Source organism: Halichoerus grypus, chromosome 2 (assembly GCF_964656455.1).
Source record: "Halichoerus grypus chromosome 2, mHalGry1.hap1.1, whole genome shotgun sequence".
Classification (NCBI taxonomy): Eukaryota; Metazoa; Chordata; class Mammalia; order Carnivora; family Phocidae; genus Halichoerus; species Halichoerus grypus.
Window position 1 is genome coordinate 185,485,168 of NC_135713.1, and position 125,046 is coordinate 185,610,213.

General features: G+C 52.4%; 8 protein-coding genes and 2 long non-coding RNA genes across 14 annotated transcripts; 9 read left to right on the forward strand and 1 right to left on the reverse strand.

The window, feature by feature from the left end:
• The first annotated feature begins 5,539 nt into the window (after positions 1-5,539).
• HOXB8 (homeobox B8) lies at positions 5,540-8,128 on the forward strand. The gene is made up of 2 exons (XM_036092819.2): positions 5,540-6,028; positions 6,959-8,128. The coding sequence occupies exons 1-2, from the start codon at positions 5,605-5,607 to the stop codon at positions 7,261-7,263; spliced, it is 729 nt and encodes a 242-aa protein (XP_035948712.1). The 5' UTR covers positions 5,540-5,604; the 3' UTR covers positions 7,264-8,128.
• A 1,210-nt stretch (positions 8,129-9,338) lies between these two features.
• Positions 9,339-12,929, forward strand: HOXB7 (homeobox B7). Its single transcript, XM_036092821.2, has 2 exons — positions 9,339-9,923; positions 12,102-12,929. Exons 1-2 carry the CDS (start codon positions 9,524-9,526, stop codon positions 12,353-12,355), a joined length of 654 nt encoding a protein of 217 aa, XP_035948714.1. The 5' UTR covers positions 9,339-9,523; the 3' UTR covers positions 12,356-12,929.
• Positions 12,930-15,215: 2,286 nt separating this feature from the next.
• Positions 15,216-71,276, forward strand: HOXB3 (homeobox B3). 2 transcript variants are annotated; one of them, XM_078065618.1, is made up of 5 exons: positions 15,216-15,698; positions 46,327-46,504; positions 64,466-64,553; positions 67,493-68,090; positions 68,931-71,276. In XM_078065618.1, exons 4-5 carry the CDS (start codon positions 67,643-67,645, stop codon positions 69,764-69,766), a joined length of 1,284 nt encoding a protein of 427 aa, XP_077921744.1. In that variant the 5' UTR covers positions 15,216-15,698; positions 46,327-46,504; positions 64,466-64,553; positions 67,493-67,642; the 3' UTR covers positions 69,767-71,276. The 2 variants fall into 2 exon arrangements, with proteins under 2 accessions (XP_077921744.1, XP_035948700.2); XM_036092807.2 differs by lacking the exons at positions 15,216-15,698; positions 46,327-46,504 and having other exon boundaries at positions 64,316-64,553.
• HOXB6 (homeobox B6) lies at positions 15,697-24,426 on the forward strand. Its single transcript, XM_036092820.2, has 2 exons — positions 15,697-22,456; positions 23,521-24,426. Exons 1-2 carry the CDS (start codon positions 22,042-22,044, stop codon positions 23,778-23,780), a joined length of 675 nt encoding a protein of 224 aa, XP_035948713.1. The 5' UTR covers positions 15,697-22,041; the 3' UTR covers positions 23,781-24,426.
• HOXB5 (homeobox B5) lies at positions 24,489-28,940 on the forward strand. Its single transcript, XM_036092812.2, has 2 exons — positions 24,489-27,039; positions 27,724-28,940. Exons 1-2 carry the CDS (start codon positions 26,478-26,480, stop codon positions 27,969-27,971), a joined length of 810 nt encoding a protein of 269 aa, XP_035948705.1. The 5' UTR covers positions 24,489-26,477; the 3' UTR covers positions 27,972-28,940.
• Positions 41,885-44,835, forward strand: HOXB4 (homeobox B4). The gene is made up of 2 exons (XM_036092814.2): positions 41,885-42,450; positions 43,298-44,835. Exons 1-2 carry the CDS (start codon positions 41,994-41,996, stop codon positions 43,594-43,596), a joined length of 756 nt encoding a protein of 251 aa, XP_035948707.1. The 5' UTR covers positions 41,885-41,993; the 3' UTR covers positions 43,597-44,835.
• Positions 66,307-76,807, reverse strand: LOC118536135 (uncharacterized). 3 transcript variants are annotated; one of them, XR_013445038.1, is made up of 5 exons: positions 76,540-76,807; positions 71,551-71,748; positions 70,171-70,226; positions 66,787-67,012; positions 66,307-66,583 (listed from the first exon to the last, which is right to left on the reverse strand). It is a non-coding gene; the product is annotated as an uncharacterized LOC118536135 (long non-coding RNA). The 3 variants fall into 3 exon arrangements; XR_013445037.1 differs by lacking the exon at positions 76,540-76,807 and adding an exon at positions 73,412-74,028; XR_013445039.1 differs by lacking the exon at positions 76,540-76,807 and adding an exon at positions 73,386-73,424.
• Positions 74,919-77,515, forward strand: HOXB2 (homeobox B2). Its single transcript, XM_036092809.2, has 2 exons — positions 74,919-75,661; positions 76,430-77,515. The coding sequence occupies exons 1-2, from the start codon at positions 75,274-75,276 to the stop codon at positions 77,086-77,088; spliced, it is 1,047 nt and encodes a 348-aa protein (XP_035948702.1). The 5' UTR covers positions 74,919-75,273; the 3' UTR covers positions 77,089-77,515.
• A 78-nt stretch (positions 77,516-77,593) lies between these two features.
• On the forward strand, positions 77,594-79,183 carry LOC144380846 (uncharacterized). 2 transcript variants are annotated; one of them, XR_013445041.1, is made up of 2 exons: positions 77,594-77,798; positions 78,624-79,183. It is a non-coding gene; the product is annotated as an uncharacterized LOC144380846 (long non-coding RNA). The 2 variants fall into 2 exon arrangements; XR_013445040.1 differs by lacking the exon at positions 77,594-77,798 and adding an exon at positions 78,149-78,463.
• A 7,762-nt stretch (positions 79,184-86,945) lies between these two features.
• HOXB1 (homeobox B1) lies at positions 86,946-88,373 on the forward strand. Its single transcript, XM_036092810.2, has 2 exons — positions 86,946-87,531; positions 87,997-88,373. The coding sequence occupies exons 1-2, from the start codon at positions 86,946-86,948 to the stop codon at positions 88,323-88,325; spliced, it is 915 nt and encodes a 304-aa protein (XP_035948703.1). The 3' UTR covers positions 88,326-88,373.
• The last annotated feature ends 36,673 nt before the right edge of the window (positions 88,374-125,046 follow it).

Genomic DNA, 125,046 nt, shown 5'->3' on the forward strand with positions numbered 1-125,046 from the left:
CCAGGCCCATCCCAGCGGCGCTGCAGCCCGCCGAGCCCCCGAGGGTTGGGGGAGAGGTGGGGACAAAGCATGGTCCGAGTGAGAGGCGCCTGGAAGCGAAAAGGCCAGGCCTACCCCTCTCCAGCGAACGAAAGATATAATCGGACAGATAGCCAAAGGCAGGAGAAAGCGAAGCTCCTGGGCACGGCCCTGGGTACGGTCCTCCGAGGAGGGTTCCATTCGGGTTATAAAATGAATCTCGCTTTAGAGCTTGTGTAGACTAGGCTCCCTCCCCATCCTGGGCGCCCCGGAGCGAGCCGGCGCGGAGGGTGAGCCGAGCAGGCAAGCTTCCGCCGAGAAGAAACGCAGAGGCGCGGCTGGAACCGGACGGAGAGCGGCGGGGCAGGGGGCGAGGCCTCCCGGGGAAGCCTCCGCGGCGTCTGCGTCCCGAGCCCGGGGTGGCTTCTTTAAAGACAAACAAAGGCGAAGATGCGGAGGCTGGGAAGCCGGAGATGGGGAAATCTGTTGTCATAAAAGAGAGCGAGCGATTCAGAGAGGGAGACCGCGAGAGTGCGAGACGGAGAAGCCGGGAGAGGAATTCAATGCCGTGTGCGCAGCAATAAAAGAATATGACCGCTATAAAAGTTTATAGCGTATAAATTTCTGAAGGTTAAGAAACTAAACAGCAGCAAAGCAAACAGTGAGGGGAAACTTTCCGGAGCTGAGAGAGCCGCAGCTGGGCCTGGGCTCTGGGGCTGGCGGGCGAATGGGTGGGCCAGGCTCCGGAGCCCCCACCCTCACCCGTCCCGGGCCGCGGGGCTTGGGGTTTGGGGTGGGGGGGCGCCCAGGGGGCAAAGAGGGGAGAAGGGGGACTGGGGAGGGAAGAACACTTTGTTGTCACACAAGCTTCAGAGAACGCAATTCGGACTCTTCTCTTTGTTCTTCACACCCCCTCCAGAATCGGGCGTCATAAACGAGAAGCCCCCTGCGCACACGCGCGCGCGCACACACACATACACACACACACACACACACACACACACGGGTCCGGCGGGGCCAGACGTCTGGGCGCGGGCAGCCTCTTGATCCTTTTACAGCCCCCTCCCACCCTCCCAGGCCTCTTCTCTTCCCCCCCCCCCCCGCAAAAAAAGCCCAATTGTTTCTCCTCAGAATTTGAAACAATCGTGTTGGGTTTGAAAAGTGCTCGGCTCCCCCCTTTTACGGGCCATAAAGGGCGCACTGCCTGGCGGTCTCCGCCAGAAATTAGGGGCTTGCGGGGGGGCGGGGGTCAGTACGAGAGGAAAAAAGCTTATGGTTTCTTTTTTCCCTTCCTACCCCCCTCGCCTTTTTTTTTTTTTTTTAGCTTATCTGCACAATTTCATGAGCCATTTCCTGATTTCCGATGTCTTTTCTCTCGCCTGCTCTCGTTTCCCTCCCCCTTTTCTGCTAATAATGAAAGTTTCTCCCGCTTGTCGCCTCGGTGGCTGGCTCTCCGGAGAAACTGGCCGAACCGGTGGCGGCGGCGGCGCCTTTTCTCAGGACGGCCGCTAGATGGCACCCTTGCTCCACGCGAAAATCCCCGGAGCGACGGCTGCGGACTGTGGCGGCTGCACATCGCACCTTGGTCGGCCCGGAGTCTGTGAACTGAGCGCTACCGAAAGTCATGAATAATTTGCGCGTAATAAAAATATAGGGTTCATTATGGCCGTTCCCCCCGTTTTATAGATTTCAGATATAGCGTATTGCGTCCCCCCCAATGGTCAATTTTCTGAGTTTTCCCCAGGAGGAGGTCTCAGTGCTTCTCACCCAGTTTCTGTGGTCGGTGGGGCAACAAATGCATGAAAACGGGGAATAGTAATAATAATAATAATAAAAGAAAAATGGGCAAAATAAAAGAGGAGAATTAGTTCGGAAAAATGAGATTTTCCGGGAGGGGGGCTAGAGGAATATCTGCGGATGCGGGTGAGCAGGTCAGGTGAAAGGGTCGAGCGGGCAGAAGAAGGTCGGATGGAGAGGAAGCTGCCCCGAAACGGGATCAGCAGCAGAGGGAACCGGGTGAGCCAGCCCGCGGTGTGTGGGGTACACCTTGGGGGGTGGTGCAATGGATCCCCGGCTTTGGTGGGGATTCGGAGGTGCCCAAAGCGGGCGGAGCGGATCAGCACGGACAGAGGCTTCAGAGCTTTTGTACGCGTCCGGGGCTGGGCGCGCGCCGGGTGAGCCAGGCGCGGGGCACGGGCTCCCCAGGACCGCGAGGCGCGGGGAGGTCTCGTATGTTTTCTCGGTTGTTCTGCGCGCCCCAAGTTGGGCAGCCCAAAAAGTGTGCGTTTGCCGGATGGATGTGGGAGCAGGCACGGCGGCAGGAAGCAGGAGCCCGATTCTCGCCGCGTTCCGTGGTTTCCAGGTGGGAGCTCAGGCTCCGTGCGCCGCGGCCCCGGCAAACCTAGGGGACAAGGGTCCTTTCGCAATTTAACAGCTGGAGGCCTGGACTCGGGCAATTTTCCTTCTGAGACCCGCGCGCTGTCTGCCCATAACCCTTTTAATTCCAAATCTCCCATTTCCTCCCGGCCCAGCCTGATCCGTGTCCCCCATCCGGACAAACCTGCCTGAGAAACACACAGCCCCCTCCTTAAAATTAGCCCCGCCGCGGTCTCTCTTCTCTTCCCCCAGGACCTGGTGCAAAGAGGGAAGCAGAGTTTCTCAACTTGAGTTTCTCTAATAAATCTGCGCTCCGTTGGGTGTTTATAAATTATCTCCTCGCTCTTTCTTGTTTTTTCTTATAATAGAAACATTTTCCTTCCATCAGGAATTTCTGGCACCGTGTAGGGATGATTTAGAACAAGCCATTGAATTTCTCCCTCACCGGTGAGTCCTCAAATCATGACCATAAAATCCCCCGCACTTGATAAAAATGTTCTCTTCGGCAACAACTTAACTCTGCCTTCCAGCTGCCTCATCGCCCCCTCAGCCTCGCACTGAAAATCCAAGACCCTGGTTCTCTCCCCGCCTCTTCTCTGTTCCCTTTCAGCCCCTCTCCCATTCTCCCGATTCACTTTTGAAGGACCAAGTGGCTCTACTGGGAACTTCCCCTTGGAAAAAGCTGATGGTTTCATTTTTTACAAAGGTTGGGGTAAATGGGATCCCCCCCCCAAAGCACCCTTCCAAAAGCAAACCACTCTCTGGTGAATAAACAATGGCTTGAATGTATTTGTGAAGCCTCTACCTTTGTTCCTAGAAATTTTCCTTCTTTCTCCCTCTCTCTCCTTCCCTTCTTTCTTTCCTTTCCTTGGCCAGTGAGCCGATTCAGGAAGCCATTGGTTGGAACCTTGGGACTGGCGCCTTCAAGAACCTGGCCACCACCCTCCGTAGGCCAGACAGGCTGGGGAAGGCAAAGGCAGGAGGGGGTGGTGCCCACGCAGCTCGGCCCTCTAGGCTGTGCCTCAGGCCCCAGGTCCCCAGGTCTGGAGAGAGAGTTGGGTTTAACTACAGGCTCCCCAAGGGGAGAGGAGAGAAACTGGGGACTCTGTGGCCTTGCTGCATCCAAATCCCCTCTACCCCAAGGTCAGTTTAGGTAGTGATGATGGCTCAAAGGTCGCTGAAAGCTACAAGTTCCCCCGCCCCATACATACACTCTGCAGCCTCTACCTAGAGCAGAGGAGAGGACAGGACCGCAAGCCTCAAACCAAGCACCTGGGCCTCAGTGTCCCGCAGCGGCCTCCGTGGCCCTTCCCTCCCTTTGATGTGCTCATAGGCTCGGTGGTGCCCCCTCACCCTAGGGTGCCACAGAAGGTGCGGAGGGCTGGCCTGGAAGGTTGGGGAGCCAGTTGAACTTGGTTAGTAGGTCCCAAGGCCTGGGTGCAGGAGTGGGACAGCCCAGCTGGGTGTCATCCTGCCAGTGGCACCAGGCCCCTCTCCCATCTCACAAACTTGGTCCCCCAAAGCGCTGACTGGAGACCCTCCTCTCCATCCCAGCACTTCTCTCCAGGCCAAGGAGGTTGTGCACAGCTGCGGATTTGGCGGTTGCTGGGCGAACTTTGCTCCCTGCTTCACCACTGCCCATTAAGCAGAAAGTTTCTTTCCCCCCTCCTGGTCCCTCCTCATGCCCTGCGGGACCCCTTCTCCAGAGAAAATCCTTGCTTGTTTGTTGAATGAGGGAGAGTGGGTGCGTGGCCTGGGTGGAGCAGAGAGGAGGTGGTTTGGGGGCTGGGGGGGGTGGTAGGTAGGGGCAGGTGCTGGCCCCAACTGAAGGAGGTGAAAATCTCAGAAAAGTCACCGTTTGCGCCGAAAAAACCCATAATCGTTCTCATTTTGGCTTCGTCACCCCCACCGCGCTGCAGTCGGGCGGCGGGGCGTTCGAAGCTGCAGTTTTATAGCTGTAGAGGAAAGAACTCGTAAAATGCTAACAGCTTTTATGCGCTGCGGCATAAACAACAACAGACTCCGGCTTTATTGCGTTTTATAGTTTGTTAAAGAGTTTACAGCCGTTTTTTGGGGGCCGGTTACCCAGCCAATTCCCTCCACACGATAGTTAAACGTTTATCAATAATAAGGAAATTGATCATTAAAGCCTTAAATATGACTACCTCGTTTGTTTGAAAATATGTTTAGGAGAGGAAGCTGTATGATTTGATAACTTGTATTAAAATACCAATTACATTTATAGGACCTTTTAAAACTCGGCGCAATTAAACCGTGTTCTTTTACATTTTTCCGAAGCGACCCTGACATTTAAAAAGACTCCAACTGCCTCGTTAAAATCGCGAAATTAACAGCGTGCCTACGCCTGGCGCGTTGTGTATGTGTGTGTGCGTGTTTTTTTTTTCTGTGACTCCCCCACATCAGTCTTTGGGGGTGGTCTGCGAAGGTATTTGATTTGTTGTGAGGCAAGAGATATCTCATTAATGTAGGTAGTTAAACAGATTTAATCCGTATTCATTCTCTCTCTCACCCCCTCTCCCTCTCCCCCTCTCTCTCCCTCTCCCCCTCGCTCTCCCTGGGTGTTTTTTTTCTTCCCCTCCTTTTTTTTTTTTTTTCCGCTCTCTCCTCACTCCCTGGCGCTCTCTCGCTCTAGCTCTCTCTCTCGCTCGCTCTCTCTCGCTCGCACCCTCGCTCTGCGTTCTGTCCGGGAGGAGTACGGAGAAGCCAATAGGATGCGGGGTCTCTAATGGATGCAAATGATCATGAAAAGACAGTGCAAAATATGAAACAACTCATTTGCAGGGAAGTAAATCACCGAAAACTGTTTATGAACTGGCATCCCTTCTTCGAAATGTAAAGCGAGGACCTCTTTAAGTGGCGGTATATTTTTGTTTGGGGGGTGGGGGGTGGGGGGAGGGCGAGCGAGCCGCGGCTGCCATGCAAGCTTAGACTTTTGGAGGCTTCGCTGTCCTTTTCTATTCCTGGAAATCACAAAAAGTGTGGCGGCTTCGAGATCTTCTTCGCCTTTTCTTTCTTTTCTTTTTTCCCCCCCTCCTCCCTTTCCCTCTCCTTTCCTGGCGAGGGTGACTAGGAGCCGGCGAATCCGCGTTTTTTTTCTCTCTCTCTCCCTCCCTTTCCCCCTCCCCACCCCCTCCCCAACAGCCCCCAACTACAGCCGCCGCCGCCGCCGCCGCCTCAAAATTCAATAAAATGAGCTCTTATTTCGTCAACTCACTGTTCTCCAAATACAAAACCGGGGAGTCCCTGCGCCCCAATTATTATGACTGCGGCTTCGCCCAGGACCTGGGCGGCCGACCCACCGTGGTGTACGGTCCCAGCGGCGGCGGCAGCTTCCAGCACCCGTCGCAAATCCAGGAGTTCTACCACGGGCCGTCGTCGCTGTCCACCGCTCCCTACCAGCAGAACCCGTGCGCCGTGGCGTGCCACGGGGACCCGGGCAACTTCTACGGCTACGACCCGCTGCAGCGGCAGAGCCTGTTTGGTGCGCAGGATCCAGACCTGGTGCAGTACGCCGACTGCAAGCTCGCGGCCGCCAGCGGCCTGGGCGAGGAGGCCGAGGGTTCAGAGCAGAGCCCGTCGCCCACACAGCTCTTCCCCTGGATGCGCCCGCAAGGTGAGCTCGCGTCGGGGCCGGCCGGGGGCGGAAGGGAGACCAGAGGGCCCGAGGCCCGGCAGGGGGCCGGGCAGGCCCGGAGCATTTCCTCCAGCTCCTGGGAGAAGTGCCTGCTCAGGTCCGATGGCCTCCCACTTCTTTCCTCCTTCCTTCCTCCCTTCCTCCCTTCCTTCCTCCTTTCCTTCCTCCCTTCCTTCCTCCTTTCCTTCCTTCCTTCTTTCCTTCCTTCCCTCCCTCCTTCCTTCTTCCCTCCCTCCCCCCCCTTCCTTCCTCCCTCCCTCCCTCCCTTCCTTCCTTTCTTTTTTGTTTCCCTTGAAGGGGGGTCGCTAAGCGACATTTCCTGAATCCATAAACCCCTCACCCTGCCTTACTTTTCTTCTTCTCATCCTTTTTTCCCCCTTTTACTGTTTTATGGGGGTAGTGGAGAGAGGGTGGTGGGAGTGGGGGCGCTCAACTTTTGCACTTCTCAATTGCTTTATAGTTTAATTACCCTGAAGAAACTTTTCTTCTGGGGCAGAGGCTCTGGGGGCTTTTCAAGGTGGGTCCATTCGTCCTCATCCCGGCTTTTTTTATTCTTATTGCCCCCCCCTCCTTCACATCCTTCCTTCTAAAGTTTATGGCACTTTTAATAGATTTGAACCACCCCCACCCAACTCTCTGGTGCTGGTTACCAGAGGAGGGGGCTTCCCCCTTCTGGCTCCCTTAGATTCAGTGGTGTCTGATCCCTCTCACCACCACCACCACCACCACCCCCCGCGACCGCTGACCGCGGCCTCCCAGCGCCCCCGCCCCTGCACGGGGTAGAAGGTCCCCTGCCCTTATTATACTGGTCTCTTAGGCTGGTTCACGAATCTTCCAACCTTCTCCGTCTCTGCCCCCTCCCCTCTCCCCCCCGCCCCCCCGTCTCGCCTTTTCCCCCCTTCCCAGCAGCCGCCGGACGCAGGCGAGGCCGACAGACCTACAGCCGCTACCAGACCCTGGAGCTGGAGAAGGAGTTCCTATTTAATCCCTATCTGACTCGCAAGCGGCGGATCGAGGTATCGCATGCGCTGGGACTGACAGAGAGACAGGTCAAAATCTGGTTCCAGAACCGGAGGATGAAGTGGAAAAAAGAGAACAACAAAGACAAGTTCCCCAGCAGCAAATGCGAGCAGGAGGAGCTGGAGAAACAGAAGCTGGAGCGGGCCCCGGAGGCGGCGGACGAGGGCGACGCGCAGAAGGGCGACAAGAAGTAGGCTCCAGCTGGGACTGCCAGGGCCGCGGCGCCCTCCGTCCGTGGGTCCCCCGACCACGCCACGGCCGTCGCCCGCCCCCGCCCGAGAGAGCTCTGGCCCCGCGAGCGGGGCCCGGAGCCCGGCCTCCCGCCGCAGCGTCCCCCGCCGCGCCAGTCCCCGCTAGTGGTAGTATCTCGTAATAGCTTCTGTGTGTGAGCTACCGTGGATCTCCTTCCCTTCTCTTGGGGGCCGGGGAGGGGGGGAAAGAAAAGGATTTTAAGCAAGGACTCCCTCGCCCTGCGAGGGTGAGCGGCTGCGGCCTGGCTGAGCCCCCCACGCCCCCGCCCCGTGTAAAAAGCCTCCTTGTGCAATGGTCTTTTTTCCTTTGAACGTGCTTCTTTGTAATGACCGAGGTACCGATTTCTGCTAAGTTCTCCCAACAACATGAAACTGCCTATTCACGCCGTAATTCTTTCTGTCTCCCTCTCCTTCTCTCTCTTCTCTCTCTCTCTTCTCTCTCTCTTTCTCTCTCTCTCTCCGTCCTCATTTCCCCCTCCCAACCCCTCTCTCCCCGCTGCCCTCCCTAGCTCGCTGGCTTTCTCTCTTGCTTCTCTCTTTTCCTCCCAACCCCCCCCCCCTTTGGTTTGGCAATTTCGTCTTAAGTGTTTCTCAAAAGAGGTTACTTTAGTTAGCATGCGCGCTGTGGGCAATTGTTAAAAGTGTTCTTAGGTTTACTGTGAAGAGAATGTATCCTGTATCCGTGAATTGCTTTATTGGGGGGTGGGAGGGCTAATTATATATTTTGTTGTTCCTCTATACTTTGTTCTGTTGTCTGCGCCTGAAAAGGGCGGAAGAGTTACAATAAAGTTTACAAGCGAGAACCCGAGACTGGCCCGGCCCGCGCTCCTCATTTGCCCCCGGCGCCTTGCAGAGCTGGGGGGAGCCGGTCACCGGGCTCCTGCGCCCGCCAGGCCAGGCAGCCCAGAGGAGGGGGCGGGGGCTGGAGGCAGGTGGTGCGAGTCCCTTGGCCCAGAGGCGCAGGGGGTGAGGGAGGCGGCTGCGCCTGATTGGAGGAGAGAGGAACGGGGGAGGGGAGCCCAGAGAAACCCCCTCCCTTCGCGTTCCGAGGCTGCTGGCGCGAGACCCAGGCGCCCAGGCCACGCTGGAGAGATGCGCCCGGGCTGGTGGCTGTATCCCCCTCCAACTCCCCCTTTGTTTCTGTGGGCCCTCTCCTGTTTGTACGTGCATGTGTGTGGAGGGGTGGATAAAACTGGAGTGCAGGGCCGTTGAACAAGCTTATATATTTATTTTTCCCGGATTGGGTGGGTGGGTGGGTGGGGGAGCAGGAGGAGAGGAGAGATGCTCTTCCCCGCCTCTCCCTCTCCACGACTTGGCCACCTTCGCCCAGCTCCGAGGTCGTGGCTCGCCGCCTTCCTTCCTTCGCTGCCCCTGCTTCTCCGGCAGCCACGCTCGACTGAGGCATCCGCCTCCCGGAACCAGGAGAGCAGTATACCCAGGCCGCCCTCCTCCCTTCCTTTCTCTTCCCACCCACCCCACCCCCTTCCTTTTTTATTTTCAAACTTTTTTTTTTTTTTAAGCCACCAGAAACCGCAGCATCCAACGCCCGTGGGCTGGATCCCGCGCCTGTAGGAGCACCCACGAAGCCTCACTGCATCCCTGCCTGTATGTCTGGGGGCGCCGAGAGAGAGCCAGGAGGCCAGGCTCACCTCCGCTCCTCACCTCGGGAGGACCGGACCAAGTTCCCCCAAAGGCCCAGCCAGGCGAAATTGGCCCAGATTAATAAAGACCTGACCTGCCCCCACCCACCCAGTTGCGGGCAATCCCTGCATTTGTTTCTCGTTGGGTAACCGGCTGGGGAGGTGGGGGGGGGTGACAACACGGATCGCTCGGAGGTTATTTATTTTCCCTTCTACTCAATCCCTTCCTCCCCAAATCTCGCCTGCAAGCTGCCTCCAGCCCAAGGGGGTCGACAGCGGCCCTTGAGCCCCCAGCCCCAATCCACAGGGCTTGGCTTTCCCATTCATTATTGATCATATTTTATAAATCCAACGCCACACAATTTTTTCCACATTACCGGGAGCCGTGGGGAGGCCGCCCGGCCATTGGCGGAGGGGACGTCACGTGGGCGGGGTCACGTGGTCCGGAGAGGAAAAAGGGGGTCCTTTTTGGTGTAAATCTGGACTCTAATTCTGTAATATATCAAGGAATCTCGTAAAACCGACACTAAAACGTCCCTGCCTACAAATCATCCGGCCAAATTATGAGTTCATTGTATTATGCGAATGCTTTATTTTCTAAATATCCAGCCGCAAGTTCGGTTTTCGCTACCGGAGCCTTCCCTGAACAAACTTCTTGTGCGTTTGCTTCCAACCCCCAGCGCCCGGGCTATGGAGCGGGTTCGGGCGCTTCCTTCGCCGCCTCGATGCAGGGCTTGTACCCCGGCGGGGGGGGCATGGCGGGCCAGAGTGCAGCCGGCGTCTACGCGGCCGGCTACGGGCTCGAGCCGAGTTCCTTCAACATGCACTGCGCGCCCTTTGAGCAGAACCTCTCCGGGGTGTGTCCCGGCGACTCCGCCAAGGCGGCGGGCGCCAAGGAGCAGAGGGACTCGGACTTGGCGGCCGAGAGTAACTTCCGGATCTACCCCTGGATGCGAAGCTCAGGTAACGCCGCGCACCGAGCCATCCCGAGCCGCAGTGGCCCGGCCACATTCCCCGGAAGGCGCCCCCTTCCCGGCCAAGTGCTCCTTTCCGCGTCCAGAGTGCCCCCGGTAGGAGGTCGGCCCTGGGGACGCGGCAGCCCCTCGGCCGCAACCCGGCGCGCCGCCCCCACCCCAACCCCCACCCCACCCCCATTTTTGCTCGGTGCTCTCAGGCTCCTTCTGCTCCCTCGGCGGATCTTTCTCCGCCGACGCCGTGGCGCTCCGAGCCCCCCGCCCGACCCCCACCTTTCCTCCCGGCCTTTTAGCTTTAAATATTTATCAGCCGCGCCGGCACGGGCTGGAGACGAGGCCGTTTGTCTTGTGGAGGAAGGCTGGGGTTTGCAGAGAATAGCCATTAGGGTCTCCCCCCTCCCTTCTCCCTTCCCCCGCCGGGGATCTCAGCTCTGGGTGTGTCCCCCAGCCCCAGCTTGGAGGTCTGGGGGAGGGGGCCCGCAGTGCAGAGCAATTCTCCCCTCCCCCTTCCTTCCCAGCCAACCCCGCTCCCCCATTATTCCCTTCTGGACAATTAGAGGTGGGCTCTAGAGGCTTGGCGGGAGGAGGGGGTATGAGAAGAGATGAAGATCCAGCCAGGGACACAGAGCCAGAGAGGCAGGTGGAGAGAGGGGGGTTGAGGCCAAGAGAGATGAGGCTCCTGACCCCCCAGTGAACTTGGGAAGGGGGAAGCAGAACTAGAGAAAGGGTCAGAAGCCTCATAGGAGTACAGCAGGCTTCCTCAGGTGCCCTTCCTAGGGAGCCTAAGTACCCCCTGGAGAACTGGCCAGCAAGTTTGCAGGTATCGTTCCAGAAGGGTGAATGTCCTCTTTGGGGAGGGACTAGGACTGCATGGAGCCAGATCACGAGTTAGAGAGTGCAGGCCACTGAGCCAGCTGCTGCAGGAGCCCCAAGGGACCCGGGCTCTGTGGGGTCTCCTGACTAGCCAGAACCAGACATCTTTCTTCGTGCTGCCCTGAATTCAGGGGCCAACTCCAAGGTTCAGAAGGCCCAAGACTTGTGGTCAGAGGCTCCCCAGTCCAGTCAGAAGAGGCCCAGCTCTTACACCATCAGTATTGGTGGTCACGGTCCCCATTACCTGCTCCATAATTCAACTGCCTTTCCAGTTGGTTTATCAAAGCCCCAATTTTTCTGCTCGTAAACATTTCAGCTTGGCTTTTATCTGACTTGAAATTAGGGCCCCTAGGCTCTCCTCCCATGTCTACTTCCCAGGAGGGCTGGCACCAGCAGCTCCCCCAGTACAACCTCCCCCAAGGCTCCTTAGGGTTTCGGCCTAACCTGGAAAGCTCTCCTCTGCCCTTCAGTCGCCACTTCCCAGATACTTCATGTTCCACCCCAAGCCAGGCTGCTGTTTCCCCTGTGCCTTCCTGGAGGCCCAAAGATTGATTTGGAAAACTGGGTTGTCTGGGCAGGTGGGCAGGCAGGACAGCCTGGCCCTGTCTGAACCTGAGCCACTCACTGGAAAAAGTCATCAGAGGGCCCCTGCTGTCAGGCCAACTCCAGGCTCCCAGGAAATCTGCAAATTCTCACCTCCTCCTCATTCCACAACAGGCTCTGCGTGTGTGTGTGTGTGTGTGTGTGTGTGTGTGTGTGTGTGTGAGAGAGAGAGAGAGAGAGAGAGAGAGAGAGAGAGAGAGAGACTGGGTCTCTGAGCTTCCTTTGTTTCCTTTTCTTTTTGGGAAAAGCACTCAAGCCAGGCCTAGAGCCCCACTCCACTTGCATGGTTTCCATTGCCTCTTACCCTAAAGACCATCAGAGTCGTATCCAAAAGGGGAGTCTTAGGGTGCCTGGTCTCAGGGGTGATGGGAGGATTAACCTTCCTTCTATACCACATACACCCCTCGGGTGCAGGGCCTTCAAAAGCCAGCCGGTTAAATCTTGGGTTCAGAAGCCCTAGGCTGGAAGACTTTCTGGGTGGCAAATGGGGACGTTTGCCTCAGGAGGCCTCTAGGAACGTTGAGGGAAGAGGGAAGGCACACGCTGGGGTATGGAAAGTAAGAATTTGGTTTAGAGGGGAAATGGGCTCTTCCACCCACTGACCCCAAACCTAAGGGTCTGAGAGGGAGATGGGCACTCTCGTGGCTTTTCCCACACGCACTCATTATTCTCCTTTAAATACTGTGCGCAGGGACTGACCGAAAGCGAGGCCGCCAGACCTACACCCGCTACCAGACGCTGGAGCTGGAGAAGGAGTTTCACTACAACCGCTACCTGACGCGGCGGCGGCGCATCGAGATCGCGCACGCGCTCTGCCTCACGGAAAGACAGATCAAGATCTGGTTCCAGAACCGGCGCATGAAATGGAAAAAGGAGAACAAGACCGCGGGCCCTGGGGCCACAGGCCAGGACAAGGCCGAGGTGGAGGAGGACGAGGAAGAGTGAGAGCCGGAGAAAGGGCAGAGGAAGAGAGCCAGAAAGGGAGAGAGGGGGAAGCCCAGCTCTGAGAACTGAACCAGGAAACTCAAATTAAATAGGGAGGGGGAAAACTATTTAAGTAGTGGAAAGCAGTTTAAAAATTTTTTTAAGGAGAGACGTGAAATTTTGGTTTCTTAACACTGAAAAAGAATACTACCTACAGAAAAGTCCGGCGGGTTTGTTTTGTACGATATGGGAAGAAAATCACCTACCTGTTCTGTAGCTTTTCTGCCTCCCCTTTTCTATGTCGCTACTGTAAGGTCTTTGTAAAATCTTGCTGTTTTGTAAGCCCCTTTCTTTGATGCTGTCTTTGTGGTCTGTGGGTCTGGACTAACGTGTGTGGTTCCCTGTCCTCCTGAGCCCCCCCTCCTTCCCAGTAGCGGACTGAAGGGGCCTTAGGGAGCCCCATGGACCCACCGACTAGCTCAAGTGTCGCCTCTGTGCACCTGGCCTGCTCCTTGCTCCCGCTAGCCCCTGTGAGCCTCTTTACATTGTATGTGTACCTGAAGGATGGAGAAATAAAACACAATTTAAAAACGAACAGATGACCTATTTTCTGTGTTTCCCTAAAGCTGAGGGTGGGGGGTCAGGGTGAGCCATGCATCCCTGAGCCCCTTGGCTCCAACTTCTGCTGCTAGTCATTTCTTTCTGTGCTGGGGTCTGCTCTTTTTCCTGGTGCTCCTGGCTCTGGGGGCTGTCAACAAGTGAACCCCGATAGGACACACGCACCTCCCTTTACATTCTTTTACACACACTGACATACCCAAATGCACAAATCACACATATTTACAGGCTGACGTCACACATAAGTAAATCTATACATTGTCACCTACAGTCACAACTAAACACCCCATATTCATATGTCCATAAATAAACATACGGGCATTCACACATCCCAACTCTACCCTGGAACACTGCGTTCACACACACTCACAAGTAAACACACATTCACACTTACAGCGACATTGATACATACCAATGCGCATTCACACATTGGCTTATAAACACAGATTCACATTTGCCCCCAAGTAAACACATCCATGAGCCCACACGCTCAGTCACACCCGTTCACAAAACAAAACCCGCACCCTTCCGCAAACTGCCTCATCCAGGCCTTCAAACCAGGCTGCGGCTTGGTGGCCGAGCTGGGGCACAAATACAGAGCTGAAATCCGAAGTGTTGGGCCCCACGCGACGGAAGAGGGGAAGGAAAGGGAAGGTGACCACCCAAATCCACTCCCGCTTCTTGGGCGGCGTTGGGCAGAAGCCAGGCCGCCGAGCAGACGCCCCCGCCAGCCCAAAGAGGCCTCCAACACCAGGGCGCGCCCGGGCTTCCGCCCCCTCGGCAAGCATTTTCCGCAAGACCTATTCGGTTATTTTATTTCAACTTATTTTACTTTCATTTATCTCATTCTAAATTAACAAAGCGATCCAAATAGAATTTTTAAATGGGTGGAGGGAGGAGTGGATGACCCATGAGAACGGGAGCCTGAGCGGTGCAAGTTTACCCGGCTAGTGTGGCCGCATCCCGGCCGCTCTGAGCCCAGCCGCGGGCCGCCGGAGCTCCGCGGGCTTCCTCCGCGCGTTGCTGCCCGCGGTCCGCGCTGCCGGCGACCTGGAATCTTCTCCGGAATACAGAGACAGAGAGAAAAGAGAGAAAACAATTTTGGGGGGATGGTATTTCGTTTCCTGCATTTAGGCGCTGGTAGCTCAATTCAAAATACAGGAGTATTTCAGGGAAACTGGGAAACACGGGGTGAATTTTGTTTGATGGTGGTGGTGGTGGTCGGGTTTTTTTTTTTTCCCCCTCCGAAACACCCCTTGATTGAGGAACATAAACCTGGAGGATGGCCCCTACGCACCTAGACCTGTGGAGCTGATTTTTAGAATTTATTCGATTATAAACCTTGGATTATTTAAATGCAAAGAACAGGTTTGGGGACAGAAAGGGGGAAGCAGGTTGGAATGGAAGCGCGTTTTAGGAGAATCTCTTTAATTTGAATTTGTAAGTAAAAGTCCCCTGAACCTGCAGTTTCTCCCATTAATGACCGCAGAACCCCCAGGAGAGCACATGGAGCTGTCACTGGGAACCTGGGCATGTGGGCATTTGGGTGGGAGAGGCAGGGATCTGGCCTCACCCTCTTCCAATTTCTGGGGTGCAGAGGCGAGAATCTGGTAGCTAGATTGTCCACCTTGGCCTCTCTCAGGGCCGCCTTTCTTCCCCAGGCAAAAACTAGGCCCTAGGGGATGTAGGGCCCCCACACCCGCAATGCTACAAGCCTCACAGGTGGGGGTCCCGCCATCTAGAGGGCTGGAAACAAGGGGGGCATTCAGGGGGCACTGAAGCCTTCATTTTGCCCTGATGCAAGTGGCAATTTTGGATACCCGCTGTTACTCCCGACTCACCCCAAAACTACCTTAGAATGGCCCCTGTGTGGAGGATTTGGGGTGAATTCTTACTAGAAGAGGGGGCCAGAGTTCCTGCGAGAATAGGGAGGTTCTGGAAAGAATCCCCTTCCCAGATGGACCATTGTGGCTCCTCCGCCTGATTCCCTGCACCCCAAATCTCACCCCTTCTCAGATTGGGGTTTCCCCAAATAGCGAGAAGGAGAAGAAAAGAAGATGGCGACCGAGAAAAGGGTTGCTGGTGGAGCAGCCATGAAGAAATGCAATAAATTCCTTGTTGTTTTATGAAAATTTACAACTTTGTGATAGAAGTTTATGAGTGGTTGAATCCAGCGATTGGCCGGCGCCGGTCATGTGGCCGGGCGATCGTGAACATGAACTTTTTATCATTTCCCTGGTGGTTATAATGCAGCATTCTTTTGGACACCACACCTAGGTCGGAGCACTGTCGTCCTTCAGGGCTCCAGCCTCTTGATATTTTTATACTTCAGTATCAGCTCGATAAAGCAAAAGAGAGAGAGGAAGAGAGAGGGAGAGGGAGAGGAAAGGAGAGAGAGAGAGAGAGAGAAGGAGGGGTGGGAATTACACAAAAGAGAGAACCAAAAATAATTTTAATTTCTAAGTTGATTTGCTTGCTGATCTGGGATTTTAGTCATCATGGAGGGTAAATGGACAATCTGCCCAGGACTGCAGCCTGATACCATTTTTCAAAGCCAGAACTTACTCCATTTTCTATGCAAATATCAGAAAAGCGAAACACCCTCTCTCCCAAGTCAGAGAAGGGGAAGCGACGGCTCTCAGGTTGGGACAATATTATCTGGAAGATGAAGGCGAAACAGAACGCTTTTCCCCCCTTCCTCCTCACCTCTTTCAATCGGAGGAAAGAGATCCCAGGGTCTACAAAGGTAAGGGAGATTCTACAATTCTCTTCTTATTCTTTTGCACCGATTTTGTAGGGGGTGGGGCTTAGGTTTGTCTCCCTCTCCCCCCACCCCAAGACGGGGCTGAACCCCACCTCTGGGCACTGCAGGGAGAGGCTTCTCAGGAAATTCGGTGGCCGAGAGAAAGAGAGAGAGAGAGAGAGGTGGCTGCTTCCTGGAGGGGGAGCCAGGGCAAGGAAGACAGGAGGAGGAACCGAAAGGGGCCACGGAGGCGAGCTCTAAGTCGCCTTTTTAAGCTGGGAGAAGAGGCTCAAGCGAGGGGGCTGCGAAAGAGAGGACAGGGGTGTCTGCGCTGCGGGGCGCCCCAGAAGCCGGTTGCTACGGCCCCGGTGGGTGTGCGCCCCCTCCCCCTCCCCCCATCCCTCCCTTGTTCCGGCCTCCCCCAGTTGCCCCGGCGCACTTCTCTTGCCCGGTGTGGGTGTCGGCGCTTTCCCGGAAGCACTGGCACAAGGGGCGGTGGCGCTGAGGGACGTCCTGGTCTCTGGAGGGCCTGGAATCTCCGCAGAGGCCCGCGAGGGCGCGGAGGCAGCGGCTAGAGGGACAGAGAAAGAACAATTCACAGAGAAATGCTCATTATCTCCCTTCGGGAGACGTTTCTGAAATTAAAGGGCACCCAAATCGAGGGAGACCCCCCTCCCCCCAGGAAGCCAGCCCGAGCATGCCCAGGTCTCTCGCCACTCCCGCAGGAGGGAGCCTCGCTCTGAAGGGAGACAGTTTTGTGGTTTTTTAATGCGGTAGGTTACAGCGTGTTGGTTTCCGTGCAATATTGATTCTATTACTTGTGTTTTATTGGTATGGGCGTGTGGATTTCGGTGGAGAAAATTGCCATGTGTGTGTGTCTGAAGTGGGAACATTTCAAACTTTCCTGGATCCAAACGTGTTGATTGTGGAGAAGCTGTTGAGCATGTTGTTGTGTTTTAAGCTTGTAAACAAAAACAAAAACAAAAAAGAGAGAGAGAGAGAGGGGGGGGGACAAAGGGAGAGAAGAAGAAAATAAAAAGAAAACCCAATTAGGGAAACTGATGGTGTCTGGACTGGAGAGCTGCCTGGCACTGAGCTCAGACAGCTAGTCCTGTCCCTCCGGCGCCTGATTTCATTCTCCAGCCAGGCCTCCTGGGGGTGAGGAGGGGGGAGAAGAAGCATTGGGCGGGAGACTGAAATTCCTAAAGTAGCTGGTGGGGTGGAAGAAGGGGGAAGCTGGTCAGAACCTAAAAACCAAGTGAGAGGGCTTCTGGGGGAAGCTGCCAGCAGAGAGATAAGCAGCTTTGGGCATGGAGGGCAGGAGAGACTGCGATTTAGTTTGGTTTGCACAAATAGGTGATTGCTTTTCTCTTTTTGAAGACCAGATGCAGAGCGTTCAGCCTCGGGCCTGTGGTGGCCCAGGAATTGCTGGCGATGGGGGTGGGTAAGGGGATATTGGCCCTCTCGAGCCTGGGCTGGGAAGAGAGGGATGCAGGCCACTTGTGGCGCTGGAAGGGGGCCCCTGGAGGCACAGGTAGATGCCCAGGAAGCAGGCCCGGACTGGGTGCCTGCAGGGACCCCTGGGCTGCGCCGGGAGAGAAGTCCTCGGTCAGCACCCACGGCACTCGGGGCCTATTCTCAAAGGAAGATTTCCCCAAACCCATCCAGACTAAAGGTCTTTTTCTCCTGTAGTCTTGGCGAGGTATAAATCACCCCTTAGACAGTTTGCTCTGACCCAAATTATGCGGTTTGCTGCCATCTACCGTCCGTTCGGAGACATGCGGCTTCGGCGCCGCAAGCCCGGCGACACCGCCTGAACCGTGCCCGACGCCTGGAGCCCCCGCTGCTCAGGTTCGGCGGGTTTTGGGGGACGTCGGCCCAGATTGTCGCTTTCCGCTGGACCATGGTACCCGCCCGTCCGCGTGTGGATTAGAGAACAAGTGTGCCCTCCCCTCGCCCGCCCCATCCCAGCTCCAAACCCAGCGGCTGGCTGAGAACACGGCTTTTTCTAGGTCATATTTAAAAAGGACTAATACTGCATCCCGCGGGCAGGGGGCCCTGAACCAAAGGGTTGGGGGATCAGAGTCGCGAGCCCTCACCCTCCTACCCCTCCAAGGCTCGAGAGGGGATCATCCGGGCGGCTTGGGAGATTCGAGGCCAAGGCTGTTCAAGGTTTATTTGGTTTTCTTTTCGGCCAAGGGAGGGGGCCAGCAGGGGAGGCGCCGGCCCCCGCAGTTCCACTCGGCTGTCAAAAGACAAACCCGGGTCTGTGTTCTCCGGGTTGGCTGGTGGGTCTTGCCAGTTGCTTGGCCGGTGAGTCCGTGGTGAAGGAATTGAGCCGAAATTTTCTGGAAACTGTTGGTGTCTGCAAGTGAATGTGGGTCCCCTCCCCCATTCTCGATCGTTTCAAGCGAAATCGACACAAATATGCTTTAGGAAAAAATTGGGAGTGGGAGTGGGGATCAACCATTAAGGAACCAAACCACTGTGATTTCCGTTCCTGCCGGACCCCTCACACCCGCTTAACCCGATCGCTTTCCCAGAAGGGGGTGGCGAGGGCAGGGGTACGCTCCTCTGCTGCCGCGTTTGAATATTGGCCCCTGTCTCACGGGTTACTGATTAGCTCGGGCTTTCAAGCCGCAGGAGGAAACCCTGGCTGCTCCTTTCAAGGTGCTGTGGCCCCAGTTCCTGGGCGGAGGCTCCAGGAAATTGCCTGCGGTGCCAGGCAGGCCGAGGTGTTACTAGGGTCTGGCCCAGAGCTGGAGGAGCGGCGAGGTCGAGGGGGCCCGGCGGTGCTGGGGGGCAAACCCCGCGGCTGCGCTCCCCGGGTCGATGGCGCCTCAAGTGTCTGCACCACAGGAGCCTCCTTTCAGCTTTCCGGCAGCAAGAGTGACTTTCGGTGGCCAGAAGGCCCGGCCCAGTGCGGAGGCCCCCGGGCAGCCGCTGGAAAGTCTTGGGCCCCTCTTTCTTGGGGGCAGTCCGGAGGACAGGTAGGGAGGGAAGGCGGCCTGTACAGGGGGTTGAAACACTTTGGCTCTTAGGGTGCCGATGGACCTGGTTAGGGAGAAAGGGGAGGGAGCCCAGCGTCACCGCCAATCCCACCCCACCCCCCCATATCAGAGAAGAGGATGTTCATTTGCATAATGGAAATGAGGTCTTTGTACCGCGTGCCGGACGGGCCAATTTTAAGGCAATATCCCTTGTAAACAGCTCCCAAAGGTTGAGAACTCCCTCTGGGAACATTTATGTTCCCCAAATTCAGAGCATCACACAGTCTAGGGGAAGAATTGGGTTGAGATGTCTTAATTTGCTCCACCCCAGCCGGAGTTGGGAGTGGGTTGGGGCAAGATGCTCACAACCCAATGAGCTGGAGGTGGGGGGAGCTTTGTAGCTGAGAGGAAATGGGAAGCCTGGACAGTGTCTCAATCCCCCCTTACCTCCATACACATCCCGGCAAAAACCCCTCCCTGAGGTTACCAGTACAGGAGAATTTTGCTCACGAGCTGAACACAACTTGGACATTTCCCTGGGAGATGAAAATGCGTGCGCGTCCACGGGAGCTCAGATTCACAGCACAGAAAATTACAATTATAAATTCTGCCTGTGGGGTTTCTCTGCAATCCTTCTGTTGTGTCCTCAATACTTGGTACACATTTCTATCCACCTCTCTCTATACACACTTCCTCAGTGAGGCTGGGAGAGACACCCCAGACTGGCAGACAGCTGTGCCTGCTGGGTATTTACATATTCTCCCTTGGAGACAGACAGACGATGGTGGACCGAACCACAGACAAATTCGTAGAGATCTGGCTCCAGAAACCAGGCGGCCTCTGGCCAGGCCCTACCCGTCTGCTCTTTCTCCCAAACAAACGGATCAGACGAATAAACGCTCATAAATACCTCTGGGCTTAGATAAGAGCGATGAGGCGCTATTTCCTTTCATGCCGGACTCCAGGCGCCCAGGCCCTGCCTTTGCGGCTCCATCTCATGACAGGCAACCTGCAGAGGTGAGGTTAATTTGGGGCCGTGACTTTAAGGATAAGGCAGTTATTTTCGTACTTCTATCACAGGGAAGTCTCCCTGCCTTATGGCATCCTACTTAGTCCAGACTCTACAGCAAAGCCCACACCGTCCAGTTCTAGGAAGGGGACACTGTGGCCAGGGAGGAGGCAGAACGGATGTGGCCCAAGGCCCAGCCTCAGTGGCAGGGAGGAGGGATGGTGCATACAGACACTCTCCTGACCTTGCTCCCCCAGACCAAATGTTCCCTATTCCTCTCTAGGAGTGGGCCCAATCACTGCTAGACTGGGGCACGTAGGATTCTTCATCATTAGCAGGCTTGAGTTTTCTTAAATCTTGATAAACCTCCCCCTAGAGTTTGGCTAGGAAGTGGTTGGTGGGACGTGCAGGGATCACCACTCGGCTGTGAGGGTATAGCCTAGAAGTTGTCCTGAATTCAGGGAGCCTTGTAGGCCACTTTGCAGCCAACCACGTTCCTGCCCTTGGTCGCCAACCTCAGCCCTCTACCACTTTCCCTAGTGTCTTGTGCCATCTGCAGTGGACAAATCTGGCCCACAAAAAGGAGCCCAAAGAACAAGGCAGAGGAGAGTCAGCCTGGCCCCTTTATCATCAGATTTTGTCACGCATCCTGGCTCATTCCAGAACCCAGGTCTGAAGGTTATCACCCTTTACTGCCTGGCCTCCACGTGCCTAGTTAGAATGTTGAAAACACATTGTGGTTCAGTCTTCCAGCCTGGCTTCAGTGCTCATTTTCCTTAGATGAGAGAGAGAGAGAGAGAAAAATGAATGGAAATGAGCACTCTTTCTCACACCCAAGCTTGTGCAGCAGCAAAGCTGGTGATACAAATATGAGGTGTGGGAGGGACTGGAGAGATGCTGAGAGACAGACAGGAGGGTGGTGAGCATCTGGAGAGGGGATTCGGGCTGATAGTTGTAAGCTGCCTGCTGGGTCCCCAGGAGGATGCAGACACCTCTCCCTCCTTAGAAAACTAAATCCAAACCAAGTCTTGGGAAAGAATTAATTTTAAAAAGAACTGCCAGCTTCTGGAGAGACCTGGAAAAGGAGCAAGGGCCCCTCTCTTTCCGGTTGTCTTTGATTGCCTCAAATATCAGGAGGTTTTGAGGACCCGGAATTGGAGGAAGAACAATTTCTTCCCTGGGCCCAGACGTCCTGAGACATCTTTGATTCCTGAGACTCTGTAGCCCAGGATATTCTAATAATTTGGGGGGTAGAGGGTGGGGATGGAGTGAGGGTTACAGGCAGGATAGGGATCAGACAACCTAGGCTGGGCAACGCCCCTCACTCCTCCTCTCCCTACTGCGCAAGCGAAGAGAAGGTGAGTCCCTTTCCCGGGTGCCCCTTCCTGTGCCAAAGAGCAAGCAGCACTTGCTCAAATCAGGCAGGATGTCTTGGGCAGCAAGAGCCTTCCAGGAAGCTCCTAGCCTAGCCTAACCTGGCCACAGAGCCAGAGGGGGAAGCTTGGGCTCAAACCCTCCTCCCATTTCCCAGCCTGCTGGGTCCTCTGGGCAGCAGGCTCTGGCCTGCCCTTCAGACCATAAGAGCTGAGAAGCAGCAGGAATAATAAACCCAGGCTTGGAGGAGGCAGGGTAGACCTGAGAAATAGGAAAAACCAGTTTTCAAAACCTGGGGAGGGGAGAGTTTCTTCTTCTTCGCCTCTCCTTCTGAAAATGATGCTAAATAGTGAACCCTGCTCCTGGTCTACCCACACAAAACCCTAGACACAACCCTTTTTCCTTTAGTTCTCACCTCACCACACGGACAGGGACATTTACGCACCCTTCCCTTGAGGGAATGGGGCTCAAGCAACGCAGGGGTTAACTTTTCTGAAAACACAATTAACTTTTTCCTATCCTGCGTGGGGAGGGGAGGGATATATTTATTTAATCACTGGGGGATGGGGTGGTCTCAATCCAAACGCTCCCTCCTCCCTCAAAGGCACAGACGCCTCTTTCGCAGATCCTGCGTAGGTGGAACAGGACGCGTTGTGTTGTCGGGGAGAGAGAGAGAGAGAGAAAGGAGAAGGAGAAGAAGGAGGGAAAAAAAAAGGTTGATAGGTTTGTGCGCGGGTCCCTCGCGCGGGCTGCGCTCCTCCTGGGTGCTATTTGACAATTCCTGCCTCTGCCATTGGTCAGTGTTGGATCAGATGGTTGTATTTCCTTCTGGCCCTCACTGGCACCTCGCCATCCCCCCTCAGCTAAAACCCAATCTCAGATATACTACTAATAGGCGCGGCGCTCGGACTATAAAACACAACAAATCATAAACCCGGCGGAGCAGCAGCGGCCGAGCGCGCCTCCCCTCCCAATGAGTTCCTATTTCGTGAACTCCACCTTCCCCGTCACTCTGGCCAGCGGGCAGGAGTCCTTCCTGGGCCAGCTGCCGCTCTACTCGTCGGGCTATGCGGACCCGCTGAGGCACTACCCCGCGCCCTACGGGCCCGGGCCCGGCCAGGACAAGGGCTTTGCGGCTTCCTCCTATTACCCGCCTGCTGGCGGCGGCTACGGCCGAGCGGCGCCCTGCGACTACGGGCCGGCGCCGGCCTTCTACCGCGAGAAGGAGTCGGCCTGCGCGCTCTCGGGCGCCGAAGAGCCGCCCCGGTTCCACCCTGAGCCGCGGAAGTCCGACTGTGCGCAGGACAAGAGCGTGTTCGGCGAGGCCGAAGAGCAGAAGTGCTCCACTCCCGTCTACCCGTGGATGCAGCGGATGAATTCGTGCAACAGTGAGTGAGCCCTCCCGCGGCCGCCCCGACCCCCGCGGGCCCCCACCCCCGGGGACAGACGTAGCGCCCCCTCCCTCCCCCGGGGTGCCGGGTGGGCATCTCCGTTAGGAGCTCAGGGAAGACTGGGCGCCCGCCCGAGGTCTCCCGCTCTGTCCTCTCGCCCTCAGGAGTTACAAAGTTTGCAAAGTCCCAGCTGCACTGGGAGCCAGGGGGAGCGAGTGGGCTCTCCGGGAGCGGCGCGCCAAAGCCCGATGCCGGGGCAGGGGAGGGGGCAGGGGCCGCAGCCACTGGCGTGGCTTCTCCACCCGCCCCCCCCCTGCGGCCCCCCCCCCAGCCCGGGTCGGATCCCCCACCCGAAGACGGTTCCATTAAAAACGGAGTGCGTCACGGGAAGGGGGGCGGCGTGACGCTGGCGAGAGGGAGAGTTGAGTCCGTCCGGGACTGTGTTTCCCTGGGGGTTCGGGGCTGGGGAAAGAGGAGGCACCAGGAAAGGGGTGGTAGTCAGAGGAAGGAGGGAGGGAGAATAAGGGGAAGAAAGGGAGAGGCAGCTGGCCCAGGGGGAGAGAGGGAGAAGCAGGCGCCTGGGTCTCAGGTTGGATTATTTGTCGGCCTTAAGTCCCAAATTGATGTCCATTAGCGGGACACGAAAGTGAGGAGCCGTTAATGCCGACTATGGATCGATCCACGTCATTACGGATTAAGGGCTGGAATCTATCACAGGGTGGTGGGGGAGTCAGATAGATGGAAAGAAAAGATAAGGCTAGGAAGAGACACACACCTGCCCAGTACTTACCCAGCCCCTCCCCCTTGGCTCAGGTGGGATTTTAAACTCGCCTCCCATCCCCCACCAAGAGCCTAGACCAGAGGCACAGGCCTGGGAGACCCGGAGGGAATCTGGAGGGGGCGCTGGAGGAGTGAGGAAGTTGGGGGAGGGGGGGAAGCAGGGAACTCGAAGAGTGCAGGGCATCCCGGGACAGGCTAGAGTCCATGTTTGAGGGTCGAGTGGGGGAGGGGGTTCTGGCCCTGGTGACCCCAGGCCTCAGCATCTTCTCTCTGCGTAACAGGTTCCTCCTTTGGGCCCAGTGGCCGGCGCGGCCGCCAGACCTACACCCGCTACCAGACCCTAGAGCTGGAGAAGGAGTTTCACTACAATCGCTACCTGACGCGGCGGCGGCGCATCGAGATCGCGCACGCCCTGTGCCTGACCGAGAGGCAGATCAAGATCTGGTTCCAGAACCGGCGCATGAAGTGGAAAAAGGAGAGCAAACTGCTCAGCGCGTCTCAGCTCAGTGCCGAGGAGGAGGAAGAAAAGCCAGCCGAGTGAAGGCGCCGGAAAGGGAGGGGGGACGCGAAGGGAGCGGCCTGTGGGGGAGCCGAGGGCGTCGGAGAGCCCGGAGAAGGCTCTGCGGGCGGGGGGCCCGGGGGACCTGCTCTCTAGCACGCGACAGGCGGGGCCCAGCGCTCTCCTGGACGCCCCCACCCGCAGAGCTCTCCCTGGGTGCTGGGAGGCCTTGCCGCCTGAGCCCACCCAGCACCCCGAGCGCCCCCTCCATCCCTGCGGGATCGCTTCAGCCCCATCAGGCTCCCCTATGAGAACTGAGGACCGGATTCACTTGATGTTTCCTGGAAGCAGAGCAAAATGCTCTTGTCCGTGTCGCGTCTCATTTCGTCCATGTCCCCCGTGCACGGTTCAATGGTAGATTCGCAGTCCCCTCAGCAGGGGCCTCGAAGACTCCCTGACCCCAGACCTCTCTCCCACCCCCTCCCTAAAGCCACTGGAAGGAGCACATACTACCTAGAAGTAAGAAGAGGAGCCTCAGAAGAAAACAAAGTTCTATTTTATTAATTTTCTATGTGTTGTGTTTGTAGTCTTGTCTTAGCTCTGGACGTGAAATACTTCGGTAATAATATTAATATTATTAATAATGATGATGATGAAAATAATAATAATAATAAAGATGTAAAAACTCGCCGCTCAGTCACCTCTGCTCCTCCCCTGCCACTCCCCCACCCCCAAGGCCACCCCAGCGTCCCAGTGCCGGAAACTCCGCAGCAAAGGCGGGAGCCCTGGTCGCCCTGGCGGGCCCGACGCGACTCGGAAGTTACAGTTGAGATAGAGGCTGGGGCGGTCCCACCCAGGCTCCGGCGCTGCGCCTCGCCACTGCTGAGGCTCCCAACAGCCTCTCCTGGTGCAGACCTGGGGGACAGAGAAGGGCCGTTTCCCTCTTATTCTCTAAGCTTTTCCTCGTTTGTCCGTGGCACGAGGGACACCGCCGAGGCCCCGAGCCCGGAGCCCCTGCAGAGACAGCCAGGCGGGTGTCGCGCCTCAGCAGCGCCTTTCTGTCCTCACGCTCGCGAGGCCCGCAGCCTTTGGCCTGCCCACATGGCCTGATCTCCGCCGGCCTTGGCCCTTGGCTCGGGGCCTGTGGCTCCGGAGACTAAATCGGGGCCACCGGGTGTCTCTCCGCCCGGAGCTGAAGGCTCCAGACACCCTTTCCTGCCTCGAGCAGGAGCTCAGCGACAAGTAGGGGAATTCGAAGCGGCCGGCAGGCACGGGGCGAAGGGCACGACTTTCCGCTGCTCCTTGGAGACCTGAGGGCAGGAGTCCAGGTGATGAGGCGTCTTGGTCCCATCCCCTCAACCAAAAAACGACCCATTCTCTCCCCACCCCCCACCTTCCCCCCCAGGCGGCAAGCTGCGGACACTGTTTTCCTTTCTTCCTCCTCCGTCTCTCTCCCTTTTTTATTTTTAAAGAAAATAGCCGCCCGGCAGAAGGAGCCCAGCTGCAGCGGTCTCTGGCCGCCCAGCGTGCTCAGCAAGGCGCCGCTGGTCCTCGGAACCCCTTTCCAGGGAAGATGTGGGCCGCCGGGCAAATTCTGAAACTACCCAGACGTCAGCGAGGGGCCTCGAGGGGGGCCTCCCAATGCAATAGCGGGCATCTGGTGATGAGGGGAAACGGTCTTGCCTTGATCCCCAACTCTCAGAACCCCAAACCCCAGCCACCGGTTCTGTCGTTGCCACCGTTTCCCCCCTGCAACTAGGCCGCTTCGCCCCAGCCCTGCACGTCCTCTGGGGTCCCTGTCCTGCTTTGCCATTCTCCGGGCCTGGGCTAAGGAGGAGGAGAAAGTCAGGAAGAGGATCCCAAACTTCTAAGAGGCACAGAAGTGAAAGCTTCTCCGTGGAACCCTCGGCCCAGCCATACCAGCTCCGCCTGGACGCTATGCGTGGGCCACTGCAGCCCCGGCAGGAAGCAGGCCAGGCCGAGCTCACGGGGAAACGCGTTGCAGTTATTGTTTTTCACACACATCTTCCAGCCCTCCCCCCCCCATTTCCGCCCCCAACACGGAGACTTGCAAAGCCCAAGTGAGGGAAAAGCAACTCAATTTTTGATCATCTCATCCAGAGTGAAAATAATAATAATGATGATAATAACACTAATAATAATAATAATAATGACAGGGAGAAGGGCACAGATAGTCTAACCCCACTCCCAAGAAAGTGGGTGAAGGCTCAAGTGGGTCCCTCCTCTAAAAGACTCAACTCTGCGGGTGAGCCCAGGCCGGGTTTCCTTCTCGCCCGGCGGTTGCAGGGAGCCAGCAGGGAGGCAGCCGTCTCCGCCATGGCAGTCTGCGGCCCGCGCTCCCGCCGATCGCCGGGAGGTGGCGCGCTCTGCTCAGAGGCCGCCGCCAACCTTCTCCCTGTTTCTCCCCCTTCTCCGTTTTTCCCCCTCTCTCGGAGGCTCGCATTGAATCGGCCCTAACGATTCTCGGATCGTCATTATTTGTAACCATAGAGCATGAATTACCTCTTGAGGTCATCAGCGAGAATTTACGACTGGTCAACAAAAGCACGTGATTCCCTAACGCCCCCCCATCCCCCTTCCAACCCCCCCCATATTTGGCCGCATACATAGCAAAACGAAGTACAGTGCATCGCTATAATTCATTAATACATCATAAATCGTGAAGCACAGGGTTATAACGACCACGATCCACAAATCAAGCCCTCCAAAATCACCCAAATGAGCTCGTACTTTGTAAACTCCTTCTCGGGGCGTTATCCAAATGGCCCGGACTATCAGTTGCTAAATTATGGCAGTGGCAGCTCTCTAAGCGGCTCTTACAGGGATCCCGCTGCCATGCACACCGGCTCTTACGGCTACAATTACAATGGGATGGACCTCAGCGTCAACCGCTCCTCGGCCTCCTCCAGCCACTTTGGGGCGGTGGGCGAGAGCTCGCGCGCCTTCCCCGCGCCCGCCCAGGAGCCCCGCTTCAGGCAAGCGGCGTCGAGCTGCTCCCTGTCCTCGCCCGAGTCCCTGCCCTGCACCAACGGCGACAGCCACAGCGCCAAGCCCTCTGCTTCGTCCCCCTCCGACCAGGCGACCCCGGCCAGCTCCAGCGCCAATTTCACCGAAATAGACGAGGCCAGCGCGTCCTCGGAGCCTGAGGAAGCGGCGAGGCAGCTAAGCAGCCCGAGCCTAGCTCGGGCACAGCCAGAGCCCATGGCCACCTCCACAGCCGCGCCCGAGGGGCAGACTCCGCAGATATTCCCCTGGATGAGGAAGCTTCACATCAGCCATGGTAATTCTCGCTTTCGCTCCCTTTTTTTGTCTCCTCGGCTTTCCTTCTCTGCGTTTGGGCAGGGGGGGGGGGGAGGGAGGCGAGGAGAGCTTGGCTTCTCCTCAAATATAGATTTATTTTTTTTCCAGAGGTGGAGAAGTCTCTAAGAGGGTCCTCCCAGCTCGGGGGGATAGAGCCAAAGAAGGTCTAGGTCTTTAGCTGGGGAGGAGTATTTTTAATCATTTGTCTCCAGCTTCGGCTAAGGTTTTATTCGCCCAGCTGTACTAGCTATGGGATAAAGGATGGGGTTTATGTAACGTGGGGAAGGGTCCTGCTTACCCCCGAAATTTTGACGCTGCTGCTAGCAAAGAAGGGGCGAGCAGTAATAGGAGCTTTCCAGGGCAAAAGTGCAGCCGCTCTCCTCCCTCCCGGGGCGAGCGGCCGCCTGAGCCCAGCGAAGGGTGAGGCACAGGGAGGGAGCAAGAGACAAAGCCGGGCGCATTCGCAGCCGGCAGAAGTGGGGGCTGCAGGAGAAGGGGGTGTAGGAGCGAGCTCGGATGCGGGCGTCTGGAGTGGGGAGGCTTGGAGCTGCGGTGAGCTGGGTGCCGGGGACGCCTGGGTCCTGCTCCACGCCCCTCTCCCATCCAGGGCCCCCTCCCTTAACCGGACTAACGTTGCCTCGCGGCTCTACTCTGTCTGCTCCAGATATGACCGGGCCGGACGGGAAACGGGCCCGGACCGCGTACACCCGCTACCAGACCCTAGAGCTGGAGAAGGAGTTCCACTTCAACCGCTACCTGACGCGACGGCGGCGCATCGAGATCGCCCACGCGCTCTGCCTGTCCGAGCGCCAGATCAAGATCTGGTTCCAGAACCGGCGCATGAAGTGGAAGAAAGACAACAAACTGAAAAGTATGAGCCTGGCTACAGCCGGCAGCGCCTTCCAGCCCTGAGCCCGCCTGGAGGAGCCCTGGGTGGCCCAAGAGCCCTTGCCGCCCCCCAGCCCTGGCCCCTCCAAGCCTCCCTGCGCTGCCACTGCCCGCTGGGGACCGGTTCCCATGAGCCTGCCTCGCCCCGGCCTTGTGTTACGATTTTTCGTTTGGTCTTAGGTCTTCCTGTGGCTCCCTCTCTCCTGGACTGGTTAATCTTGTTATTATTGTTAATAATAATAATAATTATTTTCCCTCCCTGCTCCCCACGCCCCTCCACTCACCCCAAATCCGCCAGTGTTTCTGAATGTTCGTGTCTGTGGTTGCACTCCTTCCCCCAGGAAAGAAAGAAACTCGCATGTTTAACGTGAACTTTCCCCTCCCCATCTGTGTTCTTCTAACTTATTTATAAAGGATGGTCGCTGTATTTTGAGTTTCAGCTTGAAACTTCTCTAAGGGGCAGCTGTTGAGGTGGGGTAGTGCCGCAGTGTGGGGCCCAGCTGAGCTGGCCTCGGAGATGGAGTCCATGACTGTCTCTTTCCACCCTCCTCCTCCTCCCTTCCCACTCCCCAGGCCCAAGTCTCCCAGTGGCTTGGTCGGAGGGTGGGAAGGGGGCGTGGAGGACCAAAGGGGTGATCTTGAGAAGAGGGAAGGTAAACCGTGAGAGTTCAGTTCCTGCCGCCTGGGTAGGCCCCACAAGGCCTGGCCTGGGAGTGTAGGGAAACAAAAATAATCCTCAGTGTAAAATGTCTTGTGTATTTCTCTGTGAATCCATGGGTCTGGAGTAGAGGGCCCAAAGCTTGTAAATATGGGGACAGTCTGGGTCAGACCCATCTCCCCCCATTTCGCTTCCAAGACCATTTGTAGTGAGCGAGTGGATGCTGTGCTACGTGTGGAATCTGTCTTTGCCTTTGCCGGGCCTGTCTCAGTGATTCGCTTTTGGTATTTGTTTGTAGCTTTCCTTGAAGTCAAATAAATGTTTCCCCCACTCCACTGCCCTTCCACTTGTCTTTTCTCTGGGGGCCTGTCTCTCCCATCACTGGGCACACCCTAGACCACTCTTGACAGATCTGGGGTGTAGGGAAGGGAAAGCAGGATGCTCACCAACAGCCCCTCTCAGCCACCTACACCCCTCGCTTGGTCAACCGGTACTTGGGCCAGGGGATTGGCCTTCAAGTCTGGGGGACTGAGAGGCCCAGAAATGCCATGTGGGGCGTGGGGCAAGGGAAAGGGTGAGCTAGATTTCACCCTGGCCTTCCACCAGCCAGCAAGAAAAGCCTCTGGAAACCTCTTCAGGGAAAGTAATGTGGGCCTAAGTCCTGAGCAGGAAGCTCCTGGCCTTTTGGGAGTGGTACAGGCCTGCCCAGCCCCCCTGTCCCCTGGCCCAAATCCCAATTCAGCTCCGCCACCCACTAAGACCAAAAAAAAAAAAAAAAAAAAATCAGCTCAATTTCAAAGGTTTCCTCTCAACCTCAGTCTTCTCTGTACTTAGCGAGGGTTCCCTCTCTCCAGGGGCCCAACTGACCTTCCCTCTTGGTTAGGAGTTGGGGTCCCTCCTGGAACACCCCTGTTTCCCCTGCCAGCCCGAGTGGCCCAGGGTTAGGGCCCAGTCCTCCTCCATCCAAGTCCGCCTTCACCCTGAGTGCAAGAGTCAAGTCTGGACACTTACCCGGTCAATCCCTTCCAGCTTGGCCCAACTTCTTACAGGACTTGGGGGGAGGGGGAGCTGGTGAGGAGGCAGCCAAGGGTCGTAGAGGCTCTACTGGGCCCTCCTTCCCCCTCACCCCTTGACTTTGTCCCCCTTTGTCCATAGCAAACTATCCCAAAAGTCGCTATGACATTTAGATGTCAAATGGATAGGGGTTTTATCTCGAAGTTAGATCGTAAAAATCGCCGAGAAGTCAGACAGATACCCCTCACTGGCTCGAGAAAGTCACGTGAGGTCCATAAAGTTAGTTTTATGGTTTTGGGGAGTTGACACCGCGCGGTATATTTCACATTCTCCAGAATGTTAAGTGACACTTTAACTGCTCGCCGTGGTGGGGAAGGGGGCAGAGGTAGGTGAGCGCTCTCCCAGCCCAGAAGACAGTGGCGGCACTCCCGCGGTAAGTGGCTTCCAGCTTTCGCTTTCTCCCCCTGCAATTTCGGGGCTTGGAACCCCGGGCAGGAAATCTTGCCTCCGGCAGGGCTGTAGCTTAGCAAGTGGGGGATATTTCGTCTGCTTTTTGCACCAAGTTCTGAGAGGCTGGGCAACTGACGTGGGGGCTCTCATTTCTGGAAGGCCTCAGGGGTAGGGGGGGCCTGGTTTTTATGCACAGGACTGTCTGACTCTTTGTGGGGGGAAAGGGGCTTGTGTGGGTTCCTTCAGTGTCCTTGGAAATTTCGGGGGCGAGAGGGAAGGGTGTGTACTCCTGAAAGAAGGGCCCCTTGTGGGGGGCCACTTCACTGCTGGATATCTTCAGACAGACCTCTCCCCACCCCCAGGAAAGAAACTTTATGACATTCATTTGTCAGGGGTGTGTGGGGGCGCGCCGCTGGGCACTTTTATCTGGATACATCTGAGCTGAGAAAAAGCACCGGGAAGGCTAATGCGGCTGCTGTGGGCCGCCTTGCACTGGGGCTCTCTCTGGCTTTCAGATTTTTGAACCCTGTGAAAGGGGGTGCCTCCCATTTCTCCACGGCCTCATCGGGGGGTTACCCAGGATGGGGCGTGCGGCGCTTTTGCACGCAGCTTCCGCCTGTTAATTCCAAGCCAGCCCCTTCCGCTTGGCTCTGAGGAGGGTCAGAGGGGCACAATCCCCTCAAATTCCAAACCTAATTCCTGGCCAGGAGTGAGGGGAAGGGGGGGCCTTCTTCCCTTGCCTGGAGGAGTTAGGTGTTTCAGCAGATCCCTGGCAGGCCCTCCATAAATAAAACTTGCTCAAGAACACAGACCCCAACTGTCCGGAGGGAAAAAAGGGACTCAGGAGCAGGAGAGAAAAATCAGAAATGTTCTCTCTTTCCTCTCCTCTCCCTCCCTCTTCTCCTCTCCCTACCAGACCCTTAAAAGCCCCTTTGTTTTGTGGCACCGCAAACCCAGAGGGATTTCATCATCTGACCCCCAGGGGGCCTGTTATTTTCTAAGGGTAAATCACCCTCTTCTAAACTAGAGGCCTCTTCTCCACCAAACTGACCCCCGATTTTAAGACCCATGGGGTCTACCACCCTGTCAGTCCTGTTTTTGCTAGCCCTCCGTCTCTTGATTTGGCTTACCAACTCCTGTGAATAGTCCCTAGAATTGGACATATGGCACCTTAAGGAGCTTCTGATCTTTGGGACAAGGGGAGGGCCATGAGATTCCCCCCATTTCCCTTTGAAGGACATCTGCACTCTCTGCCTCTCTCCCCTCTTCCCTGTAGCCATTCTCTGTTCCCTGAGCTCTCCAGTCCCTGCCCAGGCCTGACTTACAGGAGAACCTTCACGGGTTTGAGAGCAAAGAGGACAGAGAGCTTGGGGTCCTCACCCTGATTTGAAGACAAATCCCCCCAAGAATGATGAGGCATTTGTATTCCTTGGAAAGGAGACTCTGGTCAGCTCCCAGAGGGTCCCCAGCATCATTTAAGATACCAATACATTCTGGAGGCACAGCCTCCACAGGCTTCCACTCTGGACAAGGCAAATGAGTTGAGTAAGGTGCAGAGGAAGGGTGCAGCAGGGGCAGAATCTGACCTGGGGCCTCCTGGGAACCCCCATTCCCATGCGCCTGGCCTCCCTCCAATGCCGAGCTCTCTCGCAGAAACCCCAGACCACCAGGCCTGCCCCTGAAGACTTTTTTTTGTCCCCTTCTATGTCCGCTCTGCAAACTCTGATAAAGAACGTGTGGGGCTGGCGGCCCAGGGACATCTGCTGGGCATATCTAGACAGATTTTCCGGAATGGTGAAGAGCAGCCCCGGGCAGGGGAGGGTGCCCACTTCCGCCCCGGAGGTCAAAACCCTTGAAGGGTCTCCTGCTCTAAGCGGTTCCGGGAAAAGACTCCCTAGCTGGTTTTCCTCTTCCCTGCTTCAGGTTCTCTGGGCAATGGTCTCCCTTGAAACCTAATAAGGATGTGTGTGTTGCGGGGGGGGGGGGGGGGGGGGAGAGGTAAGAAGGGGTTTCTGGTGCAAAGGAACTCTTACTCCGCCACAGACCTATGCCCTCCCCTCCTGCCTTCCCCAAGACATTCTCTCGGGAAGCCGCTCCTCAATCTGGAGGGCTCTTTTCTCCCTCCTCGCCCACCCGCTTCCGCCTCCCCTGCTGGGTCCAGGCCTCAACCTTCTGAGCTCCAGGCTAGCACCCTGCAGCCAAATGCTGCCGCCCAGCCACCCAGCCACCCAGCACCCTCCACCTGGGCAGGCCTGAGGAGGCAGCCGGGCATTAAGGCCCCAGTTGCCTTTTTCCCTCCAAGGCCTGCCTGACCACCTCTCAGCGGACAATTTGATTTTGGATTTTTTTGTTTGATTTGGTTATTTTGTTTTGTTTTGTTTTGTTTCTCTGCGTGCGGGGTGGGAGGAAGTATAAAGAAGTGTAAACAGGAAAGCCAGCCGGCCCTGGAGTTCCGAGCGCCCATATTTCATCGGCTTCCTCTCCATAACTGCAGCGGGGACACTTAACCCTTCCCTGGCTGTGAGAACGTGTTCACTGGGGGGAGGGGGGGAGGCAGGGGGTGGGGGCAAGATCCAAGTGGGAGCTCCTCTCCTGGCCTGGTTCCTTCATCCCTGGAGTCTGGATGCTGGGGCAGAAGCCAAGGATTTGGAACAAGAGAGAAGACAGACCACTTAGAACAATCTCCCAAACTCAGTCCCTTCCAGGGTAGAGAGGAAGAAGCTCCCCTGCATGGGCTTCTCAGCTTGGGGACCAATTGGATCAACCAAGGAGGACAGAGCTGGGAAGAAACCCTCCCATCTTTTAGGGTCACTCTCTCCATTTTTGGAGTTTCTAGAAGTAATCAGATTTTGAGGCTGGGATCTGCCCACAGCAGGATTTATCGATTGCTGCAGTGCTGTTACACATCCATATTAATTAACCCAGACACCGGCCTGGAAACTGAGCCGCTTGGGGAGGAGGAGAGAAGAAATGGGGGCCCCTTAAGGAAAATGGACATTTCTCCCTAAGTGGCCCTGGGGCCCAGATTGGAGAGTCCTTCCCCACCAGAATCATGTGGCCTTCCCCAGGCTTGAGGTCCCTGCACTTCTCAGCAGGGGCAAGTGTGTCTTACTCCCCACAGTCAGAGTCCACACACAAATCTTCTCAGGGGTGGAATTAAACACCTCTCAGGCCTGACTCTTCCTTGTCAGACGTAGGTTGCCCTCAGATGGATGGATCTTTTGGTGGATGTTCCCAGGACGTCCTTTCTAGAGGGCTTCAGGACTCCTCCCCACCTTCTTCCCAACTTCCCCAAGGTAGAAGCTTTTTATGGCCTGGGGGCTTGTTTTGTTTTTAGTGCTTGGTGGTGGTGGTGGTAGCGATGGCCTCCCCCTTCCTCTCACCCCTCCCTCCAAAAAGTGATTAAAATCTGTTAAAGGATTTAATTAAGACAGTTAAATGAAAAGGAAGGAGGCGCAAATGAGTTGGGGGAAAAAACCCACACCAAAGCTATTCTCAACGATTAAATCGCCATTTTAACCATATAATGGAGTTTGCATCCTGAAAGGGGAAATCAACGCTCATATCTCATCAATAATTCATAGAGTCCGGGATCACGCAGAGGTCAGCAGACGGGGCCGGAGCGCTCGGGGCTCCGCGCCGCTGCCGCATACATTACGCGCCTCGGGCCGCGATGCCGTCCCCTCCTCCGCTCGGGCCCGGACCGGGGCCCGGCATGCCGACAGGTTTAGGCCGATTTTTCGATTTTTCGTTCTTCCTTTTGGCGAATTTACTGAGACCCAGATTGGCGGGCTCCCGGAGGAAGTTTAGGAGATTTAGGAGACTGGAGAGATTGGACTTCGGGCAATTCGGGACCTCTCGGACCGGAATATCACCCCCTTTCCAAGTTTTAATCTCTCCCCCACTTTTTTTCTTCTTCTCCTTTTCTCTGTTTAAGGCGTCTTCTGTCCTGTCTCTTCTCTTCCCAAATTTCCTCTCCGAGAGGAAAATGCACTCTCTGCAGCATCCTCTAGCCTCTCTTCCCTGGAAACGGCTCCCAGGCTGCCGGGCCGCTCTCTGGCCTTGCTCTCCGTGTGGATTCGGGCTGAGCCCACATAGCTTCGCCCCGGTTGCAGCCTCTGAGCACCGAGGCTGCCTTTGATTGTTGCGATCCCTGACCTCGGAGCCCCGTCGGGTAGGGATGAATGCATCTAGGGAGGAAAGGGACCTGGCAGGCCCCAGTGCAGCTTGCTTGGTCAAGAGATGACCCAGGCCAGGTGGGAAGGGGAGGATTCAGCTTGGAAGGCAGCATCTGGGGGAAAAGTGGAGGGAAAGTGCCAGCATGTGGGAACGTCTCCCCTTGGGGCTGGAAGGTGAGATGCAGGATAAGCCCTATATTTTGGAGCTTCTGCAGGCTTGTTCCATTCTCTCTGTGTGTCTCTCTCTAATTCGCTCTCTTCTGCTTTCCGACCCCTAAAAGGCCCCTAGGGAAGGGGGAACGAACCCTTCCCTGTGAGAAGTGGGGTCCTGGGAGGGGATATTTGGGCGCAAGGGAAACCGAAAGAGCGCGGGTCGCTCATGCGGCCGCCGCGCCGGCCGAGAGGCAGAGGCTGTAACGTCCCCGAGCTGCCAGTAGAGTCCGCCTTAGACCAAGTTCACAGCCAGGCTGGGGCCTCGGAGGCGCCAGCGAGTGGCCGTGCAAGGTGGCCCCGGGCCCGCTGGGTCTCGCATGGCCTGGACACTGAGCTCTCTCTTTCCAGCCCTTTGGGGACTGTAGCCCCCTCCGCTCTCAAGGAACCCTTGCTCCAAGCTCTCTCCACTCTTCACCCCAGAAACTCCCTTCTCCAGGTCAGCTGACGCGTCGTATTGCACCCCGTATGTCCCCACGCCCAGCAACCGCGGCCCCGCTCGGGGACAAGAATGGAGCGGGTGGGTCATCAAAAGCTTTTCCAGGCACTCCACAGGAGAGACCCGTGGAAATGCGGGAAGTGGGGTCGATGCGGGAAGTGGGGTGGCATCTTTTCCCAAGGAGTTATTTAATAATCAAAAGACTCCTCTTCCCCAGATCTAAGGCCCTTAGTGGGGGTTTGGGGAGGGTAGCGAGGGGGGAGGGGCACGGAAGGCGTTTTGCGCTTGGGTTTTGGCAGCCGGCGCAGCAGAATGAGACCCTGGGCCGTGAGGCCAGTGTTATTGCCAGAGGGGTCGCAAAGTTGGAGGGTCAAAAGTTTACAGCGTGCGGGAGCGGGCGGCGGCGTCTAGCGGTGGGGGCGGTCTGGGCAAGGGGAGGAGGCTGTGTGAGCAGAGAGAGAAGAGAGGGAGCAGAGGGTGCGGGAGGTAAGGAAGACCTGTGTGTTTGGGGAGTGGGGGAGCAGAACTGGGGAGGAGGAGAGGCAGCTATCTGGGGCAGGAGAAACTGGGGTGGGGGAGAAGCCCTTCTCCAAAAGCCGCGGGGCTGGTGGGGTGGGGAGCTGCACAAGAGCGCTGGGGGCATGGCGAATCCTCTGCGCAATTTTCTCTCCCAAAGATAACCTTTGAGTCACCATATAAAATTTAATTAAAACCTACCCAGCCGCACACATTAAAAAAATCCAATTACCCACGCGTCCTTGCAGGACGTTTGATGGGGCCAAAGAAGGCTTCCAAGGTGAAGGCCTGATTCTCACCAACATCAGACCCACCCTCCTTCCCCCAAAGGGTCCAAAGAGCTGACTCCCCCAACTCCCCCTATCCCTCAGGCAGGCCTATTCTTCAGGGATTCCTAACCCCCAGGCTGGGTCCAGGCAGCTGGAGTCCAGGACAGTGGGCCAGGGCTGGAGGGTTTCTAAACTCCCATTCCTCTTTCCAAATTGCTTGGGTTTAAGAAGTTGGATACTGAAAGAAGGTTGGCTAGCTAATTCTCGCACTCTCTCCCAAACCTCCACTTGTATGTTCATCCAGAATCCCTCTCTTTCTATTTGGAGGAGGGAGGAGAAATGAGAAGGAAAAATACTGAATGGCCTCACAGAGATCTTTTTAACTGGAGTTAAAACAAGCGACCTGAAATGAACCTTGAATCTATGCATTAGGCTTAGCTCATAAGTAAAATGTTTACAGAGACTCTGTAATTATAACACCAGGGTATATGCCTATTTTTGGTCTTTAAATGACTGTTTGTCGTGTTATGAAATGTGATCACATTCTCTTCCAAGCATTGGATATAGGAGGTGCGCTGTGGGTGTTTGTCCTGCCAGAATAGAGATAACCTGAGAGTTTTCATAAAGACGCCTTTTGAATTATGGCCAGAAGAGACAACAACTTAATGTCAAATTGCAAATCAATTTGCCCCAGTTTTTGACTAAACCAGCTGGGTGTGGGTCCCCATTTCTATTCAGCCTTGAGACAAGTTGCTCTGGGGAGTCAAGCCAGGAAGGAATTCCCGAGGTCCAGAAGAGGTAGAGGTCAAAGGCTGAACTGGAGACTCTGTTTCCTTCTGTTCCTCCTCTGTCTCTTTTTCCTCCTTTTCCAGGACAGAATGCTAGCGAATTTATGGTTCTGTGGAATAGCCTGGAGCAGCCAAAGGGCCTGGGCTGGAGGGGCCTCAGGATGGGGAAAGAGGGTCCTCTGCCATCCTCGGCCAAACTGGGTGCCTTGGGATAGTCTCTCTCACCTCCTTGTACTAGAGGGATCTCTCCCTGCAGACATTCCCCCTAGACTTAAACTGGGTGGTAGGGGAGTCACCTGACTAACCTCTGCTGGTCCCTTGGAGGCTAGAGAAAGGGGAAAATGTCTTGTTGACAGTCCAAGAATTCTAATCCTTGAGAGACAAACCAGAGAAAATCTCTGAGTATTTTTAATGTCTCCTTGCTTTGCTCCTGTACGTCCTTGTGGTGGTGATAGGGGTAGGCAAAAGTGTTACTGTATAGATGGGAAGGGGTTTTAAACAAAAATTGGGGGGAGGGTGTATTGTTTTGTGTTTAAAGGGAAATTAAAGCCTCTGAAAACCAAGTCCTCCTGCTTTGACCAGTGCGGTCCAGCTCCTCTCTCAGGATTCTCTCTGTCTTCCCCAGATATGCTGGCCTAGGGACCAAATCTCAGCCCCAGGAGGTGGAGGAGTCATTCCTGGGGCCCTGGAACCTCCAAAGTTTGAGCAGAAATGGGATATCTCTGGCACTGGGGGAGGGAATAAGGCAGAGGGAGTGTGCAAGGGGGCAGGGATACAGGCCCTGCCAATGCAGCCATTTAATAGGGCAGGCAGGAGGGAAGGGGGCTCTGGCTCAGGCCTGCTCTCTGGGACCCCAAGTCCCAAGGCCACATTTCCACTTCTCCACCTACCATCCTCCCTCCCAGGCCCCAAAGGGAACCCCTATGGAATCCTACCCTCTCCTACCTTGCCCAAGGAACCAAAACAGATGAGAAAATAGGAATGATGGAATATCAAGGCAGAGGTGGGGTAGGCTGAGTACTACCAGCCTGGGACTTTTTTGGGGGTGGGGTTGGGTGAAGGGAAGAGAAGGTTCTGGCAAAAAGTCGAGCTGAAGAGGATGAGCTGAATCAAATTCCTGCTCCGTCATTTTTCTCCCAAGTAATGACCTGCGCAAAATTCAATATGACCGAGCGAACTGTGCGAGTGTATTATAGTAACTGCCTGCTCGTGGGGGAGGCCCGGAGAGGGGTGAACCGTAGGTCACGGCGTCTAAAAATTATTAAAATGTTCGAGAGCCTCGTGACGCGCCTAGCTGTTTAACAAAGACTGCCAAAGTATGAGATTAATACGAAAACTTGCGCTTCAAAAACAAAAACACATCAAAAAAAAGTCTTGTTCCGGCCTGCAAGGGGGCCCGTAGCGGCGGGGTCCGCAGCCGCGGTTCGGTTTTCCGGACACACAATAGTGGACGAGAGCGAGCTCATCTGGGGCCGAGCGGGCCCGCGGGCGGGTCTGCGGCCGGAGGGCGCGGGGAGCCGCCCGGTGAGTACTCTTGCCCGCTCCCCCCTCTGGGCCTTCCACTCCTCCGTGCGGCCTCCGGTGCGCCGGCCGGCTGGGGGCTCGCCTCCTCGGCCCTGCGCTTTCCCTCCCTTGCTCTGTGCTCTCTCCCTGGCGACAAAAGGTAGATGATTCCGTGCGGGCTGGGCGCGCCCGGGACAGCGGAGGGGGCTGAGCAGCGAGAGGTCACTTTAGCAACCTGTGGCTGCCAGGGGAAGGCGGCCGGCGAGCCGGCGAGCGAACGACCCGGGAGCGCAGGGGAGGTGGCTCGGGACGCGCGCGCAGAGCCCTTGCCTTTTCTTATTTTTATTACGAGTACTCGTGTTCGTATTCTTTTGGGGTCGGAGGGGAGAGGCAGCCTCCGGTGTTGGTGAAATCCGTCTGGGGAGTCGCTGATAAACCTTGTCCCCCACCCATCGCGGCTGCACTCGGCTGGGGTGGGGGGCTGCGGCGCCTCGGTGGGATGGGCAGGTGGCGGCTCCCAGCGCGCCGCAGAGAAAATCTCCGCGCTCTGTCCCCAGGAGCAGCCATACCCAGCCCCGCAGTGGCTCTGCCTCCCATACCTCTCTCTTGGGGTGCTCCGAGCACCTGGGCTGCATCCTTTGTGAAGTGTAGAGCAGCAGAGAGGCCCGGTGGCCAGCCTAGCGGCCCTCCCAAAATTCCGAAAAGCCGGCTGAGTTGGACGGGTTTCAGAGAGCGAGTTGAGAAGGACAGGAGGTATGGGGTGGGGGAGGGGCCTGGCCAGTTGGAATGGGTCGTGGAACCCCTGACGAAGTGGCCTTTGACAAGACTTGGAAAGATCCCTGCTTGACGCTGGGGGGCTGGGGGGGGGGGCGGTTCTACCCAGGCATTTTGTCTGTGGGCCCAGGGCCAGACTCTAGTCTCCTTAGGTGCCCAGATGGGGGTCTACTGGACCCTCTCTTGGCAAAGGTAATTAAAATATAAGTGTGTGTGTGTGTGTGTGTGTGTGTGTGTGTGTGATTTTTCAAATATATGCAAGTCAGCCTGGCTGGGAGAATGTTGGTGTTAGAAATCAGGCCCGAGGCCAAAATTGGCAATCTAGATTTGGGATAGAAAAATCAAAAGGTCTCTGGACCTAGTTTCTGGCAAGTGGGAGGGAGCACTCCTCCTACCCACCTGCAAGAGTCCCAGGACTGGGGAGGGGGAGAGACTTCTGCAATGTGGTGGTTAGAAGGTTGTTTTTTGTGTTGTTGCTGTATTTGTTAATGAAATTGATATCGTTCTGACTCCATCACTAAGGATGCAAGTATTTCTCAGGGAGATGGGTAGGGAGTCTGGGCGGTAGAGGCTTTCTCTGTGCCCATTCCCCTCACCCTGTGATGGTCTCAGCATTCAGTCTAGGACTCAGTTCCCTCCAGCCCAATCCCAGGCTCCCAGTTTAGTAAATTCAGCGGTTACTGGGACCCTTGGGAAGTTCATTTGTAAACCCCAGATTCCCCCAGGTTTACCAGATCCCCATTTTGGTCCCACTGCCAGAGACCCTAGCAGGTGGCGGAATGAGCAAATTTAGACAGAGAGAGCCTGCCTGGGGCTGGGGAGGTGGGGGAAACGGGGTTCCTCCACACACTTCAGGGATTATCCCCCTTTTCTGGCCCTAGGAGGTGCGGGAGGCTGGGAGGGGCTGGAATATCATCTGGCTGCATCTTTTATGGCTCCTCATTGCCCTTCATTCGGAAATGAAACGCCTTTGATCTTTTTCTCAGGTTGTAAACGGAATTGCCCGTCATTAAATATCCGGGGCCCCATCTGTTTGGTCTCCCAGCATTTTTCTTTACAGCTGTTTCTCTCTCTTTTTACCATTGAATTTTTCCAAAAGGACTTTTATGACACCTCCTTCACACCCAGCCACCTCTCCCTCCTCCCTTCACCAAGAGGCGCCTTGGAAAATATCTAGATATTCGTTTGATGGCAAACTAAAGGCTACGAGGGGCACGGAGGAGCCGATTGGGGTTTTGTTTTTCTTTAAAAAAAATAAAAGTCCTGGGGGGAGGGGAGGGGCACGAGGGCACCCAGAAGGGCCTGATTCTGACTTCGCTGCAGCCTCGGGATGACCCTTCCTCCTTTTGTGCTTAGCTAATGTTTACATCTCATAATTCATGCGCCGCCCAGGGTTGTGCGGCGGCCCCGAGGTTCGCGTCCCTTTGCGGGACCGGCTGCTTCTATTTCTCTGATAGAAGAGAAAGAGAGTTGAAAACCTTGTAATCCCCAAAATGGACCCGCAGTGTCTTCCTGCTCCCAGAGCTCAAACGTAGAACAAAACGAAATAAAATCAAAGCACTGAAACCACACCCCAAACGAAGAAGGCACGGAAAGTAGGAGAACTGGAAAATTTCTGGGCCAAGAAGATCTGTCTGTCTTCTGTATATACCCTGTAGATCCGAATTTGTGTAAGGAATTTTGTGGTCACAAATTCGTATCTAGGGGAATATGTAGTTGACATAAACACTCCGCTCATTTTTTTTCCCGAAGAAATTTTTTTTCCCAAAAAGAGGACCATCCGGTGACTGACCACACGAAGACTCCTTCCTTTTTTTTTTTTTTTCCTTCCTCTTTCCTTTCCTCCCTCATTGGTTAGAGATGGAGGAATCATCTACCTGAAATCTCCCATGCCTCCCCTGGAAGGCTTGGTCCGTTTTCACTTCTCTTAATAGGTTAATATTGGTGGTGGTGTTTTATCCTCTCCCCCAAGCCCACTTATTCTCTATTCTGGGATCAGGGAGGCTTTACTGAAAATCCGGAAAAAATGACTATTGTTGTCAGTGTGCGAAGGCAAAGAAAATCGTTTTTCAAACGGATGTTGAGGTTGCCTTTTCATTTGGGATCAGAACAAGATGCCCTGGAAATATGCAATTACTAAGGGGTGTTATTGTGTGTGTGGGTCACCCCTAGGGCTCCTACCCCCAGCATCATAAGGATGTGAGATTTCTGTTCACTGCAGACGCAGCTGCATTAGCGGCAATTAGAACGGCTGGACACCGTGGTTAGCATTGCTCGGGTGGTTCTGGAATTAGCAAATTGCTATTCAGTGTGCTCTCAAAAGTTGCAAGATTTTTACTCCAGCACTCATGTTCAGTGTGGGGAACCAAGTCGTTTCTCGGCGTGGGCCGTGTGGGGTAAGAGGAGGACTGGATAAGAGAGGGGAACGGAAGGACTGACTGACACAGCCAAACTAATAGCGCAGCTAAATGCGATTTGGAAGGCGAGGTCTCCCCGAATTAGTGCATGAATTTCCTATCGATCCGCCCGCGGTTCCATTCATCTCTGACAAGTCCCTCCTGCACCCGCCTGCTTGCTCCCGACGCCTCCTCTCTTCACTCCCTACCCCTCCCCAGGCGACTGCAGAGAAAAGCCCGGTGCTCAGTGCCCTCTCGCCCCCATGTGGGTTCCTCTCTCTAGGCGGAGCCCCCAGTCTGCCCCTCAACTTAACTCCCCACACAGCCTCCTGGGCTCCTTCCCGTCGTGAGGAGGGGGTGGGGGGCCTATGGAAGGCAGAGAATGCGGGGCGGTGAGGCCGGACAGGAGGGGGCTGCCCCGAGAGCCCCAACTTCGAGGGGATCCCGGGATTGTTCTCTGCCCAGCGCCCCAACAGGCCCTCCGGCGGCAACCTGCCCTCTTCCTCTCTTTCTCTCCCCCTCTTTCTCTCTCACTCTCTTTCTCTGATCCCGGAGAGAGCTAGGCGAGGAGGCGGTCGCCCTGCAGGAGCCCTATGTAAATCCTGGTGTTGGGTGGGTGGGGAGGGGGAAAAGAGAAGAAGGGGAAATAAACCTCTTTGGCTGGAGTAGGGTCCGGGTGAGCAGATTTCCTTATCCGGGAATCGCAGGCGGGGCGGCCATTGGCTCCGAGGATCACGTGGGCCCCTAACTTTGTTCACTTGACAGTAAGTAGGAGGGCTTTCGGAAACAGGAAAACGAGTCAGGGGTCGGAATAAATTTTAGTATATTTTGTGGGCAATTCCCAGAAATTAATGGCTATGAGTTCTTTTTTGATCAACTCAAACTATGTCGACCCCAAGTTCCCTCCGTGCGAGGAATATTCACAGAGCGATTACCTACCCAGCGACCACTCGCCGGGGTACTACGCCGGCGGCCAGAGGCGAGAGAGCAGCTTCCAGCCGGAGGCGGGCTTCGGGCGGCGCGCGGCGTGCACCGTGCAGCGCTACGCGGCCTGCCGGGACCCCGGGCCCCCGCCGCCTCCGCCACCACCCCCGCCGCCCCCGCCACCGCCCGGGCTGTCCCCTCGGGCTCCTGCGCCGCCGCCCTCCGGGGCCCTCCTCCCGGAGCCCGGCCAGCGCTGCGAGGCGGTCAGCAGCAGCCCCCCGCCGCCTCCCTGCGCCCAGAACCCCCTGCACCCCAGCCCGTCCCACTCCGCGTGCAAAGAGCCCGTCGTCTACCCCTGGATGCGCAAAGTTCACGTGAGCACGGGTGAGTGCGTGGGCACCCCTTCCCCCTCCCACCCCCGGTGCTTTACACCGAAGGGACCTCGGAGGCATGGGGGGGGGGGGGAGCTGAGGGAAGCCAATTGTCCCCGCTATAAACTCGCCATTGCCGGAGATTTACGGTCGCCTGTTTTCAGAGCCACATAATTACATCCCCCATAAATTTTTATGGCCTGGTGGGCCCCGCGCCTTTGAAGTCGGTTCCCCCATCCTCTTTGCCATTCTCACCAGCGACTTTTTCGCCTGGGAGATGCAGTCTCAGTGAAGTTGCAAGTTGGGGAGGGGTGTGTGGGGTGGGGGAGGAGAAGGAGGAGGAGGTAATCTGTATTTGAAGGGAGAGTTGAGTCAACTCCCAGTATTTATTTTTTCCTTTCTTTCCTCTAGTCTGGCTCCTTGGCTTCAGAAGTGGGCAAAAGTTTTTACTGGGGGCAGGCGCTACATGGAATCTGAGCACAGAGGGTGGGAACTAGCAGAAGAAAGGTTTAGGGAAGCCCCCCTCCCTCTTTCACCCCTCATTCTCCCATCCCGGGCCCCAGGCCAAGGGGGCAGAGAGGAGCGGTTAAAACCTTGTGAAGATTCCTTACTCCCCCCACCCCCTCTCCAGACACCCAAACAACAACGTGGAGACAACACAACCCTCCAAAACTTTGAGGTCTCTATCTCTTCCTGGGGGCCGCTTTCTTCCCTTGGCGTCCCCACCCCCCTCTGGAGGAAGAAGAGGTGGCGGGAGAGGGAGGGAGGGAGACACTGTGCTAGCTGGAAGAAAGAGCTCTCCCTCCTCCCTTTCGGGGCAATAAAACTTTCTCTTTCTCCCTCTCTCTGTGTGTGTCCAGTAAACCCCAATTACGCCGGCGGGGAGCCCAAGCGCTCTCGGACAGCCTACACTCGCCAGCAGGTCTTGGAGCTGGAGAAGGAATTTCACTACAACCGCTACCTGACGCGGCGCCGGAGGGTGGAGATCGCCCACGCGCTCTGCCTGTCGGAGCGCCAGATCAAGATCTGGTTCCAGAACCGGCGCATGAAGTGGAAAAAAGACCACAAGTTGCCCAACACCAAGATCCGCTCGGGTGGCACCGCAGGCGCAGCTGGAGGGCCCCCTGGCCGGCCCAACGGAGGCCCCCCCGCGCTCTAGTGCACCCCCCCCGCACGGGAGCCGCGAACCTCGGGGCGGGGGTGGGTTGTGAGCGCGGGGGTGGGGGCGGGCGGGGGGAGATGCGGGAGGGGACCCTGGGGCCTGGGTCCGCAAAAGCCTACCTGCCCTCCCCCCACTTTATCTATTTACACGAATAAACGCAGAGGAGGGGGAGGGGAAGCTTTATTTATAGAAATGACAATAGGGAGCCGGGTGAGGCCCCCCCAGAAGCAAGGTTCAAGTCTCTTGCTTTCTTCCTTAAAAAGAAGAAGAAGAAGGAGAAGAAGAAGAAGAAGAAGAAGAAAAAGGAGAAGAGAAAGAAGAAGACAGAAAGAGAAATAGGAGGAGGCTGCACTCCTCGCTTTCAGCTTTGGCGAAGATGGATCCACGTTTCATCTTTAATCACGCCAGGCCCAGGCCCATCTGTCTTGTTTACTCTGCCGAGGAGAGGATGGGCCTCGGTGGCGACCATTACCTCGACACCCGGCTAACAAATGAGGCCCGGCTCGGCCGCCTTTACTGCTGCCGCCGCTGGAACACAGCCTGGATTTTCTTTCTTTGTCCCCCATTCCTGACACCCAGCGAAAGCACCCTGTGACTGCCAGATAGCGCAGTGTTTTGGCCACGGTAACACACACACACACACACCCTCCCCTTCAGTGCCCCTGCACAGGCACACTGACTTCTCACCCCCCCTTCGACCAAGAGGCTGGGCTGGGGGGCAGCAGGAAGGGGACAAGTGGAGGCGGGGGTGCAGGAGCAGGCAGGGAAGTTGAGTCCGAGAAAAAAAAAAGAGAGACCTGGAGACACGGGAGGGACTTCTTCTGGAAGGTCAGGCCGTTCCTGGCAGAGCCAGAGGCCAGTTGAGTTCTGGGAGCTGGGCGCAACCCTGTCGCCAATCTAGAGTTGTTCTGCCGAGGCCTTCTCTCCTAGACTGCAAACGAATGTGAAACTAGCAAATAAAACAGGGTGCCCCTCCCGGTCTGGGAGATGATGTTGCAGAGACCTCTCCCATAGTTTATCATTGTTTTGCATTGATTATTATTATTATTATTATTATTATTATTATTATTATTTTATGTCATGTGCGTCCTCTCTCCTGTTCGCTCTCTGACATTCCAAACCAGGCCCCTTCCTAGTTCTGGGGCTACCTGAGTCTAGAACCCTTCGTTGGCGTGAAAATTTGTGTCCTGTACAGAGTGACAATAGAAATAAATGTTTGGTTTCTTGTGACCAGCACGGCGTGTTTTTGTTGAAACCTTGATATAAAGATACAGACAAATGCCACCCAGCGTATATGTTAAGCATCCCAGTCCATTCGGCCTCATATTGGATGTGGTTGAGGATTTTTTTCATAGGGTCCAAAGGGACTTTCTGTCTCAGAGGACTCCAAATTGTGGTAACTTGTTTGTTTTCCTTTTGGGGTGGGTGTGTTTTGTTTGGGGCTTTTAATTTTTTCCCTCCAGTCCAAAAATGGATTGAAAGTACTGGGAGGGCTGACTCCAATCCCCAATGGGGGGGGGAATGTTTCATTGTAGGACACAAGAGGCTTAAGTATGGCAAAGCCTTTCATATCGTGATTTATTTGTCATAAGCAAATAAAATGCGGTTAAGCTGTCTCTTTCTAGACAGACGACTCTTTGCTTATTAAGGTTCGGAGGGAGGATTCTGCGAGGCCGGCGTCTTTCCTCCCGCCTAAGAAGGTATCGTTTTCCTCTGAGGTGTTTAAAGCTTTAATGAGTCTAATTTTTTGCACAGATGTTTCTGGGTGTTTGCAGGTTTTCAGAGTATTTTTATATTACAAAGGAGCTAGCCGGTGCTATAGCTCAAACTCTGACAAGCAAATAGATAATCAAGAAGACAAATGGCCTCTTTTGTGAAGCCCTGCTCCTGTATTAATTTTCATTTTCTTTCTCATAGAAAGTATCGAAAGTACGACCGGGGACCAAATAGCTTTCTGTCTCTGAGGTCCCAGTCACCCCTAGAATGGAGTGGGGGAATGGGAAGGGGGTGCCGGTGACCCTCACAAGCTCTGTCAGGCTCGGGCCACTTTGGGGCAGCACCCAAGAGAAGTGCTAAGGTCTGAGGGCTCCAACCTCAGGGTCTCTGGTCTTGTGGTGGGCCAGGATACCACCACCCACCCGCCTCCAAAAAGCTTGGGGCTCAAGAGAGCATACGCAATTAAAAGTCGTTTTTCGGTCCCGTCTCCCTCCAGAAAATAAACATAGCTGATTCCACCAGCACGTTTTATTGTTATTTCTTTTGTATTCCTCCGGCTTGCAGCGCCCCCGGGGAGTGTGAGGCTGGGTAGGGCCCAGGACACACGGGCCGGTGTCCACAGCGCGGGAAAGGGCCATAGAACGGCCCTGTTGAAATGCTGCTGGAAGCCTCATAAAAAATCGCCCGGACCTGGAGACTCAGAGCGGCGAGCTTTGTTTCGGTCGAATCTCGGTGTGATGTTTAGCTGCCAGGGGATGCGGCTTGCCCTTAGTGGAGGGGGAAATAGTTCTTAAAAAGCATATGCCCCCCCCCGGAATGTCTCTATAGAACCAAATCAAAGCTGCTCCTTGGAAGGTATGAATAGAATAAAAAAAGATTTCTATGGAGCTTAAAGTTCACAGCCATTCTGTGTAGACAAGAGCTAAGAAAAATGTGAGAATTATACAGAAAACCATTAATCACTTCTTTTCTTTAAATACGTATCCTCTCTCCTTTGTTATTATTCAACAGCAAATCTCCGCAGACCGGCTGTTGGGGGAAAAAAGTGTTAGCTGGCTCTCCCGGATCTGCGAGGGGGAAAAAATTTGGAACCATAAAGTTGAAAACTTTTTTCTCTCAGTTTGGAAGAAGCCCTTCATCATGAATGGGATCCGCGGAATTCAGGCCAGAGGAGGCGAGAGGCGCAAAGGTAACAAAGCCCCTGCCTGGGCTGTCTTTTTTTTTTTTTTTTTTTTTTTTATCGTTTTATGAGCTTTTTTACAAAGGGAAGAAGAAACTCTCTCGCCTCCTTCTTTTCCTTTTTCAACTTTCTTCGCGGGGTTTTTTATGGTGGATGCTTGGTCAGATTTGCTGCCTTTTATGATGACTGATGCTTGGGTCAGAAGGAGAGAGAGAGAGGCCTTGCACCTGGAGAGTGTTTGAACTGCTTGGGACTGAGGTGTCAGGGCCCCTGAAAAACCCCAGAGAAGGTTGTTTGTGAGGCTGCTCAGAAGTGCTTTTCAGGTTTTGGAAAATGCAGGCGGGCCTGGGGAGGTCCAGCATGTGTGCGTGTTTAGCGACACGCACATGTGGCCCGTGTGTTCTGTGACTTCGCTTGTCTACACTGGGGGCTTGTGTCCCATATGTCTGTTTACCGGGGAGATGGCACTGCTGCCTCCTGGAAAAATGGAATGCAGTTCTTGGATGGAATGCCCCAGGCTTGGAGCAGGGTATAGGTAGACGTCTTCATTTTTTTCTTTCTTTCTTTCTTTTTGTGTCTAGCTTGGGATTCTGGACTAAATATTTGCAACTCTGAAGCAGGAAACTGTTCCGTTTACAGGCAAGGTTCGTTGATGCCGGAATCTTCCTCTTCAACTCTGCCCCCCCCCCCACTTCTTCCTGGAGGCTCAGTGTTCAGTTTGGTTTCCTTTTGCTCTCTTGTTTTAGGGGCTCTGTTCCCCCTTGTGGGGCCCTGCTTCTGGGGGCAAGGGAGCCAGGGGGCTCTGCCTCAGACCTGAATGTGCTGGCCCTTTTACCCTGGGGCTCACTGTGGGTTTGGAGGCAGGAGGCTGGCAGGAGAGAGAGTTCATGGAGAGGCCACGTTTTCTAGGCGATTAGCTCAGTATTAGAACCACAAAATGACCTCGGAAGCCCCTTGACCTCTCTGAGACTGGACAGTGTGCTGGCTCCTGGCTCCTGACTCCTGCCCAGGAGGGAAATTCACACCTCTGCCGGGAGGGGTCCTTGGGCTGTTGTGTGGCCCACCTTCTGCATCTCCCTCCAGCCCCCAACCCCTTCTTTGCTATCTGGGAATTTCTGGATTGTTTTTCTATGACTGTCCATTGGGGAGAAAAGGAGTAAGCATTTTAGCTTAGGGGTACAGCTGGGGGAGAGAAGTAGGGTGCTGATCCGGCCCTCTGTGTAGAACTCCTTTCCTAGGCCAGGTTCTAAACGCCCCCCCCCCCATATCCAGCTCATCCCTCCTTCTTTCCTCTTTCTCTTGGAGGGAGCTGAGGGAAGAAAGACAAAGGGAGGTGAAAAGATAGGTCCATAGGGCTTCAGAGGGCTAAGGGAACAAGCCCCTGGGTTCTAAAGAGGAGGAGGCACCCCCCCCGCAACAGTCCCTTGGAGGCTACTTTCTCTCAAGGTCTCATATCCAAATCCACAGCTTCTCAACCCATTTTCTGAAGTTCCTTTGTTTAGGAAGCTATTCCTATAATCACTTATGCCCTCTTCCCCTAATCCCCAGTCCCACCCCAGCTACTCACAGGACCCATGGATACCTCCCTACCAGAGGAGCAAGAGAGATGCGAGAAGGGTCAGGATAGGCTGTTCTGCCCATTTCCAGGGACAGCTCTGCCACAGTAACCAAAGTTTTAGCAACTTTTAATTTTAAGAGATGGGTGGAGAATTTGCTAACATGGAGCCTTTCCAAATCTCTGTTCTACTTGATGCATCTTAAAATCCACACCAGCAGCCATTCTCTTAGGAGGAGAAAGAGACAAAGAGAGACAGACAGACAGGCAGGCAGACAGACAGACTGAGACTCCAGCTGAGAAGAGAGGAAATGTTCCTTCAGTTAAAACTAGGAGAGACAGAACCTTGCTGGGATGTGTGTGGGGTGTTGATTTGCATTTTGTAAATTGTCTCCTGTAACTTGGGGACTCTAACTCAGGCAAGAAATAACAGGCATCGGTGGGTACCATGTCCTTTGTCCCTGAATGGCAGAATACACCCAGGGGCTGGAGGCCTCGGGCAGGAGAGGGAGTGAGTTGAAAGGGAGCTGGGCCGCTCCTGGACTGCAAATGTTTGGGGCTCATGTAAGATATGCACCCATCACTCATAAGGGCAGAGAACCAATTGTGGGCCCTCTAGAGGCCCAGGTGAGGAAGCTGTAGTCACCTGGGACTTTAGGAGCAGCTCTCTGCAGTGTGAGGGGTCCATCAAAGGGAAGGAGGAGGGAAACAATGGAAGGGAAGGTTGGGGTTCATTCCAGGGTTTCAGCCCCATAGGCGAGAGCCTCGAGATTTCCCTTTTCCCTCACTCCCAGACCCCCAGTCTTTTCAGGGCTGAGCACCTCCAGCAGGCTCCCCCAGCTGGATGGGCTCATCTTCTATAATTCCAGCGGCACTCCTCATCTTTGCCCTCTCTTCCCTCCAGGTCCTAGGCCCTTCCCGTTGGCCCTCCTATTTGCACCTCCGGGGGCAGAGGGGCTGCCCCAGTCCTGCCAGAGCCCTCGAGGCCGCTCCAGCGCCCGTGGTGGGTCTCCCTGGGAAGAGTGGCCAGCCGGGGAGGGGAGTCTGGTTGGAAAACAGAGTTGGGAAGTTTCCCAGCGTGAGTTGAGCGCTGACGGATTTGTGATCAGCCATAAAACCGGCGCGTTCAGATTCGTAAATCAATCTCGCCTTTCTCACAGAATGAACGTTCGCTTTATCGGCAGCAAGAAAGCGCTCCGCTCGCGCTCAGGCTCTTGTTTATTTGAACATGGACATTCCCAGGATCCGAAAAGAGTGTGGGCATTTTAACAGAACCTGCCTGGCGTGCCTTCCTGTCATTCTGCTGTTCTTTTTCTTGTCCTTAAAGACAATTTCTCGGTTTCAGAGATTGCTGTCTTCCCATGCTCCTGCCTATTACTTCCTTTCTGTCTGTCTATCTCGCTCTGTCTTTCCTTCTCTTTTTTTTTCTTTCAGACTATAGGGGACTGTTTTCCCAAAGGGGACCATTTTTAATGGATTTGTGGCCAGGACCTTGCAAGGAGTTGCCCTGACTGGAGCCAGGCGCAGGGCCCACGTTGGGAGCAGACTGAATTCAATACCAGTCTGTGTTTTGTATCTGGACAATCAAAGCCGACCACCCCCCTACAGAGTGCGGGCCCCGCCGGCGCCCCACCCGTGCGTCGGGAGCGGGGACTCCGGAGGAGGAGGCAGGGGCCGCCTGGCCGCCCCAGCTGGAACTTACCAGGGCCGGCGGGCAGGGTGACTGTTTCTTTGGGGGCTGCTAAGGCATCTGGGTCCTCAGCCTTCTCCCCATTGAGTTGTTTTTGGTTCAGGCCTCTCCAAACAACCCGGTGGCGACCCCTCGGCCCCTGCTCCCCTACCCTAAGCCGAATTTATTCTCCTATCCTGCCCCTCTGGCGGCGCGGGCCAGGCTGCGCGCAGAGCTGCTGAAGATAAGGCTGGGAATGTGCCAAGCGGGGCTTCTTCAGGAATGTCTTTTCTGCTCCCCTTTGCACTCCCACCCCTCACGGTGGCCCAGGACTCGGCTTCTGGTTGTAACTGGTCTGCTTGTTCTGGGGCCAAACTGTAAGTGAAGGTTTGGGGGATTTTTTTGTTTTGTTTTGTTTACATCTGGGATGAAGGAGTGTGTGTCCCTTTCTCTAGGCCTAGGGAATGGATTGCTCCTATAGTCCCTGTGTTTAACCCTTTATTATGAGATTCCACACACACACACACCCCAATCTTTCCCCATCGATCAGACTCCATTGTCTGCTGATTGGGAGCTCAGAATATTAACACCTGGGAAATAGGGACCCCGGGCTGCCAGGCCGACCTCAAAGCCTCTTTCTTCCCTCTCCTTCCTCTCTAGTTCAAATCTTCGGCTGTCTTCACTGGTGTGTTAGGGGTGGAGGGGGTCACTGATATGGGGTGTGACATAGGTAGAGAGCTACTGAGTGTCCACTTCTTTTGTGTAGATACTTTAGTCTGGCGTCTTTGTCTCTAGAGTGTATTCTCAGTTGGTCACTAGAATTTGTTTCCCTGTGATGGTAATAACACAACGGAAAAAAAAAGTCCCCCTTGCGGTTATTCTCAGCTGTGGGAGCCCCAGAGTAATCTCTTCACCCTGTCCCTTTTCTGCCCCTTCCAAAGGTACCACAAAAGAGCAGAAGGAGAATTAAAGCCAGAAGCCCCATTCTTTATACATATGTAACTTGGACTTATGAAGTGTTTGTTTTGAAGCTAGTCCCTTTAGAAATGTTGTTGCTTTTTTAGGAAGAGGGGAGTGGGTCGCACTAAAATCAATATCCTAGGAGTGAGAGAGAGAACTGAGTTGGGGGGAATCTTGATCTTAAAGGATGCAGAGAGAAGAACTGGAAGCTGAGAAATCCAGGGGCTTGGAGCAGGGCTCCGCGCCCACCCCACCCCCACCCCCCAGACGCCCCTGCAGACTATTTCTGCACCTCCACGAACTAAGCAGAAGCAGGAGGAGAAGGGAGAGAGGAGAGGTGGGCTGTGGGTAAGTGTGTGTCTGGGGAGGGGAGGTTAGGGAGCTGTAGGTAGAGTAGGTATAGATGCGAATGTGGGAGAGAGAAGAACTCACTACTCTTCCATTGGTGGGTTGGGGGGAACCTATTTTGCAGGAAAATTTCTCCTCCTGAAGGGGAAGGTCATAGTGGTCCTTTGAGCCTGAAATCGAAAGACCCCCTTCCCCCTCCTGGTCACGTGATTCATTAAATAATTAATGCCGAGGTTGCAGAATAGATATGTATTCGTCAGGAAAATCGCAGGCTCGGTCTCCCTGTTTCTGACGTGCAATTCAACTGTCCTTTGAAAAACAAGCCTGTACCCCGAGAAAAAAAAGAGAGAGAGGGAGAGAGAGAGGGAGAGAGAGAGAAAAAGAGAGGGAGGCAGCAATAAAACAGCCCCGCAGCCGGAGCCACACCGCGGGCTGGGGTATTGTAAGTAGAAGGGATTTCTCACTACCTACCGCGTCTTCTATGTCCATGTAAATTTATTGTTTGTTATTAATGTTATTGTCGTAAAATGTGACAAATAGCCATCTTCATTTCCTGCCATTTCTCTTCACACGGTGTTCTGTATGTTTATACCCATTGAGGCATTGCATAGAGATTTTAGGAATATTCCTCTTCTCTCTCTCTCTCTCCCCCTCTCTCTTTCTCTGTCTCTCTCTCCCTCTCCTCCAACCTTTTTCTTGATTTATAGCAATATGGGTGTCAGCTTCTCGACCGGCATGCCAGCCATTGTGTGTGTGTGTGTGTGTGTGCGTGCGTGTACGCGCGCGTCTGTGTGTTTGTGAGCAAGTTGTGTTGTTTATGGCCACGTCTTCGATAAATCATTTCTCACGGAAAATGATGTGGAAGCTAGGCTATTTCTGCGGCCGGGAGAGACTCGCTCTCGGAGCCACTTCCTCCCCTCTCTGCTCTGCTCCCAGGAGTTGGTTATTTCAGACGATTTGCAGTAATATATCAGCAGTTAATATGAAAGCTCTATGGCTGGAGGTCTTAAATTACAGCATCTGTGATTATCAATTAAGGCGAGATTTGTATAAATTTGGTAAACCAGAAATGCCTCATTGGCATATAAACCCAGTCAAAGACCACGACCTAATATAAAAATTATATTTGCAAGCCTGAGAGAGCCAACATTCCTAAAGCAGCAGACAGAGCTTCATTTTTCAGCGGTTCCCCTCCAGGAGTTTGGCTGCTCTGACTCCAGCCCAGGGTAAAGAACCCAAATCTGAAGGCAGAAGGAGCCTGGGGGCAGGAGAGGTGGAGGCGGAGGGAGAAATGGCTGGAGTTGAAGGCAAAGATTTTTGTAATCAATGGAGACCAAATTGAAGCCCTCTGCAATGGGAAGGGGGCTGGAAGGATTCAGTCATCGTACTAAAGTATCATCTGTAGGATCGATGTGTATGGCACGGTACCGAGGGTGGAGAAGGAGCTCTCCAAATTGGGGGAGACAATGGGGGCAGAGGGTGAAGGGCAGGGAGAGAAGCTGAAAGCTCCCCACCCTACTGGCTAACAAAACAAGGAAATGAATTCACACCCCAGTAGCCTTCCTTCGACCTCCTGAAACAAAGAAAGTTTCCTCAGCAGTGAGGGACTTTGTGTTTGGGGCTAAAGCAGGGAGAATTTCTCTAAGTTTTTCTGGAAAAGAAATGTTCCAGGAATCAGGTGGTCCCAGAAAGTTGGTGAGGGTTCCAGGACATAGGGTGTGTTCCCCTCCGTAAGCCCCCCTCCAAAGAGGGAGCAAATGGGGTGCAGATTGGGAGGGGGAGAGCTGGTAACTTTCCCCTTGGGTTTCACGTGGGGGTCAGTTCCTCCCCATTAGGGAAGAGCCTAATGGTCAAGAGCAAAGCCAGAGGTAGCTTCTGGGGACATTCAACACTGTACCCCAAAGTTGTGATGGATGAGGAGCAGAGGGCCAGAGCCTTTGCCAAGTAAGGTCCAGGCCGCTGGCTTTTCCTTTTCTGGCTGGAGCCCGGCCAAGTGACTTTATAGCTACTATTATCCGTGATATTTAACTCTGCCTGCTAGTGTAAACCTTCGAGGAGAAAAATTAGAGTGACGCCGCAGCACTCAGGTGTTAATTATTCATGGCAACAGCCTCATGGAGTGGCGGCTTAGGCCTCAGTCCTGGAGCATCCAGGAGCTCGCTCCCATGCTTGGCTCCAAGGGGCGCTGAGCCCCATCCTTGTTACCTGGCAGATTTGTGGGTGGGTGGTGGAGGAAGCCTCCCAGATTGGGAGTATGGATTGAAAAGGGTTTAGGGGAAAAGAGAAGGAGAGGTCAAGACCCTAGGCTGGGATGGGTGTGGTGTTACCTAGTCTGGATAAAAGGAACTGGGGAGAGTGTGGATTCAGGGGCAGCTCTGATGGGACTGGAGATTGTGGGGAAGGGGGAAGGTGCTGGGGAAGGCAGACTTGAGGGATGGGGGCTCCAACCCTTCAGGCCTCCCTCTTTCGGTGTTGGAGAATCCCACACACACTCAGTGTGACAGGCGAGTATGTATTTCTCCCTTACCTGGGAAGTTGTGGGGGGGGATGTAAATGAGGGAAGGGTGAGTTCACCCCCAAAGCAGCATTCCAGAACTTAGGCCAAAGTCTTGGAATCCCTGAGAGAAGGAGGAAGGATTACCTCTTCCTTGGAGAGGAGGAGGGACACAAGAGAAGGAAGAGGGAAACCTGTGTTTTATTAGCTTCTGAATTCAGCCTGTTTTGGGGGATGGGAAACAAAAGAGGAAGGCTGAAGGATTTGCTCTTTGGGAAGGTCAGAGCTAGGGGGGTGAGCTGGGAGCCAGTCCTACAGGCCGCTACCCCTGTGTTACCAACTATCCTCCTTCTATGTCTCCCCTCCCCCTGCTGCCTTTGCCTGTGACATGGCGATCTGATCCCCCCTTTTCCTCTCCATTCTGTCAGCCCGCTTCAGGTCTTTGTCTCTTCTGGCCGTGGGGATACCCCCTCCCCTTTCCTTTCCCCAACTCACACTCAGAGTCTTCCCCCAGGAGAGACAAAAGCGGGGAGACCATCCCTCTCCACCATTATCTTTTAGTTGCTGGCTCCTTGCAGAATCTCTCCACGTAAGGCTTGATGCCCTCCATCCAGGCATATATCAGCAAGTTTGGAAAGACTTTGTTGTTGTTGTTGTTGTTTTATATATATAAACATTTGGTTTACTTAGCCACGAAGCACCCAGCCTCTTATCCGTTCTGCACATATGCACCCCATTTGCTTTTGTGCTGTTCAGGGGATGAGGTAGAACGTATTTGGTGGAAGGGGCTTTCGGAAAGCTGCTGAATCCATCTTCTCTCCAGACTCTGCTGGTGTCCTTCTTTAGGAATGAGAGTGTTTATCCCCATGCCTTTAAGAAGCTGGGCTGCCAATGCTTTAGCGATCAGAGGAATTGAATAAAAAGATGAGGAGAGAGAGGATGAAGGAAAAAGGGAGGGCCCCAGAGAGAGAACAAGCAGCAGGATCCTTTTCTGAGGGGAGAAGTTAAGGCAGAGCCCAAGGAGAGGATGACAGGGAAAATAAAGACAAAGGCCGGTCAGAGCGGCAGGGAGGCTGTCCTGGGACAAGGAACCCCACAACTTGGATGGGCACACACACACACACAGAGTTAAGTGAGAAGGAGGGAACTAGAAAAGAAACCACTCACTTTGCCCCCTTCTCTGTAGAAGAGAATGTCTTTGTGATGGAAGGATGTGTTTTCCCTGCAGATGAAAGGGCCCTGAGGCCAAGAGCTCCACATTGCCCCCGGGAGAGAAGCAGCCTAATAAGTGAGCCCAGAAGTGATTTCTGGAGATACTGCTAAGTCTTTCGTAGGTTCAGTTCAAACTTACAGAAGACAGAGAGGCAGAGTATGAGAAGACAAAGAGGCCGTGAGAAAGGGACAGAGACAACAGAGATGGTTAGAAAAGGCAGAGGGGGGGAGAGAGAGAGAAAGAGAAAGAGAGGGAGAGACAGAAGAGAGAGACATGTTGAAAGAGCCCAACCCCTTGGGGAGGCCAGGCAAGGGGAGAGGGGAGGGCTGCAGGGGGTCTGGAAGCTCCTCCAGACTTGGTGCTTTCTTTCCAGGCAGCTGCCCAAAGCCAGGGCTGTCCCAGAAGCAACTGCCTCTAGAGTAGGCCCTCCGGGGTGCTAAATCAGGTGTGAGGCAGCTAGGGTAGGAACCGAAGTGTCAGGGAATGGCCAAGACTGTCTTAGCCCGTCAGTCTCCTCTTCCACCACCACCATCAGTAACTTAATGGCTGGAATCTCCCAAAACAGAATTCCACTGGGGTGGTGGTGGTATTTGGGGTCAGGCGCTCACACCTGGACCCCGGAATCCTTCCTTGGCCTCTCTTCCCCCTGGCGGGTTTGGTCTCTTCTTTCCCTCTTTAGGGACGGGGAGAAGAAGTTGATCTACCAGCTGCCTAAGAACTTTCCCTTTCACCTCCAATCCACATCTCCTCCCTTGAACCCCCAGCATGAACAAACGGATGCTAACCTTACTAATCTCCTCCCTCCCCCATCTTTCAGGAAAGAAAAGGAAAAAGGAAAAAGGGAAAGAAAGTTCCTACCAGCCTAAGCAGCTTTAGAAAACTCCAGGGAACCTGGAAAATGCAAACCTTCTCGCTTCTCCCATCCGTCCCTTTACGCCCTCGCCCCTGCTCTCTGCCTCCACTGCGCACCCCCACCCCCATCCTCTCGTCCCGTCCTGCCCAGAACTCTCTCCCTTCCCCTCCCTTCTCCGCTGGGCCGGACATATGGAACCCATTTCGCTGGTGACATTGAAGAGCCGCCCGTGCGCCCGCCTTCCGCCATGGCGCCCCCGGCGCTCCCCGCGCCTCGCCGTGCCCCCCGTCATTCGCCGGCTCCTCCCGCACGGCAGCTTGGCCCGCTCTCGCGGCCCCGACCCGGCTGGGTGCCAGGCGCGCCCGGCCGCCCGCAGCCCCACGCGGGCCCTCGCCGAGGGGGCGCTCCGGCTGCTCCGGCCCGGACCCCGGCCGCGCCCCGAGCGCAGCCTCCGCGCGCGCCTCGCCGCCCCGCGGCCTCGAGGGCCGAACAAAGCCGGGGGCGGGGGCGGGGGCGGGGAGGGGGCGAGCGCTTCCGGGCCTCTCCCCGCGCCGCCCGCCGCTCCGGGGCCGCTGGGGTCTGCGCGAGCGCGATGCGGCGGGCTGCGGCCGGGGCGCCCCCGCTGGGGCCGAGGGACCCGGGCCTGGCAGTCGGCTCCCGCGCGCCCGCTGCTCCTGGCTGCCCGCGGCCTGCGCCCTAGCGGGAGTCCGCCCAGGTAAGTGGGGGTGCGGAGCCAAGCGGCCCGGGTCCGGCGAGGGGTGTGTGTGTGTGTGGGGGGGTGGCCGAGACCCCAGCCCCCAGGTCTCTCTCCTGGGTCAGGAAGGAGGCTGGCTCCGAATCGTGGAAGACAAAGATGGGCGCACCTTAAAGAGGCGGGTGGGTGCTGCGGGGGTAGAGGGATCCAGGTGTGCGGGGCAACGTGGAGGAATGTGGGGCTGTAGGCCCCCGGTGTGTGGACGGGAACCGCTTAGGGGATGGGGGAGCTCTCTGGCCCAGGAAGGGTGTTGGAGGCTCTGGAGGGTTTTCCAGGGGAGTTGGAAGCTGTGCGTCATGAAGGAAATGTGGGGGCATCTCCTGGGGTTGGGGGGACAGCGGGGCCCTGCTCCCACAGTCCAGCTGCCACCATGGTGAGCCTTTTAGCACCTGGCGGGTTATTTGAAGCTGAAACTACAAGGGCTGCGGTGAGGCCGGGTGTTAAACTGAGAAGGTAGGAGAGGGGGGTGATTTATGGCTTCAGAGAAGCTATGTTTACTCCCAGACTGCTCTGGAAACCAAAAACCAAACAGAGCAGAGGCGGGAGGAGCCCCTCTCCGAGGAGTGGGAGGCGATGCCAGGTTCATTCGCTGGGATTTATTTTCCCAGATGTGGGGAGATGGTGGGAACTGTCCCTTTGCGGGCGCAGGATGTGGTGGGTCTGTATGATGTATAAGGAGAGTGTGCAAGCATGCACACGTGGAGATGTGTTTGTGTATTGTGTGAGGCCGTTTGCACACCGGGGCACACGTGCGCTTGGGCTGGGGTCTGTGGGGGTGCAGCATCGCTTTGTGAGTGGGCACACAGGGAGCTGGGAGGGAGGCTCAAGAGTTCTCTGGTCCTGGTACTCTGATATGGTAGCTCTAGACACACTTTGCTGCCCCGTGCCCTCACCATGGGGTGGTGCTGGTCCCGAGTGTGCTTTCTTTCCTCCCACAGCCACATGCAGACAGTCCACTTGGCCTGGTCCCTGGCCCCTCTGTGCCATCTGCCCACGCTGCCTGATCTTCACTTTGAACCTTTAACTTTGCCATGGGAGGATAAGGAATTAGTGAGCATGGCTGCATGGGGAGGGGAGGAGGAGAGCAGAAAAAGGCCTGGGGTGGTAGCAGAGATCGGTGGTTTGACACTGGGCCTTGGCAGGCTTGGGTTCCATCATTACTGCTCGAATTTTCCTCCAAAGTCTCTGCTTGGGAAGGGGCAAGTGAGCACAAAGGGGAACAGAGCAAAGGAGCCATGCAGGATGCTGGGGGTTGGGGAGAGAAATATTTTGACCCCAGATAGTTATTTCCTCAGGCCAACTGGTGGCTCTTGCATTTCTGTCTAGAAGCCTGGCTTTGCCTGGAAATTGTTTTGCATTAAATTTTCTCAGCCGCAGAATTGTCTTTCCTCGCCTCCAGCTAAACTTGCATTTTTCCACCAGACACTTGGGCCCCGCACCAATGAAATCTGAGAGGAAGCGGCTGGGCCCTAAGTGGCTGTAATTTAATTGATTTTATCATAAATCATCAACTTGATGAAGAACCCAAGGTTTCAGTGAAGTAAATTGATATTAATGGGAGTTTCTTGAAATGCAAACTCGCTGCATTGTTGGGGCATCTTGAACTGGGGAGGTGGATTTCATGTGTCCCAAGAGCAGAGAGCCTGGGCCTGGAGCCCGCACAGCGTTAGGGGGTAGGGAAAGCAAGCTGTGAGGGGCAGCTGCAAGCCAACCGATTTCTGTGGGGGAGCAAGGCAAAGAATGGAACTTTGTTGGGGAGGGAGCAGAGTCTGACTCTGAACCCTTCTGGCCATCTTGGGAGTGCTGGTCTCCAACTGGGGGGAGACAGTTGGAGAGGCTGGTAGGTGTATGGGCAGAGTTGGGGGTCGGGTGAGAAAGCCAGGCCGGTACAATGGGTGCATTGACTCCTAGTTAAAAATTGCCAGGTCAGAGCCTTCCTCCTCTAATTATACAAATTAATTATTTACTGCTCAGGTTGCTGTGTCCAAAAATAGCACTTTTGATTTGGTGATGGAGGTAGAGAACACCCCCCCTCCACACACACACACACACAGAGAGAGAGAGAGAGAGAGAGAGAAGGGTGGTAGAAACCAGTGTATGAGCCTCTGTGGGAGCAAGGAGAACCAGGAGTGGGGTTGGTTTTCAGCAGTAGGGGTGTACACATTTAAATCCCAAGAAGAAATATTCTGCTTTTGGCAGAGGTGGTGCGCTTTATTGTCTGAACTCAGTTTATTACTGCATACTGTCACTCACTTTTACATGAGCACACAGAGAACCACAAGCTGTCAGTCCAAAAAGGGACCTGAGAGATCATTTAGGCCAACCCCTCCCCTCCACGTACATGCTCTGGCTTTACAGAGGGACACTGAGGCCCAAGGAGTTCACTGCTTCAGATCACACAGCCAATCTGGAATGCTTAGAATCCAGGCCTCCTGACTGCTGAGCCTGTGCCAAGTATGACTTTAGAACAGTCACTTCCTGGCTCTGAGCCTCAGTTTCCCTGTCTGTAACAGTGGCAGGGGTTGAAGAGGACGGTGTCTGAGTTTCTCCATAGGTCTGACCTTGGGAAACTCTCTGGTGCATGTCCTGGAGTTCTGAGGGCATCTGGGTGTAGAAGTTACTGTGTGCTTATTTGCAATATCCAGGGAGTATGTACGCACCCAGAGCAGTGGATAGTTACTGTGACTGGCTAGGAAATCTATTAGAATCTGGACCATTCCTCTTCTTGAAGGTGTCTTTATTCTCAGCAGAGAAGCCCAGGCTGAGAGCAATTGAAGTGAGAAGTCAGTGGAGAGGGGCCAGCTAGCTGGGTTGGACTGGGATTGGCATTTGGAGGGGGGGCACTAAGGAAAAGGGGGGTTCCCCCTCACAGAGCAAGGCATTTTCCCTGCCAGGCACTGGACTGAGGCTGGAATTGTCCAAATTTCAGTTTTTGAAATTCTTTCTACTCCAGCCCAGGGACTATTGTGGTTTCAGAATTTGGATTCTGTAATGGTGGTCCACTGCCTGTCCCCCAGCCTCACCCTGACCCCAGGCCCTTTGGGCCCTCTCTTTTTTGGGGGAGGACACACACAGGGTAGCAGAGCACTGTAGGTGTCCTCCCAGGGCAGCCAAGACAGAAGGCCTATGAGGTAGATGACCCCAAACAAGATGCTCTTGTTTTCATCTCTTTTCCCAACTGGAAGTAGATAAAATTCAAAAGAGGTGGGGGCTTCTTAGAAGTTGCATGGTTGTGAGAGGGAGATTTCTTGTAGGGTCAGGGATATGGGAGGCCACTAGGGGACCAGAGTTTTCCAGACTGCCTTGGGGAGTGTGGTCAGGTACATGAGTTCTGGTGGAGGAGAGGAAGAGATGGGCACAACTTCATCCTTGGGGTTCTGGAAATCAGAGTCTCTGTTTTGAGAGAGAGGGAGAAAAAAAAAAAGAAAAACACCCAAAGGGCTGGCAAGTCCAAACTCTGGCCCTATCCCATTCTGACTCTGGGGTTTTATATTTGGAGGCAATTCGGAAGGCCTTCCGCTGATTGGTCATTAATCCGGTGAGTTATTGTCTGCTAAACAGAGGTCACTGGGAGAGAGACATCCAATCTGTCAGGAGAGACCTGCCCAGTCACTCGCAGCAGGCTGGGCCCCTGTTCCTCTCTTGCCTGCTTCTCCCTCCCTTCCCCAGCCACCCACCTCCTCCCCAAGCTGGCCAGGATTCGGTCTTCCCCCTCTTGCCCTCGCCAGTCTGCCCACCTTTGTCTCGACTGGCCGCCCGGGCTGGGTCTGCCAGGCCGGGACTGAGCGTCTAGATGCGGCGGGCCCCGGATTCAGATGCGCCCGCCTGTCCCTGACTCGTGACTTGGCCCGCGGCACCGCCATCCGCTCGGTCAGCGCATCCAGGCCGCCTCTGGTCCCCGAGAGAGACACTTTGCGAACCCTCGTGGCTGCTCTGTGTTTCCCTGCTTCCCTCCCGCGCCCCTCCACTTCGGGTGGGGGGAGAGTAGAGCTTGCATTTTTCTCCTCCAACCGTGGCGGCCTCTGTCTTCTTTCGATCCCCGCTTCCGCTGAGCCGGGTCTACACCGGCCTCCGCGGCCTCACGGAATCTTCTTCCCGCTTCCTCTTTGTTTCCTCCCACACAGGCGTCTTAGAGAGGTGGGGGTTGGGAATCCAGATACCAGGAGCCATCTTCATTAGCAATTTAATTTTACAACCGCCAGCTTTGAAATCTTTATTAATATGCAGGAAGAGATGGACATTCCGGTGCGTGTGTGAACTCCACACGACTCCGCAGCGGCCACAAAGTTGGGCAGTGAAGCTGGAAAAGAGTGTGGGGCCCCGGAGCCCAGACAGGACCAGGAAGAAACAGCTCTCTAATCGCCTCGCCCCCGCTCCCAGGTCCCAGCTTCTCAGTGAGCCGGTGGGTTGGTTGAGCTGGGGGCCAGATCTTTGGTCACCCCAAGGCTGATATCAGAAATCGATTTTAAAGCAGCCAGCCATTTTGTCCTTATTGAGAGGAGAATTTTCGTTTGCTCTTCGGTAGATTTTTTTTTTTGGTGGGGAGAGGGAAACAGACATGATCCTTCCAAGGCCTGGAAGGTGGGCAGCCAGGAATGGCTCTAAGAGGTTTAACGGGCTCCTTGTCCCCTGGTACTGGGTGCGGATTAGGAGTGGGGGAGGGGAGTGCTGTAGCGAGTGGGAGGGGAAAATATGCCCAGAAGGGGGCCATTTTTTCTAATTTTTACCTTTATTATTAATTTCTGCCTTTGTTAGATTACCCTAAAGTCTCTGTCTTAATCTCTTCTCAATTTTTCTTTTTCAATCTCTCTCTCTCTCTCTCTCTCTCTCACACACACACACACCCAGAGTAAGGTTGCCCAAATTTCCCTACTTGGGTCCAGGAAGAAATTGTTCACTCCTCTCTCTGGTCTGCCCCTAAATCACCACTTCATTGTCAGGAGTGATAAACTCCTCTTCCCCCTCTTTTTCCAGACCCCAGTCTTCCCGCACACCCCTGTGATGTCTCCTACTCCAGGTAGGAGCCCGGCCTTTGTCCCCTGAAGTTTGAAAGGTCCCAGCCTGCAGCAACAGCTCATAGGAACCGGGTACCCTCCAAGCTGCCTGTTCCCCCATCCACCTACCCCAGCCCCGACCAGGGCCAACCGGCCTGCCAGAAATCTCCAAGAAAGGAAGAAGAAAGAAACCAAACTGGGATCTAATTGCCTCCCAAGCAGTTCAAATGGGCTCTGTTCTCCAGAATTAATAAGAAGCCCCCACTCCTTCTCCTACTGCATTTGGGGGTGTGTGTCCTCTGAAATTTTTCTCCAGGTTAGTTTTCTGGATCCCCAGTCCTCCTTTTCACCCCCACCCCACCATGCCCCAGCTCCTTGTGTCCCCAGAAGAGACCACAATGAGTTGAGAAGGCTCTGGGAGGGGAGGGGTTCACCTCTGTCTTTGGAAAGCTCCTCCACCCTCCTTCAGCTCAGGTCCAGGCTAGATCCTCCTGCAGCCCAGTCCCACAGGCCCGCAGCTGGCTGGGTGCCCTCTGGGCTTTCTTAATTCCTTGAGGTAATGCTGTGCAGCCCCATAGTGACCAGGTTCTCCTCTTGCCTCAGTTTTGCAATGACTTTCTGTAGCTAGTGGTAGCAACAGCTAGGAGAGCTGGAGGGTCTGAGGTACATTATTGACTTTTAATTTTGGGGAGTAAGAGAAAAGACCCAAAGGTGCTCATTCCTTTAAGCCTCCGGAAGCCTCCCTGGGCTGAGTCCCCAACCCACCAGGCCCAAAGCTACATAGGAACCAACATAGTAGGTCCCTAACCAGGGTCTAGAAATCTCAGGACAGGCTCCGTGCAACCACGTACGCAGGCAGCTGTAATGGTGTTCTTTGAGGGTCCTGGCTTGAGTAGCATCATAGGCTTGGGCTTGCGCATTTTCTTTTCTTGATACTACTTAATAAACAGAAAAATGGCTCCCACCCTCTGTCCTCACCACTCTCCCCTTCCTTCAGCCACCAGCTCTCTAGCCAGGTGGTAGGGTCCTTGGGACATCACAGTGGGAGGTTCTGCGTGTAGTTCCTGTTGCTGGAGAGCAGGGAGGCCATGGGTCCCACCCACCGCCTGCTCAGCAAGGCCCCAAGAAACTGGCTGCTCCAGCCCATGAAAACTGACTTAGCGGGACTGAAAGCAGTAGGGGCTGGAGGAGGCCCGGGGAACACTCGCTAAGAGAGCAGGACCCTTTCTTAGCCCAAAGCAGAGCTTGTGAGTGGGGTGTGAGGGAAGCTTTGCCAGACACAGCCACCCTCTCCTGGAGGGAAGACAATAGCTGAAACCATCTCTCACCTTTGTTCTCCCGTCCCATCTCTTCTGGTGCATCCAGATGGGAGAAGGCAAAAGCCAAGCATTCTAACCGGGAGGTCACAGGGTAGTGGCTGGCTCTGTCTACTCGAAGTTAAGAGAACAAGTTTTCCAAGCTGGCTTTGTAGAAAAGAGAGACTCCCTGCCTTCTATTTTATCCCCTAAGCCCTGAGTCAGCAGTTAGGCAGAGTTGCAAGCACTCCTGCTTTGGGAGATGTCCTGGTCCTCTTTTTGTCTCTCCTCCACCGGGAGTGGCTCTTCCCCACCCCCGCCCCAAATCTGCAGACACCTACATTCTTGGCTCTTGGCTCCCTCCTACAGGCCTCCTCGCCTTTTCCTGCCCTTCTCAAACACACCCTAAGAAAAGTTTAGCTTTTGTAGTCCTCCTCACTTGTGCCAAGAGTCATAAATCTTGCAGAACTAAGAGAAACAAACAGGTTTGTTCTGAATAATAATAATAACTACCCTCCTTCTCTTCTGCCAGCGCACTTAAGATGAAGCCATTTTGGTAGTTCTTCTCACCTTCTTAGAAGTACAAATGTCCTTGTCACCTCTTAGCCCCTTCTCCCTATCCAGAGGTGAGAATCTTAACAGAAACTTCTCCGTGAAGTTCTTACAGCCTCTCTATTGCCAGCCGTGTCTGGAGCTCGAGCTAAACAGACTGCTCCTTTTGTCACCCTCTCCTCAACCCCCCTCCTCCTGCAAGATGGTCTGGATTTTTAAAATAATCACTCACCGCTTGTTGTCTGTTCTCAAAAGGGGGGGTGTTTAAAAAAAAAAGGTCTGGCTGTCTCCCCTACCGGTTGGAAACTGAGCCTGGAGATTTGCGGGGAGAGAGAAGAAATAGGGAGGGTGTGGGGGAAGAGAAGAAACAGCCTGGGAGACTTGGAGAGGGGGAGCCAGGGCGAGAGGGCGGGAGACCCAGCCACCAGTCCCGGAGGAGTGAAACTACTTAAAAAAAAAAAAAAAAAGCCCTAGTGTTGCCACTTCGAATGAACACAGAGGGGCACCCAGCACCCCCACCCCCAGGCGCGTTGGGTGCCTTTGACTAGGCCTCCCCACCTACTTCGCAGTTAGCATAATGGTTTACCAGCAGGGTGCCGGGGAGCTGTGAACTCCACTGGCTTTGCCTTGCCTTCCTCTTCCTCCCCCCCCCCGCCCCCCCAACGCCGCCGCGCCAAAATCTCAATTTAAAAATTTACCTGTTTAAAAAAAAAAAAAACCCAAAACAAAAATCCCTACTTTCTTTCCTTTCTCACTTTTTTTTTTTTGAGGGGGGGTTTTAAAAAATGTCCCCCTCCCCCATCACCACCAACACCTTCCCTCCTTATCAGTCATCTAAGCTTGCTAAAGGGGGAGTGGTGGGGGTGTGTGTGAGCTTGTGTGTGTGTGAGTGAGTGAGTGTGTGTGTGTGTGTGTGTGTGTGTGTGTGTGTGTGTCTGTGTGGTTTTTTTCCCTGTGCAAAAGCAGAGGCCATTGTTACGGAGAGTAGGGCGTACCAGTCTTGTAGGGCAACCACACTGTGGCGGCTTGGCCGAGCCGGAGCCTGGAGCTGGATTCGCAGCGAGCTGAGCCGCCCGAGCACCTTTCGGTCTTCTTCTATTTTTTTCCCCGCTCCCCCACCCCCTCCCTCCTGAGCACCCCCGCTCCCAAGCCGAGTGAATTGAAGCAGACGCCGCGCGGCTCCTTCGGCCGCTCTGCCCCTCGGGCTCCCCAGCCGGGGTGGCTATTTGGGGGGGGGGGCGACGCAGCTTTAAACAGTGGTCTTTTTTTCCTTTGCCTTCAAGGAGGGGAGATTTCTCGCCTGCCGCTCGCGCTGGGGCTCGATGTGAATATATATTATGTCTGCCTGTTCTCCCCTCGTCGGTGGCTAAGGTAAGCTGGACTGAAATAGGCTATCAGTTTGTGAATGGCGGAGAGTATGTCTCAATGATTTATGGCCCATATGACTCCAATCTCGGTTCAAGAAGAGTTCACAAGCTTTAAGCTTCCTTCCACGCAGCGACTCTCCTCTCTCTCTCTCTCTCTCTCTCCCTCCCTCCCCCTCCCTCCCTCTCTCTCTCTCTCTCTCTCTCTCTCTCTCTCCCTCTCTCCCTCTCCTTTCTTGCTTCTCTCCTTTTTTTCCTCTCTTTTCTTTCAGCAGCCAGATCCAGGGCTGAATTTTCCCCCCGCTGCTAAGAAGAGCCTAACCTTTCTCCCTTTTCCTTTCTTGTTCTTTTATTTTTCTTCCTTCCACTATCTTTTTTTTTTTTAAGTCCTGGAAGGTGGCCCATCCCCTGTCTCCGGGCTTCCCCAGCTATTGTTACTCGCCCCGGCTCTTTTCAGGGGTGTGCCTGGACAGGTGGGGTTCTTGGGGTGGCTCACCGCCCTTCTCCAATGAGACCCTGGGGGGAAGCCGGGAGCCACTGTCTCCCTCCCTCCCTCTCTCCCGAGAAGCCATATGGAGCCTGGATTTTTCCAACATGGAGGCAAGGGAAATAGACATGTTTGGCTTGGTAGAGCTGCACCCACCCCCTCTTCTCCTGGATCCCTAGATCTCGGATCCCCTCAACACCTTAACCTCTTCTCACTGTCCCTCTGGCAGATCCAGGGCCTGCCAAAGTCCCGGAGCAGAGTTGCTAAGGCGCCTTTTAATTCGGTTACCTCCAGCTCCCAAACTTGCTGCCCTCAGCCCGGTGTGCTTGGAACCTGCCGCCGCGAGCCCTTTAGGCGTTCTGGACGCTTTCTCTTCGCCTCCTTGGGCAGCCTAGCTAGTCACCAGCCCCCGCGGCAGCAGCGGCCGAGACAGCCCAGAGGCGGCAGCCAGGGGCTAGCTCCGTCCACAAACCTCCCAGCCCTCTCTCGCCGCCGGCGGTGTCTCCATTCTTTCCTGTTCCGTCTCTGGCTTCTCCACTTCCCACACTCGCCTGGCCTCTGTCCTGCGATGGTTTGCAGGTTTATTGCAGGGGGAACGACAGGAATTTCAGCCCCAGGCGTCTAGTCAGATTATTGCTTTATCATCATCATCATCATCATCATCATCATCATCATCATTACGGCTGTAACAATCATTTAGACTAAATAAAGCCAGGGTCCAGCCAGCCAACCTCTTCCAACGTTTTTATTTCATTCTCTTCTCTATCTATTAATAACAAACTCAACTGATGCCTGTTAATTAATTCCCCCTTCATCCAGGGCTGCTCCGAAGCTAATTTTGGTTAAATCATCAGAGGCTAATGGTAATAATAATAAAGGGATTGGGTCAGGCTGGTCAATTGAACTCCAGTTCTCCCTGGAAGGACCTGCTGCTCTACAGACCCATGTGTATTTCCCAGAAACAAATTCTTCCCAGAAACCAATCAGAACTCAGGGCTACCCTGGCTCCCTTTTGAGTGCAAATCTCTGCCATTAAGAAGGGGATTTATGTGTGGAAGGGACTTCCTTCACCTGCCCTCCTTTTATTTTATTTTCCTATTTTTAGTTTGCTTTGGAGTTGACCAGCTGGGCTGAATGAGATTTAAGTAGTCCAAACTCACATGTCAGAAGACAGGGTCACTCTGGAGGTTTTATGAAATACGATGGTGAGAGATGCGGGAAGACAGGGAGGAAAAAAATGCAATCAGAAGTTTTAGAAGAAATACACAAAATCTTATGACAGCTTGAAGCTTTATTTTTTCTGCACAGTTTTAGAAGTCTGCGTTAAAATAATGATTTTTTTTTTTTTACTTGGAAAACTTCAGTAAACAAGATACCCTGTTTCCAACCCAGAGAATAATATTGTTCTGATTGCTCTGTTGACTTTCTTTTTTGCCTTGGGAAAAGGTGTTCTCATTGAGGAAGCACTTTAGCATCTCTTGGTAGAAAAGTCCAGCAGTTATCCAGTTTCTCTCTTCTTTTCTTCTTTTGGAGAAATCAAAGGAAACAGACTGTCAAGGAAAGGGGTGGGGAAAAAATTAGGTCTGATGAAAAAAAATGGAGCCGGGAGAGACTTGGGCCAAATGGTCACTGCACCAATCAGTCGGGCCAGGGAAATGGAAACAATCCTGCTCCATTTGGGGGCCCCATGGGGCTGCTAGCTGCTGGGTCCCAGACTTAGCTGAGCAGAGACTCAGACTGAAGGTGGTGGTACCTGCCTGCCGCAGGGCCATGGAGGAGGCTCGGTTCTGCTGGCTCTGGATGTTAAAAATCTTCAGGAAGTTTCTAGGTCAGGCTGTGGTTGTCTTCGTGAGGTGGGAGGGGAAAGAGAGGGCTCCTCACAGGAGAAGGTTCCCTGCTCAACTTGCTTCTCCTTCCTGTCTCTTTCGGAGATCCTCTGTTTTTTTTCCTTCAGGCTAGACTCTGCTTGGGTGAGAGACCTAGAGGGACATGGAGGGAGGCAAAGACAGGAGGCGTCTCAGCTCAGAGGAGGGTGTTGGTGATGCTTTTATTTTGGAGTCTCCTAGTTCCCCCCCACCCCAGCCACCCTATCCCAGAGTTGGTGTGTGTGTGTGTGGGGGGGGGGAGATTGGGAGAGGGAGGAGGAAGAGGTCAGGGGCTAGCATGCAGGCGGGAGAGAGAAACCATGGCCTTTGCGGTAGTAAGATTCTATACCTAGGCAGTCCCCAAAGGAGTAGAAGTGGAAATAAAAACTGGTGGGCTTTTTCCTTAAAATTAAAATAAGAAATAAAAAAAATCAATTTCAGGTCAGGAAAGTGGCCTCAGCATCTGCTTTGAAGATGTTGGGGTGGGGGAGAAAAAAAAAAAACCCTATTGATGTCAGTTCCCTTTTCAGCTCCTAAGATGGATTCGAGCCCCAGTCCTCTTCTCCCCCTTGTGTCTCTTCTCTCACCCCGCAGGTCAGCCGCTCCCAACGGACTCGGGAGGAGGGGGGCAGAAAGGGGAGGGGGGGTCCGGCGCCTCACGTGACCCCCGCGGGTGCCAATGTCCGGTCGTGAGGGTATCAGGCTCTTGCAAGTTGCCACCCACTGCCCGGGCCTCGCCCAGCGATGCAGAAAGCCACCTACTACGACAATGCCGCGGCAGCACTCTTCGGAGGCTACTCCTCGTACCCTGGCAGCAATGGCTTCGGCTACGACGGCCCCCCCCAACCCCCCTTTCAGGCCGCCACGCACCTGGAGGGCGACTACCAGCGCTCGGCGTGCTCGCTGCAGTCCCTGGGCAACGCCGCCCCGCATGCCAAGAGCAAGGAGCTCAACGGCAGCTGCATGAGGCCCGGCCTGGCTCCCGAGCCCCTGCCCGCCCCGCCCGGCTCACCCCCGCCCAGCGCCGCACCTACCAGTACCACCAGCAACAGCAGTAATGGGGGCGGGCCCAGCAAAAGCGGCACCCCCAAGTGCGTTCCCGGCTCCAACTCCACCCTCACCAAACAGATATTCCCCTGGATGAAAGAGTCAAGGCAAACGTCCAAGCTGAAAAACAGCTCCCCCGGCACAGGTACCAGCTCTCTGCCTTCCCCGTCGTCAGCTTTTGTCAGGGCCAGGAATGTCACTGTTATTCTAGCACCCAGCCCCTAGGCGCCCGGGCGGCGGCGCTTTGCCCGTACCCCCCACCACCTGACGACCCCTGACCCCGCCAACACCCTGTCCCGCCAGCCAACCTCCACCTGAGCTGCCGAGCGCTCCAGAAGGCCAGGCGCTTGCTCGGCCTCAGCCCTTGGCAAGGCCGCAGAGCCACGAGACGCTGCCAGCAGATGCAGAGTCGTCAACGATTGATTATTATTAAGTATGATTACTGTGGGTATTAATCACAATCGCTCGGGCGGCCCGGGGTCCCGGCCTCCAGGCAAAGCAGCCTCTTCGAGCCACACTTCCGCGCCCTGTCCCCGAATGTCCAGATTCCCCCAGGGTTTCTCCTTGGCCGCCCACCTGGTCCAGAGGACTCGGCAGGAAGTGTGTGTGGGAGGGAGTGGGGGTGGGGTGGGGTCTTCCCAGAACCCGGAATTGGGAAATGGGGGGAGAAAGCGTGCGCGAGAAAATCCAGCTCTAAATAAATGGCCATGCGGCTCTGTCTGCGTGACATGATCAAATTTTCATAAGCTGGGGCAGCAAGAGGAGAACAGGTCTCTTAATAAATGCCACTATTATAGAGTGTCCGCTAATGCGACGGGCGTTGGGGGGGGCGGTTAGGAGGAGGCGGGGACGAGAAAGGGAGGGCGGCGGTGGCTCCGAGTCCAGGCCTGGATTTATTAAGAAACCATGCATTCAATTTCGGCGTGTTCAGTAATTATCTTTTATTTCATTTTGTCCCCTTCCCACCCCTCCCCCTCGGATCCAGCGGAGGGCTGCGGCGGCGGCGGCGGCGGCGGCAGTGGTGGCGGCGGGGGCGGCGGCGGCGGCGGCGGGGGAGGGGACAAGAGCCCCCCGGGGTCCGCGGCGTCCAAGCGCGCGCGGACGGCGTACACGAGCGCGCAGCTGGTGGAGCTGGAGAAGGAGTTCCACTTCAACCGCTACCTGTGCCGGCCGCGCCGCGTGGAGATGGCCAACCTGCTGAACCTCAGCGAGCGGCAGATCAAGATCTGGTTCCAGAACCGGCGCATGAAGTACAAGAAGGACCAGAAGGCCAAGGGCCTGGCCTCGTCGTCCGGGGGCCCCTCCCCCGCCGGCAGCCCCCCGCAGCCCATGCAGTCCACGGCCGGCTTCATGAACGCCTTACACTCCATGACCCCCAGCTACGAGAGCCCGTCCCCGCCCGCCTTCGGCAAAGCCCACCAGAATGCCTACGCGCTGCCCTCCAGCTACCAGCCCCCTCTCAAAGGCTGCGGCGCCCCGCAGAAGTACCCCCCGACCCCGGCGCCCGATTATGAGCCTCACGTCCTTCAAGCCAATGGGGGCGCCTACGGGACGCCCACCATGCAGGGCAGCCCCGTGTACGTGGGCGGGGGCGGCTACGCGGATCCGCTGCCGCCCCCTGCCGGCCCCTCCCTCTACGGCCTCAACCACCTTTCCCACCACCCTTCGGGGAACCTGGACTACAACGGGGCGCCCCCTATGGCCCCCAACCAGCACCACGGACCCTGCGATCCCCACCCTACCTACACAGACCTCTCCTCTCACCATGCGCCTCCTCCTCAGGGTAGAATCCAAGAAGCGCCCAAATTAACACACCTGTGATGGGAGAGGGAGGGCGGAGGGGCGAGGCCATGGGGTGGGTGAGAGCCAGAGGGGTGCCGGGCCGTGGAGCTCTGGGAGGGCAGCTTGGAGGTCTGACAGAGGAGGCCAGGAGGTGATAGGCACGCTTCCTGGGAAGACCAGGCCTGGAGCTCCTTTCCCTCCCCCAGGCCTGAGAAGTTGCTTTTTAAGGTCCTCCAGTCCTTGTTCCATCTGCCTGCCGACCCGTTGGAGAGGAATCCACAGCAGATTGTGGAGATGACCCCCTCAACCCTAGGCCTCCAGCAATACCCAGTTGGAATTCCACGCTCCCGAGTGGGGTGGAGGAAGAGGAGATAGGGAAACAAGGCAGAGAAGCACATTTAAAAAAACAGACAAGATGGGTAGGCCATCACCAACCAACTTACCTTCTATCTCTGTGGGTAATTTCTCCAAATCTTGACTTTTTTTTCTTGCAATTCTCCTTTAAAAAACAAAACAAAACAAAAAAAAGAGCGCATTTCAAAACCAAGGGCACAAAGCACGCTCCCCTCCCACTTCCATGAAGCCTCAAGTTTCTTCCCATCTATTTGAGGTTTCTTGGGCATTCCCTTCATTTCTAGCCCCATATTTTCTGCTTTAGGACATTAATATCTCTACCCCGCCCCCATCTATTACAGTTTTCAGAGGGCTCAGGGATGGTGAGAGATCCTGAAAGTCAGAGCTGTCTATATTATAAATATATATTTTTTCTTTTATGGAAAACTGGGTGGTCAGAGCAGGCAAGGTGTCAGGACTGAAGGTTTGCCCATTCTGCTGCCTCCCATCTCAGCTCCAGGACCATCCCCCTCTCTCCACAGAAAGCAATCGGCGACACGAGGTTCTACACTTTTCTTTTCTTCTGTTGCTCTCTTGACTTAACGTGAAAACAGGGTATATTTTAACAAACTGTCTGTCCCAGGCAGGGGCTGCAGCTGGGCCTGTGCGCCTTGCTCAACCCCCTGACAGGACACTTTTGTTGCACTTAGAGTTTACATTTTAATGGATATAAAAACAACTGTGAGAGATGCCTGGGCCTGCAGGAATCCAGCATCGCTCAAAAAGTGTGTGTTCTAGTGAACATTTTCATATATATTTATTGGTTATAGCCTGTTAAAATATTTTCTTTTTTGTATTATTTATCCCCCTACATTATGTATTTATATGAGGGAAAAAATGAAAAACTGTACTTTTTTAGTATTTACTTGTTATAAAGGACATTGTGTTTCCTGTCATGTAAAACCAGCTATTTTAGTTATTATTGTACTCTAGAAAAGAGCTGTAGATTTATGTTAAACTCGTACTTATGAGCAATTGTAATTAGTTCTAAAAGGCATGAACTCAGCTCCTATTGTCACTGTATAGTCCTGAATTTGTAGAATTAGAGTTAATTCCCTCTTGGAACTTTCTTTGTTCTTCCGTAGTTACTTTTTTCCTTACTTGAAAGGGTTGTCTGTCAAACAATTCTTGAATAAACTTTCTGTTATCAATTTTATCTTGTCCTGGTGGTCCAATTTAGATAGCAGAGCAAGGCCGCTGACTGCCAAATTTCCCCCAAGGAAAGAAGGACATTGAAGACCCTATCCTGGATTTTGTACCCAAGGCTCAGGCCCCTACCCCCCCCACCCCCCACCCCCCCCCCGCCTTGCCGTGCCTCAGGCCTGGAACGTTCTGCCAATTTCTTTAGCTAAGATTTAAGTAACAAGTTGCGGGGCTGGGGGGGGGACCCTTGGGTGCTCTCTTTAGGCCTTTCTGTTTGGCTTACTTGCCTCTCAGTTTTTCTCATTGACCTTTTGTCTTCTTGCTGCTTTGGCCACAACTTCCTGGCCACCCCTTACCCAACAGCAACAACAACAACAACAAAATCTGGCCATTTACTGCTTCTTCCAAGCAACCTAAACTTCACAGTTCTCTTCCGGAGCTACAAAGAAGTCGTCACGTGACCCGAAGCCCAACCACCATTGGGTCTAAAATGAAAACAAAGGAAAATGATTAAAAAAAAAAAATCTGAGGCCTAGACTTCTCAGGTCAAACCTTAAAACTAAAGTGAAATTAAATCATTAAATAAAACTCGGGGCGGAGGGAGAGGAGGCGCCTTTGATTTCCCCTGCCAAGGAAAGGGGAGAGAAGGAGGGTGGGAGAAGCGGTTGGATCCCAGCGTAAATAAAATGGTCCCCAGGCTAATGTGCAGCTCCATTTCCACGATCCCTGGGAAAACTTCATTTCTTAGTCGTGGTTCCATAAAAGTTTTATCACATTGGAGCGAGGATAGAGAGGGTCTGTCAAAGATGAAATGTCACCGCCGCGTCGCTGGAGCCGATAAGAGCGAAGAGACAGGGCGGCTGAAATATGGAGCTAATTCGTTGAAAGAGGAGCGATGGCTGCGCTGAAGAGTTGCATAATTCTAATTGTAAGCGATGCGCCCGCATTGCTTAATTAGGAGCATATATTTGGTGGTAGTGATGGGGGGGCAGTGTCAGAGAGAATCGTTCCAGGCCCTCAGCCTTAAAGCGAGGGCTGATTTTCATTTTTATGTTGCATCCTGGCAGTCCAAGGTTAGTAATTACAGTCTTTATGCAACAATAAATAACAATAAAAAAGCAACCTGAATTCTACACCCTCCCCCCTCCCACCCCACCAAGTAGGATTTTAACTGGACTCTGGCTCATCCAAGCAGCAAGCAATTTAGCATCGGGTCAGGCTATAATTTAAAGGCATAAGAGCGTGCAAAGTTTGATTGGGATCAAATAACGCTCAAGGGTTTTTCTTTCTTTCTGTCTTTCCCTCTTCCTCTTCCCTGAATACCATTTTCTGAATGATGTGACTAGATGAAGCGCCATGTTTGGCTCTGGGGGTGGAGTGGATTGATTATTTATCTAGCAGGAGAGAGGCAGGCCAAGAGAAGGAATTTAGCTTGAGTTTGAAAAGCAGAGCTTTGGCTTGAAGCTGGAATTGCAAAAGAAAAATAAGGGCCCGCTTGGCTTGGTGTCCTCTACCCTTCTTTCTGCGAGATTCCAGGCGCTGGCTAAGCAGCCAAAGTCGTGGGGGAAATATCTGTGCTGTAAGATTCACAGCACAACGGGAGGCGGGACGCGGTGTCTCTGGGAAGGAGGGCTCTCTTGGCCGCTTTTAACACCCAACTTTTCTGCTCTTCTCTAATCTGGCCGTAAAATCTGTCAGCAGGGTTAAAGAGAGCCGTATTTCCTGCAGGGACAGCCTCGGCCGGAGTTGGTGCCGAGAGAAGCGCTAGACCCTGCAGCCAGCTGGAGAGGCCGTGGAAAAAACTTCCCCGGCTTCTCAAGGGGGTGGCCGGACGGAGAACCCTCTTTCAGGCCTCACTGCACAACTTCCAGACAACTTCTACTCGGGATTCTTCTGTGCCCCTCCCCCCTCCCCCACCCCCACCCCCAAAGGGCAAAAACTGGCTTCTTTGGAGTGGGGTGGGACACAACGGTCTCTGGCCAGTTTGCGCAGTTCAGAGCCGCTCTCCCTGTTCTGAACCCTCCGTAGCCGGCCACCCCCTGTCCCTGCAGCCCCCACCTACAGATCCCCTTTCTCCCTACTGGCTCTCCTCTGTCCTTCTCTGTCCTTTTTAAATACTCACCGCCACCCACGCGGATGAATACTCACCGCCACCCACGCGGCTGTTACATTGACAGAAAGTTTCTAGTTCCAGCTGCCGGCTGAGTTGCCATTTCTCTGCTAACCAGCCTTCTCCTCCTTGCCGGGCCCGCGGAGAGGAGGAGGGGGAGGGGAGGCCAGAGCCGTGGGAGTTCTCCAGACAAACTTTCCACCCAACTCAGCGTCCTTCCCTCTGTCCCCATTTCCCATCTGTTTCCCCGCTCTCCCAGAATCACCTTTCTCTTTTGCTATCACCCCCACCCCCAGGCCTTTTAAAGGGATGTGGAATTTCGGCTGTTCCCTCTGCTTTCCCAAAGAGCCAAATTCTTTGATGCCATCGGAGGGAGCTGTCAGGGGGCTAAGATTGATCGCCTCATCTCCTCTCCGTCCCTCTGACCCACTTATTTAAAAATCTTCCCCCAGATCGACTTTTCATTTTCTGCTTTGAGATCTAGTTTCCCACCAATTGCTTGGGGCCCCGAGTTTTGTGTCCCCTCTCTCCAGTAAATTACAGCACTCCCTAAAGTTCAGCACTCTCTTGATCCCCTCAAAAAAAAAAACAAAAACAAACTCCCCCCCCGGGGGCCAGAAATGGAATATCATCTCCTTATTCATTGTTTTTACCCCCTCCATGCTCAGAGAATTCTTTCTTGCCAAGGATTATTATTATTATTTTTAAACTAGCACACTGGCAAAAATGGGAGGGGGGATACTCTTTGTCCTGGGAGGGAAATCCTCCCCCCACACATTGACCTGAGTTTGAGAGTGCTCTAAGTTAAATCGCACTACCTCGGTTCTTGTTCGTGTCCCTGGAGATAGATGTAGATACAGACTTGAGGCTCCAATGGGAGCACATGCACCTTAGACCCTGTCCATTGTGGGGTATCAAAAAGTAGTGAGATGAAGACTCCAGGTAAGGAAGGCAGGTGGACATAGGAGCAGGGGCACTGCTGCAAACACCAGGCAGAGGAGGAAACTGAGACCACACAGCTATGGCTGCCAGAGGCCCAAAAGGGCCCCTCACCATCTATCTCACTCCTCCGTGTCAGCCTGGGAGTGCCTGTCGATTTTCCAAGATTTATCTGTTGCTTTTGGGGGGTGGGATGAGGATGGTGGTGCTGGTGATTGTAAATCTCTTCTCTTCCTTATTGCACCTTAACACTGACCTTTCCCAAAGGATGGAAGCCTCTTTCTACTACCTTTTTCTCCCACATTGAGATCCTTACTCAGTTTTCTTTCTTTCTTTCTTTTCTTCTTTTTTCTTTTTTTAATGGGGAAAGGGTGGGGAAGAAAATGCTGCTGGCATTGTAAAGAATTTATTAATATATTCTATTACAAATATTTGGAAAAGAGGAAGACTTCTCCCTTAGATTCTCTTGTTTCCCAGCTTTCGGAACCTCCCATCCTCTGAAGGGGATGAGAGAAAGTTTCCTCCAGCTTTTCTGGAGAAAGGGAGGCTTTGGGGAGAGGGAGTGTAGGACTTGGGGCTCACAGTGTCCAGGTCGTGGTCCTCTAGAGTTTTTGAATCAATTAAAGCAAATAATGCTCTCTGTTTTCCACCAGGCCCAGACGAGCGATTGGCCGAGGCCAGTCCCGTGACCATGAATTCCCTGCAATTTCGCCGGAGTCCTGGGTTTAATAGAGAGAGTCCCCATACGCTTGTATTTATCAGCAATATACAATTATAAAGGCCCAAAATTAAAAAAAAAAAAAAAAGAGAGCGAGAGAGAGCGAGAGAGAGAAAGAGCGAAATCTCCCCCTCCCAAAATCGCTCCATCACATAAACCTGGGGGGGGCAGGAGGGGGGGTACCTTCCGATCCTCCCTCCTGACGCCCCCCCCAGCAGGCCCCCTCCCCCACCATTGAAAGCCATGAATTTTGAATTTGAGAGGGAGATTGGGTTTATAAACAGCCAGCCATCGCTCGCCGAGTGTCTGACTTCCTTCCCCGCTGTCTTGGAGACATTTCAAACTTCATCAATCAAGGAGTCGACATTAATTCCTCCTCCTCCTCCTTTCGAGCAAACCTTCCCCAGCCTCCAGCCCGGCGCCTCCACCCTTCAGAGACCCGGGAGCCAAAAGCGAGCCGAAGATGGGCCCGCTCTGCCGCCGCCGCCGCCGCCGCTCCCCGCCGCCCCCTTGGTCCCCGAGTTCCCCTGGATGAAAGAGAAGAAATCCGCCAAGAAACCCAGCCAATCCGCCTCGTCTCCCCCAGCCGCCGCCTCCTCCGTTTCGGCCTCCGGGGTCGGATCGCCAGCAGGTCGGTTAGCGGGGTAGGGGTGGGGTGAGGGGCAGCTAGAAGAGAGGGGGAGAAAGAGCGGTGGGGGAGGTAGAAAGGGTGTCGAGCCTGTTGGGGATCCTTGCCCCGTCGATTCCAGGGGTGAGGGAGCGGAATATGCTGCTGGGGTTCAGGCCTGGCCGCTGCCAGCATTTTTTTTTTTTTTCCCCACTATAGCAGATTTTTGGAACCTGGTTGGGGAAGAGCTTTTTCTCTGCCAGAAGAAAAGGATTTGATTTAGGTTTTCACCTCTATCTGTGTGGAGGAATTAAAGTGGTGTTGCTGGGTTGTTGAATCTGGGGGCAAGAAAAGATTCGGCCCCATCTCCCCCCTCCCCCAGCTCTAAAAGAGGGGGATTTGAAAGCAAGGGAGGAAAGGAGGCGAGGAACAGTCTTTCTTAATGAACCCTCTCTCTGGGTTGAGCTCGAAAGTGCCGAATTGAGGGGTCTACTCCAAGGACTCAGGAGGGAGGCTCTGAGGTTCTGGGGGCAAAAGGGAGCCGCTCCCTACCCCCTGCGTGGGCCGTGGGTGGCTCTCTGAATGCTTTGCCCTGACCCGGGCCGGGGCTGCCGGCGAGAGGGGGACAGGAAAGAACGGAAAAGCGGTGGGAGCGAACCGCTTCGGTAGGCGGGGAAGGAGGGGGGGTACTGCTGATACTGTTTTTGGCGGATGGGGTGGTCTTCACTGAAGCTGAATGAGCTTGGGCTGGGGACACGGCCCGCTCTGACGCCCAGCCCGCTTTCCCTGCAGATGGCCCGGGACTGCCGGAGGCCGCGGGCGGCGGGGCGCGCAGGCTGCGCACTGCTTACACCAACACGCAACTGCTGGAGTTGGAGAAGGAATTCCACTTTAACAAGTACCTGTGCCGGCCGCGCCGCGTCGAGATCGCGGCCTTGCTGGACCTCACCGAGAGGCAGGTCAAAGTGTGGTTCCAGAACCGACGCATGAAGCACAAGCGGCAGACGCAGCACCGAGAGCCGCCCGACGGGGAGCCCGCCTGCCCAGGCGCCCTGGAGGACACCGGCGAGCCCGCCGAAGAGCCGGTGGCCAGCCCTGGCCGGCCCTCCGCTTCGCGGGCGGCGCGGGAAGGCTGCTCTCACCCGCCCGAGGTCGCGCCGGCCCCCCCGGGCGCCCAGGGCCCCCAGCCTGTGACCGCTCACGGGGGGGGCGGTTCGCGCGCGGCCGCCGGGCTGGAGCCCGAGCCGTTGCCGGAAGATGCCTTCCCGGAGCGGCAGGATTCGCCTTTCCTGCCCGACCTCAACTTCTTCGCGGCCGACTCCTGTCTCCAGCTGTCCGGAGGCCTGTCCCCCAGCCTGCAGGGCTCGCTCGACAGCCCGGTTCCCTTTTCCGAGGAGGGGCTGGACTTCTTCACCAGCACCCTCTGTACCATCGACCTGCAGTTCCCCTAACCTGTTTCCTCGTCCCGGCCCCTTCGACCCGGTCCCCTCGGCCGACTGCGGGACAAGCCGAGGACCCCCTCCCCCAAGTCGTTTAGATTTATGTGCTTTGCTAAAATTCAGGTATTACGGAATTAGCGTTTAATCCATTTCCTTTCTTTTCTCTCTAAAATACTGGGCACTCCGGCGTCTTTAAAAAAAAAATCACACAGGAAAATTCCGTTTGGTAGACTCCTTCCAATGAAATCTCAGGAATAATTATACTCTAGGGGGGGCTTTCTTAAAAAAGAACTAGAGGAACTTGTTTTCCTCTCTTTTTTTTTTTTTTAAGTTTTAGACCGTAGATTATTTATTAAAACTCTTTAATAATAGGAAAAGGGGAAAGTATTTATTGTACATTATTTTCATAGATTAAATAAATGTCTTTATAATACGAAAATGAGTGTTTGTGTTGGGACCCAGCCCCTTTCCCTGCAGCCCCCCTAGGCCGGCCGTCACTCCCTGGGGACCCGCGCGCGGCTTGCCCGACCCTGGGCCGCTAAGTCCGGGTGGTACAAAAGTAACCCTATTTGGCCACCGCTTCTCGGCCCGCAGCTCGGGAGGAGTCGGGGGGTTTGCTGGAAGTTCTGTCACCTTGACACCCTCTAAAGGACGGACGGACGGACGGACGGACGGCCCCTGGCCCTGCGCCGGCGTTCCCAGGCCTCCGCTTAGAAATAAAGGTGGGCGGGTGACGGGAGAAGGTAGAGACGAGGGTGCCAGGAGAGGCTTCGGGGTCGTGGGAGGGGGCGCAGAGGTTTAGCCGAATTTGGAGGGGTCCTCGGGTTTCCCAGGTTTCTCGCCTCAGTGCCCCAAGCGGGGTCGAAAGGCTTTTCCCGGGACGCAGGAAGCCTGCGGACGGCGAGACCTGGGGACGTGGGCCGGGCCAAGGCGCCGAGCGGGGGTCGGGGGTTCTCTCGGGAAGCAGGTTCCAAGTGCGCGCGAAAGGAGGCCGGGGGAAGCGCGGGGCGGGCCGGGCACCAGGGCAGCCACTGCAGGGCTTCGCGGTCGGGAGAGCGTCGGGGGAGCGGCGGAGCGGCAAGCCCCGGGAGGCCCGGGCTGCGTCGGGAGGCGCTTGGCCTACGGGGGCGGGAAGGAGGAGCGAGGAGAGCGGGCGGGCGACAGGGAAGCAAGGAAGATGCTCAAAATGGCGCTGGGGCCGGGCTGCAGGGAGGGCGAGGGAAGAGACGGTGGCCGCCATGACAGCCGCTTCGGGATGCTCGGTCCCCGCGCCCGGCGTCTCCTTTCCGGATCTTCCAGACGCCACGGAGGGAAGGGAGCCCGGGCGCCTCCTTTTCGTTTTTGTTTTATTGAAACAAATGCCGCCGAGGGAGGCCGAGGACGCGAGGTGGACGTGGAGGCCGCGCGGGGCGGGCAGGGCAGGGGCTGAGCGGCGGGCGTGCAGGCCCGGGTCGGCCTCGCGGGGTCTGACTTTGGGTCCTTCGTTCTGGGATCTGAAGCCCGGCCAGAGCTCTTTCCGAATGCAGGCCTACCTGTCTTACCAACAGCTTCATCTGCCATCTCACCGCTGTCTGCTGTCCCCCACCGCACCCAGCCAGGCTCCTTGCAAACCCGGCAAAGCGGGAAGCCGAGGATCGATCTCCCCCATCTGCCTCCTGGTTTGTTCCGGGGAACGCGGAGATTTAAAGGGCCCTGGAAAGCCATCCATCCTCCTTAGGTTTACTTAATATTTCTCTGGCTCAGAAACAGACACCGCAGGGTTACCTCCCCAGCAGATGCTGCCATTCTACGGAAGCAGTTTATTTCCTGGGCCTCCCAGACTTTCCCCTGGACCAGAAGGACGGACGGGAACTTGGAGTACCAGGCACTGGGAGGCCACAACTGTCAAGAAAAGCCGGGAGCCAACATAGGTCATGACATATAGGACTAGACAGGCTCTCCCATATTTTTTTTAACTGGTCCCTCAGTGTGGGAAGTGCACACATCTTATTCAGCTGGAATTTAATCCCTTAAACTGTCTTAATATAGAATTCATCTCCTGCATTAAATAATCTTATGTCATGTTAAGTTGCACTTATTTCTTCATAAATAAATTAATATAGAACAATTAGATGTGTTATTATAATAATATCATGTATCTTTTAGTTTATTTTCCCTCATAAAATATATAGGTATGAAATAAATTCAATATATTAAAGTAATAATACACAGCTTATTGGCTTGTGTATTTATTTTCCACATAAATAAGCGAATATACAATATATTAAAACCACACTATACATCTCATTGGGCTGTGTGCTTATTTCTCCATAAAATATGCCCACAGGCAGTGCTTAACATCTTAAAAATCACAGCACACAGCCGTCTCTACACCAACAAAATGAAACAGACATTTCAGCTGGGGCTTTGATTTCTATGGACAGCCAAACTAGATAATTTGGTCTAATTAAAAATGCTCTTTCAGCTATAGCAGGTTGTTACAAAGATCAAGAATACCAGAAGGATCTTGCTAATTGCCCACCTTCCAGCTTCCTTTGGTCAAAAGGAGAGCACCCTTCATCAATGCCAAAAATACAGGATTTGCTCTGCTGGAGAGAATTCACATCCTGGGATCATGGCTTGGTCTGCAACACTCTGGGGCCTCTGAGGCTTCAGTTCTCTGAGAGCCTTGCTGCTCCATGGACCAGCAGCATCAGCACCACCTGGGAGCTGGTTAGAAATGCAGAGTCTTAGGCCCCACTTTAGGTCTACTGGATCAAAACCTCAATTTAGCAGATCCCCAAGTAATTTATATGCACATTAAAGTTTGAGCAGCACTACTAGATCATAGTGCCACGTTGCTTCCTGCCTTCCTCCCATGCTTAAGAATTTTTGACCTGCTTAACCTGGCTGCTCCCTTCCAATCCTCCCCAACTCAAACTAGTGGCCCAAAGAACAGGGAATCTCAGCTCCTGCCTGAGGCTGCACCAGTCCTGATTCCTCCCTGCCAAAGTGAGTGGAGGGCCAGGAGGGCCCAGCCAAAGGCTCGTTCTACGTGTTCAGATCTAGGCACTTTGTGTATCCTGAGGGTGGGAAGCAATGAATCTAGGGAATCAGGAGCATTTCCAGCATTTCTCTTGGTTGATTATTAGAGAGGACTTGGAACTCTTCAACGCACAACGCAGGAACCGTTCCGTCTCTCCTTTTCCATATTCACAAAACTCACCATCTCTGATGCCACCACTGCAGAACAAAGAGACAATGCATTTCCAGAAGGAAAGGACTCCTGTTTTCAAGCTCCCCACCGAATTTCAAAATCAAAGGAATGCCTGGCAATTTGGGTTTCATAAAGGACTGGTACTGGGGATGCCTGTGTTCCAAATCAGCTCCTTTCCTTGTTTCATCTCTGGGGCCATCCTCTTTAGCCTGAGTTTTCCCAGCTGGCTTAGGAGAAGGAAGGAGAAGAGGAAGGGGTTCCCAGATAAGGCAGCACCCGCACCCCCACCCCGCCCCGCCCCGCATGATGGTAAGCTGATAGTGATGCCAGGCAGCTGCACTCACTTACCCCATTCTGATGGGGGCAGGGCTCCTCTTGGGTCAGGACCAAGTGTGAGTGGTCTGTAGCGCAGACTGGTTATAAATTGGCTGTGGTTGGAGTGGGAAGGTTTCAGTGCAGTCCTGAAAGCTGCTGGTCAGTCTGCCTTGCTCTTGGTGCGTCATCTTTTAAGAAGAATGGCTCGTTAATATTATGGTGAAAGCAAAGGACCATTAGATTGAGGAATTATTTGCCATCATGATAACCCTGAGTCATTAAAAAAAAAAATTTAACTCATGACGGGGCAAGTCCCTTCCCCTTTCCAGACCTCAGTTTCTCCATCTGTAAAACAGATGGAAGGACTAATGTCTCTAATATCTTCTGCATCGATATATGTCCAAAGTATATTTGTTAGTCTTCACAAATAATGTATTAAATATTTATTGTGGCTGGTGTCATGTGCTTTTAAATGGAGGTGGTGACTTTTGATGTTTGACAACAACCCACCTCCCAAGTATCTGGTAGAGGCATTTTAACACATTTTAATTTGTATCTTTATACCAACAATCATGCCCCCAATCATTATTTAAACTAGTAGGGAAAGAAATCTTTTTCAACAAACATGTCATTGGGTGTAGTGTTATGTGCCAGGTGTTCAACAGATATGAGTATTCAGAAGTGTCCTAACCAAGTTTTCCTCTGACTTCCATCTTTTGTCACCTTCCCCAACATTTGGTTATGTTTCCTCTTGTGTCAAAAACAGTAGGATGGGGCACCTGGGTGGCTCAGTCAGTTGGGCGTCTGCCTTCGGCTCAGGTCATGATCCCAGGGTCCTGGGATCCAGCCTCCTTCGGGCTCTCAGCTCAGCGGGAAGCCTCCTTCTCCCTCTCTCTCTGCCCACAGCTCTGCCTCTGCCTACTTGTGCTCGCTCTCTCTTTGTCAAATAAATAAATAAAATCTTCAAAAAAAAAAAACCAGTAAGACATTTTATACAAAAAGAGCCACGAAACTGCTTTGACACCGTGTACTAGACCTTAAAAGTCCCTTTAAGTCAGGTTTTGTCTGGTTCCTCTGGCATCAGAGCATAGGTACAAATTCTGGGTCTCCTTAAAGAGCCCTGATGAATTCCCCTGCCCACCTTTCCCCTAAGTTTCTGACAAGCATTCCGTGACCCTCCTGTACATATCCTTGAAAGTGCTCTCGTCAAATACATGTGCTCACTTTGCAGAGAGTGGCCTTGAGCCCCCATGTCATCCCCTCCACCTGCTGTGGCTGGTGTGGCCCAAATCCTCCCTTGACCTCTCCAGCTCAGCTCTGCCCTCCTGTCTCCATCCATCCCCCTCTTCACACTCAGCTGGGAAGCAGATATTTAGTGTCTGAAGGAGATCTAACAAACTGCTTCCTCCTGAGAAGAGTCACCAGTAAAAGAGCCCTCCTAAAACCTTCTCTAATTCCCAAACACCACAGAAAAATCGCAGTCTGGACAGTCACCTAGATACAAAGTCATTTTGATCGTTGTTCTATAAAGTTTCCAAAGTGGATATTTTGGCCACAACTAACACACTTGGAGAAACCCAATTGAGTAGAAAATTATTTCAACTCTTCATGTCACTCTAACCTTTCCTTTTAGAAAGATTCCAACTCTCTGACTTACCTTTCAGTCCAGATGAAATCTATCTAGAACACAGAAGTCAGGTTCACCCAGAAAGGGCAGTTTCTAACCTAAGTTCCTCAAGGAATGAGAGACAACATCCTCCCTAGAAAACTTTTTCCAAATATTTGGAAGATCAGGAAGTTCTTGCTAATATCGAACCTCACCCTTCTGCTACAATTTTAATCATTTGGGTTCTTTATAGATTATATGACATTAGGCTTTAGTTCCCAAAGAACTCTGTAGTTTAGAAGAAAATCCTTTGCCTAAACAGAGACAAACTTCTCAATTCTCAATGAAATTTGCATATGACAAAACACATATTGTATAATATATGGTGATATGTTACATGAAAATATAACACATATGCTATTTTCCTATCACATATTTCCATATTTTATTTATTTTATTTTTTATTTTTAAAGATTTTATTCATTTATTCATGAGAGACAGAGAGAGAGCGAGAGAGAGAGGCAGAGACAGAGGGAGAAGCAGGCTCCCCAAGGAGCAGGGAGCCCAATGCGGGACTCGATCCCAGGATCCCGGGATCATGACCTCAGCCGAAGGCAGATGCTTAACCATCTGAGCCACCCAGGCACCCACATATTTCGTATTTTAATATGCTAGTTATATTAAAAAACAGAAGACTGACTCATACTGTTTCAGAATGTGCAAGTAATGTTTATATCAGACATTTACAGAGTTCTCTATTGTTTATATTTTCTTGTTTGCTTTAATTCTACTAACAATGCAGTGAAGTAAGTAGAATTCAACCCATTCTTCTTCCATGAGGCTGAGACTCAGAAAGACCAGGAAACTTATCCAGAGTCATAATGCTAAGAAATGGCCAAGCAAGGATTTGAACCCAAGTATTCTGGCCCCCAAGCTAGTAGTCTTCCCCTTATGATATGTACTGCCCATAGTCTATGGTTCTCAACCAGATTTGTGACAATTTAATCACCCTGTATTAAAAGAAACACCACTGAATTCAGATTCCATCCTCTCCTCAAATAGCCATCTCTTATAGAGAAAAAATTATAACCCTGAATGCCCTCTTAATTCTTACGTTCCAACCTTTGATCTTGGGCTTGGCCTTGGGCCTCAAGAATTGGGCTGGGAAGAACAGGCAGAGAGACACTTGAGGACTTTATGAAGGAACAGTGCAGATTACTCCTGCTACCCCCTCCCCCCCCCCCCAGCAAAAGCAGCTTCCTGCACAAAAAAGGCCAGAATCAGGTGTAAACTTCTAACACAGCCCCATTCTCAGTGTGATAAGGACTAGCACCTCTCAAAGATCATTTCAGTTCTAAACATGCCTATAGTGTCCTTGCTCTCCTGTGTGTTTAAATAGATTATATAAAAGAGGAAATCTTTATTTCACTTTATTTCACTTTGGTGTTGGGTGCACTCAGACCTTCTCTGGTGAACTTAATTTGGTCATCCAGAAAATGCTGTAGCCCAGAGGTTACTCCAGCTGTGGATTACTTCTGTTTGTTTCTTTGTTTGTTTTGTACTCAGCTGTGGATTTAGCAAGGAATCCAGGCTTCGGAGACTTTCTTCTCAGGCAGAGGCTGGTGAAGTTTCTTTTAAGGAGGAAGCAACTTGGGAATGTAGAGAGCCAAGGTACTTTTTTCCCCACCAGTCATTTCTGCTGGAGCTGGGGGAGCCAACAGGAATTTGGGGAAGTTTTAATCTTTCTGCTACACAAGGGAAGGGAGCAAGACTCAGGGATGCATTAAGGATTAGAGTGAATTTGGAGAACTGAGGCCAAAGCTATCCCTGTAATCAATAGTATCACTTAAAACACTTTCCCCCATCCCTTTGCATGAGCGCTTGGGTGGCTCAGTCGGTTAAGCGCCTGACTCTTGATATCTGCTCAGGTCATGGTCTCAGGGTTGTGAGATTGAGCCCTGAGTCGGGCTCCTCACTGGTAGTAGAACCTGCTTAAGATTCTCTCACTTCCTCTCCTTTGGCCCTCCCCCCTCTAAAAACAAACAAACAAACAAACAAACAAACTGGTTTGGAATTCACTTCATTTAGACCTCAAATTGTTGCCTTAATTGGAAAAGCAAGGGATGAGGTGAGTGGGTTCTTTCTGGGTTGAGGCAAACGTAGAGAGTGAAGAAGTCTCAAGTCTCTCAGAGGCTGGGCCACCAGGTCAGATACAGGCCTCAATCAGATTTGGGGTTTGAAGAGAAATCCTAACTCTAAATAAACCCTTCTTCTCCAAAGGCCTCCATGGAGAATATCTTAAAGTGAGAGAAAAAAGTTAGGAACATCTACAAACCCCAAAAAGGGAACTAGAAAGAAATATGCTTGTTCTCACCTCCACACTCCTTTTCTCTTCAACCCCTCTGCAGGCCACCCCTGCCCCCATCTCAACTCTACTTTCCTTTGTCTGCCCTCATCCCTTTGGCAGAGAACATTCTCTCACCCTCCCCCATTGTATCTCCCTTAAAGGAGTTACCAGCTGGCTCCCTCCCCCCAACTTGTTCTGGTCTGAAGCAGGGTCCAAAGCAGAGTACACATGGGGAGGGAAAGGGGTAAGGGGCCCGTGAAAAGCTTTGAGCTCCTTCATAGTTGGGGGGCTAAGCTGGGCTCGCAGTTATTAAGCGAAGAGAAAGGCTGTGTGACTCTGGTGTTAAAGATAGAAAGCCAGAGAAGTGACTATAAAGGACGGGCAAAATGATGGGAAATGGGAAACAGAAATATGGAGAGACACATAGACACACAGAGAGAGGGAGCACTTTGGGGTTCTTTGCAGAGGAGGAGTACTCACCCTGCCCTTTTAGGGGTGGGGAAAGCTGAGCAGCTTTGAAAGTCCTCTCTCGGACCAGTCCCACCTGCTTGCTTCCCTTCCTCTCCTGAGTTCCGTTGTTTACAGAGATCCCTCCCTGAACTCTTGCCCTCCCGGACTTGCCCTAGCCCCAGCCCCAGGCCTCCGCTCAGGCAGACACCCTGACAGGTTACAAATGAGCGTGGGTGTTGGATTGCGCCAAGCTCTTGTCCTCAGAGTCTGGAGGAGGAGAATCAATGGGCTCTACCTAAGAGTTTCTCTTCCAGTCCCATCCAGGTCTAAAAGAGAGAGAAGGAGGCACTTCCTGTTCTCCTCCCCTCCCCCAAACCTAACCCAACAGACACACAGGACAGAGAGCGGTGAGGCTCCACTCCTGAGTCTCTGATTCTCTCATTCTCCAAGCAAACTCCCTTAATTTATTCTAGAAAGTTCATTGAAAATTTGACTAATCTTTAAGACACGACTGGTACTGAATTTATGATTTTGAGGCTTGGGATTTTTGGGGGGAGGTAGGGGAAAGAGATGGAAGTTGGTGAGGGAGAGAGGGGAAGGAGGCAACCAGGGGCATACAGGAGCTCCACTAGTTTATTTTTTATTTTAAAAAATTTTATTTAAATTCAATTTACTTAATATGTAGTGTATTATTAGTTTCAGGGGTAGAATTTAGTGACTCATCAGTTGCATATAACACTCAGTACATCAAGTGCCCTCCTCAATGCCCATCACCCAGTTACCCCATCCCCCCGCCCTCCTCCCCACCAGCAACCCTAGAGTTAGCTCCACTAGTTTTAAACACTTGAGAAAGAGAATAAAATGTCCCTCTTCTTCCCCTGTAAACATCACCTAGCTCTGTGCCCATTGTGGCTCTCTGGAGAGATACAAGGAGTTATTTGAGTCTGAGTGAGTGAGCCAGCTACAGCTATGGATGGCTAGAGAGAGGATAAATACATCTAGAGAGATGAGGTGATGGGTAGGTAGGGAACGAATATAAATATGGAGAGAGATGGACGAATGGAGAGATGGATTGAGACAGAGAATATAAAGTGAGGCTGAGGGAGAGAAATGGATGTGTGAATGAGGAGAGAGCATTTCTGTGGAGAGGTGGAGAGAGAAATGGGGCGTTTCTCATCCTCCTCTCCACATTTCTGTCGTCCTGCCTTGCTTACTGAAATGAGTTTCCCACCTCTCCGTTAATGAATTCTTCCTCTAGATTCTAGACCCTGCCCCACCCTTGGGCGTTTTGCACCCTCTTCCTTCACAGTTATCCATTTGGCCCGAGATAACATACCTTCCCCTGCTGTCCTAGCCCATCACCCCAAGATAAATTGGGAGAAAGAGACCAGGGGTGGGAGTTTTGGGCAAAGTAAGGAGGTTGGATTCCCTACCTCCTAGTCTACAGCCTTGGGGTGGAGGGAAGCTCGTTTGGGGGTGGGAAGAGTGAGGGGCAGCTGGGTTGAATTTGTCCAAATCTAATAACCCAGGAGCCTATTGAAGGCCTTGGGGGTTGGGAGGGGAAGAAAGTCTTGAATATTCCTCTAACTTTTACCCCCTCTCCCTCTGGTCCCTTCTTTCCAAAAGTCTTTGAAGAAAGATGTTTTTGACGCTTCCACGTCGCTCTCAGATGGATGGGCTGCGGGTGATTGAAGTGTCTTTGTCATGCTAATGCTTGGGGGGTGATGGATGGGCGCTGGGGCTGCCAAACTCTGGCCCGCTGCGCCCATTGGCCTGGGAGAGATCACATGCGCCCCTCCACCCCCACTCCCTACCCCCTTCCTGGGGGAGCCCTGGCCCAAGCGAGCTGGGCCGGGCCATGGATGCAAGCTTCAGCGCTGTGACATACTGCCGAAAGGTTGTAGGGCAAGAGGGTGTCTCCCCCAAACGGGCCGACCCTCCTGCGGCCTCCACGCATGGACTATAATAGGATGAATTCCTTTTTAGAGTACCCACTCTGTAACCGGGGACCCAGCGCCTACAGCGCCCACAGCGCCCACAGCGCCCCTACCTCCTTCCCCCCCAGCTCGGCTCCGGCTGTTGACAGCTACGCAGGCGAGACCCGCTATGGTGGGGGACTGCCCAGCCCCGCGCTCCAGCAGAACTCAGGCTATCCCACCCCGCAGCCGCCTTCGGCGCTCGGGGTGCCCTTCCCCAGCTCGGCGACCTCAGGGTACGCCCCTGCCGCCTGCAGCCCCAGCTATGGGCCCTCTCAGTACTATCCTCTGGGCCAACCGGAAGGAGATGGAGGCTATTACCATCCTTCGAGCTATGGGGCCCCGCTAGGGGGCTTGTCCGACGGCTACGGAACCGGTGCAGCGGGCCCCGGGCCGTACCCTCCCCCGCAGCCCCCTTTCGGGAACGAGCAGACGGCGAGCTTTGCATCGGCCTATGCTGAACTCCTCTCGGAGGACAAGGAGTCGCCCTGCCCGTCAGAACCCAGCACCCCCACGGCCCGGACCTTCGACTGGATGAAGGTTAAGAGGAACCCACCCAAGACAGGTAGGAGTCAGGAGCGGCCACCTCCTCTCCGGGGCTCAAAGCCGCTCTGCCGCTCCTGCACGGAGGGTGTCCCGGGCCCGGGCTGGCGGGACAGGTGGAGCAGCCCTGGTGGGGGCGGGTGAGAGCACTCCGCCCCGTCTCAGGTCAGCTGGGCTTCCCCCACCCAGGGAGTGCCCGGTTACCCTGCAGAGGAAGTCGCCACACGCCCCCGCTTCCTCATCTCTGTGCCCAACACAGACTCAGCACCCGGTTCTTGGGAGGGGGGTGGCGGGGGGGGGAAACGGAAGAGTTGGGGGAGGTCCGTCTGAATTTGGAGGTCACCTTGGGGGTGTCTGGCGATCCAAGGGCACGGGGAGAGCTGAAGTTGGGCAGACGCTGGGGGCGCAGAGCTGGCCCGGGAGGAGGAGAGGGGAAGGGGAGAGAGGTGAGAGAGCTGACGTGGCCCTTTCCCCGCCCCGCCCCTAGCGAAGGTGTCCGAGCTGGGCCTGGGCGCGCCCGGCGGCCTCCGCACCAACTTCACCACGCGGCAGCTGACCGAGCTGGAGAAGGAGTTCCATTTCAACAAGTACCTGAGCCGCGCCCGGAGGGTGGAGATCGCCGCCACCCTGGAGCTCAACGAGACGCAGGTCAAGATCTGGTTCCAGAACCGGCGCATGAAGCAGAAGAAGCGCGAGCGGGAGGGAGGCCGGGTGCCCGCAGCCCCTCCGGGCTGTCCCAAGGAGGCGGCTGGAGACGCCTCCGACCAGTCGACGTGCACGTCCCCGGAGGCCTCGCCCAGCTCCATCACCTCCTGAATGAATCCTCCCCAACCGTCGGGGCTCCTCTGTTCTAGAGCGCCTCAGTGCAGCCCGCTCCTCGGCTCTCCCGAACCCAGGCCTCGGCTTTACGGTTCCGGCGACCCTCACCAAGGCTGGAGCGCCCGTTCGCAGCTGCCTTCGGGGAGAATGGGGAGACGCTTTTCTCTGGTCTGGGCAGGGTGTTGCTGGCTGGGGACCCTATAGGACCAGGGAGGCCTGGGACGCTCGGAACCTGTCAACTCTGGAGGGAAGGGCTTCCTTCCGCCTTTCATCTGGGGATCAGCACGTGGGTGGGGTAGGAGCAAGCCTCATCCTCCCGAATTCTCCTTTCCCTTCCCACTTCCTGTGTTCAGTTCAGTGCCTTTGAGCCCCGAGGACTCCTCTCACGCGCTCGGATCCTAACTCCCTCTTCTAGGCCCGGACAGAGGGAAGGCCTTGAAGTGTCTCTTGGGGGAGGCTTCTGGGTGCAGGCGTATTACCGATGCGTAATCTCTCCGGTCACTACAGACCTTACAATAACACCAGCTGCCTTGTGACAGACCAAAAAGCCCCCCCCCCCATCTAACCTTATTAACCCCCTCCTGGCACATTTGTATTGCACTAACGACGCAGCCTCCAGAGGTTTTCTGAGACCTGCCTCCCGCCAGCGACCTCATCTCTAAGCCACCAAAGTGTTTTGGAACTTGGTACTCCCGGAGACTTCTGGAACGTTGTTCGAGGCCTGCCCCCAGCAAGCCTCTACCAGGAAGGCGCAGGCACGCCCCCACTAGTTCCTCCCCTATTTATTGCCTCCTGGAAAACCCAGGCCCCTCCTCCCCATCTCCACCTCGAGCCCTGAGGCAGCCTCGGGAGGCCCAGGTGCCTTGAGAGCTCCTAGCAGCAGCAAGCATTTCTCCGAACCTTGGAAACAGTGGAGGTGCCCCCCCCCCCCGAGTTTCTGGAAACCTGAGCCCCAAGCAAACCGGGTTCTCTCTGTATGGCCAGCTACCTCATTTCAATAAAGTCTGTTTTTTCCCCTCTTCCCGACTGCTGCTTCTCCTCCACCTCCGGGAAGAGGAGGCTTCATACCCCAAGAGCCCTGGAGAGAGATGGGGGAAGAGTTGGAAAGATTTGAGCTGTAAGATCTCAGCTGGATAAAGAGAAAGACTTACTGGGTGGATCCCAAGCAGAACTGGGCCCCAGTCTCCAGGTCTGACAGTGGTCAGTCCTTGGGTCATTGGAGGAACCAGGAAAGAGAGAAGGGAAAAGATGGGGGGAAGGAAATGGTCCAGGGAGGGTCCTGAGAGGAAGGCAGGAAAAGAGAGAAAGAGCTTGTTTGGAGAGAACAGAAAAGGTGTAAAACAGAGGAGGAAGTGTGGGGGGAAGCAAGGGCCCTCTACCCCCTCCCCCTGCTCTCTCCCCCAGGCCCAGAGCCAGGCCCGGCATAGAGTGGGCCCTCAATAAAGGTTGATGGAGTGAACCCGCGGTCGGTGGGCTGTGTAATAATGCCCCCGCCCCTCCAGCTCTTGCTCAGAGAATGTCAGAGGATGGGTGCCTAACAAACTGCAGACTGGCACACAGGTTACCCCCCACCTACCCCGCCCGGCCCACTCCCGCCCCCCAACGCAGAACCCTTCCACGCAAAGGCGACCGGGACGTGGGACGAGGGAAGCCAGAGTAGCTGGGAGACTCTGGCCCTAGCCGGCCAGCCTCCAGAAGGCCATCCCCGGGCTCAAGGTGAACGTCCCCGGTCTCCGGGGCGCTGGACGGAGGGGGTGGGGGGAGGCAGCCGCCACTGGGCCGGGTGGGGTGGGGCGCGGGAGGCGGGCAGGTAGGGGGCCCAGGGCGGGCCAGCTGGAGGACGCGGGAGGGCGGCGTGGGGGGGGGGGTCGGGAGGGCCGGGGTAAACCCCAATCCCGCGCTGACCTTTTTACCTCCAAGCGCCTCTGGGCTTTCCAAACAAGCCAACAGTGAGCCCCGCGGGGGCAGCTATTGTCTCCCGGCCGGTCCCACTGACAAACCTTTGGTCGGCGGAGGCGGGGGGCCGGGGCTCAGGAAGCTCCGCGATGGCCAACAAACCGCCAGCGCTCACTCGCCCCGCGGTGCCGTCGAGCTGACACGGGCCTGCGGGCTCCGGCCCCGGTTATTGATTCCAGTTACCCGGGGAGTCCAAAGGCCCCGGAGCCCTGACAGCTGGGGTGGGGGGGACGCTGGCGCGAGAGCAAGGGGGTGTCCTTTCCACCCCATCTATTTAATTCTTGACCTCAAAGGAAGAGAGTTGGTCAAAAGAACGAGTGTCCGTAAGAAACACTGGGCATTTGCTTCCTAATGAAAACGGTACCATCATAGGAAAGGCAACGTTATCAATAATTGCGCAGCCCCGCTGGAGAGGAAGGGAAGTGAGCTGCTAGAGGAAGCCTAGCTTTCCCAGAGCTTGCTGTCTTAAACCACACACACACACACACACACACACGCACGCACGCACGCACACACACCCCTATTAACCGCTTCTCTGCATTGAATTGAAATTGCCACCAAGGTTGGCTTCCCTAAAAGGGTCACCTTGACAGAGGGGACAGAGCAAGTGTCTGTGGGAACAAAACTCCCCTGGCTTGGGGCCATTTACTGGAAGCCAATAGAGCCTTCTGATTGGGGTATCTGTGGATCCTCCAACCTCTGGACCAGCAAATGGGCAGAAATGTAGGGAGAGGAAAGAGCAGTGGTTAGGACAGGACTACAGGGCTGGAGGAGTTGGGCCTCAGAATGGGGCTGACAGGCCCTGGGGGAAGCGTGATGGAGGGGACAGGAGGAAAGGGGAAGGCTGGCCCATTTGATTTTGGTCATCGCAGAAGGAACCATGAGATTCCCCCAGGGAAGGATGAGGGGCTAATCAATTCTCTGTTAACAGAGGGGCTGGCTCAAAATAATCCACAAAAAGTCTGAGTCTCCCATCATCTTTGATGTGAAGATCTTGACCTCTTTCGCACTTTGTGCTCTCCTAAATCCCACTTCAAACCTCAGGCTCCAGACTGGTCTACACAGAAGGCATTTAGTTGGAGAAAGAAAAGATCACTGTGCATTTTCCTATCATAACTGACAAAGGAGAGGATGGTAAAACAAACAAACAAAAGCACATTTTTCTGCTATTGAATTAAGTTGATGGTGTTCATTGTTGAACTTCCCAGGATAGATGCCAAACTGCTTCACTCATAGATTCCACCGCGGCTCTTAGAAAGGTGGATTTTTCACAGCGTGGAGGGGCGGGGGAGGAGGGGAATTATATTCACCAGGAGATCTGATAGCGCATTTTCCGCAGAACTGGAAAACCCTCCACCCCCACTTCCATTTATCAAGACTATCTCAAGAAAATTCTCCTGTTTTGAAAATTAAAATCTTAAGAGAATCTTTTCCCCTTGAGTCTTCATAGGAGAGAGAATTCTTCTCAGGGCTGGTTGCAAGTCTGTCAAGGTTTCTGAGGAGCATCTCCCCACCCCTCCCCCACTGTCTGGGGGGGGCAGTCAAGCCTCCACTCCACCCAACCCTCCGCACCATCTGTTTCTCAGCCCAAAGTGTGAACTTTTCTTCTTTCATTTGCCTTTTTCTTCAGCGTTTGTTCTCCCAACGTGATGCCCTTTGATCTCCTGGACAAGAGAGACAAGAAAAAGAGATTTTAAAAAACCCTGAAGTTCTTCTTACTTTTAAGTTAGTTTCTTTGTTAAGGAACATTCCTTGCACCCATACCCCTGAGCTGCTGGAAGGGAGTTGGGATGGGGAGGCTGGGGGCATCTCTGGGATGACTGAGATGGGGGCTGGGGGTGGGGGGCAGCCGATCCAGATGAGCCGGAGAGGAAGACTGAGGATTTCAGGAAGCGTCCAGGATACCTGGGTTCAACTCCTTCAAACCCTGCCTATCACAGCCAGTGGCCTTGGGCAAGTTGTCTAATTCCCTGCGACCAGTTTCCTTACCTACAAAATGGGGATCGTAATAGTACCTATTTTCATAGGGTTGATATTGGGATTAAATTAGTTAAAATGTGTAAAATATTTGGAACAGTCCCTAATAAATAAATGTGCGCTATAATCATAATTCTCATTGTTAAGAGGAGCATATCCTCTCCCACTTCTTTGGTCTCTAATCTATTCCAGGGCACATCTGGACATTTTGGCACGCACACACACTCTTACTTCTCACACTCATAGCTTGTTTGATCCCTGATAAACATATGGGACTAGTGGCAGGTAATGGGGCTACAGAAGGGATTCCCTTCTTCGAGGCTGAGAACAGGTCCAGTGGGTCTGGCTGAGACCCTGTCATTTCCTTTAGGTCTCAGTGCACTGACCGGTGGAGGGGGAGAGTGACCTGGGCCTCCCATACTTTCCTCCCTTCTCCATTCTGGGAGGATGGACAGGAATTTTTGAAGGCAGAGTTCCTGACTTAGAGTGGTGGAGGGCAAGGGTTCTAAAGTGTAACAGGATTTTCAGTGTGGTCCCCTTCTTACTGGCTGGGTGAGCTTATGCCAGTTACTCAATTTCCCTGTGCTTCCATCTCTTCAGACATAAAATGGAGGATGTTGAAGAATAAATGAGATACACGAGACCTGCTTAGAACACGGTAGTGCATTCAGTAGAGATTTTCTGTCATATATGTACATTCACATAAGACCTTTCTCTTACTTTCTTACACCGAGTTGTTCTTGGTCTTGGCATGATGGAAGCAGACATCCTCCAGCCCTGGTCCTCCTGCACTGCGCCCACAGGCCCAGCTGCTACCATAACCATGGGACTTGTTGTTACGGAATCAAATAATTCTGAATGACAAGATTCAGGGTAGTCCCACAGAATACTGGTACAGTGTCATGATGAGACATGCTCTTGGCAAGAGAGCCTCGTCGCGTAAGTCTGCGAGCACATTCTCACTATTGTCCATGAGATTGGCACCCCCTGCAGTTGTACCAGATTTTTCTTTTCTTTTCTTTTCTTTTTCTGATGATTCAGTCCTGACTCTAAGGACTCCCTTGAATGACTTCCTTTGCATGACTCAGTCACAATATTCCAGATGCTTCAGCTTTTGCTGTTTCTCTGCTCTCTAAATGCTTTCCATAATCAGAGTGAGTCCTGGGTGGGACAGGAGTTGGAGATGCAAAATATTTAATGTCCATTCTTGGGAGAACAGAGAGGCTCAAAGGCTTCCTGGCGCCTGTCCACTGTTGTTCTCCTCATTAGGAAATAAATGGAGCAGATACTTCAGAGAAGAAAGAATTCTGTAAGAAGTCAGGAGACCCAAGTTTACTCTATCAGGAGACTCCTGTGTGTTCTCGGGTAAGTCACCTAATCTCTCTGGGCCTGCTTTCCCAGTCTTTCATGTAGATTGAATTATCCCACTGCAGCTTGACTCATCCTTTCATCTGAGGATAGAAGACATAAGTAAGAAGGAATGTTAAACTTGGTGGGGGATAGGAGGGTGGGAGGGTGGGGTGGGGGAAGCATCCTGTTGGATAGAGTCTACTGACCCAGTTAGAGCTAATTAAAATCACTCTTTCTCTTCCTACCCCCAGTCCATTTCCTCTAAGCTCTCAAAATCACTGGCCTGAGTCCAGACAATTCTGAGTCCCGCAGCCTTTTTTGCCTGGAAGGGAACCTAGGAGGGAGGGAGCCCCACAAAGCATGTGCTCTCTGTTCCTCAGGGGCTTGAAGCTCCCTTCAGTTTACTCTGCTCTGACAGTTCTGTTTCAACCCCCAACCTTGGAGATGAGGCAGCTCAATATTTACCCAGCCAGAGAGGTTTGCCCAGAAGCCTGGCCTCCCTAGCCTGCTCCTACTGGCTCTTTTCTGCCGTCCCCCCCTTCCCTTCCTGGTTCATGGAGAGTTCAGCCCTAAAATGGCTAGCGGCCCCCCACCCCCCAGGCCTGGCGGAGCCGCCTGTCCAGGGGATTGCTGAGGCCAGAAGGGCGGGGGAAGGGCCCCGGTCGTGGGGTCATGCCCTGGTCTCTCCCCTCTTGCTGGACCAGCAAGCAGCCAGGGCCTCCCAGAGGAGAGAGGACTCAGCAAATGATTGTCTTTTGGGGGCAGGAGTAGACGGAGATTGACTAAAATGGAACTGTTGGTCGTGGAGATGATCCAGGACTGCAAAGGGTCACGTATCTGCATGTTATTAGTATTATAGACTGTTCCATCCAGAGACACTTGTAACCTTGTGATAGCTTGGACTCTTCTTCCAAAAACACTAAAAGAGCTCATACAATAAAGAGGTGACGCACAATTCCCAGCAACCATATATGAAAACAGTCTCTTACCTCCTAACATTCTAGAATGTAAGGTCCATGAAGGCTGAGATTTTGTCTGTTTTGTTCTTTGCTCTATTTCTAGTGCCTCGAATGATGCCTGGCACGTAGTAGATGCTCAGTAAATATTTGTTGAGTAAGTGAAGATTGAAGCAGAATGCTCCTATCTAGAAGGCGGGCACCCCAAAAATGGTGTTCTGAAAGGGTGTCAGTTTCAGATGCTTGATGAGTCCAAGAGTATTATCATAATCAGTGTATCACTACGGAGGTAATGAAAGCAGGGTTGGGGAAGGGAGGGGACTTGGGAGGCATTTTCTTCTCCTACGGTCCTGCGTTAAGTGTGTCTCTCTCCCGCAAATGACAGAGTGAGTTGACTTCATAGCTTCAGGGCGAGTCTGTTCCCAGGGCTCACCCGCAGAGGTTTTATTTGGGCTTCCTTTAGTTTAGTAAGTGTAAACTCAAGAAAAGACTCAACTTTGGAAATGTAAGGGGTTTGAAGGCTCAGCTGGATTTTGTTTTTTGTTTTTTTTAAAGTAACTTCTATCCCCAACATGGGGCTCGAACTCACTCACGACCCCAAGATCAAGAGTCGCAGGCTCTACCGACTGAGCCAGCCAGGCACCCCCGGGGTCGTCGCCTGGGGGTGTTTAGATTGGTAGAAATGTTGGTACAAAAGGGACGAGCAGCCATCCTTCTGCAGAGCGACCCCAGTGAGGAGATCAGGGTGAGGCATTCCTGTCACGGATAAGCCTTTCTTTTCCCTCTCCATCTCCCACCTCAACCCCACAGAGTCTAAGGTCGTCCATACACGAATGGACCTAGGTTTCCTTTCATCTTTTCTAAAAATATTTGGGATGTCTTTCCCTTCTAGGGCCAATATGGTGAATTGGCACAGAGCAGTGCGTGGGCTTGTTGGGCCTGAAGGGGGATAGCGAGGGAAAGCATTACTTTCATGTTACATGTTTCAAAGATACATGTTTCATGTAACTTTCCGTTAAGGGAAAGCTTAACGGAACTCGGGGCAAGGATGGCCACCTGTTGGAAGGGTCGCAGAGCCCTCGGGAGGATCATGCAGTCTAGCAGGGTCAGTTGCCATCACTGGAAATTGTTGGCAGTTGATGACGTCCTTTTGCTTACTCCTATCATAGACCTACACACATGGATCCTGATCACAGAAACAGGAACTGACCAGCCAGGAAAAGAGAAGGGAAAACTGTCAAGGATAAGGAAAAGTCCCCTGCACCCTGTGCTTCTCTGGGGCTAGGTTTCAAGATCGGGAGGAACAAAGCTGGGGGAAGGGAATTCCTCAGCAGTGACCCTCAGGAACGCGAAGGGCCAAGGGTCCTGGGCGTGGCTCTAACCTTGGGTCAGGGTTCTCTGCTTCCCCGCTTCGGGCTGGCCAGATGCTCTTGTTTTTTAGGATGGGGATTCTGAAGAGGCAAAATCTGGACAATAGGCTGTTCAGGGGGAAAAGTCTTCCAACTCTGTGTAAGCAAACACAGGCTGGTAGGTGGTAGAAGAGCGATCCCACATTGTTCTTCAGCTCCAACTTCCTCCACCGCCTCCAGTTTCTCCTATTTACGCTCCGTCAGCTTCCGGAACTCAGTGTTCAATCCCCACCTTTGGGGTTTGGCCAGAGAAATCCTACCCAGGGGCTGAAGCTACAAAGAGCCAGTCCGGCAGGAAGGCAATACCGTCCGCAGAGGATGGGTGGGGTGGGGGTGGGGGCCAAGTGCTGAATCCAGCATGGGGTCTCTATTCAGCAATTCAAATTCAGTAATTTAGGTGCATTGGAAATGGGGAATTGCAAAGATGCCTTTGAAAGGGCCTGCAGGCTTGCAGGCTCCCACCTACGGGGCGAACATTTCAAAACCTATTGAAATCCACACCTTGATACATTCCCCGCAGTCACGCCAGCCTCCCTCACGCACTCGCGGACTTGTCTATAAACTAACATTGTTACGTGTGTTCTCGATCAAAAGTCCAGGACACGGCTTTGCAGACGTGGCTGCAACAGCTGGAGAAGGCGGGCTCCCGGGGAGACAGGTATTGTTACCTGCGTGGAAAGGTTTTCTTTCTCTCCTACACCTTGAGTTTGTATTTTGACTCTAAGTGGTGCAGAGCAAGACTCCTGAGAAGTGTGAGTGGAAAACAGAAGGGTTCTCGGCATACAGGTGAAAAGGAGGAGGGCCTTTTGCTAAAAATCCCTCAATCAAATTTCTCTCCAGAATTCCCAGAATGGAAGCGAAAAGGAAATAGGTGGGAAATTAATCAACCCTTCAAGTTTGGTGGCTTGTGGCTAAGGATTCAGAGGGAAAGCAAAAATGAAGACAAAGCAAAACAGACAAACAAAAAATCCCAAATGTGGCCAAGCTCCTACATTATCTTCATCGAATACAGAAGATCTGCAAAGCTGATTTTTTCCTTGGTTTTCATTTGGGTGTTTGGACCCACAGTTTAGTAGACTTTATCTGCATCTTCCTGCCTTGACTAGGAAAAAGAAAAAGAGCTTGTGTTTATCCCTAGAATTTAATAATGAGGAACAAAGGGAAGGATACAAAAATAAAAGAAAAATAGCATACAGTTAGTGTCTATTACCAACCCCAGCTTTGGGTTCTTCAACATCCTAACCGATTTGGGGGAAAAAAAATCTAACTTCCAAATGTGCCTTATATAAATCTAACAAAAATAATGAGCGTGGCCCCAAATCCTGCCCTTATGAAAAACTCCCTCTATTTCTCTAGAGAAAAATCTCATTTTTAAAAATTCCTCTTTTTGAACGAGAGGTTTATCTACAATACATATGGATCTTCCTTCTGCCTCTTTATTACTTTCTAAGTCAAATGGGTATAGGAGACTGGAAAAAATTTAAAGCAAATTTTGCTTTTTTTTCTTCTTTTCCTCCAGCTTTCTTTTACACAAATCTCCCAACGTAGGGCAGGAAATAGGATCCTAGGTTTGAATTTAATATAGTCAGTACACAAACCTCTTGCTCTTAAGTCTTCTCCATTGGCCAGGTGCTGAGCTGAGCTGAATGTCAGATTCCTCCTTTGGAAAACAAGAAAAGACCTGATTCTCTCTCTCTCTCTTTTTTTTCCTCCCTAGGTCTTTTAAATTTAGTTTTCAAATTTATTTTTTGGTGACAAGTGTAAATGTTTGCTCAGTTGCTGAGACATAACTTAGATTCTTCTTTTAGGTCAGTCGAAGCCTGGGGGAGTACTTTTCCATCCTCTCCTCTCAACCGAGGCAGGGTTTAAGATGCAGAGAATTTTCCCGCTGTCACAGAGGGTCTGACTCAGCACCCCCAGAGTCCTTTTCCACCTCAGTCTGGAACAGGGAGCAGTTTCCTGAGTTACAGTTTTCACTCCCCAATGAGGTCTGAAGCCCTTGTTTGGGAGAAGGAGAGGAAAGTTCACAAATCCTTGATGGTTTGAATAGCAGCTGTTTCTATCCTACGTGTGCCTGGAAGGAAAAGACTCTACTCCTCTCCCAACACACACACACACACACACACACACACACACACACACACACACCCCACAACTCTGTAAGCTTAATGGAGGAGTTTTGTTGTTTAAAGGAATAGAGACAGAGGAGGAGTAAGTTACTTGTAAATCTGCTTCTAGTAACAGGGAGAGGTGTTTTCCCCTGGCCTTTGGCAGATGTGGAAAGAAGTTCCTGCCCCCAAATGAGATGCTACTCCAGCTTTCAGATCAATATTGCCCTTGGATGTTTTGAGGACCAGCTAGCTGCTTCCTGGCTCAGAGAGAGAACTGAGGAATCTGCATTGCCTACCTCTCTTCTCATCCCTTCTGTCTTTCCCCGTGCCCCGCCTGGACACAGTCCACGAGCCTTTTATTTCTCTGTCAGATGGGTGAATTTCCAGACACCTATCAGTGCTGAAGCTGACAATTGCTGGGAACTTCCCTCTTTTCTCAACCCACTAGTGCCCACCTGAGATGGCCTTGGAGAACGAGGGTGGGGCAAATCAAAGCAAAAGAACAATGAAAAGCTTGGAGATGGAAAGACTGTAGACTTTATCCTTTATACCCTCGCCTAGTCTTTCCTACAACAGGCTGGGCTTGCATGCCTCTAGCAATGGGGAAATTGCTATTTGTAAGGAAGATTCCTCTAATGTTGGATTGCTCTCAATGATAGGAAATATTCCTTTATATGGATTAGGAGCTCATCTCTTTGGGACTTGCACCCATCAATCTTACTTCTTTGCCACCCTTCTGGACTCAACAGAATGACTCTGAATTCCTTTTCCACATGCTACCCCTCCAAATATTTGAAAACAGCCATCACGTGTGTCCCTAGCTCCTTCTTTCTCTAGAGTGACACACATGCCCGATTCCTTCCTTTGTTTCTCCGAAGACCTGATCTCCAGATCTTTTCCCATCCTGCTCTTCTTTCCTTACTTAATATTTCCGTAAAACGAAGCACCCAGAGTGGAACAGAAAATATAAAATGTGATCGCATCCGTTCTAAGTAGAGTGGGAATATCCTATCCCTTGGTCTGGTCACTATATTTCTGTTGATTCAGGGAGCAGGGCCTGGGCAGGAAAGGCCAATGGGGCAGGCTGGTGGCTGGTGAGAAATGAGAGGAATCCTTTATCTCTTGCCAATTGTGTTTATCTTCTTGACCTCTAGGGCTGCATCAGTCATCAAAACCATAATCCATACAAATCCCCAAGCTCTGGGAGGGTGAGCGCTGTCAGACTGGCAGCTATTTGTGGGGAACAAACATTTGCTGAGCGGAGCCTGTGTAATTTGTGAGAAGGGAAAGGAGCCTTAGAGTAGAGAAACAGTGTGGACAGGTGAGAAGGAGAGGCCGTATTATCTCAGGGGCAGGAAGTGCTGATGACCTGGGCTAAGCCAGCTACTCTTCCTTATCATTGCTGTCCAGGTAACTCTATTTCTTTCAGAGTGCTTCACCCTGACCTCCCTTCTCGAGGGCAGCAGTTATGGTTTTTTGTTATCGTTGTTGTTATTGACATTTATATAGCACTTTGCTATTAGCCCTTACCTCTCACCGCATCTCTGGGAGGTTAGTATGATCGTTATTCTCACCTATGGGGAGCCCGAGGCGAAGAGAAAATAAGTAATGTACCCAAGATTGCATATCTGAAAAGCAACATATGATTTTCTTTTTCTGCCTCTAGCCCTCAAGAATGTATATGTAAGTCCACATATTTGGAATATGCAATGCATTTGGGATCATGGCTCCGCCTCATCCTGCCCCAGCTGCACCCCTACCCATCAGACCATCAGGCCTTGTTCAGGGTCTTAGGTCATTGCCTTTTTCCTTTTAGGGAACAGAAATCAAGCAGATTACCCAAATATCCAAGATCACCAGGCTCACCTAGGGAATCTCTCTCTCCATATAACCTTTAAAGATTGAAAATTCCTGCAAATAGAATCCAAGTCAAATATTGGTTGACTCACAGAGTCCAAGAAAACTTCTAATGCTCCAGGGTTTGGTCATGATGGGAGGTTTGGCTTTAGGGACCTTCCCCTTCTAGTGGTCTTCTCCAAATTTGGAAAGATGTAGACACTTTGAACATGACTGATCTTGAAGCTGAAAGATTCAAGTTTGGTATATTATAGCAAGCCTGAGGGAAATGGGAAGGGGGCTCTTAACATGAATTTGGGAAGAGTTCTCTTTGAGGCCATATTTTTCCAAATTCTTATGATGGGTGTGTGGGCGCTATGACTTCCCAGGTAATGGGAGTCATGACACACGGATGGATAATAAGAAGGGGCTTTTAGCCCTGGAGTCAGAGACAATAGCACTGCCTAGCTGCCTACTCTCAGTTTTTTTAAAAAGAGATTTATTTATTTGAGAGAGAGAGCAGGAGCAGGAGGGGCAGAGGGAGAGGGAGAAAGAATCTCATCTCAAGCAGATTCCAGTGCTGAGCCCAGAGCCCGACGCAGGGCTCAATCTCACTACCCAGAGATCAGGGCCTGAGCCTACACCAAGAGTCCCATGCTTAGCCTAACTGACTGCACACCCAAGCACCCCGCCTACTCTCACTTGAATCAGACCTCTTCCACATTCCCCATTTCCTGCCGCCCCCCCTCCCATCACCCAGGCCTTGTTGGAGATCCCAGTCATGGTAGACATATATAGGTCAGGGCTTTGAAGACTTTGAGGAATAAGCAGATCAAAAGTCCAAATCTCCAATCTCTTCCACCTGTGAGCCTCCTGGCACTGGTCTGCAGAGCCAGACACAAAGCAGATGGAAGGCAGAAAGCTGGAGGCCATGAGCAGCTTCCTCTCCTATAACTCAGCCCAGGTCCTGGGGACCCCTATAGAGGGGTCCTGACAATAGGATGATGGGGAAGCTGGGTGAGACAGGAAGAGGAGAGATGAGGGACATAGAGCCAGATTAGGGGCAGTAGATCACTTGGGTCTGGCATCTACTCTCTTGCTTTATGCAAATGTTGCTTTCTCCCCCAAAGAAGCTACATTCTGAGACTGGCTTGCTATTTCTTTAAAAATACGCAGACTTTGCAGAGCTCCAAAGGGGCTCCTGATAAGGGCATCTCATCGTATCCTAGCAGCAGGGCAGTACATCGAGAACATGCGGAAACATCAAAAAACAAAAACAAAAACAAAAAAACCCCACCTTCCTTGATCAGATGTTGTAAAGAATTTGCCAAGTCTGCAGATAAGGAGATGAGAGAGTGCATGTGTGAGCCCCTCAGAGAAAATCCACTTATTTTCTCCTTTCTGTTACCTCCTCTGTAGATGAGTAAGGCGTGCACAAGGGGGAGGTGGGTGAGCATTGGTGGTGAGGCTGCAGGGCCCAGATCACATATGGCCTCTCCTCACCAGGTGCTCCCCGTGAGCAGGATGAGGGGGGATCTTGCCTTTCCTTGCTCTGCAATGCAAGCTGCAGGGATTCAGTGGCTGTCAAGGTAAAAGACTATCACAGAACAAATACCTGAATGACAGAGACATATTTGAGAAAAAACAGATAACATTTTCAACATATTTAGAGATCCCAGCCCTCATCCGGCTACTGAATCCCTTCACCTGAGCTTTTACCAGTAAGAGGTGTCAAATAAATTCAATCGTTTATGGGAAGGCAGGAGCCAGGCTTCTTCCCAGTCTTCTTTTCATGGGTCGGAGCCAGCCTGGAGACAACATGCTGAAATAATGGGTCTTGATGATTTTGCAAGCTAGGGGACTACAAGCACACCATATTTCACTTACTTCGCAGAGAGTTACTCAGCCCTCTAACCAAAGGGAATATCAATTTTGCCTGAAACTCAGTAAAAATCATTAAACAGCAGTGAGAGTATGGGGGGGCAGTTGGAACTATTTTTTATAAGGTCCAGTTAAGGCTTCATGAGTCTGTCCACTCTTACTTTCATCCCTTCCCGTCGTCAGCCTTGCTTGTTAACTAAGGAAATGGAGGCCAAAGGAATTTCAATCCATTGGAGGTGATATTGGAGGAAAGCGAGCACTCTCTGCGCATGACACTCTTGCAGGGAGGGTCCTCATGCAAAGTCCAACACAAGCCCATCAAAATGTAAAGTAGGTGGGGTGTATTTTGAGGGATCAAAAATCTGAAATGTGAGACTCCTGGGTGGCTCAGTCAGTGAAGCATCTGACTTCAGTTCAGGTCATGATCTCAGGGTCCTGGGATAGAGCCCCACGTCGGGCTCCCCACTCAGCGGGGAGCCTGCTCGTCCCTCTCTCCCGCTTATGTGCTCTCTCTCTCAGATAAATAAATAAAATCTTTAAAAATCTGAAATGTACAACAAGGAAGACCCCAATTCCAGGTTTTTTATTTTATCTTTTTATTTTTATTTTTTTTTAAAAGATTTTATTTATTTATCTGAGAGAGAGAATGGGAGACAGAAAGCATGAGAGGGGAAGGGTCAGAGGGAGAAGCAGACCCCCCCCCCCTCGAGCAGGGAGCCCGATGTGGGACTCGATCCCGGGACTCCAGAATCATGACCTGAGCAGAAGGCAGTTGCTTAACCAACTGAGCCACCCAGGCACCCCCCAATTCCAGGTTTTTTTTAAAAAAAATATTTTATTTATGGGGCACCTGGGTGGCTCAGTCGTTAAGCATCTGCCTTCAGCTCAGGTCATGATCCCAGGGTCCTGGGATCGAGCCCGCATCGGACTCCCTGCTCGGGGGCGGGGGCGGGGGCGGGGGCGGGGGGTGGGGAGGCCTGCTTCTCCCTCTCCCACTCCCCCTGCTTGTGTTCCCTCTCTAGCTGTCTCTCCCTCTGTCACATAAATAAATAAAATTTTAAAAAAATTTAAAAATATTTTATTTATTATTTGAGAGAGAGAAAGACAGCGAGAGAGAGCATGCGTGGGCTCGATCCCAGGACCCCCAGGACCATGACCTGAGCTGAAGGCAGAAGCTTAACAGACTGAGCCACCCAGGTGCCCCAATTCCAGGTTGTTATATCTGTAAATCCTCTTAAAATACGGCAGTAACTGGAGGACAAAAAAACACTTAAAACCTTATACTGTGAATGAGGTCACCAGCTTATGGAATGAAAAGATATGGGGTTTTAGGAGGGAGGTTCTAGAAGTGGGAAGAAGAGAAGAAAGAAGCTTGGATGTCTAAGTCTTCTGTCTGTCTCTCCCCTTTTAGAACTGTGATACATGTTCCTGACGTTCTTGGCTTTTCATATTTCCTCGAGATCCGGTTTTACCTGGTTATTTGTCCCTCCAAAACATGACATCCTTTCTATATTGACTTTTAATAAGCTCTTCCATTTGCTGAAATGATTTTCTACCTGTTCTATGTCTGGAAAATCCTATTTTCTAAGACGTAGCTCAAGTTTCACTTCCTCAAAGAAGCCTTCCCCCCATCCCTAAAGAGAGTGAATCTCTGTCCTTGTTTCCTCCGCTCAAACCTTGTTAATCCCACTGCTGGGCTCTTACCACTCGTTTATATAATTTATTTTTACATCCTTAGTACCTAGGGAAAATATACCTTGTAAGTATATACAAAATATTGAAAAGATAAACGAACAAATATAAGAGTAACGATGAGACAGATCCAACAGGTAGCATAGATGGTATAATATTAATAACTGACATATACAACAAATGTATTTCGTTTTTGGTTTTCTCTCTTCATATAAAGATTTTCAAGATTTAAATAACAGTAATTATATTAAGGGAGGTATTTGTCTTACTAACTCATATCCATAGCATTGCATTCACTTTCAGGGACCATGTTTTAAGAGCATCTTAGACTTTCTGGGTTGGAAGTTTCTTTCTTTTTTTTTTTGTAATGATTTTATTTATTTATTTGACAGAGAGTGAGAGTACAAGCAGGTGGAATAGCAGGCAGAGGGAGAGGGAGAAGCAGGTTCCCTGCAGAGCAAGGAGCCGGATGTGGGACTCAATCCCAGGACCCTGGGATCATGACCTGAGCCAAAGGCAGTTGCTTAACCAACTGAGCCACCCAGGCGCCCTAGACTTTCTGGGTTGGAAGGGACCATAAAGACCATCCTCCTTTTCTCTCTTTTGTTTTTATTTAAATATTTTATTTTTAGTAATCTCTATACCCAACACGGGACTTGAACTCACAACCCCAAGATCAAGAGTTGCATCTCTACCAGGCGCCCACCCCCATCTCCTTTTCATGACAAAGTTTTCATCAAATGGTTGTCCAGCCTCTGATGACAATCCACCCATTACCAAAGAGAGGGAGCTGACAACTTCCTAAGACAGTTAATTTTCTGTTCTAGCTACTTTGACTGCTTTTCCTTATTTAGGATGGCATTTGTTTCAATAAACTTTTACCCTTTGCTCCTAGCGCCATTTTTCAGCTACCAGAAGACAATTGTGATGTATTCCCCGCCTCAGTCTTTCCCACTCCAGGTGAAACAAGCCCCTTATCCTCCAGCTGCTCATTGTGTGACGTGACTGTATTGCCCAGGAAGGAACCAGAGGAATGCCCTCTGAGAGCACTCAGAGCAGAGTACACACTGTGCTTTGTGGTGTCACCACCAGCATGGTCGATTAAGACTGTAACATTTTCCTCATGCTTCTGCTCCCACCACCCGCTTAGGGAGAACTTATTGAATATTGGCTTTTGTTTCAAGCCTTTTACATACATGGTCTCATCTAATTCTTGTCACAACCCAAAGAGGAAAGGGATTAATATAATTCTCATTTGACATCCTATGGAACCCAAGACTCACAGAGGGTAAATAGCTTGTCCACAAATGCCATATTTCTGTTAATACAGCTAATGGTTATTTTTTGCTTTGTTGGATTTTTTTTTTTTTTTTTTTTTTTGGCAGTCACACCAGAGTTAACTCATCTGGAAAAATCTAATTATTTTTGCATGTATGGAGGCTTGAGAGTATTTTCTCCAGCTGGGTCCATACAGTGATTTAAACATTTTTCCCAAATTTTTATTATGAAAACTTTCACATATTAAGAAAACATTGAAAGAGCAGTACAATGAACACTACATCTATCACCTCAATTCGGCTGTTCACATTTTGCCAGGTTGGCTTTATGTAACTCTCTATTTATGCATCCATCCTTTCATCCGTGCATTCAAAATAGGTTGTACTTCACCCTTATATTTTTCAGTGTGCATTTCCTGAAAATAAAGACACTGTTCTATATAACCACAGGAATGTTATCATACCTAAAAAATTAACAATAACATCCAGTGCATATCAAATTTTCCAATGCCTTAAAAAAAATTATGGTAAAGTACACATAAATCTACCATCTTAATCATTTTTTTTTAAGATTTTATTTATTTGACAGAGAGAGACACAGTGAGAGAGGGAACACAAGCAGGGGGAGTGGGAGAGGGAGAAGCAGGCTTCTTGCCAAGCAGGGAGCCTGATGCGGGTTGGACTATTACCCCTTAAAAAAAATTATGGTAAAGTACACATAAATCTACCATCTTAATCATTTTTTTAAAAGATTTTATTTATTTGACAGAGAGAGACACAGCGAGAGAGGGAACACAAGCAGGGGGAGTGGGAGAGGGAGAAGCAGGCTTCTTGCCAAGCAGGGAGCCCGATGCGGGTTGGACTATTACCCAGCCTTAAAAAGGAAGGAAATTTTACATTTCCCATGCTGCAACATGGATAAACCTTGAGTTCATTTGCTAAGTGAAATGAGCCAATCATAAAAAGACAAATACTATATGACTCCACTTAATATGAGGTACACAGAGTAGTCAAATCCATAGAGACAGAATGTGGTTGTCAGGGGCTGGGGACAGGAGGGAATGGAAAGAGGTTGTTTAATAGGTATAGAGTTTCAGTTTTTCAAGATGAAAAGAATTCTGGAGTTGGTTGCATATGTGAATGTACTTAACATTAGTGAACCGTACACTTAAAAATTATTAAGATGGGGGGCGCCTGGGTGGCTCAGTCGTTAAGCGTCGTTAAACGTCTGCCTTCGGCTCAGGTCATGATCTCAGGGTCCTGGGATCGAGTCCCACAACGGGCTCCCTGCTCAGTGGGGAGCCTGCTTCTCCCTCTCCCACTCCCCCTGCTTGTGCTCCCTCTCTCACTGTATCTCTCTCTGTCAAATAAATGAATAAAATCTTTAAAAAAAAAAAAAAGAGAAATATCTCTTTGAGACCCTGCTTTCAATTCTTTTGGGCATATACACAGAAGTGGAATTGCTGGATTATATGATAACTCTATTTTTTAAAAAGAATTATTTATTTATTTATTTATTTGAGAGAGAGACAGGGAGAGCACAGAGGGAGAGTGAGAGGGAGAAGAGGACTCCCCACTGAGCAGGGAGCCCGATCGATCCCAGGACCCTGAGATCATGACTAAGCCGAAGGCAAACGCTTAACTGACTGAGCCCTGAGCTGCCCAGGTGTCCTCATTATGGTTTTGATTTATATTTCCCTAATGATTAGTGATGTTAAGCATCTTTTCATGTGCTCATTGGTCATTTGTATATGTTCTCTGGGGAAATGTCTATTCAAGTCCTTTGGCCATTTTTAATAGGGTTGTTTGTTTTCTGTTGTTGTTGAGTTGTAGGAGGTCTTTACATATTCTGGATATGTAACTCCTCATCAGATATATGATTTGTAAGTCTTTTCTTCCATTCCATGGGTTGCCTTTTCCCTCTTGCTGATTGTGTTCTTCGATGCAGCAGTGACCTTTTTGAATTCAAAATAGCTTACCTCCATCTTTATTAAACTTCATGGCTTTTCAGGCATGGTTTCATCCCCGCCTAGAACGCCCTCCCTACTTTCCTTTGTCTGGATGACTCCTCTGCATCCTCTTAAACTCAGTCCAGTTGTCACTTCCTCCACTCTGTGGGAGTTAGGAGGCTTTCCCCTATATTCTTATTCTCCGCACGTGCCTCTACTACGGCCTTTAGTGTGGTGCACTCGAATCCTCTGATGACCTTGAAGGCAGAGATCATTTTGTTAGTCCTGGTTTTCCCAGTGCCTACTACAGTGTCCGGCTCCCCGATGCCTACTGAACTAGCAAATAAATTTTCAATGGAGCTGAACACACTGAAGAGATCCAGAGGAGGTCGGCCAAGAAGGAGGAGCGTGATGATGATTATAAAGCATGTGTATAATGTTTTAATGTAGGCATGTATTATCTCATTCCTCCCCGCCCAGCTTTACTGAGGTATGATTGACAAATACAAATTATATGGGGGCACCTGGGTGGCTCAGTCGGTTAAGCATCTGCCTTCGGCTCAGGTCATGATCCCAGGGTCCTGGGATTGAGCCCCACATCCCCGCTGAGTGGAGAGCCTTCTTCTCCCTCTCCCTCTCCCTCTGCTCTCTCCAATAAATAAATAAATAAATAAATATCTTTAAAAAATTGTATGTACTTAGGTTGTACAACATGATTTTTTAAGGTGTACAATGTGATGATTTAATATACATATGCATTGTGAAATTATTGCCGCAATCAAGTCAATGAACACATCTATCACCTCCCATAGTTTGTGTGTGTGTGTGTGTGCGTGTGCGCATGCATGGTGAGAACACTCAGGATCTACTCTCTTAGCAAATTTCAAGTATACAATACAGTGTTATTAACTATAATCCCTATGCTTATACCTTAGTTCCCCAGAACTTATTCATCTTAGATCTGAAGATTGGTACTCTTTGACCAACATCTCCCCATCTCCCCTCCCTCCCAGTGTCTGACAACTTCTGCTTTACCCTTTGATTCTATGAATTCAACTTTTTTAGATTCCACATATAAGTGAGATCTTACAATATCTGTCTTCCTGTGTCTGGCTTATTTCACTTAGCATTATGTCCTCCAGCTTCACCCATGTGATTGCAAATGGCATGATTTCTTTCTTTTTTTATAGCTGAATACTACTGCAATATGTATAAAAATTTTTTTTTAAATTTACTTTTTTTATAAATCTTTTTTTTTTTTTAAGATTTATTTATTTATTTGACAGAGAGAGAGATACAGCGAGAGAGGAAACACAAGCAAGGGGAGTGGGAGAGGGAGAAGCAGGCTTCCCGCGGAGCAGGGAGCCCGATGTGGGGCTCGATCCCAGGACCCTGGGATCATGACCTGAGCCGAAGGCAGACGCTCAACGACTGAGCCACCCAGGCGCCCCTACTATTTTTTTAATTAAAGTACAGTTGATGTACAACGTTATATTAGCTCCAGGTGTAGAGCATAGTGATCTGACAGTTCTATACATTATGCTCACCATGAAAAGTGTGGTTACCATCTGTCACCAAACAATGCTCTTACAATATTATTGACTATATTTCTTATGCTGTACTTTTCATCCCCATGACTTCTTCATTTAATAACTGGACATTTATACCTTTTAATTCCCCTCACCTATTGTGCCCATCCTCCACCCCCCTCCCTTCTGGCAACTACCAATTTCTCCTTTGTATTTATGATTCTATTTCTGTTTTTGTTTTTTAGATTCTACATATGAGTGAAATCATATGGCACCTGTTCTTCTCTATTTCACTTAACATAATACCCTTAAGGTCCATCCCTGTCGTTGCAAATGGCAAGATCTCATTCTTTTGAATGGCTGAACAATATTCCATTGCATGTACAAACCACATCTTTATCCCGTATCTACCGATGGACACTTGAATTGTTTCCATTTCTTGACTACTGTGAATAATGCTGCGATGAACATGGGAGCGCAGATATCTCTTCAAGATACTGACTCCTGGGACATGTCCCTATTGTCAAGTGTCCTTCAGGCTTCTCTAACAGTATGGAGTCAGAGGCTTTCAGGAGATCAGGGGCCCTGACTGCTCAGGGCAGCGCCGAGCTCCTGGGAGTAATGGGTGTTGGGAAGACATCGATGCCTGCACGTTCAGGATTTAATAAACCAGACGCATATTGTGCTCGCCTTTCAGTGAACCCCGACCTTCCTTTCAAGTCCCTGGCCTCCATGTTCATTAAAAAATTTGATCACCAGTGACCTGGGCCCCAGTGCAGCTGACACTGCGTCGGTCCTTTCATTTCTGCTCTGGCCCTGACGTGCTCCAGGGATGCAAAACAGCCGGGGCTCAGTGGTGAGAAAATAACTTGCTGGAGAAATCTGTCTACAGCGAGGACTTCAGTGTGGCGCTAGGAGGTGGGAAAAGGACAACTGGAAATAAGAGGTTTTGCCCTGCTGAGCAGGAAAATATTGTTTTCATGGGCCACCAGGAGGCAGGGGTTGGGGCAAGGATGAAATCTTGAATTCTCTTCTTTCTAAGGGAAGAAAAACAAGAGAGAAATAGCATCTTCTCCAGCTGCAGCCAAATTAGTTTTAGGGCCAACCTTTGGGTCAGGCATCCCCTCTGGTCTCTGCTCACACCTTTAAGTCCTGGATGTGAGACCTATCTCCAAATAACTTTTGAAAGGGTGATTTGGGGGTGCCTGGGTGGCTCAGTTGGTTAAGCGACTGCCTTCAGCTCAGGTCATGATCCTGGAGTCCCAGGATCGAGTCCCGCATCGGGCTCCCTGCTCGGCAGGGAGTCTGCTTCTCCCTCTGACCCTCCTCCCTCTCATGCCCTCTGTCTCTCATTCTCTCTCTCTCAAATAAATAAATAAAATCTTTAAAAAAAGAAAGGGTGATTTGGGTTATGTCCTTGACACCTTCTTCTTTTTTTTTTTTTTTTTCAAAATGTAATTTTGAGGTCTTAACTTTGAGGTCCCACTGTCTCTGTAATTCTCACTCTGAACCTTTACGGAGATACAGCCCTGGACACTTGACACGGTTTGACATTTTGCAGGCCTTGACACTGAGCAAGGACACGCGGTATGAGCAGTGACTCTTGGTCCAACAGGATGTGCGTACTGAGGGGATTCTCCGAGGGTGGGGCTGAGACACCCCGAGTAATCCATTCTGTCTGGCCTAGGTGCCTTAGGGACAGCATTTGCGATGGGACCAGCTGGGCTCGGGGACACAGCCCAAGATCGAAGAACAGGTTTTTCTTTGGCATATGACGTAGCACTTAGCAACAGCCTCGATGAATGTTTGTTGAGAGCATACGGGTGCCACGCACGGGTGAAAGGCGGGGCATTAACAAGCTGTGCTGGCGGAGTACTTCCTCTTACAAGGCCCTTTCAAGACATCTCATTTCCACAAGAGCTCTGTGAAGTGTGTATGGCAAGTATTATTTTCATCATTTTATAGGTGAAGAATCCAAGAGTCAAATGAATTAAGTGACCCGCCTACGATCCTACAGCTAATGAAGAGTGGAACAAGTTTTCAGGCTCCAAATCCCATGTTCCTCCTCCTATTAAAAAATAACCCAGACTTGGGGCGCCTGGGTGGCTCAGTCGTTAAGCGTCTGCCTTCGGCTCAGGTCATGATCCCAGCGTCCTGGGATCGAGCCCCGCATCGAGCTCCCTGCTCAGTAGGAAGCCTGCTTCTCCCTCTCCCACTCCCCCTGCTTGTGTCTCCTCTCTCGCTGTGTCTCTGTCAAATAAATAAATAAAATCTTAAAAAAAAAAAAAAAAACCCAGACTTGTGGCCCAAATTGCTAGCTTACAACAGACTATACCTGCGTAGGGAGGTACGGACGATATAAGGTTGGCCTTGATTGATAGTTGTTGAAACCGGGTATTGTTGGGCATGTAAGAGGCCATTCTATTCTGTCATTTATGTATGTGTTTGAAATTTTCTTTGTTATTTTTTTTAAGGATTTTAGTTATTTATTTATTTGGGAGACACAGAGAGCACGAGCATGAGTTGGGCGGGGGTAGGGAGAGGCTGCAGAGGGGGAGGGAGAAGCAGACTCGCCGCTGAGCAAGGGAGCCTGATGCAGGGCTCGATCCCAGGACCCTGAGATCATGACCTGCACCAAAGGCAGACTTGACCGACTGAGCCCCCAGGTGCCCCACGGAAAAGCAGTACCATTTGAAACATGTTTTCGTTCTCATTGTCTTACAAGAAACTCTGAACACAGGGTTGGAGACCTTCTCCTCCCCACTGTTGGAAAAATAGGACTCGTAAACAGAGACACTTCCGTTTAGCCAGGCCTGTCTGTCCTCACCTCCCTTCGGGATTCAAGCACTTAACTTTGTTTTGTCATCTCAGGTGGACGAACTGAGCACGGGAGTCACAGTTGATTTTTTTCCACTTTTTCAGTGGAGCTTCTGCCAAAGAAGTGGGGAGGCAGGGAGAGTGCGGTGGGGAGGGGACGAAGGCCCTCAAAAGTTAGGTGCCAGGTCTCTTCACGGATTCACAGAAGACCAACATTTGTCCCCTAACTGGACTGGCCCAGGTTAAAGGACACCAAAACCAGCTTCACTGGGATGCTTCCACCTCAAGTCCTGCCTGATTTCAGCCCAATCCAGTGCTGGCAAGGCCTCCCTCCTCTCTCACAGAGCCTTCTCCAACCAGCCGGGGAAGAGCCTTGGGCTATTATCTGGTGTGATATCAAGTATTTAGCTGGAGAACGTTCAGAGCTTCAGGGATGCAGGGACTGTTTAGATATCAGATTCTCTCCTGCCAGGTCAGGCAAACCCCCTGTTGACGAATGGCTGTGTTTCCTCAAGCATCTTTCCCAGCAGCGAGTTATCTTGTGCGCCCTTTAACTTGCTGTCCAGCTGAGAGGCCCCAGGCCTGCAGAAGCTGTGCTTCTAATCCCCGTCTCAGGCTCAAGCGGCTGCAGTGGGCGATGGAAGGTTGTTTACAAAAGATGAAGGCTCACTGCCTTGCACCTGGTTTCTGTCTGGCCCACGCTGACGGGGATGAAGGATCCTTCATTTATCTCAGCTTCTCTTCTCAGGCAGGTCCTGCTGTCATGGCAAGCTCGGGCCCAAGGCTGCTTGGACTGGCGTTTCAGTCCCTGATAAGCAGCTTGCTGAGGGGCTGGGGAGAGCACTTGGAGGCCTACATACATCACCGAAGTCCCCCCGCTCCAGGCTGGGGGCAGCAGGGCTGGGATGGGGCAGAGGCTGCGGAGGGTTTATATGGCAGGTCAAGTGGCCTCGATCCAGCTTTCTGGTGGGCGGGGCATCGCGCTCTTTCTCTATTTACAGATTTGGGAAACAGGTAGCCCAATAACCCGGCTGCCCTTTTTGCCTCCATGGGAGTAAGAGACAAAGAGCATCTACTAGGCGAAGGGCATTAGAGACGATCGTGTTTTATGAAGGGCAGGGACAGACAAAGTAGAGAAAGGCCCAGTGGGACAGACAGCAATTGGGAAGGATAGACGTGGGTGTGGAGAGCATGGAAGCCCCCTCCCTAAAAGTCCCTGAAGATAATAACTAACGTTTATGGGGTGCTTACCATGCGCCCAAGCCCTGTGCTAAGCTCTTGATCTCATTTAATCCCAAGAAGTAAATACTCTTATTATATCTGTTTAACAGATGAGGAAATAGGGGTTTAGAGCGATTAAGTATACAGCCAGTAAGAAGAGCTGAGATTAAACACAGGATAGCTTGGCTCCGGGGCCCCAAGCCTTTAAGGACCAGGCTGTAGTAGAGAGACACAGGGTGGGTGACCGAGTCTGGGGCACAGAGATCCGTGGCCGCTGATGAGTGTTGAGGAAAGTGGGTGCCTGGTTTTACCTGGTGACACCCTGGTCCTCGAACCTGGAGTGAGGAAGCAAATCCAGGTGGGCAGTTAGGAGAAGCAGATAGCACAGGGTATCTGTGGAGGTCTTCCCTCCAGGAAGATGCATTTGGAGAGGGGTCAGGAGACCGCAGGCCCTGATGACTTCGGGTGTTTTGCTGCCACAGATTTCCTTGAAAACAACTGCTTCCTTTTGACTTGGATAAATCCGCTTGCTGCCTTCCACCTTCCTGGAAAAAGTCAATAACACTTTGAAAATGAATTCTTTTTTTTTTTTTTTTAAGATTTTATTTATTTGACAATGAGAGACACAGTGAGAGAGGGAACACAAGCAGGGGGAGTGGGAGAGGGAGAAACAGACTTCCCGTGGAGGAGGGAGCCCAATGCAGGGCTCGATCCCAGGACCCTGGGATCATGACCTGAGCCGAAGGCAGACGCTTAACGACTGAGCCACCCAGGCACTCTGAAAATGAATTCTAATAGTAGATCCAGTGGGGGTACTCTCTGGATCGAGCAAGAAGTTAATAATCTCAGGTGTTGGCATCTACTCCAACTCATTGAATAATGCACTGTCTCCTCCCTCCTGGGACAGATGTTTTGAGCTGTTTGGACAAGCCACCACTCTCCCCTGCATTGAAAGAACAACAGGAGTGGCCAGGGCCTCAGTCTCAGGAAAGGCTGATCCAGGACTCAGGAGGTCTATGTTCCATTTTTTATCCTACCACAGAGTTGCTGTGGGACATTCAGAAAGGGGCTTCCAAACTCTGGGCCTCTTCTCCTGCAACAGAGAAGTTTCTCCCTTTCCCCATCATCAAAATGTGGCAAGGACAAGGACAAATGGGACTACTTAAAACAAGTGTCACCTACATTCCAGGCAAGGTGGCTTTGATAAAGGTAAGCCCATGCCTCTTCTCTCTCCGCGTCCTTCCGCTGAGGTCTGGGCCTGTATTACAGCAGCCAAGTCAACTGTCTGAGGGGTAGAAAGCATTGACAGAGGCCTTCAAGCTTCGTTTCTGCAACTGCAGCTCCTATCTGACCCCTTGAGGACAGACAGTTGGAGACAAGGGGAGACTGGGGTGGGGGGAGGGGACACACTGTTTCACACTCTTCCAACCTGACGCCGCCAGGGCGGGGATGGTGACAGGGCCTGGACTCTACGTTCGAAGCAGCTGAGTCTTGTGGACAAGAGGCAGATAAACTGCACCAGGCCTCTTAATGAACCCAGCGCCAGCTTCAGATAAACTGTCGCCACTTACTCCTCCCGCCCTCCCTTCTCCAGGAGAGCCGCTCTGCTGAGCATCAGCCGCAAGCTTGGAGCTGGACCTGGGACCCCAGGGCCTGTTGCTCTCCCGGGAAGTTCGGGAAGGAACTCCAATGAGAACCTTGTTTGATTCCCCTTAGCTCCAACTGAACCCCACTCTCAGACCCAAAAAGAAGCAGGAAACCAGCAACTGTCTGAAAAATATAGGTAAAAACCACCGGGGGAATGTTAACTTGAAAAAACATATTCCCCAGTACCTCAGAGTGTGACTGTATTTGCAGATCTGTTTTTTTTTTTTTTTTAATTTATTTTAAGTAAGTTCTACCCCCAATGTGGGGCTTGAACTCAGAACCCTCAGATCAAGGGTTGCATGCTCTACTGACTGAGCCAGCCAGGGGCCCCTGTAGATATGACCTCTAAAGAGGTAATTCAGGTAAACTGAGGTCATTAGGATGGGTCCTAATCCAATATGGCTAGCGTCCTTATATGAAGAGATTAGGACACCCACACGCACGACACGCACCGGGGGGAAGACCACGTGAAGATGCAAGATGATGGCCATCCACAAGCCAAGGAGAGAGGCCTCAGAGGACACCAACCCTGATGACACCTTAATCTTGGACTTCTAGCCTCCAGAGTTGTGAGAAAATAAATTTCTATGTTTTGCTTTCTTGCTTTTTACTATTCTTTTTCCCCTTCATATCTTCTTTGATTCGTAAGTCCTTTCTAACCACCGAAGAGGTATGTACATTACAAGCAGGTAAATTCTGTTAATAGATGTTGGAAGCCCCATCCCAGATCAGTAGAGCAGAGGCAAAGATAAGACTACAATCTGGGACTCCAGCCTCCCACCAAGAGATGCTGTTAGATGGCTGGGGGATAAAGGACAGAAGGGACAACCGAGCTCATCATCACAACGCTCCGTCCCTCGGAGAGCGTCTTACACGTGAGAGAAACAGAAGCACAAAGAGGTCAAGTCTCCAGATAACTCATTTGCATTGAGTCAGCTGCTCATCTCTCCTTCTGAATACTTTGCATTATAGTATTTCCCCTCCTATTTATCTCAATAATTCCCTCAACTTTATGCTTTGTTTTGGTCCTTGGAGACCTGGCCAGGCACATTCTAAGAAATGGATCATCTCTTTGTAGGTCATTGGGACAAGCAGATTCTTCTCTTCCAGGTTGCACACCACTCAGATTACTCCATGAGCCCATAAGAGATATACAAATATTAACTAAATATTAATATTCCTAAGGGTGTGAGTGTGTGGTCATTTTTTTTTTTTTTTAGATTTTATTTATTTATTTATTTGACAGAGAGAGACAGTGAGAGCAGGAACACAAGCAGGGGGAGTGGGAGAGGGAGAAGCAGGCTTCCCGCGGAGCAGGGGGCCTGATGCGGGGCTCGATCCCAGGACCCTGGGATCATGACCTGAGCCGAAGGCAGACGCTTAACGACTGAGCCACCCAGGTGCCCCGAGCGTGTGGTCATTCTTATTAGGGAAATGCAGAAGCTTTTTCTGAAGGCATTGGAAAAACAGATCTATGTTTCTCATCTGGGGTAATGTCAGTGATCAGAAGCAGGTAGAAATGACCTCAAAGTGGTCTTCAGACACTAGGATAAGGCCCAAGCCCAGGGCTGGGGAGGATATGAGATGCCTAACCTCAAGCATATCTGTTCCAACAGCTTTAAGATTCCATAGAAATTTGGCAGGAGATAGTTACAAGGTGCAGGATATGATCTAGCAGGATCAAGGACCTTCTGATTTTTATCTCAGTGTTTTACATCCAGGGCAAATGTTTTTAACTGAAGGAGATAGAAGAATTCCATTTTTTCTTTTCTAACCTAGCTGCCGAGTTTGGATGGGTTGGTATTATTCTCTAATCGTTCCACCGAAGTAAGCAAAGCCATGCCATAAATTCCTTCTATTGCCCCAAACGTGGCTGCCTTAACACATTTCTAATCACTTAGTATGGCTCTACTGAATTCTGAATGAGTTCTGGATGTTTACTTAGATGGCGATGCTCATTGGTATCACCATCCTTTTCGTCTGTCTAGTAAACAGTCCATAGTCTTCTACTCAAAGTGTGATTCATGGACCAGGCTCCGCACCATCACCAGGGAGCTTGTTAGAAACGCAATAGCTCAGACCAACCCACATTTGACTCCGAGTCTGCAATTTAACAAGGCCCCCAGGTGATTCACATGCACGTTGAAGTTTAAGAAGCACTGGTCTGTCTTGCATTATCTCTTCTACCTATGAAGAACGGCGAGTATTCTTATTTCCATTTTATCGGTGGAAACTGAGACTCACACAACTGCATGGAGGATTTGGAATTTGAACCCAGATCTTTGGACTCCAGATCCCCAGCTCTGTCTACTACGCTGTGATTCAGAAGGAGAGACGAGCAGCTGACTCAATGCAAATGAGTTATCCGGAGACTTGACCTCTTTGTGCTTCTGTTTCTCTCACGTGTAAGATGCTCTCCGAGGGACGGAGCGTTGTGATGATGAGCTCGGTTGTCCCTTCTGTCCTTTATCCCCCAGCCATCTAACAGCATCTCTAACCCTGGCCAACTGCTTCACAAGTGCAGGCTGTTAGCGTTAATTGCCAGCACCTGTCACAGTGCCTGGCATTTAGGAGGCACTCAACAAATGTGTGTTGAGCCAAATAGAATTACCTAGCATTAGCGAGAGCTCTCGGCCGCTGATTACCAAGGTGCATTGGTGAAGGAGTGCTGTGGGTCTTCGTGGCCCCTCTCTCTGGTCCTGGAGAAACATTCCAATTACGCGTCCTCCTGACAAGAATTAGGGGCACCATCTTCTTAACCTGAAAGGCAGATTTTAAAAACAAATTCCATTCTCTATGTCTGTCTCCTGAGTAGGGCCCAAGCCAGGAGTTGATGAGTGTGGTATTTACATGCTTACACTGGGAAACAGGCTCGGCTGCATTTTCTTTGACTGGAAGCACCGAGTGTGGGAAAAGTCAAGAGCACGGACTGAGCCAAGTTTGAAGCCAAGGGTCAGCAGAAAGATATTACTGGGTGACAGTAACTGGGATCTGCCCGTAAACGTTGGCTGAAGTTTGAGGCTTCCTTTGAGATTGTTGATAATGGGAAAAGCCTCATGTTAACCAGACAGAGGATTTCAGTGCTGCTAAGCTGACATAGGGCTGAGTGGGAAATGTCTAGTTTTCTTTGCTTGCTTCCCCCAAGAGAGCAGAAATGAAGCAAAGCTCGGAGGAGGGCTGAATTATTGTTCTGTAAGAAGTTTTCCGAAGATCTGGGCTATAAAGACAGATCTCATTAGTAAATGTGACAGCTATTCCGTTGTTCTGTGCATTTCAGTATTTTACACCAAACTATACATGAAAGGAATATACTGTCTTTTACAAGGAAGCTGTCAATCCTCACCCTCGGTGAGCTGGCCACATATTTGGGGGTTCATCCACCTGGGTAGGGCTGGTTGTGCTGCTTAACCCACATGTTCTCATCCAGCCCTCTTGGTATCTGCTGAAATCTGTGAGCCATAAGATAGATAAACCTGTAACATTGTCTTCCTTTGTGTGCATCAGACTCTAAGCTACATACAGACTGAGCCCCAGATGCAACAAGATGCGGTGTGGCCTTTGATCATATGAAGATTAGAGAGACTGGCTTCATCCTCATCCAACTACTTTAGCAGTCAGCTAGAGGACCCAGTTGCTTCCCCATAACTGGCAGGGAGGCAGGGATTCAGCTCTTCCGGTGTGGGTGGAAGAAAGTTTTCCCTTTGCCCCAGTGCTGCTCTACTTGTTTTGGCCAGGAAATCTGTAGCCTGGGGATTTTCTAAGAGTTGGATCAGAAAGAAAGAAAGTACTAGCTTCGGGGTGCCTCTATTCCTGACTCCACGCGGTTGTTCTCAGAGATGTGTAACCCCATTCCTACTTGCTTTAATTTAGTTGGTTTGTTTGTCTCGTGGCACTGGTGGTGGGCAGGTAGGTTTCTTTCCCTTCCTGCTATTCCCTCCCCCCCCCCCTCCCCCCGTGCGATCTTCTACCCCAGGCTCTTTGCTGGTTGATTCACTCGTCCAACAAGTATGAACGCGTAGGATGCTGTGTAGGTAGGCACGGGAGAAAATCGACCATTTCCTCTTTGCCATCCCCAGTGTCACTTACTTAGACTTCTGTCACCACATTTACAGCATGTTATTGCATTTATTTGATATGGTTGCATGTATTTCCCCTCAAAGAAAAATGAACATCTTAAGGGAAGGAGTCATTTTGTTTTTAACTTAAGCCAAGTTTTCCAGCAAATGGGAAATACCCAGGATAGTTGATTAAATTGGATGAACAAGGGCAGTTGAAAGGATAGAGATGAACCAGAGAGATCAGGTCTCAGAAAAACCAGATCTAAGTTCTTCTGAGTAGCCTGAACCTGGTGTAAACTTCCAAAATGGTCCTGGGTTTGGAAATTTGACCTTTTCAACCTTGACATGGCCACAGCCTCACTGTGGTTGTTATGCTGTTGACAGTGTCGCAAAGATGTTTGTCAGGACTGAGGACAGTGGATAATATATCATCATTTTCAGCGACACAAAAGACATTTATCAGTGATAGAGAATTGCTTAGAAACCATTGCAACAATACAGTCTTGCAACTGATTTGTAAAATTATCTATGTACATACTAATGTTCATTTTTTGTGTGCATTCTTGAACGGAACCATAAAATGTCAGAAATGAAGATTGTAGAAGGAAGCTCGCCTGCTTCTTTTCACAAAGGAGGAGTTGAAGCGCAGAGACTGAGAAAGAACATATTAGCAGCTAATGGAAGAGCTGGGATGAGAACCAAAGCCTCCCAATTCACCAGAAAATGCTGAGAAACTATGGAGAGGGTAACAGGGGCTACACAAAAAGTACTTCCCTCTTATTCAAGGGACCTGAGCATTTTCTTCGATTTCCTTCCTGCAGAAACACGCACAGAGGCTTTCTTTTTCTCTCGGTCTCTCTCAACCTCCTTCCTTCCCTCTCTCTCTCATTGTGTCTCTTTCTCTCCCCATTGCTAACATTTATTGAGCACTTACTATGTTCCAGGCAGTTTGGTGCTTGACAATGGGGTAATGAAGACCAAGTTGGGCAGAAAATATTCAAATTCCACATACTTAAATTTGATGTTTTGATGCTTGACAATGGGGGTTCCAGGCAGTTTTGTATGCATTCTCTCACTTCATCTTCATGATAACCCTGTGAGGTAAGCCCAGTAATAATCATAGTTCTTCTTCTTCTTCTCCCCATTTTATAGACGAGGTAAGCGGAAGTTAAACAACTTGCCCAAGATCATACAGTTGGTAAGTGGCAGAATTGGAATTCAGACTTGGGGCACCTGACTGGCTTAGTTGGTAGAGCACATGACCATCTCAGGGTTGTGTGTTTAAGCCCCATGTTGGACTTGGAATTCAGACTCAGTATGTCCCACAGCAGAGTCCACGCTCCCAATCATCACTCTGTAGTGTTTTCAGAGCTCTACCCAGGTTTAAGCAATACCCTCCTATGGAGCACTGAGGACCCTTGCTGAGAAAGGAATCACTCTTGGCAAGTAGGTGCCAGGCGCCATCTTACTTTGTACTCATCACCATAATAGCCATTGGTAATGATTTGTTTTTATGCTTGTCTCTCCCACTAGAATATAAGTGAAAGGGTGTGTCTTTCATCTTTTTATGCCCAACACCTAGCACAGTGCCTGGCTCAGAGATAGTGGCTAACCCATACCAGGTAAGTGCATAGAGGAATGCCACTCTGATGGAGATCGCAGGGTTACACACACTAGCACATCTATTCAGAGCTCCTGAGTTGGGCACTTGAACCACCATGTCTGCTCTCTCTGCTCGTTTTCCTTGTGGTGCAGTGCTCCACATGGGCAGCTGGTTCTCGGGTGGAATGCAGACCCCTTATGGGGGGAGGACTATGCCAGGGGACTGGGCAGTGCTGGTGGCACCCCTCTTTCCTTCAGCAGTACCTTGATGTCTGGAGCCAGGGATCCCTTTGTCTCCTTGCTGGCTTGGTTGGACCTCCCCAAACCAGGACTGACCTAGGCTTGGCAGCACGGGCCTCAGAAGATTATTGTGGCTTACTGCCTTCTGAAGGTTGGCCTGCTATTTTTACCAAGGCCAATTTCTCCCAGTCCGTGCTCCCAAACCAGGAGAAGGGTCCATACCACTGGCCCTGATACCTGACCTGAGACTCTGCAGTGTCTGTTTTGATTTGAAACCTCTGCATGGAAAGGTGTCTGGTTCAGACCATGTTCCCGTCTCTGTTGGGTTTATCACCTCCGCGGGCTGCTTGCCTGCTTGTAGTCAAAGCCCCACAGGCCCGATGTTCCACACCCCACATCCTGCTCCTTCTTCCTGCCAAGGGGACTGACCTGACCCAGGCCTGGCTAGGCAGGGTGGGTCACCATCCTGTTCTTTGCCCTTCCTCATGGCCAGGGAGTTCCAAGGTCCTGATGGGAGAGGGCCTGCTGTCCACAACCCCTCTCCAAGAATGTGCTCTCCCATGGGAAAGGACGTGGAACCTTCCACCCGGAGCCCCCAAGAGAGGCTCAGACAGTCATAGGAGGGGGAAGAAATGTCCACTGTGCTATAAATACTTCTCAAATGTCTCTTGTAAATCTCCAGATGTGTCAGCCAGGCATAGGGAAGAGAGCCTGAATTAGAGCCGATTAGAGACCATATTCTCCCAGAGGAGGGCAAGCCTGCCTGTCAACCTGAGCCCCACGCAGCCGCAGGGACCACCTCAGGAGGAGGCTGCCCTCCTGCCCGCCTTCCCCGCGGCTGCCGGCCTGTTCCGGGGCGCTGGGCGCTGCGAGCTTCGGGAAGGACAGGCACCCCTTTCGCTTGGCTCTCCTGCCCTTTGTGCCCGGAGCGCAGGGGTCCTGGGGGGGGGTGTGTGTGTGCCCTCTTCTCTGAGGGTGGGGGTGGGGGCAGGGCGCGAGGACGACCCCAGACGTGGCAGAAGCCAACTGCCCGGGCCGGTGGGTGATTTATGAAGTGCTGAAAAGCATCTTCGAAGCTGTCATTTATCTTACAGCTCTCAGCCTAAATAAACACAGAATCCGCCTAATTATAGTGACAGTGGAAACACAACACCCAAACGGCCTCGCCTCGGCCGCCCGCCCCTCTCCCGGCCCCGCCCCGGCCCGGCCCGGCGCCCGCTCAGCCCGCAGCTGCACCCTAGCGGCGCCTCGGCACCAAGCCCCGCAGCCCGCCGCCTCGGCCCGCCTCCCCCCGGCGCCCCCCGGCGCCCCCCGGCGCCCCCGCGCCCGCCCGTGTCTCTCTCCTCCCGCTCTCTCATGCTCACTCAGGCTCCCACCAGCGCGCGCCCCTGAAAAGAATTTGCCAAGAGCAGAGGCGCCATCTCCATCCTGCCGGGGGGCCTGCACCTGCTGCCCCCAGCCAGCCGCGGCAAGAGCGGGAGAGGACCCCTGGCCCGGGAGCTTCCCTGGGTTGTCGTCCCCTGAGCCAGTCTGGCTCAGGGAACTCCTGCAAGGTCAAGGGACTCTCTCTTTCTGGTTGATCAGGTCAGGAAAGGCAGAGGGGCTGGGGAGTGGGGGTGTCTTGGGTATCTGGCAGGTAGAGAAAGGAGGAAATTCTTTCTGTTCTTTGGTGATTTTGTGCCCTTCCATGAGGGAGGGAAATGCTCCTTTTGCTTGATGACCTTTCCTCTCTATACCTGTTCCTGGACTTGAACTTGGAACTTCCCTTCCTCTTTTGCATGTGGGAGGCCTCCTGCCTTTTGGAGACTCTTCTAGAAGTCTTGGACTTCGAAGCAGAGAGGCAGACACTTCAACAGCAACCGGGACAGTGGTATCACAGGGTGGTTCTGGATGAAGACCTCATCCACTGGGGGTACCCTCTCCCACTTGGCCTTTGTCCTGAGGAGGGGGCGCTTAGGGCCAGGGCTGTGTTTGACACAGAAGAGGAATAACAACCAAGGGGCGTCACAGTCCCTTCCACTCTTCAGAAACCAGTTCCCTGAAAATGGGACTTTCAAGAGCCCAAAGCAGTGCACGACCAGGGGCAGCTCTGGATTTCATCCATGTGGTGTTAACTTACACACTAGCACACACATTACACTAGACATATAACTCACCCCTAATTTACTGCTGTCTTTCTGTGTGTGCAGGGTCTTGTTCTAGTAGACAAATTTGGGGATCTAATAACAAAGTAAAGGAAGGATTCCTCAAGAGCAGGTGTAATCTGAGTAGGCCCCCTGGAGGATGAGGGCTTTAGAGAAGAGTATAAATAAAGGGCTGCCACCTAGCAGTTGGATGGGAAGGGAGAGGAGGCCTTGAGGAAAGTGAGCCCATAAGACAGGACAAGAAGCGGGACTAACTCTTCTTGCACATGAAGAGCACAGACCTGGGAATTTTTCATCCTGACTTGCCTTCCTAACTCATCTGCGACTTGCTCTATCAGAGCCTTATGGAATGTAGTCCCCTGTGTTAGTTCTAGCGTTCAAACTGAGCGGCCCGTACCATGGACCCACGTAACGGTGGGCTGAGCAGCTGGGTTCAGGAGAGAGGCTCCTGATTCACGCTTTTTGATGATACCAGCAGGCTCTCTGCCAGTCTGTGGGTGCCTCTCCCCTCCAAAGAGCAGGATTTCCCGCACCCCAAAATCCAGTCTGCTCAGCCAAGTCTGGGAATCCTGCTCAAAGGAGAAAGTCCAGGCCTTTTCCATATAGTAGGCAGAGAAGTGTGACAAAGGAGAGATCCATTTTTTTACTAGTTATACCACTGCTTACCCATTAAAGTAAGATAAAAATACCTGTTCTCCGCCTGGCTCCCAGAGCGCCAATTCAAATGAATGAGGATGTAAAAGCTCATGGTAAGAAAATCTCTCCCTAGGTAGTTCCAGATGAAAGAACAGCTCTTTAGCACTTCTCATGAGTTAGACCATGAGGCCTCTCCTTATAGCTGGCTGGGGTAATCTCTGCATTTTTTTTTTTTTTTTAAGAGGGGAGCCGAAAGCCTCAGAACAGTTGAATGAGTTTCCTGAAGTCACACAGTAAATCACTCTTGAAGACTTGATTCTTTATGGGATCACAAATAAGTTTGAAGAGTACTTGGTTTGCATTAACTCTTGGAAGGCAAGACAGGAGGAAAACACAGTTTAAAATGGCACATCTACAGTTTTAATAGAAAGAGGAGAAAAACTCTCTGCTCGAGTTCTGTTTGCGGAGTCATTTTAGTTTTTTGGGGGTCTTTCTGCCTTTCTCTGCTTTTCCCTCTCCCATTTTCACCCTCTGCCTTGACTCTCCCTCTTCTTCCCTCCTTAACCTTCTGTCCAGTCAGCACTTTTGGCCCCAGGATGCTTTGCTTTTTTTTTTTTTTTTTGCTGCCAGTCCTTTCCTGCTGGCTGCCAAGGTCTCTCCTCCCTCCTGACTTCCTCAGTTGATCCTGTGCAGAAGCTGATAGCTTATCTCCACGAAGCAACAAGAAAGTGAGATAGTGGGCTCAGAAGCCAGCAACCCAGAGCATCTCGGGAACCCGACTGCTGGTGTGAGCAGTCTTGTCACCCCCCCAGCCATCCCCACCCCCCAAGTGAAGATCACCAGTCAATACTTCTCTCGCTCTGGTCTCGTCTGTGCTTCCAAAGTCAGATGAAGACAGATGAGAGAACAGGCCCTGGGCAGCTGGGGTGTACCATGTCCCCTTGGCTTTCAGATGTCTAACTTCAAAGGGAATTCGCGTCCTGTTTTTGTTTGTTTGTTTGTTTGTTTTTTCTCTGATGTGCTGTGCAACATCAGAAAAGTCATTCAGTCTCTCTGGGCTCCAGTTTCTACAGGTAGGTAGGATCCATCCAGAGCGGGCCTGTATGTATTTGACCCCAGGTTTAGAGCCCTGGCAGGTCCTGAGGAGTGGAAAATAATTGCCATTTCTAGTAACTTCTGGGGCATGGCCTCACACTTTTCCACTTCCTTCTTCTGTCACTCCATTCTGTGCCCCAGTGACCTGACACGGAAATTTTGTCCCAGGCAGGAATGATCTCACCTGGAGTGCTCCCAGTTTCGATTCTGAGAAGCCCCCGGGGTTGGAAGGACGTTACTCGTCAGTTCTTAATCTGATAAATATGCAACTTTTCCTCTACTAGAAAAATATTTTCCATTCCCACAAAGCAATAAAAAGCAGAGCAATTGCTTCTTTTTCCGCCTCAGTCTAGTTCAGTGGTTCTCCAGTGGGAATGATTTTGTGCCCCGCCCTGCCAAAAGAACCCAGAAGATAATTTGGGATTGCTTGGAGACAGTTTTGGTTGTCACAACGGGAAGGGGGTCGCTACTGGTATCTGGTGGGTAGAGGCCAGGCATGCTGCTAAGTATCCTACACCAGCAGCCCTCACGTCAAAGAATTATCTAGCCCAGAATGTCAATAAAGCTGAGGTTGAGGGCGCCTGGGTGGCTCAGTCGTTAAGCGTCTGCCTTCGGCTCAGGTCATGATCCCAGGGTTCTGGGATCGAGCCCCGCATAGGTCTCCCTGCTCAGCAGGAAGCCTGCTTTTCCCTCTCCCACTCCCCCTGCTTGTGTTCCCTCTCTTGCTGTGTCTCTCTCTGTCAAATAAATAAAATCTTTAAAAAAAAAAAAAAAAGCTGAGGTTGAGAAACCCTGCCGGTCCAAGTCATCATTAAGCTAGGTCTTTGGTGAAGTTTTGGGGCTCAGAGAACATGGAAGTAGGAAGAATTTGCTCTTAGAATCCTCCCATATAATAGGGAAATAGTGCCTCTGGGTTGGGAGGCATCCTGTCTGAGAGGAAAGACACAATTCTTAAGCCCATGCTTGGGGAATTTATAGTCTAAAGAAAATCACAGGAATATGATCTATTAAACCAATGTTTATCCATTTAACATGTATTTATTAAGCTCTTACTGTACGCCAGGTCCTATGTTGGGTTCTAAGGAGGTCCTAAATGAGTTCCCAATCTATGCTCCTGGGAGGGAGTTTCTCTTCCCCTTGGTCCTATTTCCAGTCACCTCTGTGGACAAGATTTGACCAATATACTTGGGAATGAAAAGGACATTTCAGAAAAGTTATAAAGTATAACTTTATAAAGCAGAATAAAGAGGTTCTAGGGAACTGAGTAGTTACATTGGGTGTATTTGGGAAGTGCTTAGAAAAGTAGAAGCCAAACTCGTGGGAAGAAACAAAGGC

Excerpts from the sequence above, each read along its gene's own strand:
- HOXB8 (XM_036092819.2), top strand. The coding sequence starts at position 5,605 with ATGAGCTCTTATTTCGTCAACTCACTGTTCTCCAAATACAAAACCGGG. Across the intron at positions 6,029-6,958 it reads CCCCTGGATGCGCCCGCAAG|CCGCCGGACGCAGGCGAGGC; the intron begins GTGAGCTCGCGT and ends CCTTCCCAGCAG.
- HOXB7 (XM_036092821.2), top strand. The coding sequence starts at position 9,524 with ATGAGTTCATTGTATTATGCGAATGCTTTATTTTCTAAATATCCAGCC. Across the intron at positions 9,924-12,101 it reads CCCCTGGATGCGAAGCTCAG|GGACTGACCGAAAGCGAGGC; the intron begins GTAACGCCGCGC and ends TACTGTGCGCAG.
- HOXB6 (XM_036092820.2), top strand. The coding sequence starts at position 22,042 with ATGAGTTCCTATTTCGTGAACTCCACCTTCCCCGTCACTCTGGCCAGC. Across the intron at positions 22,457-23,520 it reads GCGGATGAATTCGTGCAACA|GTTCCTCCTTTGGGCCCAGT; the intron begins GTGAGTGAGCCC and ends TCTGCGTAACAG.
- HOXB5 (XM_036092812.2), top strand. The coding sequence starts at position 26,478 with ATGAGCTCGTACTTTGTAAACTCCTTCTCGGGGCGTTATCCAAATGGC. Across the intron at positions 27,040-27,723 it reads GAAGCTTCACATCAGCCATG|ATATGACCGGGCCGGACGGG; the intron begins GTAATTCTCGCT and ends TGTCTGCTCCAG.
- HOXB4 (XM_036092814.2), top strand. The coding sequence starts at position 41,994 with ATGGCTATGAGTTCTTTTTTGATCAACTCAAACTATGTCGACCCCAAG. Across the intron at positions 42,451-43,297 it reads CAAAGTTCACGTGAGCACGG|TAAACCCCAATTACGCCGGC; the intron begins GTGAGTGCGTGG and ends GTGTGTGTCCAG.
- HOXB3 (XM_078065618.1), top strand. The coding sequence starts at position 67,643 with ATGCAGAAAGCCACCTACTACGACAATGCCGCGGCAGCACTCTTCGGA. Across the intron at positions 68,091-68,930 it reads AAACAGCTCCCCCGGCACAG|CGGAGGGCTGCGGCGGCGGC; the intron begins GTACCAGCTCTC and ends CCTCGGATCCAG.
- HOXB2 (XM_036092809.2), top strand. The coding sequence starts at position 75,274 with ATGAATTTTGAATTTGAGAGGGAGATTGGGTTTATAAACAGCCAGCCA. Across the intron at positions 75,662-76,429 it reads CGGGGTCGGATCGCCAGCAG|ATGGCCCGGGACTGCCGGAG; the intron begins GTCGGTTAGCGG and ends CTTTCCCTGCAG.
- HOXB1 (XM_036092810.2), top strand. The coding sequence starts at position 86,946 with ATGGACTATAATAGGATGAATTCCTTTTTAGAGTACCCACTCTGTAAC. Across the intron at positions 87,532-87,996 it reads GAGGAACCCACCCAAGACAG|CGAAGGTGTCCGAGCTGGGC; the intron begins GTAGGAGTCAGG and ends CCCCGCCCCTAG.